This window comes from Haliotis rubra, unplaced genomic scaffold (genome assembly GCF_003918875.1).
Source record: "Haliotis rubra isolate DU_JTF1 unplaced genomic scaffold, ASM391887v1 Scf873, whole genome shotgun sequence".
Classification (NCBI taxonomy): domain Eukaryota; kingdom Metazoa; phylum Mollusca; class Gastropoda; order Lepetellida; family Haliotidae; genus Haliotis; species Haliotis rubra.
In genome coordinates, this window is record NW_025767605.1 from 1 (window position 1) to 106561 (window position 106561).

Genomic DNA, 106561 nt, shown 5'->3' on the forward strand with positions numbered 1-106561 from the left:
TGGGTGAGGATTAAACACATGGTCAGTATCTCACATTCATGCACGGCGTTGGAGTAAACTAAAGACATGGTCAGTATCTCACATTCATGCACGGTGTGGGTGAGCATTAAACACATGGTCAGTATCTCACATTCATGCACGGCGTTGGAGTAAACTAAAGACATGGTCGGTACCTCACATTCATGCACGGTGTCGGTGAGGATTAAACACATGGTCAGTATCTCACATTCATGCACGGTGTGGGTGAGAATTAATCACATGGTCAGTATTTCACATTCATGAGCGGTGTTGGTGTAGATTAAACACATGGTCAGTATCTCACATTCATGCACGTTGTCGGAGTAAGCTAAACACATGGTCAGTATCTCATATTCATGCACGGTGTGGGAGTAAACTAAAGACATGGTAAGTATCTCACATTCATGCACGGTGTGGGTGAGGATTAAACACATGGTCAGTATCTCACATTCATGCACGGTGTGGGTGAGCATTAAACACATGGTCAGTATCTCACATTCATGCACGGTGTGGGAGTAAACTAAAGACATGGTCAGTATCTCACATTCATGCACGGTGTGGGTGAGGATTTAAACACATGGTCAGTATCTCACATTCATGCACGGCGTTGGAGTAAACTAAAGACATGGTCAGTATCTCACGTTCATGCACGGTGTGGGTGAGGATTAAACACATGGTCAGTATCTCACATTCATGCACGGTGTGGGAGTAAACTAAAACATGGTCAGTATCTCACAATCATGCACGGTGTGGGTGTAGATTAAACACATGGTCAGTATCTCACATTCATGCACGGTGTGGGTGAGGATTAAACACATGGTCAGTATTTCACATTCATGAACGGTGTGGGCGTAGATTAAACACATGGTCAGTATCTCACATTCATGAACGGTGTGGGTGTCAACTAAACACATGGTCAGTATCTCACATTCATGCAAGGTGTGGGTGATGAATAAAAACATGGTCAGTATCTCACATTTACGCAAGGTGTGGTATAGAGTAAACACATGGTCGGTATCTCACATTCATGCACGGTGTGGGTGTAGATTAAACACATGGTCAGTATCTCACATTCATGCACGGTGTGGGTGTAGATTAAACACAAGGTCAGTATCTCACATTCATGCACCGTGTAAGAGTAAACTAAACACATGGTAAGTATCCCATATTCATGCTCTGTGGTATAGATTAAACACATGGTCAGTGTCGCACATTCATGCACGGTGTTGACGTAAACTAAAAACATGGTCAGTATCTCACATTCATGCACGGTGTGGGTGAGGATTAAACACATGGTCAGTATCCCACATTCATGCACGGTGTGGGTGTAGATTAAACACATGGTCAGTATCCCACATTCATGCACGGTGTGGGAGTAAGCTAAACACATGGTCAGTATCTCACATTCTTGCACGTTGTGGGTGTAGATTAAACACATGGTCAGTATCTCAAATTCATGCACGGTGTGGGTGTAGATTAAACACATGGTCAGTATCTCACATTCATCCACGGTGTGGGAGTAAACTAAAGACATGGTCGGTACCTCACATTCATGCACGGTGTCGGTGAGGATTAAACACATGGTCAGTATCTCACATTCATGCACGATGTGGGAGTAAACTAAAGACATGGTCAGTATCTCACATTCATGCACGGTGTGGGTGAGGATTAAACACATGGTCAGTATCTAACATTCATGCACGGTGTGGGTGTAGATTAAACACATGGTCAGTATCTCACATTCATGCACGGTGGGGTGAGGATTAAACACCTGGTCAGTATCTCACATTCATGCACGGTGTGGGTGTAGATTAAACACATGGTCAGTATCTCACATTCATGCACGGTGTGGGTGAGAATTAAACACATTGTCAGTATCTCACATTCATGCACGGTGTGGGAGTAAGCTAAACACATGGTCAGTATCTCACATTCTTGCACGTGGTGGGTGTAGATTAAACACATGGTCAGTATCTCACATTCATGCACGGTGTGGGTGTAGATTAAACACATGGTCAGTATCTCACATTCATCCACGGTGTGGGATTAAACTAAAGACATGGTCGGTACCTCACATTCATGCACGGTGTCGGTGAGGATTAAACACATGGTCACTATCTCACATTCATGCACGGTGTGGGTGAGAATTAATCTCATGGTCAGTATTTCACATTCATGAGCGGTGTTGGTGTAGATTAAACACATGGTCAGTATCTCACATTCATGCACATTGTCGGAGTAAGCTAAACACATGGTCAGTATCTCACATTCATGCACGGTGTGGGAGTAAACTAAATCTCACATGTGGGTGAGGATTAAACAGTATCTCACATTCATGCACGGTGTGGGTGAGGATTAAACACATGGTCAGTATCTCACATTCATGCACGGTGTGGGAGTAAACTAAAGACATGGTCAGTATCTCACAATCATGCACGGTGTGGGTGTAGATTAAACACATGGTCAGTATCTCACATTCATGCACGGTGCGGGTGAGGATTAAACACATGGTCAGTATTTCACATTCATGAACGGTGTGGGCGTAGATTAAACACATGGTCAGTATCTCACATTCATGCACGGTGTGGGTGTCAACTAAACACATGGTCAGTATCTCACATTCATGCAAGGTGTGGGTGATGAATAAAAACATGGTCAGTATCTCACATTTACGCAAGGTGTGGTATAGAGTAAACACATGGTCGGTATCTCACATTCATGCACGGTGTGGGTGTAGATTAAACACATGGTCAGTATCTCACATTCATGCACGGTGTGGGTGTAGATTAAACACAAGGTCAGTATCTCACATTCATGCACGGTGTAAGAGTAAACTAAACACATGGTTAGTAAAGTATCATCATATTCATGCTCTGTGGTATAGATTAAACACATGGTCAGTGTCGCACATTCATGCACGGTGTTGACGTAAACTAAAAAACATGGTCAGTATCTCACATTCATGCACGGTGTGGGTGAGGATTAAACACATGTCACATGTCAGTATCTCACATTCATGCACGGTGTGGGGAGTAAACTAAAGACATGGTCAGTATCTCACATTCATGCACGGTGTGGGTGAGGATTAAACACATGGTCAGTATCTCACATTCATGCACGGTGTGGGTGTAAAGATTAAACACATGGTCAGTATCTCACATTCATGCACGGTGTGGGTGAGGATTAAACACATGGTCAGTATCTCACATTCATGCACGGTGTGGGAGTGTAGATTAAACACATGGTCAGTATCTCACATTCATGCACGGTGTGTGGGTGAGAATTAAACACATTGTCAGTATCTCACATTCATGCACGGTGTGGGTGTAGATTAAACACATGGTCAGTATCCCACATTCATGCACGGTGTGGGAGTAAGCTAAACACATGGTCAGTATCTCACATTCATGCACGTTGTGGGAGTAAGCTAAACACATGGTCAGTATCTCACATTCATGCACGGTGTTGGAGTAGATTAAACACATGATCAGTATCTCACAGCCATGCACGGTGTGGGCGTAAACTAAAGACATGGTCAGTTTCCCAAATTCATGCACGGTGTGGGAGTAAACTAAAGACATGGTCAGTATCTCAAATTCATGCACGGTGTGGGAGTAAACTAAAGACATGGTCAGTATCTCAAATTCATGCACGGTGTGGGTGAGGATTAAATACATGGTCAGTATCTCACATTCATGCACGGTGTGGGTGAGGATTAAACACATGGTCAGTATCTCACATTCATGCACGGTGTGGGTGAGGATTAAACACATGGTCAGTATCTCACATTCATGCACGGCGTGGGAGTAAACTAAAGACATGGTCAGTATCTCATATTCATGCACGGTGTGGGTGAGGATTAAACACATGGTCAGTATCTCACATTCAGGTACGGTGTGGGTGAGAATTAAACACATGGTCAGTATCTCACATTCATGCACGGTGTGGGAGTAAACTAAAGACATGGTCAGTATCTCACATTCATGCAAGGTGTAGGCGTAAACTAAACACATGGTCACTATCTCACATTCATGCACGGTGTCGGAGTAGATTAAACACAAGGTCAGTATGTCACATTCATGCACGATGTGGGTGAGAATTAAACACATGGTCAGGATTTCACATTCATCAACGGTGTTGGTGTAGATTAAACACATGGTCAGTATCTCACATTCATGCACGGTGTGGAAGTAAACTAAACACATGGTCAGTATCTCACATTCATGCACGGTGTGGGAGTAAACTAAACACATGGTCAGTATCGCACATTCATGCACTGTGTGGGAGTAAACTAAAGACATGGTCAGTATCTCATATTCATGCACGGTGTAGGCGTAGATTAAACACATGGTCAGTATCTCACATTCATGCACGGTGTGGGTGTAGATTAAACACAAGTTCAGTATCCCAAATTCATGCACGATGTGGGTGAGGATTAAACACATGGTCAGTATCTCACATTCATGCACGGTGTGGGAGTAAACTCAAGACATGGTCAGTATCTCACATTCATGCACGGTGTGGGTGAGAATTAAACACATGGTCAGTATTTCACATTCATGAACGGTGTTGGTGTAGATTAAACACATGGTCAGTATCTCACATTCATGCACGTTGTGGGAGTAAGCTAAACACATGGTCAGTATCTCACATTCATGCACCGTGTGGGTGTAGATTAAACACATGGTAAGTATCTCACATTCATGCACGGTGTGAGAGTAAGCTAAACACATGGTCAGTATCTCACATTCATGCACGGTGTAGGTGTAGATTAAACACATGGTCAGTATCTCACATTCATGCACGGTGTGGGTGTGGATTAAACACATGGTCAGTATCTAACATTCATGCACGGTGTAGGTGAGGATTAAACACATGGTCAGTATCTCACATTCATGCACCGTGTAAGAGTAAATTAAACACATGGTAAGTATCCCATATTCATGCTCTGTGGTATGGATTAAACACATGGTCAGTATCGCACATTCATGCACCAGGTGGGGGAGGATTAAACACATGGTAAGTATCTCACATTCATGCACAGTTGTGGGGAGTAAACAAAGACAGATTCAGTATCTCACATTCATGCACGCTGTGGGTGTAAACTAAACACATGGTCAGTATCTCACATTCATGCACGGTGTGGGTGTAGATTAAACACATGGTCAGTATCTCACATTCATGCACGGTGTGGGTGTAGATTAAACACATGGTCAGTATCTCACATTCATGCACGGTGTGGGTGTAGATTAAACACATGGTCAGTATCTCACATTCATGCACGGTGTGGGAGTAAACTAAACACATGGTCAGTATCTCACATTCATGCACGGTGTAGGTGTAAACTAAACACATGGTCAGTATCTCACATTCATGCACGGTGTAGGCGTAAACTAAACACTTGGTCAGTATCTCACATTCATGTAGTTTAAACACATGGTCAGTATCTAACATTCATGAACGGTGTAGGCGTAGATTAAACACATGGTCAGTATCTCACATTCATGCACGGTGTGGGTGTTAACTAAACACATGGTCAGTATCTCACATTCATGCACGGTGTGGGAGTAGGCTAAACACATGGTCAGTATCTCACATTCATGCACGGTGTGGGTGTAGATTAAACACATGGACAGTATCTCAAATTCATGCACGGTGTGGGTGAGAATTAAACACATGGTCAGTATTTCACATTCATGAACGGTGTTGGTGTAGATTAAACACATGGTCAGTATCTCACATTCATGCACGTTGTGGGAGTAAGCTAAACACATGGTCAGTATCTCACATTCATGCACGGTGTTGGAGTAGATTAAACACATGATCAGTATCTCACAGCCATGCACGGTGTGGGCGTAAACTAAAGACATGGTCAGTTTCCCAAATTCATGCACGGTGTGGGAGTAAACTAAAGACATGGTCAGTATCTCAAATTCATGCACGGTGTGGGAGTAAACTAAAGACATGGTCAGTATCTCAAATTCATGCACGGTGTGGGTGAGGATTAAATACATGGTCAGTATCTCACATTCATGCACATGGTCAGTATCTCACATTCATGCACGGTGTGGGTGAGGATTAAACACATGGTCAGTATCTCACATTCATGCACGGTGTGGGAGTAAACTAAAGACATGGTCAGTATCTCACATTCATGCACGGTGTGGGTGAGGATTAAACACATGGTCAGTATCTCACATTCATGCACGGTGTGGGTGAGAATTAAACACATGGTCAGTATCTCACATTCATGCACGGTGTGGGAGTAAACTAAAGACATGGTCAGTATCTCACATTCATGCAAGGTGTAGGCGTAAACTAAACACATGGTCACTATCTCACATTCATGCACGGTGTCGGAGTAGATTAAACACAAGGTCAGTATGTCACATTCATGCACGATGTGGGTGAGAATTAAACACATGGTCAGGATTTCACATTCATCAACGGTGTTGGTGTAGATTAAACACATGGTCAGTATCTCACATTCATGCACGGTGTGGAAGTAAACTAAACATGTAGTCAGTATCTCACATTCATGCACGGTGTGGGAGTAAACTAAACACATGGTCAGTATCGCACATTCATGCACTGTGTGGGAGTAAACTAAAGACATGGTCAGTATCTCATATTCATGCACGGTGTAGGCGTAGATTAAACACATGGTCAGTATCTCACATTCATGCACGGTGTGGGTGTAGATTAAACACAAGTTCAGTATCCCAAATTCATGCACGATGTGGGTGAGGATTAAACACATGGTCAGTATCTCACATTCATGCACGGTGTGGGAGTAAACTCAAGACATGGTCAGTATCTCACATTCATGCACGGTGTGGGTGAGAATTAAACACATGGTCAGTATTTCACATTCATGAACGGTGTTGGTGTAGATTAAACACATGGTCAGTATCTCACATTCATGCACGTTGTGGGAGTAAGCTAAACACATGGTCAGTATCTCACATTCATGCACCGTGTGGGTGTAGATTAAACACATGGTAAGTATCTCACATTCATGCACGGTGTGAGAGTAAGCTAAACACATGGTCAGTATCTCACATTCATGCACGGTGTAGGTGTAGATTAAACACATGGTCAGTATCTCACATTCATGCACGGTGTGGGTGTGGATTAAACACATGGTCAGTATCTAACATTCATGCACGGTGTAGGTGAAGATTAAACACATGGTCAGTATCTCACATTCATGCACCGTGTAAGAGTAAATTAAACACATGGTAAGTATCCCATATTCATGCTCTGTGGTATGGATTAAACACATGGTCAGTATCGCACATTCATGCACCAGGTGGGGGAGGATTAAACACATGGTAAGTATCTCACATTCATGCACAGTTGTGGGAGTAAACAAAAGACAGATTCAGTATCTCACATTCATGCACGCTGTGGGAGTAAACTAAACACATGGTCAGTATCTCACATTCATGCACGGTGTGGGTGTAGATTAAACACATGATCAGTATCTCACATTCATGCACGGTGTGGGTGTAGATTAAACACATGGTCAGTATCTCACATTCATGCGCGGTGCAGGTGTAAACTAAACACATGGTCAGTATCTCACATTCATGCACGGTGTAGGCGTAAACTAAACACTTGGTCAGTATCTCACATTCATGCACGGTGTTGTGTAGTTTAAACACATGGTCAGTATCTAACATTCATGAACGGTGTAGGCGTAGATTAAACACATGGTCAGTATCTCACATTCATGCACGGTGTGGGTGTTAACTAAACACATGGTCAGTATCTCACATTCATGCACGGTGTGGGAGTAGGCTACACACATGGTCAGTATCTCACATTCATGCACGGTGTGGGTGTAGATTAAACACATGGTCAGTATCTCACATTCATGCACGGTGTGGGTGAGGATTAAACACATGGTCAGTATCTAACATTCATGCACGGTGTGGGTGAGAATTAAACACATGGTCAGTATCCCACATTCATGCACGGTGTGGGAGTATACTAAAGACATGGTCAGTAACTCACATTCATGCACGGTGTAGGCGTAAACTAAACACATGGTCAGTATCTCACATTCATGAACGCTGTGGGAGTAGATTAAACACAAGGTCAGTATCTCACATTCATGCACGATGTAGGTGAGAATTAAACACAAGGTCAGGATTTCACATTCATGAACGGTGTTGGTGTAGATTAAACACATGGTCAGTATCTCAAATTCATGCACGGTGTGGGAGTAAACTAAACACATGGTCAGTATCACACATTCATGCACTGTGTGGGATTAAACTAAAGACATGGTCAGTATCTCATATTCATGCACGGTGTAAGCGTAAACTAAACTCATGGTCAGTATCTCACATTCATGTACGGTGTGGGTGTAGATTAAACACATGGTCAGTATCTCACATTCATGCACTGTGTGGGTGAGGATTAAACACATGGTCAGTATCTCACATTCATGCACGTTGTGGGAGTAAGCTAAACACAAGGTCAGTATCTCACATTCATGCACGGTGTTGGAGGAGATTAAACACATGATCAGTATCTCACTTTCATGCACGGTGTGGGTGTGGATTAAACACATGGTCAGTATCTAAAATTCATGCACGGTGTGATTGAGGATTAAACTAATGGTCAGTATCTCACATTCATGCACGGTGTGGGAGTAAACTAAAGACATGTTCAGTCTCTCACATTCATGTACAGTGTGGGTGAGGATTAAACACATGGTCAGTATCTAACATTCATGCACGGTGTAGGTGAGGATTAAACACATGGTCAGTATCTCACATTCATGCACCGTGTAAGAGTAAACTAAACACATCGTAAGTATACCATATTCATGCTCTGTGGTATAGATTAAACACATGGTCAGTATCGCACATTCATGCACCAGGTGGGGGAGGATTAAACACATGGTCAGTATCTCACATTCATGCACGGTGTGGGAGTAAACAAAAGACAGATTCAGTATCTCACATTCATGCACGCTGTGGGAGTAAACTAAACACATGGTCAGTATCTCACATTCATGCACGGTGTGGGTGTAGATTAAACACATGGTCAGTATCTCACATTCATGTACGGCGTGGGAGTAAACTAAAGACATGGTCAGTATCTCACATTCATGCACGGTGTGGGATAGACTAAAGACATGGTCAGTATCTCAAATTCATGCACGGTGTGGGTGAGGATTAAATACATGGTCAGTATCTCACATTCATGCACGGTGTGGGTGAGGATTAAACACATGGTCAGTATCTCACATTCATGCACGGCGTGGGAGTAAACTAAAGACATGGTCAGTATCTCACATTCATGCACGGTGTGGGTGAGGATTAAACACATGGTCAGTATCTCACATTCAGGTACGGTGTGGGTGAGAATTAAACACATGGTCAGGATTTCACATTCATGCACGGTGTGGGTGAGGATTAAACACATGGTCAGTATCTCACATTCATGCACGGCGTGGGAGTAAACTAAAGACATGGTCAGTATCTCACATTCATGCACGGTGTGGGATAGACTAAACACATGGTCAGTATCGCACATTCATGCACTGTGTGGGTGAGGATTAAATACATGGTCACTATCTCACATTCATGCACGGTGTGGGTGAGGATTAAACACATGGTCAGTATCTCACATTCATGCACGGCGTGGGAGTAAACTAAAGACATGGTCAGTATCGCACATTCATGCACTGTGTTGGAGTAAACTAAACACATGGTCAGTATCGCACATTCATGCACGGTGTGGGAGTAAACTAAAGACATGGTCAGTATCTCATATTCATGCACGGTGTAGGCGTAGAGTAAACACATGGTCAGTATCTCACATTCATTCACTGTGTGGGTGTAGATTAAACACAAGTTCAGTATCCCAAATTCATGCACGATGTGGGTGAGGATTAAACACATGGTCAGTATCTCACATTCATGCACGGTGTGGGAGTAAACTCAAGACATGGCCAGTATCTCACATTCATGCACGGTGTGGGTGAGAATTAAACACATGGTCAGTATTTCACATTCATGAACGGTGTTGGTGTAGATTAAACACATGGTCAGTATCTCACATTCATGCACGGTGCGTGTGTAAACTAAAGATATGGTCAGTATCTCACATTCATGCACGGTGTGGGTGAGGATTAAACACATGGTCAGTATCTCAAATTCATGCACGGTGTGATTGAGGATTAAACACATGGTCAGTATCTCACATTCATGCACGGTGTGGGAGTAAACTAAAGACATGTTCAGTCTCTCACATTCATGTACAGTGTGGGTGAGGATTAAACACATGGTCAGTATCTAACATTCATGCACGGTGTAGGTGAAGATTAAACACATGGTCAGTATCTCACATTCATGCACCGTGTAAGAGTAAACTAAACACATCGTAAGTATACCATATTCATGCTCTGTGGTATAGATTAAACACATGGTCAGTATCGCACATTCATGCACCAGGAGGGGGAGGATTAAACACATGGTCAGTATCTCACATTCATGCACCGTGTGGGAGTAAACAAAAGACAGATTCAGTATCTCACATTCATGCACGGTGTGGGAGTAAACTAAACACATGGTCAGTATCTCACATTCATGCACGGTGTGGGTGTAGATTAAACACATGGTCAGTATCTCACATTCATGCACGGTGTGGGTGTGGATTAAACACATGGTGAGTATCTCACATTTTATGCGCGGTGCAGGTGTAAACTAAACACATGGTCAGTATCTCACATTCATGCACGGTGTAGGCGTAAACTAAACACTTGGTCACTATCTCACATTCATGCACGGTGTTGTGTAGTTTAAACACATGGTCAGTATCTCACATTCATGCACGGTGTAGGCGTAGATTAAACACATGGTCATTATCTCACATTCATGCACGGTGTTGGAGTAAACTAAACTCATGGTCAGTATCTCACATTCATGCACGGTGTGGGTGTAGATTAAACACATGGTCAGTATCTCACATTCATGCACGATGTGGGTGAGGATTAAACACATGGTCAGTATCTCACATTCATGCACGGTGTGGGTGAGAATTAAACACATGGTCAGTATCTCACATTCATGCACGGTGTGGGAGTAAACTAAAGACATGGTCAGTATCTCACATTCATGCACGGTGTAGGCGTAGATTAAACACATGGTCAGTATCTCACATTCATGCACGGTGTGGGTGTTAACTAAACACATGGTCAGTATCTCACATTCATGCACGGCGTGGGAGTAAACTAAAGACATGGTCAGTATCGCACATTCATGCACTGTGTTGGAGTAAACTAAACACATGGTCAGTATCGCACATTCATGCACTGTGTGGGAGTAAACTAAAGACATGGTCAGTATCTCATATTCATGCACGGTGTAGGCGTAGAGTAAACACATGGTCAGTATCTCACATTCATTCACTGTGTGGGTGTAGATTAAACACAAGTTCAGTATCCCAAATTCATGCACGATGTGGGTGAGGATTAAACACATGGTCAGTATCTCACATTCATGCACGGTGTGGGAGTAAACTCAAGACATGGTCAGTATCTCACATTCATGCACGGTGTGGGTGAGAATTAAACACATGGTCAGTATTTCACATTCATGAACGGTGTTGGTGTAGATTAAACACATGGTCAGTATCTCACATTCATGCACGGTGTGTGTAAACTAAATTAAACATATGGTCAGTATCTCACATTCATGCACGGTGTGGGTGAGGATTAAACACATGGTCAGTATCTCACATTCATGCACGGTGTGGGTGTAAATTAAACACATGGTCAGTATCTCACATTCATGCACGGTGTGGGAGTAGACTAAACACATGGTCAGTATCTCACATTCATGCACGGTGTGGGTGAGGATTAAACACATGGTCAGTATCTCACATTCATGCACGGTGTGGGGTGAGGATTAAACACATGGTCAGTATCTCACATTCATGCACGTGTGTGGGAGTAAACTAAAGACATGGTCAGTATCTCACATTCATGCACGGTGTGGGAGTAAACTAAACACATGGTCAGTATCTCACATTCATGCACGGTGTGTGGAGATAAACTAAAGACATGGTCACGGTGTATCTAAACACATTCATGCATTCATGTGTGTGGCGTAGATTAAACACATGGTCAGTATCTCACATTCATGCACGGTGTGGGTGTAAACTAAACACATGGTCAGTATCTCACATTCATGCACGATGTGGGTGAGGATTAAACACATGGTCAGTATCTCACATTCATGCACGGTGTGGGAGTAAACTAAACACATGGTCAGTATCTCACATTCATGCACGGTGTGGGTGTAGAATTAAACACATGGTCAGTATCTCACATTCATGCACGGTGTTGGTGTAGATTAAACACATGGTCAGTATCTCACATTCATGCACGGTGCGTGTGTAAACTAAAGATATGGTCAGTATCTCACATTCATGCACGGTGTGGGTGAGGATTAAACACATGGTCAGTATCTCAAATTCATGCACGGTGTGATTGAGGATTAAACACATGGTCAGTATCTCACATTCATGCACGGTGTGGGAGTAAACTAAAGACATGTTCAGTCTCTCACATTCATGTACAGTGTGGGTGAGGATTAAACACATGGTCAGTATCTAACATTCATGCACGGTGTAGGTGAGGATTAAACACATGGTCAGTATCTCACATTCATGCACCGTGTAAGAGTAAACTAAACACATCGTAAGTATACCATATTCATGCTCTGTGGTATAGATTAAACACATGGTCAGTATCGCACATTCATGCACCAGGTGGGGGAGGATTAAACACATGGTCAGTATCTCACATTCATGCACGGTGTGGGAGTAAACAAAAGACAGATTCAGTATCTCACATTCATGCACGGTGTGGGAGTAAACTAAACACATGGTCAGTATCTCACATTCATGCACGGTGTGGGTGTAGATTAAACACATGGTCAGTATCTCACATTCATGCACGGTGTGGGTGTGGATTAAACACATGGTGAGTATCTCACATTCATGCGCGGTGCAGGTGTAAACTAAACACATGGTCAGTATCTCACATTCATGCACGGTGTAGGCGTAAACTAAACACTTGGTCAGTATCTCACATTCATGCACGGTGTTGTGTAGTTTAAACACATGGTCAGTATCTCACATTCATGCACGGTGTAGGCGTAGATTAAACACATGGTCATTATCTCACATTCATGCACGGTGTGGGAGTAAACTAAACACATGGTCAGTATCTCACATTCATGCACGGTGTGGGTGTAGATTAAACACATGGTCAGTATCTCACATTCATGCACGGTGTGGGTGTAGATTAAACACATGGTCAGTATCTCACATTCATGCACGGTGTGGGTGAGTATTAAACACATGGTCAGTATCTCACATTCATGCACGGTGTGGAGTAAACTAAACACATGGTCAGTATCTCACATTCATGCACGGTGTGGGGCGTAGATTAAACACATGGTCAGTATCTCACATTCATGCACGGTGTGGGTGTGGATTAAACACATGGTCAGTATCTCACATTCATGCACGGTGTGGGAGAGGATTAAACACATGGTCAGTATCTCACATTCATGCACGGTGTGGGAGTAAACTAAACACATGGTCAGTATCTCACATTCATGCACGGTGTGGGAGAGTAAACTAAACACATGGTCAGTATCTCACATTCATGCACGGTGTGGGCGTAGATTAAACACATGGTCAGTATCTCACATTCATGCACGGTGTGGGTGTTAGATTAAACACATGGTCAGTATCTCACATTCATGCACGGTGTGGGTGTAGGATTAAACACATGGTCAGTATCTCACATTCATGCACGGTGTGGGTGTAGATTAAACACATGGTCAGTATCTCACATTCATGCACGGTGTGGGTGAGACATTAAACACATGGTCAGTATCTCACATTCATGCACGGTGTGGGTGTTAATTAAACACATGGTCAGTATCTCACATTCATGCACGGTGTGGGTGTTAATTAAACACATGGTCAGTATCTCACATTCATGCACAGTGTGGTATAGATTAAACACATGGTCAGTATCTCACATTCATGCACGGTGTGGGTGAGGATTAAACACATGGTCAGTATCTCACATTCATGCACGGTGTGGGTGAGAATTAAACACATGGTCAGTATCTCACATTCATGCACGGTGTGGGAGTAAACTAAAGACATGGTCAGTATCTCACATTCATGCACGGTGTAGGCGTAAACTAAACACATGGTCAGTATCTCACATTCATGAACGCTGTGGGAGTAGATTAAACACAAGGTCAGTATCTCACATTCATGCACGATGTAGGTCAGATTAAACACATGTGGGTGAAGATTAAACACATGGTCAGTATCTCACATTCATGCATGGTGTGGTATAGATTAAACACATGGTCAGTATCTCATATTGATGCACGGTGTTGGTGTAGATTAAACACATGGTCAGTATCTCACATTCATGCACGGTGTGGGTGTTAACTAAACACATGGTCAGTATCTCACATTCATGCACGGTGTGGGAGTAGGCTAAACACATGGTCAGTATCTCACATTCATGCACGGTGTGGGTGTAGATTAAACACATGGTCAGTATCTCAAATTCATGCACGGTGTGGGTGAGGATTAAACACATGGTCAGTATCTCACATTCGTGCACGGTGTGGGTGAGAATTAAACACATGGTCAGTATCTCACATTCATGCACGGTGTGGGAGTAAACTAAAGACATGGTCAGTATCTCACATTCATGCACGGTGTAGGCGTAAACTAAACACATGGTCAGTATCTCACATTCATGAACGCTGTGGGAGTAGATTAAACACAAGGTCAGTATCTCACATTCATGCACGATGTAGGTGAGAATTAAACACATGGTCAGTATCTCACATTCATGAACGGTGTTGGTGTAGATTAAACACATGGTCAGTATCTCACATTCATGCACGGTGTGGGAGTAAACTAAACACATGGTCAGTATCACACATTCATGCACTGTGTGGGATGAAACTAAAGACATGGTCAGTATCTCATATTCATGCACGGTGTAGGCGTAAACTAAACTCATGGTCAGTATCTCACATTCATGCACCGTGTGGGTGTAGATTAAACACATGGTCAGTATCTCACATGCATGCACGGTGTGAGAGTAAGCTAAACACATGGTCAGTATCTCACATTCATGCACGGTGTAGGTGTAGATTAAACACATGGTCAGTATCTCAAATTCATGCACGGTGTGGGTGTGGATTAAACACATGGTCAGTATCTCACATTCATGCACGGTGCGTGTGTAAACTAAAGACATGGTCAGTATCTCACATTCATGCACGGTGTAGGCGTAAACTAAACACATGGTCAGTATCTCACATTCATGCACGGTGTGGGTGAGGATTAAACACATGGTCAGTATCTCAAATTCATGCACGGTGTGATTGAGGATTAAACACATGGTCAGTCTCTCACATTTATGTACAGTGTGGGTGAGGATTAAACACATGGTCAGTATCTAACATTCATGCACGGTGTAGGTGAGGATTAAACACATGGTCAGTATCTCACATGCATGCACGGTGTGGGTGAGGATTAAACACATGGTCAGTATCTCACATTCATGCACGGTGTGGGTGAAGATTAAACACATGGTCAGTATCTCACATTCATGCATGGTGTGGTATAGATTAAACACATGGTCAGTATCTCATATTGATGCACGGTGTTGGTGTAGATTAAACACATGGTCAGTATCTCACATTCATGCACGGTGTGGGTGAGAATTAAACACATGGTCAGTATCTCACATTCATGCACGGTGTGGGTGAGAATTAAACACATGGTCAGTATCTCACATTCATGCACGGTGTGGGAGTAAACTAAAGACATGGTCAGTATCTCACATTCATGCACGGTGTAGGCGTAGATTAAACACATGGTCAGTATCTCACATTCATGCACGGTGTGGGTGTTAACTAAACACATGGTCAGTATCTCACATTCATGCACGGTGTGGGAGTAGGCTACACACATGGTCAGTATCTCACATTCATGCACGGTGTGGGTGTAGATTAAACACATGGTCAGTATCTCAAATTCATGCACGGTGTGGGTGAGGATTAAACACATGGTCACACTCGCCTGGGTATTCTGCACAGCTCGGTTTTTGACTAGGCATGGTCAATTTGACTATATCGACTATCGTCATGTAAGTAAAAGTATTTCAACAATTTTCAGAAATATTAGTGCTTTTTTCTACAGCATACCATCTAGAATGCTTAACTTCATCATCATCAGTTTTCAAAGGAGAGAAGTAGCTTTAAAGTAATGATGTTATGATGCAAATTGTAATAACGCGGTAAAGGTATTTACACTGAGGTAAAGAGTAATACTACAGTATACAATTGAATAAGAACGGCAACGAATCGTAATAACTGCACTGTGGTAAACCATAATGAAAGCTGAAGCAATTTGTAATACCTTCAAATGCGGGGAATTATAATCACTATAAATTCACACAAAGGGTAACAGAATACAATTCATTTTTTGATATGCAAAGACTCATATATGAAACTGAAAATGTGCGACTAAGCTATTTGGAAATCAAAAGACTTTGAAAATACTGAATTGGTAAAGATTACAACACATTAAGGTTTCAATATTTTTCATACATTTCAAAGTAAAATTGGTGTTTGTTCACCTTTACCGTTGTCAATTTCCCACTGAACTAAAATATTTTAAAACTGGTACTGCCATTGAACTTTGCACTGCCAATCTATTGTCTTCTGCTATAGAAATTATTTTGCAGTCATTTATTTTGACATGTAAATTCAGTTAATTTTATGGTACAACTGTTAATTGTAAAACATTTCTTTACTGCAAATTGGTTTGAGGATGAATTCTTCTGCATGTACATTTCCGGGTTTAGTTTGGAAGTCGACTCGGAACAATACGGAGATGTAGGTGCATTACACTATAACAATACTTCGATAAATGGTAATACAATAGTGTGCAACTAAACAAGGAAATATACACGAAAGCTGAAAATAAGTTGTTTAGAAACCAGAACACTGGAAACATTAGATTAATACAGATTACACACTTTTAATCATGTTTGATTTTTATTTGTTCGGCTTAAAATAGCCGACATTAAATTAAATTGTAATACACAGCGGTAAAGTGAAAAACAATTGCGGTTATATGTCAAAAGACCAAATAAAGTGGAACTGCAGTGTTTGCTTGGTCTCACCATGGTCATTTCCGACCAGAATCCTCCTAAAAGAAAACAAACGATCATTGTTTTCAGTTTCGATCATGCGTAATGGGAGGCTGTTGCGGCAAATAGTAATAACAAAATATACATTTTTTTCTCCATTAAATAACCATGCATAAAGTTGAAAATACCCAACTAAGCTACACAAAGCGAAAAGCCGGACTTTCAAAACATTGAACTGTTTAAGGCTGTCGCTGTGCTAAAGATTAGGAATATCTTTAAAACATGAATATTGGAAAGGCACGCTTTGTGTGTCAGTGAGCTGTTCCTAGGCTTAAGGGTTAGAATGTAGAAGTATCATTAATCTTAAAATATTAGAAAAGCACTGTTTCTCTAACGGTGGGCTGCCTGCGACATCGGTAATATTTAAAACGCCAGAGAATATTCAATCTTTGTTGTGTGATTTCTAGATTTCTTTGTGATTGACAACATAAATATTATAAGGATTAGAGTGAGTGAGTTATAGTTTTACGCCGCACTCAGCCATATACCAGCTATATGACGGTGGTCTGTAAATAATCGAGTCTGGACCAGACAATTCAGTGATCAACAGCAGGAACATCGATCTGCAGAATTGGGAACCGATGGCATGTGTCAACCAAGTCAGCGAGTCTGACCACCCGATCCCGTTACTTGCCTCTTACGACAAGCATGGGTTACTGAAGATCAATATTCTAACCCGGACCTTCACGGTATATAACGATTAGAAACTAGCTGTATGATTTAATTATAATATTACAAACACCGTTTCTATGTCGGATGGTTGACAGTTAAACAGCAATAATATTAATGACATTTTGTTTTCACTTTTATTTATTCCTATTCCTATTTTGCTGATTACAACCCTTCGCTCGTTGGACAAAATCCGCTGTAAATGGTGTTTCGATTCCACCGTCAGTGAAATCAGAACGTTTCCAAATTCATACTAGGTAAATAGTAGTTGTTTCATATATTTAATCCTTGGCAAATCATATCATTGATTTATTTGAACATCTTTCAATTTTAGTACGTAGTATTATTTAAGGTATTGATAACTTGTCATTGACATGCTTTAGTCACGTCCTTCGTATACAAATGAATTCCGATCTGAATGCCATTACGCTGCATCACGGACATACAATGGATACATACGCATAGCAGGACAAAATGAAAAATCATCGCACCTAAAAGATATTAATACAAAATACCTGTAAGAATATTAAGTTACTGTGCTACAAGCATGTTCTGTTGGAGCTTAATACATTTGTATTGGATTCCTACGTAGGAAAGTGACACGATTATGAATTAAAACAAAGATCTTCATGCATTCTTTTTTTTCAATTCGGAAACAAAATTAAAAATACCTTTACGTAAAACTGAACAGCCCTTACCCCGTGTGTTCTATTGTTTGTTTGTTGTTGTTGTTGTTTGTTTTTTTGCATTGTTTTTTTGGTTTTTGTTGTGAAATGCAAGTCTCATGAGTAAATTCCAATTTTGGAATTCTACATAATACAGACAGGGGCCAAATCCGAACTCCGAGCGTGTCAAGAAAATTCTTTAGCTTAATTAGCCAGATGGACTTACGAGATCATGTACTGAGTATCTTTACCCACAACTCGCGTAACTGCATGAGGATTTCATTCGAAAAGTAATCGTTGAAATGAAGGTTTTGTTTGTATGTTGTATGTTGTTTGACGCCGCATTCAGCAATATTCCAGTTATATGAGTCCGGACCAGACAATCAGGTGATCAACGGTTGTCTTTGATCAGGTAAATTAAACTCCTTTTATGTGAAAAGATAATGCTTCCAGAAGTCAGTCACAAGAAACATGCACTGTAGTCTTGTATCTCACCATTAACGCAACAAGGATGGGCACTAAAATCAAATATCTGTACACGACGTATGTTGCATTGTTACTGTTGGCATGGGCGACAGATAGGGGACGGTCAACAATATTGACATGCGCAGTGTTGCGCGACATAAATGAACCTCTATGTTGTTTAACTCTTATTGTTAAGCATGAGTTAATCGAGCGTCTCTACAACATTGTATTCACATTCCGTTAGTGCTGCTTTTTGCCATTACTTCGTGGCGGGATTGACATGTTTCTTGACTAATTCAGTGTGTGTACTATGAATATACTGAATAAACTTGCTTATTAAATAAACCTCTATGAGTAAAGGGTATTTTCACAGCAATGCAGTTAACGAACTGGTTCATTCGCAACACCACATGTTACATAGAATGTAGTATATACTCAACCAAATAAGTTTAGCACGCTGCACAAAATTGTCCTTACAAATATAATCAATGTCCTCATTAGTCTGAAACTGATACCTGTAAACTTGTGACACCTGTGGAATTGTTGTGTTACGAGAGAATTGAAAGCCACGTGCATTTGTCTGTGGTTTTCGTGGAATCGACGTCATCTCTCCAAAGTTGTCTAGACAGTTGCAACAGGTGACCGGCCCGACTGTTCATCCCCAAACGGTAAGGAACCGTTTGCACACAGCCTGACTGTTTGCCCGACGACCAGTGGTTGGTGTTCCACTGAGACAACGTCACAGACAGGAACGTTTGCAATGGGCACGTGGTCATCGGCGCTGGCGTCATCAACAGTGGAACCAGACATTATTCTCTAATGAATCACGTTTCTGTGTGGAATTTGCAAATGGACGACGCAGAGTATGGCGTCGAGTGGGTGAACGTTATTACGCCAATAACGTTATCGAACGTGACCGCTATGGAGGAGGCAGCGTCATGGTTTGGGCTGGGTTCCATGCAGGAGGAAAGACAGACTTGATTCTTGTCCCAGGAAACCTGAATGTACAACGTTACTGCGACGAGATCATCAGACAAACTGTCATCCCATTCATGCAACGAAATCCCGGCTTTACGTTTCAACATGAAAACGTTAGACCGCACACAGCCATTCGAACAAGAGATCTTCTTCGGCAACACAACATTCAACCTCTACGTGTATACATTGGCCAGCAAGATCCTCAGACCTCTCTCCCATAGAGCATGTATGGGACATTCTCGGCAGGAGGGTCACCCCATATTGATAACCGTCGTGACCTTGAAAATGCCCTCATTCGCCCACATTAACGTTGGTGAGTGGAGAGCAGTTGTTAACAGCATGAGACGGCGATGTACAGCTGTAATTCAGGCCAATGGAGGCCACACACGATATTGACGTTTTTTTAGCAATACCGCACTTTTGATTTTGGAGTCATAGTGGCGTTGTGGAGAATAATGAACACAAGGTTTGAGTGACTGTAAGATGAAAAAATGAAATGCAAAACCAACATGGTTTGGATAAACAATTTATTTTTGGTACCACATGATTTTTGTCATTTGATATACCAGCGTGCTAAACCTTTCTGGTTGAGTATGTTATATCTATTTTTTTTGCAAGGGGACATCAGATATATAAAATAACATTTAACATACACAAATTAATAAACATGGCCTGTCGACAAATCCATCTTCATTTGTAAATGAAATACTCTGTAAACTAAGTTTACTCACAAGATTGTGGGCCAAAAAGGTGAAAGAAGAGACGTAAAATCGCAAGACTATTAATCAACTGATTTTTATGTACAAATAGCTATGAAATTGGGCATATGATGTAGCAAAAATTGAAACCATGGTCAGTTTAAGCAAATATGATTCTCTTAAACATTACGTATACGCATCGCTCACAATCATCTAAAAGCGACCACGAGCGAAATTCTTGGAAAAGCGATTTGTCCATTCAGCGTGAGCATGACTACTATTTAAGTCGATCAATATAGTTGACAGTATATATTTTATTGAAACAAGAAGAACCCACAAATTATGCAAAATAATCCGCTGTCCATCGAGAGAGTGGAGATTTGATCATGTCAAGTGGGGCAACGGTCATATCATCCGTCACGATCCGGGTTAGAATTAGTCTTCAGTAACCCATGCTTGTCGTATGAGGAATATATAATGGGTCAGGTGGTCAGGTTCGCTGACTGGGTTGACACATGTCATCGTATCCCAATTGCGTAGATTGATATTCATGCTGTTGATCTCTGGATTGTTTGGTCCAGACTTGATTATTTACAGACCTCCGCCACATAGCTGGAATATTGCTGAGCGTGGCGTCAAACAATTAAGAATTGAATGTCAGTTTGTGTGTTTGCACTGAAAAATGAACGATGTCAAAGCGGTGTTCAAACTCGTGTGAACGAGCGAGTTTACGAGCGAGTTCACGCGAGAGTTTGAACAACGCTTTGACATCGTTCATTTTTCAGTGCAAACACACAAACTGACATTCAATTCTTATAATTTCGCACTTTGAAGTTTACACATACGTTTTCCACCCACTTGTAGATGATCATTGTTTAGTGTGTTTTAATACCTGTAAAATGTTGTAATGCCATTCGGTTCAAGAACGTACGTATTGCAGCGATGTTTGTATACACAGCGATTTCTTTATACACATGTATCCCAACCCCCTTCAAGAAATAGTTCTCAAAGTATTCGATCTTTAAAATATAACAACAAATTCGTTATGAGGTTTGAAACTGCTTCAATAAGTATAATCAATAACAGTATCAAACAGAAACAAATATCAGAAGCAATAACAATACCATTTTAACAAACTGGCATTGTACCTTTTCACTTGTAAATACCTTGTTTGACCGCGTAATAATACACTGACCGACTTCGAAGTTGTGCGGCGTGGCGAATAGGAAACAGATCTTGTTGTATTCTATTTATTTGTGATTGTTTATTGTGAAATTTATTGAGCAGTTGTTAAACAGACCTCGGGGCAGAAAACCGCCGGATGAACCCGCAAACTGCGAGACATTAAACTCCTGTGAAAAGGAACAATGTTCAGCAATCCGTTTGGTAGTGACATTGCCAAACTTGGGGTGACTTGAAACAGGTTCGTTCGCGAAATTGGTATCACCAATTATTGGGGGTCCTTGAAACCGAAGCGAAAAACGTTCACACACGTATGAACGGTGTTTACACAAGTATGAACGATTAGAGGGGTTCAAGACTAATGAACCTTGAAATTTAGATCACATGACCGCTCTCTCAACCAACCAACGTTCGGGAATCTGTGTAAACTTGAAAGCACGAAATTATCAAACAACAAACAGAATACAAACAAAACCTTCATTTCGAATGAAATCCTCAGTTATGCGAGTTGTGGTTAAGGATACTCAGTACATGCTCTCGTAAGTTTGAGATGTTTCTTGACCCGCTCAGAGTTCGGATTTGGCCCCTGTCAGACATCTGTCCGTCCCCCAAATGAAAGGGAAAAGATCACAGCGCATATGGAAACAAATGCATTATTTCATCGAGGGGCAATTTCTCTGGCCAAACTTCTGATGTGCACCCCTGCCTTGTGTCTAAACCTTCTTGTCATTGATGCTACCACGCAGTAGTTGACTCTCTTGGAATGTACCACTAAATGAACAATAGCCACATCGCACAGTAGGATCTATAACACTAATGCTGAAATGTAGAATTCAGAAAAAACAGATCTGAAAAAAATTATTCCATTTCACTGCTCTAACTTCTGTGTTTACTATGTTACGGTAGTACTGCCCTTTATGGGGCATAGATGAAAGTGAAAAAGGTGTTCTTATTGCGCTCACGAAATACTAAATTGAACACACGATGTCGTATGGTGTGCTCACGAAATATGATGGCATGTTCGCGAAATGAAGAGACATCTTTGTGAAATTAGGAAACCCCTGATAAAAATATATAACATTACCTTTGAGGTTTAACACCCATATGGCCTCTTATATTCATAGCCTCTTCATATCTTAGATATATATGTTTGTTTTACGGGCATTCTGACTCTTCGGGCGCGCCATACATTGGTTTTAGATATGTACGTGCTACGATCAGAGGATCACGTGCAATACGTATATCAGCAATTTAGCAAATATCACGTTTCAGTAAAGTGTTGTTACAACTCGTTAACTTGGAAAATCAAGTTGCTTTCGTTGTTGGTAAGCTAATATACACCTTGGAAAAAGAAAACACCCTCAGTAATTTTTAAAACGTTGTATGTTTCGGTTAACGTCAGTGGTGGTGGTGGTGTGCACCAGTTTTCAGTCATGAGAGACACATCCCAAAACCATGACGGAACCTCCACCAAAGGAAAGAGTTGGTTGAATGGGTTGGGTTTTTTTGCTGCAAATGCTGTAATTCGCTGCTTCCAAGCGTCCATCAGTTAAGTGAAGAAGGAATTGACTTTCATTAGACCAATGTACTCTTCGCCAAGTCCTTAGATTCCAGCGTTGAAGTGGTAAACACAAATCCCCAACGTGCTTGTTGGTGATGGGCACTCAGTAGATGACGTTTGGTGGCCCTTCTAGACTTGTTCCCGGCTCTCCATATGCTTGTTTCCCCAGAATCCCGGCGAAATAGTAAGTAGTGATGGCTAAGGTCAGTGCTTGTTGCGAATGCGGGAACCTCAATATTTAGTGCCCTGTCTTCACGATGTGACGCCACCCTGTATCTGACCAAACGACTGACAACTGTGTCGTGGACATTCATCCCCAGACCAATTGCTTTAAAGGTCATACCGGAATTATGCACACCAATAATCTGCCATCTCTGGGTATCCGATAATCTTCTTCTCACCATAGTGTCAGAAAAATGACTAAACATTGTAACCCAAGCAGTTTAAATACCGATCTGTGACATGTGCACAAACTGCACTTGTGACAATTTGTGGGTTTGCCCCTGGATATGCTCCACAGGGTGTGTTTTGGAGACACTTTCCATCAAGTACAGTTGCAATATTTTCTCAGATGTATTATCATACACAAGCTAAACTTGTACATAGTTCTGTCAGTAGTCAACATATTTAGTGGTGCTTTTCCCCGGTGTATATGAGCCCCCCTCAACTGACAACTGCTCAAAGACGGCGACTTATTGGTATGCGGAATGCAAGAGATGTTGGTTCAATCAATCTTTATTCCGGTACTGAAAAGGCCTCAGGCCTATAGTACACTATATACATTGCTTTATTAACGTTCAAGGAACAATACGTTTTCTATGTACAAATGAGTAGAACATATACATGGACAGGTTTTCAATTTCTTTAGGATTTGAACTGTTCAGCAGTAGTGAAAACTTAAGCCTGTTTGGATGGACATAATATTTTTCTCTTATATATTTGCTTCGAAGACTACTGTAGTTAGGGCATACAAGAAGAAAATGATACTCGTCTTCAATTGCATTTGTATTACATAATTTACAGTTTTTATATTCTCTATTTATCTACCTTTCTCGATTAGAAGTTCATGAGATGAGCATCGGAATCGTGTTAAACATACTCTATACATTTTTACATTTAAACATGATAGATGGAATTCGGTATGGATATTGTTTTTAAACATTAGGTATGTGTCACATTTGCTTGAAATAGATAATTTTTCTTGCCAGTTTTGAAAATACATATCTTTTAGTCTTTGAGTAAATGAGTTGATGAATTCCGGATATATTCCATTTTCTTGGTTATGCCAAATATCTCCAAATCCAGTAGAAAATAATAATTGTGTCCATTTCTATCATATAAAATCATCATATTATAACATTTCCTTGGTAAGCGATAGCCTGGCATGTGTATTAACTTTATCCAATACCGAATTACTTTACAATAAGAGTGTATATGTAAAGGAGCAATAGGTAGAAGGACGTGAGATGATTTGCGGGTGAAGCTGATTTGAAGAGGATCACGATGACTATACCTCCGCCTATTAGGGCCTTGTGTCTATGAGAGATCGGTACTCGCATCGCAAATATGGTACTCTCATCTCCAGTGTATGACTTTTCATAAGCGGAAGACAAGCGATTTGCCTCAGACCGAAAATTCTGGAATTGATTCCAGACTGCCGGTTTGACTGCTCGGACCATTCCTGGCTTACGTCCCATCAGTTCCAGGACTGTATGGAACAGACTGAGGGAACACAACATCCGGCCCCAATATCACCGATAGCCACGTCTTGACTGGTGCAGACAGCATCTATGGTACTGGAGACAATAATGGGATGGTGTTTTGTTCACTGACCAGTCGAGATTTCTTCTGAAATTTTGATATTATCATGTCAATAGTTAAACAGTGATTACGGAAAACATCACAAATCATGTAATCATCTCCTTGCATGAAAACATGGCAAAGCATCAAATAATGCACAGTCAGTTAATTTATTCCAGTAGTATATTTCGCAGATTAAAAGGGTACTGATCCAGAGCGATTCATGTTTCGCACCAATATGAACATGAATGGCTCCACGACAATGTTTCGCGGCACAAGTACTGGGTGTTGCTTTCTATTGGTTTTACTGAATAGTAACTATTTCATGTATTTTGTATCATTAAGTGACCCTCAGATTGTATTAATGAATATTTCTTTCATCGGGTATCTGTGATTTCTTGTCGACAAGATGTTTATATTCTATTGTGGGCCCACATTCGCATGTCCTATGTAGTGTGAAAGAGTAAGTTACTTCCCTTGAATCAGGGAAAAAGCGGTTCCGCCCAGCACAACAACGCAAGGCCTCACATCGCCAGACTGACTGAGTTTAGTTTTCGCCGCTTTTAGCAATATTCCAGCAATATCACGGCGGGGGACACCAGAAATGTCACATCGCCAGAAATCACAACATAGAACAAACTTTATGGATAACAACTTATATTTCATGAGTGCGACGTTTCGATACAGATTCTTATTCCGTTCTCCTGCTTGACAACAGTATAAGAATCTGTATCGAAACGTCACACTCATGAAATAAAAGAAGTTGTTATCCATAAAGTTTGTGCTATATTGTACTTCCCAACTTCTAAAAATGCCACTCAAAAAGTTATCTGCCAGAAATTGTACGAGAATACCCGCACAACGTTAACGTCAACGTATTGCCTTGGCCAGCCTGTTTTCTGCGACCTTCTTGATTATGAGCTGAGACAGCGTGTACCAACTCCAGTGAACCAACAGGAAATTGGAACAAACTCTCTTGGATTTATGAAACAGGATTTGCTGACGTAATCCGCCCACCGACGACTGTTGGCCCAGCGTGGTCACACGCTATTGATGAAGTGTCCCCTAACTCCTGTCTCATTATGGGACTCTTTGTGTACTTATTGAATGAACTGTTGCTTTCTTATTTTGACCTCTTGACCCTCATCTAATCTGCTGCTTTTAAGATTGCAAAGACAAGTCTGCGTGCCATGCAGTGTATATTTACTGAGATGGGACTTTCATTGCAAGCAAGTGTGGCAACTCCACCTGTTCTATAGCTACCTGTCATGACTGAAGCACCTTCAGACCCAAATGCTGTTATTTCAGTCCACTGTCCATCCAACTTACATAAATTCTTTTACTTTCGTAAAAATAACAACAGCATTATCAGCTGAAATTGATTCCAAACTGACAGTTTGACTGATCGGACCATTCCTGGCTTACGTCCAATCAGTTTCAGTTTTGTAAATTTTACAACAGCAATATCGCTTTACACCAAGCCTCACATTTCCAAGCAAGAAAAGCCTTTCAAAAGGCAACGTTGGAGGCGCTGAGTACATTAAGAAATTTAGTGAGAAAGACGTGAGATTATTTGGGGGTGAAGCTGATTTCAAGAGGATCACGATGACTACACCTCCGTCTATTCAGGGCATGCTTCTATTAGAGATCGGAACTCGCATCGCAAATACGGTACTCATCTCCAGTGTATGACATTTCATATCAAAGGTCTTTGTCAGGTCTCACCATGTCTGGAAATGAAGTACTTGTGACAGACGGAGGAAACATGGTCCTATATATTGTTTCTATTTTATGGTGGATGGTAACGAGTCATCAGAACAATACATGTTCCCCTATCCCCCGCTTATTTGCAAAAATCGTGTGAATCCTACCTCTTCATGGATCGTAAAGGTTTGTTTCCTCTATAGATTTGTCAGCTCCCAAAGGATGGGAAAAGGTGCCATACCGTAACCCTAAACCAGGTCCTAACCCTGAGGATTGTTGACTGGCAGCGAAGTGAGACGGAGCATGAGACAGTACTTGAGCGCAGTAGCGCTATAGCACGATAATTGCTCCGCAACGGGGTAAAGTGCTCTCTAGCCAAGGAATTCATCCATCCCCATACAGAATCCAAACCTAACTTGTTTTCATATCTAAGACTTGTTCAGAATTACCCACATCGTCACGTGGCTCCGATTTAGCAACAGGTATGTTCATTGGTCATTGCCAAAATACAAAGAGACTAAGTATCATTGGCTGAAAGCTATTTTGAAGATTCCACATATATATATATTGATATGTATATACAGATATAAATTTCAACTGAGAGAAAATTCAGCCTGATTATAAGGTTGGCGACGTTTGCGCCTAACCAATAACAGAGATTCAGATTCCTTTTGTTCAGTCACAATGTGGCCATTTAACACACGCTTCTTGGTGATATTAATGTCTATACTGCTGTAAATAAACATTCAATGTTGTTTTTGGTCAATATTCTCCTGAATAACATCAGCAAAAGACTTTGAAATTCATCAGAGGTTATTCTAGAATATGATATGATGCATTTTGGCCAACACCAAATCTCTCAATATTTTCCCACCCATCAAGCCCTAGGTGTTCTGGTACAGATAGTTATTTCAAGGTTGTATCATCTTCCTCAATTAACCAGTAGACAGTTTTCATTGAAGACATTTCTCTATCCATTTTGTGACAATTCAAAAGCAGCCCAACTAACATTTCTTGTAATCACTTCCTCTATCAAAGCCGTTTGTACTGCATATCTCCCAGTCTGTAAGCTACTTATAGACAAGGAATTCCTTCAAATACTTCACATATTTACAGGGTTTGATACAGATATGTACACTTTGCGAATATTAGATTTCAATTTTAGTTTAGTTAGCCACATTCATGGTTTTTTGGGTGTATGAAATGTAAACTTGGTGCCAGATATGCAAATACACGCCCTTAATGCAACACCAAAATTGGTAATTGCTTGACATTTTTTTGTTGCTTTTCTTTTACAAGTATATTTCTGGTAAACGTACTGTTTTGACTTCGAAATTGACACACACACACAGTATACAGAACACGTAAAGTGAAAACATCTTTAATACAGCTCATGAATTTACATACACATCCCCATTATGCCTCAATGGGATGATCCAGGCATGCACAGCAAACGCTCTTCAATAAAAGTGAATGGAGAGCAAAGGTTTGAAAATAGCATCAAGGCACATTTCCTCACCAGGTATGTTCAAAGTTGTACTTAAAACTGGCTGTAATGTGGACTCGTTTATGAGTGAGGACAGTATGAACCCTGTGTAACATTCTATGAACTGTAAGAAACATGATGATGGTGCCAACAATTATGTAAAGTATCATTACATTTGTTAAAGTTTCTGAGTTGTTTAAAGATATTTCATTTTCACTAACTCCTCAGCAACAGCCAAAGATGGTCGTGCTTTACAGAAACTTACATGCCTAATTCTTTTTTTATATATTTAAAACATATTTCTGTCCAAATGGGAGGGCAACAAATTCTTATAAATGTTATTGATACTATCATTCTATTATTCTTTTTTAATCATTCATATTTTCTAAAATTCATACTGAAGACCATCCAGGAGGCAGGAGACCTATTGTAATCGTTCGGATTATTATTATTATTATTTATTATTCCGACGATTTTTGTTCCAAACATAACTCCTAAACCAATGCTTCGAATCTCTTACCAAAAATCACACAGATGCACTGAGGTGTAGAATATTCCCCTTAAAAATCTCTAGGCTCTTGGCCCAATAGCAAAAGGGAGATAATTCAAAATTAATTCCAAAATTTCAACGTTTGACAGCAAATATCTCAAGAACTAATTGTTCCAACACTTCCAAATTTCTTGTACAGATGCACAATTGAATTCCCAACAATTTTGCCTGGACGGGTCAAGTCGCTAAAACGTACCGTTTGGCAGTTATTTTTGTTTTCAGTTTTTGGACATGTTTTTCAGCAGTTTTCTGAGTAGTTTGCTCCCAAAATGTGCCAGTATGGTAGATGATGTCTTGGTGATTCCAGAACACTAATTGTTTTGACCGTAGACCCAAGAACAACTGAGATACAGCCTTTTAAAGAGGGAACTATTTCTTCTCCGGTACTTTTAAAAGGTACATGACCCCTGCGACCCCGGCTGTATTTGGGAGATCCGCGCGCCTGTCAAAACATGTGTTCTGGCTTCGTTTTGGACGATGATATCTAGTCCTCAGTTACAATTGATAGAAGGTAAAGCCAAGGAGACCTCATCGTTGCCTGCAACTATATTTACATGTGTCATTCTATTAAATGAATAATGATATCACTAAAAATAATGATGCCACACAAATCTTACAATTGCAGTACTTGTCTTGCTAATTATGGTATCAAACAAAACCCTATATGTCACTGTTTTAAAAACAATGAATTGAAGTAATTCAATGAATAACTTATTAAACCTTGTACATCCTCAGTAATAGACTGATAATGTCAGCTCATGAGGTGCAAGATATTGCTTTCTCATAAGCTGTTACATGTATAATGTATGTTATGAATCATGTGGCATTTGTAAATCCTTTAAATAGAATTTTTTTTCATAAGTGAGCTGCAGCTTTGAATCTGTCTCCTGCCTGCAACTATTTTGAAAGATCCTTCACATCTACTCTTCATGTGTTTCTGTCACAAACATGCAGCATTAATTGCCTTAAATTAATGAAATCACCAGTCTTTGCTTATGGGTATGGACAGGAAACAGAAATCCAAGGCATTTTAAACACACACTTCACGTAATTTACTATTCTCACATTTGAAATGCACAAATTGACATGATATGTATGATGCATTCAGTTTATTGTCATGTTTGATGTAATGCAATACATGAAAACACATCCCCAAGCAAATGTTGCTGGCACGAACAAACACGAGTATCTTTCATATACAAACTTTGAAGAAAAGTTAATATTTTTTTTACTTTACTGCTGTGAATACATTTGAGTCCTATTATAGTGCTAGCTAACCTCATCAAAAGGCATATCCGTTTAGCCAGTGTGACGATAAAGTCAAAAGGTAACCAATGGGCAAATAGCAAACAACATGCCATGCCATAAGCTCACCTGGACCCCTGGTCGTGGTGAACGAGATATAAATATGTAATCATGTGACTGATTCGTACTAAAACAACTCACTTGCCAAAAAATCATAATACAAGATAGTGTACATTAACTGGTTCCATAAATGACATAAGTGCCTAACCATAATTATTGTAAGTTTCTTTTACTGTACAACATTTCAGGAATTAAACACCTAAGAGATAAAAAAACATAACTCTTTAATTATTTTAACTTTATGCATAATGTTGTCTTTAATTGAAATAATTACATCAATTATTGATGAGTTTAGCTTGGAAGGTGCCATCAACAAAATCTTAATTTGGACTTTGAAATATACTAACTGTACATTATCCAAAAAGTGAAATTGTTATGACTAATGAAAGAACAAATTAACAGGAACTTGACTGACATAGGTAGTTTGTTCTAGTCACTGTTGATGAAGAGGTGTTGTCATGCCACGTGGGTCAGGTCCAGGGCCAGTGGGTGCTTCAAGGTTTACTTGCAGCTGAGAAAGCCATCTTTTGGTAGAGTTATCATCTTTAAGACATGTGGCAAATGTGCTGTCTTTGAGTTGGTCTGGTAGGCACTGGCGTAAGGCTTCACATGCTCTGTGAAAAAGGACAATAGAAGTTTCAGTAATTAACATTTCAAAACACAATAAATACTTTATGTTCCACCACATTTCCTGAAGGAATTGTGCACAGTTGTCATCCTTGAACAAATCATACAGCAACCAGGACAAACATTTACAAATTGCATTGGGACAGAAACAGCAACAATGCTGCTCCCTAGGAGTTGATTAACTGAAATGCTATATCATGAGGAATTGGCCAACATGGGAAAAACACCAACCTATTCAACCATAAAGTCACTACTGACCAACCCAAAACAAACAATGCCTTTTAGAAAATGCAACAATAAAATGCAACATGTTGTCTTCTGCGACATAAGTAATGCCTTTGATAATGCCTTATTGATAAACTGAAAAGTTATGGTATCAAAGGCAAACTATTAAAAAGGTTTGAAAGTTATTAGAAAATAGAGTACAACGGGTAGCAATTAACAGGTATAAATCTAACATATGTTGTAATTATTACACAATACCATTAGAAAGTGGTCAAATGTAACATATGTTATATTTGGGATTAGTAAAGTAAAGTACAGATTCTAGTACTTTTTAGGGTGGAGTCCCATCCGGGAAATGTCACAACATGAGCGACATGTGGTCGGGGATTATCTTTCTAAAGCGTGAAGATAGGTCTCTTTAGGCTGACATCGCAGACCTGTCAGATTGACAATGACAAGTTGTTTCCGACCAAGAGATGTGATGCTTCCCCATACCATAACAATACTGCCACCAAACTGTCAATGTTGAACAAAGCATATGTCAGCATACCGTTCACTTCGCCGTCTATACACACTTGCCCTGCCATCTGAGCTGTCCAGATGTTATCTCGACTCACCAGTGAACAAAACAACATCCAAATATTGTTTCCTGTACCAGAGATGCTGTCTGCACTAGCCAAGAAGTGCCTGTCAGCAGCGGAGCAAGACTTATTGCAGGCCGTCAGGGCCAGGCAGGTGTTGTGCTCCCTCAGTCGGTTCCGTACAGTCCTGAAACTGATAGGACGTAAGCCAGGAATGTCTGAGCAGTCAAACTCGCAGTCTGGAATCAATTCCTTGGATGGTTCAGACGAATGTGGTTGTCTTGCTGAAGTGATGTCATCCCTGGACGTGTTCCGATATTATGTTGAAAACATCTCCATGAGCTCCATGAGATCGTGTTTCGATGGACATCAAAATATCTGACCACTTCATTTTTGGCCATTCCATTCACCAGAATACCGATGGCATGAAGTATGCACAGTTTAGGTTGAAATTAACATGTTTTCCACAACATTCAGATGCTGAAGAAAAATCAACCATTCTTAAATTTTCAATATTTTCATTTTGCACAAAGTGCATGTGCCATGCGTGATAAGTGACATCAAATTTTATGCAAAGTGTTTTGGTACATGTTTACTTAGAGCTGATATTTATAACTTTTCAATCAACTTATATTTTATGCAATTTTATGTTATGCACAGTTGCTTTTTTCCATTAGTATACATAGGCTCTCTTCAAGTGTTGAATTTCATCATGAAGATTTGTGGAGCAGATGTTCTTTGCTCTTCTGGGTAGAGTGGAGATGATGCCAGTCTTAACTTTGGGAGGATGTATTGATTCATATGGGTAGGTTTTCTGTGCATAGTGGTCTGGAAGTGATTGGAGGAGGTATGAGACACAAGACTTCAAGGAAAGGAAGTTGCTTTTTCTGCTCAGTCTCCATTGTGAATTTGATGCGGGGATGTTGGTTGTTAAGATGGGTGAGAAGTTGAGTGGGATCATGATGAGGTTGGAGGAAGACTTAAGTATCATCCACTTTCCAGTCCCAGCAGGTTGGTTTGAAAGGTGCAGTTTGAAAGATTGTTGATTCGGTGGTGTAATGGCAGCAGGGCTTCTTCTCTCGGTATATCAGTAAAAGGTCTATGACATCATAGCTGACGATGGGGACTTGATTGGTAATATGATGGATTTTGCTACATAAATCAATACAGTCATTGATGAATGAGTTGGCAGATTTGCCTTATGCCTAGGTCACATATTCCTAATTTTTCAAAGGTCGCCGGCCAATGTGGGGCATTGATGGGTTTCAACGATGTTATGGCGTGCGACAGATTTTTGCCCACATCTGTGTTACATCGTCGCAGTAGTCACAAAACCAATGATGATCTGAAGAAACCCTTCCAGTCACTGACAGGTGGATGGCAGGGTATCTGAAGTATTGGGAAATATGGAAGGCTTAATTCATCAAGTGACTGAGGGGTCATCTTGCGGGAATCAGCCGGTCATCTCCTGATACCCGTACGGTATCCTTATGATGTAAACCAAATCGTTTGGTTCCTGGATGCCTGAATTAATATCGCCTGGTTCCCGCTCGCTAGAAAAAGAGCTCGCTCAATCAAAGGTGTTTAACTGCAAGTTATGTCTCACAATCCACATTTCAGTAGACTCGAAGAGAGGCAGAAGTGCAAGTGCTGTTGTGAATTTGAAAAAGGGAAGAAAAGGGGTGGTACCGGTCTTATGATGACCTATGCTGCTCAACCCATTCAGACCATTGTTTATACCCTGGACCAGGCACGTCAAGATTCCCGGTGTCTGAATGATACCTGTTCGGCGCCTGCTTGATACTTGCCAAGACTATGGTTGGTCACCTTCTGACTTAGTTTAATCGTACGGTCTACAAACGGAAACAATCCGAGTATTGATCGATTCCCGGCAGACAATCTTTCTGTTATCCTCTGGTGACCAAACCACACCAGCACACTGTAAAAAATTGTCCGATTCCCGGGCGGTCTGGCAGGTGCCTGTAGGGTCACTGGTGGGTTGCCGGAAGATGTGCGACAGATCCGTTACCGGTGGGAATGTGGACCACCGGTCGCCATAAGAAAAAATCTCCCGAGTTATTTTCTTCCTATTTGTCCACGGTGTGTGAATGGGGTCTTTCCAATGTCAAGAACACAGCCGATGCCCACGGATGATTGTCCAGCTCCCGGTCGGGTAGCTCTCAATTTTGCTGATTTTCAGCACAACCAGGCATCGTAAACTAATCTTTCATGGCAAAAGTGGATATGTGACCTAGGCATTATTGGGAGAGTACTTGGGTAAGGTGTTGGGCAGTATTATAAAACACAGTGCTATGGGAACAGGCTAGCAGACAGGTTTTCACATGGATCTATGAATCTTGACTGTGGTGGTTGAGAATGGGATATTGAGAGTTTTTTATACAGATCTATGGAGAGTTCATATTTCTCCCGCTGGGTTTTCAGGGTAGCCTTAAGCTGACAATCCAGTTTAGACATGGGGTCCTTCTTGATCTTTTATAGGTTGTGGTGTCGTCCAGCTGGCTGTCTGCCATGTAGTGGAAGGGGTGCCTGTAGAGGACAATGGCGGCTTTGCCCTTGTCTTGTCTCAATTGCTTGATGGCTTGTTTCTCAGCTGGGCTGATGTTGGTTTTTTTAAGTTAGGCCTTCCGCAGATTTCTGTTAATCATGTGCAGTTTAACTAAATACAGACCTGGGTTCGATTCCTAACATGGTACAATGTGTGAAGCCGATTTCTGGTGTCCCCCGACGTGATATTGCTGGAATATTGCTAAAGGTGGCATTAAACCATACTCACTCACTCTCTCTTACAACCATTTGTCATCTTAACCAATAGGTCTGTAAGTAATACTGATAGATACCATTGTATGTTTACAGCATAATCATTCAGCATTTGAATAGTATTGCCATCTCCAAACTTTGTTTATTTTCTGTTTAAGATAACTGTCTTGTACTCTTCACGTTTGGCATTATGCAATCAAACGATAACAACAGCCTTAGCATTGACTATCATGCAGCCATATTAATTAATTGTGAAATATTAATCACGGTTATTTCTTGCTAAATATGAAGCATTTCTACATGTTGTTATAAGAATCATAATTTAGTATGTTTCCCCAGTTGATGAGAAAGTATTAACAGTCACCTATTATTCAATAAAAATATTATAATGTGTTACATTATATATGGCCAATAATCTACCTGCAAATTGTAGTAATATAAATCATGTAATATCCATTTATTACATACTCATCAATATTTACTATAATTAGGTGTTCATTCTGGGTAGCCCCATGTGGTTTATCTACTGGGTGTATTGACATACTGTTGGAGCTATCCCCTATGGACTAGTATGATCATCCAGCAGGCGGTCATGCCCCACTTCCCTTAGCCACATATATCGTACAGGTCAGGTGTCCTGTTGTTGTTATTATTTCTACCAATTAAAACCGGCTTTCTATATCAAATACTCCAAATGTGCTTGGTATAAGTATTGCCTCACTCTGGGTTTACATATGTATTTTTATATTTTCCATGGGCCCCTGTTTAAGTGACTTTCACCTCACCTCAGGTGGGCTCCTATAAGTATCCTCATTATTGTAAATACTCCTTGAGATTGTGTGCTTATGTATGCACATATGCCTTTTAGTACCAATAATGTTTACATATTCTTTATAATATTATTTTCTCCAAAAAGTATTATCATCACATGCTGTATATCATTCAGATTATTATTAATAACCTTATTTTCACAATTGCTCTTTCTGCCTGCACTGTCAAGGTGACAACAAGCCATCTCAATCTGTGGATTGTATTTCTAGGGTTCATCTGGACTGTGCAGTAAGGACTTGCAAAACTGTTATCAAGCCTTTCATCACAATATATTATATTTACTGTCTTTTTGTGTCTTTGACTGGAGTACTTCGCGCAGTGGGCACACTTGCCCATCCCTTTTCTGTGAGAAGTAATTATTGCATAACAGTAGTAATTCACCAGGTCTTGCAATGGAAAAGGGAACCATACACTGGTAGTCTGCAACAACAAACTATTGATATGTCTGGGTTTTGTTGTCACATACCTCTCAGTCGTGAAAACTTACCTTGGATTATCAGATAATCTCAGGTAGCATCTAACCACATGCTTGAGTAACCTGGCTGATGGTTCTTTGGACAAATGTAGCACCATTTTACCCTGAAATGATTGAAACATTCTGTCAGTTATTTCTAAAAGAAAACAAAAACAAGGATGTTGAGCTCATCTGACCTTGAAAAAACTTCAACCATATTTACTGGTAAGTATGAATAAGTTTTTCATATTTGGGGAGTAAATTGTTGCAAAAGATTCCATGAAATATATTTTGACAACATAGTATACACTATGTACAGATCATAAAACTGCCCTGCTCTTACAGCTGCAAAGGTGTTTCCCTGAGTATTGGGTCATGTATCATTTAGGTGCTGTAACATATGTTACATTTGGGATTACACTTTCTTAGCAAAGTACAGATTCTAGTACTTTTGTTGGGTTGAGTCCCAGGGATTTACCTTGAGTCCTGTATTTGAGGGTTCCTGGGACTCATACTCTTAGTTTTCAAGGGTCCTGGACAACAAAATGAGGGTCCCAGACACTTAAATATTACTGTTATTGTATTGTGTATCTTGATCATCACATTGTTACAATAATTAGATAGCAAATAATACCATAACCCAGCTTGTAGCGAACTCAGTGATAACTTACTGTCACTTGATTGGAATTTTTACAAAATAGTATATGGACTTTGTGGCGTCCATTGTCAATTTTTATGAGTATAGGATGCAGGAATTCGCGTCCTGTAAATCCCTGGAGTCCCATCCGGCATTCGAACCCACACCCTCAGAGTCAGGCACCTAATCGCCAACACACAAAGTCAGCCGCCTAACCCGCTTAACCACCGAGACTTCCATCGTGTACAATGTGGGTTCGAATCCCTGATGAGACTCAACCCAACAAAATTACTAGAAACTGTACGTTACTAAGAAAGTGTAATCCCAAATATAACATATGTCACATTTGACCACTTTCTAAATGGCTTTGTGTAATCATAGGTGCTGTAGGTTACAAGATATTTTGGTGTTAAGTTTGACAAACCAATTGTGGAGAATGCAGGCCTGCTGCCTGTGAGCTTGCTTGAAGTTTTTTTCTTCCTTTTAATCACAAATCAATATTTTGCCAACACATTCCTTTCAAGAGCTTCCCTGAATGTTGCTCGAACAATTTCTTTTCAAAGTCAAATTGGTTTCAGTTGGTTTTGATCAAACATCTTTGCAGTGTAGCATGTAGAGGGAGCCTAAAATTTATTTGACCAGATTTGTACATTTTATCACCAATGGATGCGAGCATTTTTACTTTGGTTCCATATATGCTGTACGTCAAGGTAAGAATTCAAAATATTGTAAATGACTGAAAATATGCATTAGGCCCCATTACTTACTGTAGCTGAGCCAACTTCCAATGGACAGTTAATTTCCTGTTAGTATAACACCTATTTCAAACTCAGGTAATTATTCTGGCAAGATCGTATTGCAATATATTGTGATTCAGATACCTGTATTGCGATACATATTGCAAAATATTTGGTACTTAAGTGTTTGACAATAACTGACACTAATTGTACATGCCGATCATATGTTCTACAAAAATAGATGTGAGATGCTCATTTGGGTTTGATGATTTTTTTCTGTTTTGGGGGAACACAGTTCAGGAAGAGTCCACTTCTGTTTGGGAGAATGAAGAGACAAGCCAATACAATGAGTCAGAAAAGGGAAGAAACTACTAAATTGTTTGTAACGATGACAGTAAAGCATGCACTACTCAGAATGTATGCAATAACCTTTAGAACATGACTAGACATGACTGATCAGTGAGTTCAGAAGATAAACATGATATGACATCCCTGAGTTGTCAAAACACTGCCGTGGTGGTAAGATTTAGGCAAAATCTAAACCATCCTATTTACATGAGGTTCCATCGTAACAAGTGTTCTTTGCGCTGTATCATCCTGATAGCCCAGAAAATATGAACTGCAAGTAAGGAAAAGGTACATACCAAAATCATTGCAACATGCGAAAATCTCTCATAAGTTTGGCAGATATAGGCAAGACCCGTATCGTCCAAAAGTATCTTTTGTAGGATGAATGTTGCAACCTGAAATTAGATGAAAAGACCTAAAGCAAAAGTAAAGTAAAATGTTAACAATTTTGCATGTTGTACAATGTCACAGTATTAGTAAAATCTAAGTATTTGTCATATTTGTACTAATTATCCTGCACTATTCACTTCCTGCTTATGACTCAAAACATGGCTGACTGACGATGTTGAAATGCAGAACTGCGATTACATTCTGGTCTACTTGCTGGAAAATGACATCAGCTACCTCTGATTATTGCTGCAAATCCAGCAGATGAAGACAAAGCGGCACAAGCCCTCATCCCTGGTAGTGCAGGATAAGTATACAAATATAATATTTTTTTTACTGAATTATTATCCAATCCTGCACTACTTACTTCCTGCACTTTAACAGAAAGGAGGTGTGTCATCTGTGGGGATCGCCTCACTAAGTAAACAAATCCACCTCAGTTAATGCCATCATGCGAGCGGTGTTGGTGGAAAGCTGAAATTGTAACTGGGAGAGAGCTGACAGTGAGTGACAATCTCTCTGTAGTAATTTTATTGTCGATGTGACGTTAAATCTTAACTCACTCACTCACTCTGTAGTAATTCAGTTATAAGACATAAAGGCTTGACTGGAAATAACCCAACGATTTTACAAGCATTATCAGCTTTAGGGAAATGCTTGATAGACTTGATTTTCACAAAGGGTTACTCCATGACTAACAAACCCAGTTGTTTCCTCAGAACAGCTCTGTCCTTGAACAGCACTTGAGGTCACTTCCTTCGGCGAAGGGTGAGCTGCTGGGCAAACACCAATGGCCTTAAGCTGTGGACATTGTTAACATCTTTCACTGACATGTCAAATAGATGATGATTGGCAAAGACTGCATCTGACCTCCAGAAACACTCATGCATTATCGACGACATTGTACAATAGTGGAGGCCAGTGCCTGAATTTCATGAGGATGGTGCCACAGGTGATGGCACAGGAGGCGCCGGAGACGGCAGGAGCACATTTGGCACTGCAGGTATAAACAGCAGAGGTGCTGTAGTATCGGACTGCCCTGTTAACAAGGTCAGGAGTGAACTGTATGTTGACACATCCAGTGGCTGTTGGTAGTGCTTTAAAGGGGTAAGGCGCAAGCCTTGGAAATGCTGGAAATGGCTGCTGCGAAGACGCTAAGTAAGGCATAAACTGCTGTTCCATCAGTCGCTGTTGAAGTGCGATGGCACAGGCTGCATCAGGGTGGGAGGATACGTAGTGCTAGGCACTGGACTGCTAGTGGAAATCAATGGCATGGCAAGTATCTGGAAGATCACCACAGGCACATAGAGGCAACAAGCACTGAAGCACTGGTTGTGTGGGTGGTGGTCATCAACACTAGTCAGAAGGGAATACTAACACTGGCAGAAAACTTCACTGAAGCGTTATCCAATATTATCCTGTTGTTCGGACTTGAGCTTCTTAGAAATCTCTTCACAGAAACGGTGGTGACAGATGAGCGCATTTAACATAGGGAAAACACTGAGGGTGCAATTCAAACAGCACAAGTGAGTGTCCTTGCGATATTCCCTGCCCCTACAAACTATATAGTGTGTACCGTACATAAATCTACAATAAAGCAGAAACCTCAGTAAACACAAAGGTTAATACATTACAATACTACAATAGTGATAAACGTCTAGTGTTTAAAACAAATCCCATCACTAATAGAGTTTCTAGAGAAAAAACAAAATGGATGGGTAATAACTCCACTTTCTTGAGGACAAAAAGAAAAAGTCAAGAGTACTTATTTACTTGAGGGTACAGTGATTAAAGCTGGTAAAGCACGTGTCAAGCAAGGCAATATTCAGTGGTGGCTGATATCACCTTCCAGTGATGTGTGTGCAGGCAGATGCTTATCTGAGAATGAGATCAGGAATTGATCGCACATATCAACATAGAATTTTAAGGAATAAGTGCAGAAGTAAGTAATGCTGGATTAGATACAAATTTCAAGTTATAAGCGTGCAGTCTGTAAAACATGGAGTCTAGACAAGACAATTCAAGATCTGATATTGTAAGCAAAGACCCACAACAACAAGACGCCTCGTCTGTCCGTCCATAATCATTTGGTTTACGAAGCATAACTAAAAAACCATTCAATATTTCTCAACAAAACTTGGCAAATATACATAAAATATAAATGCCAAAAATCCTCTAAAATAGCAAAAGGCAAGTTTTCTAAGGAAAGTTTCAGTGAATAGTTTTTGATCTTGCATGAGCAATTCAGAATCCAGTTGTGTTGCAATGCTTAAAAACCTTACTAAATAGAGTCCTTTCGACTGTTCACAATTTGTTTATTGCTTTAAAGTTCCAATGGGCTCCCTGACTGCCCAAATTTCAGAGTAATGATTTCATTGAGGTCAAAGAAGTTTAATGTTACAGAAAAGGACAGACAGAAGGGAGACAACTCATCAGGTTTGTTTGACCTTGTGCAACAAATTACTGAAGATATCTGAATGTCTTGCTAGTTTAATCATCAAAAGGTATGTTTGTTATTTGATTTGAGAAAAATGTGTGACATCTTCCAGATCTGGTGAATCATCCTGGACATTTCAACATATTGCTATAAAGTCTTTATGAATATCTATAAATCATCAGAATCTCATGACAAGCTTTTGGTGCTGGATCATAACACACTTTCAAAATGTCTTACTGTTTTTGACAGTTCACTGCCTGATTCCATGATTCTCAGACACAGGGGAATGATTTCAGTGTTCAGCAGAAAGTTGATAACTTCTTGCTCATCAGTCTGAAAACAAAAACAACAGTATACCATCAGTCTAAGAAAAGTTGTCATGCCAAAAAAGAAGTATACTGACATCAAATTTGATATTTTTAGACTAAGCCCAAATCATTTCAATGGAAATCTAGAAAAATAAAATGACAAAAATCTGCAAATAGCAAAAGGCACCACATTGGAACCTGTTTGATATATCTGTCAAGTTTTGTTAAAAGATATTAAATGTTTTTTCAAGTTTTATGCTCTGGAAACCAAGCACACCCCTCCCTTTTGAGACTAAGTCTAAATCGTTTCCATGGAAATCAAGAAAACTAAACTGTGATAAAAATCAGTAAACAGCAAAGAGCACCACTCTACGTTCTGTTTGTTGTATCTACCAATTTTTGTTGCATTATTTCCTTTTTGGAGTTAATACTCCGGAAACAAATTATTAGACCAGCCGAGAAAAAAATAAACAAACTGATAAAAACAATTAAAAATACAAAATAAATTGATGAAGGAGTAAGGATATACTCTAAAAAAGGTGTGTTCCTCATAATAAAGAAGTTGACATCCATAAAACTCTCTTCCCCATGACACTGTGTATCACTTCTAAATGTCATTCAAAGACCTGAGGGTGATGTTATCCGGAACCTGAAAGGGGATGGCATGCTATAGGGCACCTGACAGGTGATGCTATAGGGAACCAGAGCAGAGATGGTATCGGGAACCTGACAGGTAATGCTATTGGAAACCAGAGCAGAGATGCTATAGGGAACCTGACAGGTGATGCTATCGGGAACCAGAGCAGTGATGCTATAGGGAACCTGACAGGTGATGCTATATGGGAACCAGAGCAGAGTGATGCTATAGGGAACCTGACAGGTGATGCTATAGGGAACCAGAGCAGAGATGGTATCGGGAACCTGACAGGTAATGCTATCGGGAACCAGAGCAGTGATGCTATAGGGAACCTGACAGGTGATGCTATCGGGAACCAGAGCAGTGATGCTATAGGGAACCTGACAGGTGATGCTATAGGGAACCTGACAGGTGATGCTATCGGGAACCTAAGGGGTGATGCTATAGGGAACCTGACAGGTGATGCTATAGGGAACCAGAGCAGTGATGCTATCGGGAACCTGACAGGTGATGCTATAGGGAACCTAAGGGGTGATGCTATAGGGAACCTGACAGGTGATGCTTTCGGGTACCAGAGCAGTGATGATATAGGGAACCTGACAGGTAATGCTATCGGGAAGCTGACAGGTGATGCTTTCAGGCACCTGAGGGGAGATGCTATCAGGAACCCGAGGGGCGATGCTTTCAGGAACCTGAGGGGAGATGCTATCAGGAACCCGAGGGGTGATGCTTTCAGGAACCTGAGGGGGGATACTATCAGGAACCTAAAGGGTGATGTTTTCAGGAACCTGAGCGGGATACTATCAGGAACCTGAGGGGTGATGCTTTCAGGAACCTGAGGGGAGATACTATCAGGAACCTGAGAGGTTATGCTTTCAGGAACCTGAGGGGAGATACTATCAGGAACCTGATGGGTAGTACTTTCAGGAACCTGAGGGGTGATGTATTCAGGAACCTGAGGGGTGATCCTATGGGAACCCGAGGGGTGATGCTATCAGGAACCTGAGGGGAGATACTATCAGGAACCTGACGGGTGATGCTTTCAGGAACCTGAGGGGAGATACTATCAGGAACCTGACAGGTGATGCTTTCAGGAACCTGAGGGGAGATACTATCAGGAACCTGACGGGTGATGCTTTCAGGAACCTGAGGCGAGATACTATCAGGAACCTGAGGGGAGATACTATCAGGAACCTGACGGGTGATGCTTTCAGGAACCTGAGGCGAGATACTATCAGGAACCCGAGGGGTGATGCTTTCAGGAACCTGAGGGGAGATACTATCAGGAACCTGACGGGTGATGCTTTCAGGAACCTGAGGGGAGATACTATCAGGAACCCGAGGGGTGATGCTTTCAGGAACCTGAGTGGAGATACTATCAGGAACCTGACGGTTGATGCTTTCAGGAACCTGAGGGGTGATGTATTCAGGAACCCGAGGGGTGATACTAGACAGGTGATGCTATCCATTTACACAAGTTCAGAAAACAATCTCCCCATGTAAATGTTTCTCTTTGCATGCAGAATAATGACTGAAGGTAACCAGAAACCAGATATGTTCAAGGTGAGAAAACTTAAGGCGAAAACCCCTGGCTAGCAGTAAATAGGACATCTGTTGAATTATCACATTTCTTGTGGCAAGAGGACACCCTAAATGCAGGATTATGGCTTTGTTGTAATACAGATAGAGTATTTGTATGAATTTTGGGCATCATCTTTATCACTGAAGCATAAAATCAACTTACCTTGACTAAAGCACCAATAACACCAAGACTGGTAAGTCGGAGATATTCGAAAGGTCTGGTCTTACTGACAGTGTGAAGGAATGGATACAGGAAAAGTGGTATATGAGCTGGAAAAAAAAAGATTTTGAAGATTTCAATCTGTACGTTATGAAAAAAATAGATTGTGAGATTGGAAATGGTCCTTATTGACATAATTGATAGAAACAAATTTAAGTAATACTTGGCAGCACTGCTGTTTTACTCAGATGTTTGAGGCACTATGATAAAACATGTTCCCAAACTGTCTGAAGAGATGGCTAAACGGGCATTGCATTTAGATGGCTTATTCAATGCTAACGCTCTCAACTACTTGAAGTATGTTACAGATACAATTATTCTCACATCACTCTAATGTAGACCAACCTTTCTGACTAGAATAATACCAGCTAATTGTCTCAAAACATCAACCAACAGCCAACTCCTCAATGTAAATAACGTAATATTTGGAATTACAAATTATTATACATTTCTTCTGGAACTGTTTGGGAATAATCCCATCTGGGATTCCAACCCACTCTCTCAGAGTGAGGAACAAAATCACCAGGTACATGCCATTGAACTTATATGTCTCCAGATAGGACTTGAGACACAAATGGTTGCAAATGAAAATATATCTTGTTTGAGAGTGGTTGTGGGTGCCACGAGGATGCAGAAAGGCATGTATCATACTGACTACTCACATACCCATAAGTACCCAAAACTCATACAAGTGAGAAACAACACCTGTAAGTGTGTCCAGTGTAGTTGATACCAAAGGACATGAACCAAGTCCACATGAACAAGGACATGTAAGGAAGCATCCAGGAGGTCCAACTATGCCATGGTGTTCACATTGTTGAAAATGCTATGGTAAACTTGGTTACCATGCCAGAGTTTTTAATGGATACTCCATTCAGACACTATATACAGCTCCGGAGGTGGACCGTCCTCCTTATATCCCCTTAATGCTGAGCACCAGGCAGAGTTATATCAAGTACCATACTGTAATGTCTTTGGGTATAAGAGGCCACTGTACAAACTGTGCACACAAATTACATTACACTTGATACAAAACTGGCTGACTAACAGCTTTAATGGGGTTTCAATAAGGCCGTCATGGTGTAGTCAAGATGGCAGCAAACAAAGTCAATTCCAGTGTGAAAGTGTGGTTTCTGAGGAGAATATGTTTTCAGACATCTTTGACATCAGGAACCAGACAAGAAGGCTAAGATGAAAGCTCAACTGACTTTCAGTCCTGTATGCCAAAAGGTGATATGCAAAGAGATACTTTACAAACCTTGCAGAAAAGCTGACCTTGTCTCTGGATGGGAAGCAACACACTGCAGCAATGCAAGAGCGTTACACACTCTGTTGGACTGAGATGCCTGAAATAATGACAATAAATATTTCTCAATATACATCATTAGTGCTTATAAGCACTTTGACAAAAGGCTAAGGTTTGCTTTTTTGTATGTTTGTTAACACCACACTCAGAAATATTCCAGCTATTGTGGTAACAGAGCGAGTCTGGACCAGACAATCCAGTAATCAAATCATGAGCATCAATCTACGCAATTGGGATATGATGACATGTCAACTAAACCAGCGAGCCTGACCACCTGATCCTGTTAGTCGCCTCCTACGACAAGCATGGGTTGCTGAAGACCAATCCTAACCCATATCTTCTACTATGGTAGATATACTGGCAGTTTGAACAATAGTCACTTCTTATTACATTTGTACCGGTATTAGATGATAAAATATTGTCTTGATTCCTGAATCACGGAGCATACAGATGATATTTCTATTATCAGCTTTAGTGGTTCATTCCAGATTTTCAGGGTATTTCAGCATACCATGGTGATGAGAATCATCTTTAATTCAGTCAGGTATCATTAATCATGTCCAATACAATATTAATCTTCATTGGTATAAGGCTAGTTGGGCACCTGACAAGAAGGAAATTGAAACAAACCACACGTCCAGTGTCTTGTCGCAAGTCAGCCGTGTGCAAACACTCAATAAAACGTAAACTGCTGGTACTGTTGTATCAAGTTTTCAGTACATGTATAGTTTCTTAAAAAGAAAGGCACAAAAAAATGTAGTGAGCAAACACGACCTACAAATCTCACAACATTCCGATTGCACAGGCAGAAGCTCCTGGCAGTAACAAGATATGAGTAACTCCGAGCAAGATCCACCTAATTCCAATGAAATGGCAGTAGGAGAAGACATCATCAAGCCCAACTTCAATCTGACAAACCAGATAGTACATTATCAAAGGCACTGGTTAATCCATTGATGTGCTCAATATATGAAACAGTTAATCAGTGTAAATCACCAGATGGCTAAACAAGGGAACAGTACCAAAAGGTTGTCCACTGAAAAGAGGCCATGTCATTGAATCTCTGACAACTGTGATGAATAACATCAAAACACCGGTGCATCTAATCGACACTGTAAACAGATAGAGCAAACAGTGGCTTGCCTCAAGAAATAAGTAAAATGGCTGAAGAAATCTGAACTCTTTGACAGACAAACAAGAATACAGGTCATCATATGTCAAGGCTGATGATGCAATCAAGATACCGCAGAACAGGGACATTATGAACCAAAAGACACCATATAACTCTGTTCTTTATATACTGATACATTGTTTGTTACATATGTTTTTCCTTGGAAAAGGCTGCCATATTGGGCAAACAAAAACAGTTGTGGCATTGACTTTTGCCTTTAACAATGTTTAATGCATATTTTACAGCCATGATAAAAGTTTATTCCCATCCTCCCCCCTATATGGCATCTTCCTTGAATACAAAGGGACAAGGTGATTTACTACCACACAAGATAATGATTCATGTGTAGATCGAGTCTAAAGATATTTGACACTTTCTGTGTATACAGATGTGTGTTGTGTTGTCACAAATACAATTGGAATTGTCCACATTCTTCACATATTAGAGGACTTCAGAACAACAGATGTACCAGTTGCATATAGTGACTACCTTCAGGGAAAACTGTGTGAAGAATCCTGGCCAAAAGACCTCAGGGCCTGCCAAGTTAAAGGAACTGCATGTAATCACAATGCATGTAATAATTTGGGGCTACCTCTAACCAACAAAAGCATAAGGTTTTTGTTTGACAATATGGCAACTAGGCAGATATTATGAACATCTTGATCCAGTTCATTATTTATAATGTGCCTCCTGTGTTGCACTGATAGTTGATGCATGCCATGTTCCTGGTAGATTAAATATTACAGGAGATGATGTCTTGTTTTTAGCTGGCCAAGTTTTGTCTACCAGCTCCCAGAGCAGACATGTTCAAATATGTAATTTTTCAAAATTGATATTTTATACTTATCCTGACTCATGATCTTTTGCTTATCTCCCTTTCCCTTGCTAATGGTAGTGGAACACTTGAATCCCTTGAAGTTCCTGAAGCGGATGTAAAAATAAACTCACCCACGAGTTACCTTTCTTTTCCCGCGTAAACAGTCATGTGACCAGCCTTACTTGTCACTCTCTCCTGATTTCCTGCCCATGCACTTGGATCTGCTGTGAAATCCGAAGTGTTTCCAGCGGGGAGGTTGGGAGGGCTTGACCTCATGAGTCAGGATAAGTATAAAATATCAATTTTACTTGAAAAATTACATATTTTTTCTTATCCTGACTCATGATCTTTTGCTTATAGAATCCTTCGGATTGGTGGTGGGTCAGGCCACTTCATGGATTCATCAGCTGTCCTTAGATACATCCTGTATCCCCCCATGGGAACTGCGTTACAGCATTTCCAGGATCCTATTCTTCCAACTTCTGTTATAACTCGGGGGAACCACTTTCTTGTCTTACTTCAATCTCAGACAAGTTTAATCATGTTGATTCATGTGGCTTCAGATATACTAGTATCTTCTTATTACTAGATATCTATAACAACCCATAGATTATGATAAGATCTTTATCATAAATGAGTTGCGACCCCTTCATGTACAGGTAAGATCTTTACCCGTACAGGGTCTTTAATCACTCATGCTAGTCTGTCCTAGACTGTGCGCATGGGCTTTCAAACTAATACTTTTCCTTAGTAAAAGTTATCAACAAGTCAACTTGATAAAGGGTGAGATTTTCCAACTCAGCGCCTTTGTGGAACCGTTAGTTGCTGTGCTACAACGAGAGGCCCAAATTGGTGAATGCCTGTCTTCGGTGGCTTTGTCTCGGAGGTAGTGGTTGGCAAACACTGTATCCGATTTCCAAAAGCAGCCCTCCATAATTGCTGAAATAGAGCAATTTCCGTGCAAAGCTAATGTTGACGCCAGTGCTCTGACTTCGTGTGGGTTGGAAGCTCTAGGAGGTTCTAGTCCTGCTGCTTTATAGGCTCTCAATATGACGGCTCTCATCCAGAACGATATTATCGTTCTTGAGACTTCTGCTGATGTCTCTGTGGATAATGGGATGAATTTTCGTCTCCTTGTTTTAGTCTTTTGAAGATATATCTTCAGGGCTCTGACCGGACACAAGGATAGGTCCTCCATATCCTCTGGTCCGAGGATTGTAGATAATGCTGGTACGTGGAACTGTCTATCTGGTTGACCAGGTACTGTATACATATTATATATCGTGCAGGTTTTATTTTCGCTTTTCGTGCAAAATATTTTAATGCGAAAATTTGTACACAGCGAATAAACCTTTCATTCATTCATTGTATTATTTACAGGGATTAAGATTAACGTGTGTATTTGAGCCAGAAATAGCAATCAGCTGTGCACATGTATCCCGGCGATCAAGTTCAAACATGCACAATAATATAACTGGACAAATTCTGACGCAGTAATCAGTAAAATATAATACAGAGTACTATTATTTAACCCAAAGAAATATAACCTAGCATTGTGTAATTTTAATTACAGTTTTTGCTGTATAAATGTGAAATATATATAATCAACACTAAGGTTATACAGCCCCTCATGAACGTGGTAAGTTGTACGCACATGGAATGGGGTAAAATAAGGGTATTTTATTTATTCATTAAGATTATATTAATATTTATTCCTGCATATCACGAAATGAAATCACAAAATGCTTCATATATGGTAGAAGTTCATTTCCTTGATAGTCAATTAATACATCAATCATCACATTCACAACAACCCGGCATGTTTGAAATTACGCGATTACGACTTCGGCCTCAGTGTCATCATTGCAATTATTTGGATCTGGAAGTCCAGGTGTCTTGGGGGTAGGTGCTTTCTAAGGCCTAAGAGACAGCTGGCATTTCCGGCAATTACTGATTGCGCGAATAATTGACCGCGCGATGTAGTCTAAACTGTCAATTCCGCGAAATTTGCGCCAAGCGGAAAAAAAGTACATTACAGTAGTTGGTTCTTGGCAATGAAGTCCCATCTAAGTCCTAGATGAACTGCAGCATGTTGCCCCCTGTTGAATCTGGTTCGACCAAAGTCCAGCGCATGTATCTCTGATATTCGAGCTGCCGTGGCTAGCGCAAGCAGGAACAGAGTCTTCTGTGTTAGCAGCTCAAAGGTAGTCTGATCTAGAGGTTCGTAGGCATCACTCGTAAGATGACGTAAGATCCCAGGCCGGAGCTCTGAACTTCTTTTGCTGGTCCTCCAGTTTAAAAGATCTCAGCAGAGCAAGTAATTCTGGTATTTTTGTCAACTTGATGCCTGTTTTCATGTTGATCACTGTACTGATGGCAGCGAGGTATGTAGATATTGTCGAACCTTTCAGATGTCTAGTCTGTATAAGATGACACAGGTATTCCGCCACTTGAGGATGAGTAGCTTTCATAGCAATGAAGCCTTTCCGCCTTGCATAAGTCTCAAACTTCAACCACTTGTCATCATACAGGTTACAGGATAAGAATAACTTATCATGCCTCCCTATCAAACAAGTTTACAAGCCTATACCCTAGACTTGGACCTTCTTTGGAACCTTACTGAAGACCAGTGTTAGCAACTACAGTTATTTGATTTTCTCAAGTGAATTATTCACCTCCCCTTCTGTATCACAATCGACTCGCCCCAATCCACTCGCAAAGTTTACTCGCCGTTAACTTTATTCATGGAAGTAATTGTTAATGACGACGCTACTATTCCCAATCTGGATAAGACCAGCTTTTATGTGGGAAACCTGGACAGTGGAAGTGGAAGTTGAAGGACTGGGCATTACGGCGGGGACGGAAGCGGACAGGTTAGGACGTGTGTTGTTGATGTCATGTCCGCTAGACCCAGTTTGAAGTATGGCGTCGGAATACGCCGCTTTTGCGCTGCTGACGAATCAGTGTTATATGAGGACAGACTCTGGCAGATTTTGTGCCCAGTAATCTTAACTATTTCCCTTGCTTCCACCCCAGCATGTGAAAGCAGTGTAACGGTGGTGGATCTAACACAGTGATTTGTGTAGACCCGACTCAACTCGCAACTGTCCGAGATCCGTTTCATCATCGTTTTCAGTGTGTTGTGACCGAGGGGCTTACTTGTGTACCAAACTTCATCATTCTCACACACATTCTTACGAGGCTGCTGAAAGAGGGCTTCATTTTCTGGATTTAACTTGGACATGTACTTTCGAAAGGATACAACAGGACAGAGAGGAGTTCCTGTCGTGTATATACGTGGCTTTGTGTACTCGGAATCGCCGACGCCCCAAGGATGATTTTTCGTGGATTCGCTGTCATGGATATGAATTCACAGTCAACATCATCTGTTTCGACAACAAAGGAATGAACAGACAACTCCCTCTGGTTCTCACAGCCCCTTCTCCAAACCCTGGGGTCAAATCAAAATACACTTTGTTTTGAAGGTCTACAGGGTTTTCAAAAATAAAATTGTTTCTAAATTTAGCTAAATCAATATCTGAAATGGCATTGTGATGTGCTGGATTATCAAGACCTAACTGCTTTATTTTTTTCAACATTGCTGCAAAAACGGCGTTGGCCGAGTGAAATACTTTGTCTTGAAGAATGTTAATGTTCATGTTAAATGGTGGCTGTCTAAGGTGTCTGTGGATCGCTGCTCGGATCCCCACATACGATGACTTGGCATAATAATTCCCGTCTGAAGTTCGGACTTCAGCATAGAATCGCTTCAGCAGAGTGTTCATTTCATCAACTGGAAGTGTCTCAAACTCAGAGAGAGTTCGTGAAATTGTAGCCATTCTGGAAATATATTTTAATAAAAAAAATATTATTTTATGTGCGCTTCAATGTTCTAATATCATTTTGTTAAAAGGTAAGTAACAACTTTATTTAACATGTTCAAGATGATTTACATCATCCTCGTTTATCATAGGATATGTTAGGCCAAATCTTGATAATTTTGTTGATTTAAAAAGATTGTCTTTGGTCTTACGTTTCAAAATTTTTACTCCCCACGCAGTTGTTTGAAGGGTGGTTTTGCTCCTCGAATCCAAAACAATATGTTCCAGATCATTGTCAGTCACTGTTTTGAAACGCTTGGCAGAAGGTTCATTTTTGATATCTTAAACAGTAAAATGGTAAATTTGAGTGAAATATTTACTTATGAATAAATTAAACTGCCGTGAAATTTCGTAATAATTGATTATTTATGCAAGGAAACATTTTGTACAATACAAGAGATAAAATGTAATTTTTTGAGTAAAATTGATATTTTATACTTATCCTGACTCATGCTCTTTTGCTTGTCTTCTTCTTCTTGTGAACATAGTGGAACACTTGTATCTCCCTAATTGAAGCTCCCTTCAATGTAGAATCACTAATTAATACTCACCAAGAGTTGCCTCCCTTCTCCTCAGCGTGGGAAAGGTGGCGCCACCCTCTGGCCTCATGCTTCACTCTCTCCTGATTTTGCGAGCCCAACACTTGAATTTACAGGGAAATCCAAAGTGTTATGTGGGGAGGATGGGAGGGCTTACCTCATGAGTCAGGATAAGTATAAAATATCAATTTTACTAAAAAAATTACATATTTTTCCTTATCCTGACTCATGCTCTTTTGCTTGTAGTATCCGACGGAATCGGAGGTGGGACAGAACAGAATACTTTGGATTTACAAAATTAATTAGTGATTTATATATATATATCTGTAATAACCCCCTGACGGGAACTTATAATGGCACTGAATTAGGATCATTCCTGCTACTATAAACCATAAGTTTATACACTGCCATAGAAGGGGTATTACCATAATAATATACTATGAACATAGCAATAAAGGTATAAAAAACGACTCCAACATGGAGAAGTTATCCAAATGTACATAAACATCAGTACTGGGCTTAAGGCTAGGTAGACTTAAGCTAGGTATATCAATAGCCCTAACAACTCCGTAGAGTTTTAAGCTAGATAATACAGGTATGATTATACATAATAATCTCGTAAGATTATGTCTTATCATCTACGAGGGACTGTCAACTGCTGTGCGAGGACCATAGGACCGAAATGGTGAATACCTGAGACGTCCTCGGTGGTGATATCTCTCAGATAGTGATTAGCAAACACCATGTCGGATTTCCAAAAAACAGCCCTCCATGATGGTATTTAGTGAACAGTTACCATGTAGCGCGAGCGTGGAAGCTAAGGCTCTGATCTCATGAGGATTAGCAGCTCTTGGAGGGTCCAGTCCTGCAGCCTTGTAGGCGCGAAGTATGACAGTTCTTATCCATATAGATATGGTGGTACGAGAAACCTCGGTCTGATTTGTAGCCGCTAAAGGGATGAATAATCGCTTGAGATGTCGGCGTCTCGCTTTGGAACATCGTAGATAGATTTTGAGAGCTCTGACTGGGCATAGAGATAAGTCCAACGTATCTTGAGATCCCGAGAATCGAGGATAGTGCAGGGATATGGAATAATCTGTCTGGTTGACCTGGCAATTGATTCTTGGCGATAAAGTCCCATCGCAGACCCAAGTGCACTGTATTTTGATTGTCATCAAACTGTATCCTCTCATAATCTAGTGCGTGAATTTCTGACATCCTGGCTGCAGTTGCTAGCGATAACAGGAAAACCGTTTTCTGTGTGAGAAATTCAAAAGTCGTTGATTCTAACGGTTCATAAACTTCACTTGTGAGGTGTTGGAGCACTATATTTAGATCCCAAGCTGGAGCGCGGAACTTTTGTTTCTGATCTTCCAAACGAAAAGAGCGTAGTAAGGCCAGTAACTCTGGTGTCTTAGTTAGCTTGACACCCGTTCTCATGGTAACGACCGAACTAAGCGCGGCAAGATATGTTGACAATGTCGAGCCTTTCAAATGTTTATTTTGACGTAGGTAACACAGATAATCAGCCACTGGTGGATGTGTAGCATTTCTCGCTGTAAATCCATTTTTTGCTGCGTAGTTTTCAAAACTTTGCCACTTGTCGTCGTATAAGTTACGAGTAGAATAGCGTAAAGCAAGCGTGACTGCTTTTGCCGCTCTTGTTGAATATCCTCTCTTGTTCAAACACACTTTAATACAGTCCATACGTGAAGTTGGAATACTTCTGGGTTTCCGTGCGCTTGTTTGGTGTGAGGATGTACTAGTAGATTCGAGCGCTTTGGTAGCTTTAGTGTTGGTTGTCCGATTTCTTGAATTAGAATGGGAAACCACGTTCTGGCTGGCCAGTAGGGCGCGACCAAAGTCAGTTGTAGCCTCTGTGTTTGTCTGATTTTCTGTAACACTTGAGGGATTAGCGCTGGCGGCGGAAACGCGTACGCGTTGAGGCCTTCCCAGGATATGCTTAGAGCATCCGTTGCCCATGCTTGTGGATCCGGGACAGGTGATACGAATGTCGTTAGCTGATTGTTGAAGCGAGTGGCGAATAGATCTACTAGCGGAGCTCCTATTTGCTTGATAATCTGTGCAAAGATTTCTGTATGGAGCATCCATTCTGTCGGTGACGGTAGGCGTGGCCGAGAGAGTGCGTCTGCTAGTACATTCTTGGCTCCGGGAATGTGACATGCTCTGACATGTAAGTTGAGATCGTTGATTAGATCGAACAGTTGAAAGCATACAGTCAATAGGCTCGATGATCTCGTTAAGCCTTGTTTGTTCACATAATACGCCACTGTTGAGTTGTCGGTATGAATCATCAGATGCGCCTTTCGTAGAATGGTACTCCAATGACGTATGGCATTGATTACCGCTTTCATCTCTAACATGTTTATATGGAGCTTGCTTTCCTGCTGATTCCATATGCCTGAAGCCGTCCGGTTGGCGAGATGAGCTCCCCAACCCTGGAGCGACGCATCTACATAGAGATGGGTTTCGAATTCCGGCTCTGATAAATAAATGCCTTCGCAGACATTCGACCTCCTGGTCCACCATAGTAGATGAGGTCTTAGGTGTACCGGTAGACTGAATGGTTGTAGGTCGTCGAGATGAGCATTGATGAAGACCTGTAATGGGCGTAACTGTAGCCTGCCTCTGAGTGTCATATCTTGGGCTGACGTGAGGAGACCCAATAGACTCTGCCACTGTCGTAGTGGTAACAGAGAGAGTAGAGCTGGTGGAATGGTCTGTTGGATCTTGAGCCATCGGTCTTCTGGTACGACGATACGGTTGAGAGTCGTGATAAATCGAATGCCTAGAAATTGCAGATCTTGCGAGGATACTAGGTCCGACTTGAGTAGATTTACTAACCATCCCAGCTGTGTTAGTAGCTTGATGATGTAGTTTAACTGTAGTTTGAGATGCTGTGGATCTTGATCTACTTGTATCCCGTCGTCGAGGTAAAACGCACTGCGTAGCCCTAGACGATGTAGGTAGGTGACGATAGGTTTCGTTACTCTTGTGAATAACCATGGGGCCGATGATATTCCGAATGGGAGTACTTTCCATTGGTAATGCAGCCCGTCTAGTGTAAACCGTAGGTATTTCTTGGATTCGGGATGTATCAGGATGTGTAGATACGCATCTTGTAGATCTATACTGGCCATGTAATCCATGGGACAGATTAAGTGCCGTAATTGAGGTAGATGTATCATGCGAAACTTTGGCGGTTTGCGTAGATAATCTCTGTTGAACGTGCTCATGTTGTAGATGAGTCTGTATTTCTCCTTGGAGTTTTTCTTGGGTACTAGGAAAACTGGGGAGTAGAAGCCTGGTTCGATGTTTACTTGATCTAGTACTTCTATGGCCTGCTTGTTCAGGAGGGGAGTAACAGCCTCTCTTAACTTTGGTAGTTGTTGTGTCTGGAAGTCGAACTTGTAAGGGTTGACTGTCAGCGGAGGCGTGGCTTTTAGTTGGATACGATATCCGTGTCGAAGAATGTTGGAGACATATGCGTCTTGTAACATTCCCCAGTTCTCCCAGTGTAGTTGAAGGCGTCCACCCACTAGTGACGGTTGTACTGGAACGGCTGGGGGTGGAAGACTCGAGTCGTTCCGAACCTGACTTTCAACGTTTATAGTTGCGGGAACCTCTGGGTGCCCTGCCTCTTCCTGATCCTCCTCTGTAGTTGCCAAATGGGCGACGAAAAGAATCTTTTCCCCTGGAGCTGGCCATCTTCCTATCCCGTGCTCTCTGTAATCCAGTGAATTTAGATTTCCCTGAATATCTTTGTAAAGTCTGTCTGATGACGCTGGCTAGCGTGTCCATCGACTTAATCATAAGGACTTCTCTGGAATCCTTAGTGACTTCCTTGGAGACTTTGTCTATTCCTCCGTCGAAGATGGATGGAGCAGACCACGGGGGCTGTATAGAGTGGAGCTGTAAACTGCTCACCCCAGTTGCAGGAAGCGAGGAGGCCTTGACGACGGGCTAAGGTTAAGGCTGCTGAGACTGATGTGAGATGATCCGTTAGGAACTGCTGGTCCTTCTTCTGCATAAGTAGGGCCGAGTAAATCATTCTATCATCTTCAGATGTTGTGTCACGAAATCTGGTGATAAGAGTCTCATTGATCGTTCTAGATCTATTAAGGCCAAAGAACATTCGCCTAGTCATGGTTTCTAACTGAACCAGCTTGCGATCGTCAATCTTATAGTTCTTATTCTTGACATCATTGATCAACTTGTAGTTGTCATCAATGTCTTGTGCCTTGAGGAACGGTTCCATATTGTGGGTTGAAAACTTGTTAGCATGGAACTGCGGTAAGTGTGCTGTTTGGACTTTAGTGGCTTTGTGGAAGGCTGAGTCCAAATTCTTCGGCACCGCAGCAATCGGGTCGATCGGAGGTAAGGTGATGGCATCAGCATCGTCCTCCTTCATCAGATAAGTATGCGCCGAGTTATCACTCTTGGAAGGTGAAGAAAGGTCTAGGTTGTTTACCATCCAGTAACGTATCTCAGCATCTGAGAAAATGATGCCTCCATCATCTTCTGTAATGGGATCGCCGATAAGAGGTTGATGCTCTTGTGATGGTGGTCTATATGGTTCTATCGCTGTACAGGGTGACGATAAGGGAGACCTGACTTGGGACTTCTGTGAAGGCCTGTGTGGAGACCTGCGTGGAGATCGACGTGGTGATCGACGTGGTGATCGGCGAGGTGATCGGCGAGGTGATCGGTATGGTCTTGGTGAACGGCCTGACGAGCTGTGTGTAAAGGTTGACCTTCGCGGAGATCTGTGAGGTGAATGCTGATAGCTTCGCGAAGCCCTTGTGGAATCCGCAGATGACCGTCTGGACGAAGATGATTTAGAACCTGCTACTGGTGTCCTTCGTGAAGCCCTTCGCGAAGCTTTAACTGCGTCCGGTTCTGGGAAGTGACGGCTTGACTTTCGCGAAGGCCTTCGTGAAATCTGGGGGTCCGAGTCTGAATCCAAGGATGATGTAGTCTTCCTTCTGGAATCTTTATGTGAGTGATGATCATCAGAGTCCGGGGAAGGTGATGATCTTGAAACCCTTCGTGCAGGCTGTACATCTGGGTCCTTCGTGGAGGTGGACTGTAACTTCCTTCGTGAAGGTGGTTTGGTCGTTGCCGCTACGTTGACGGGGTGTCCCTGTGGGAAGTCGTCTGCGTTGGAGCCTTCGTGAAGGCTCTTCTGGGCTGGTTGCAGTCTGTAACGTTCCTCCATCATCTTCATGATTTGCTGGATCATGTCGTCTGGGACGGACTGCGACGATGTAGTCGATGTCCTCTCTGCGATGTTAGCGACGGGCCCCTCAGGAAGATCGTCGGACATCGGTGTAGACACATCAGGCTGCATGGCGATCTCTGCTGACGTAACTGTAGCTGAAACCGGTCGTTTCTTGTGGCGTAGATCGGGTATGATGATCGGCTGATCATCATACAGGCCCAGTTCAGCGGCAGGAAGAATCTCAGCTGAGAAGGTTCTAGCTGACCTCTTAGCTTTTCCCTTGGAGGTAGACGCTGCCCTGGGGGTACGGAGTCTACGTTGTGAAGAAGTCGATGCCCTCTTAGACTTTTGCTGCAATGACGGGATGTCTGGGGAAGCAGGACGCTTCTTGGAGACGGCGGACTGCATCCCACGCCCCTCCTCCGAGGGAAACTCTAGCGGAACACCAGACGGGAGGGGGTCGTCCGACAGCAGCTGACTGGCTAGAGGGTCCGATGTATCGGCCATGACTAAAGCTTGTTTGCGTGACCTATCTGCTGCACGTCTCAAGACGCAAAAACGATATTTATTAAATGCAGAAATGGATAGATTAATACAATAACTGCAACGTGAAGAAAATGCACAAGGCGTAGTACAGCTAGGGCATATTAAATGCGGGTCAGCAGCAGAAAAACGTAATCTACAAACAGTACAGATTTTCATCAACGTAAACACGGAATCCCGTGAATAAACAGTAGAATTACGAATAATTATCAATACATATTGCTGAAGGATACTAGCTACACCTCTTTAGTAACTAATAAGAGGTAATAAACTAAGAATAATCAAAGGATATAGTGTGCAGGGAGACACAGGCGCTCTCACATCCTGCTCACTGGGCGAAGAAGGAGAGAGTGAAGCATGAGGCCAGAGGGTGGCGCCACCTTTCCCACGCTGAGGAGAAGGGAGGCAACTCGTGGTGAGTATTAATTAGTGATTCTACATTGAAGGGAGCTTCAATTAGGGAGATACAAGTGTTCCACTATGTTCGCAAGAAGAAGAAGACAAGCAAAAGAGCATGAGTCAGAATAAGGAAAAATTTGAGGAATATTTTCAGTCCATTTTTCTTCTTTCCTATTTATACGAAAAGAAATACACTTAGCGTTCGAGTTGACGCCTGCTAACTTTTCAATTTAAGAAATGTGAAACGAATTATCGCTACCTGTAGAATTTTCCAGCTTCGAAGTTTCTTCTTTTGCGTTAGTCTCCAGAAATTCTTCGTCAACCTTCGTCGCTTTTCAGTTCAAAAACATCAAAGATGCTGCCGAGGTAGAAGTCTCCGATGTCAGACATGTTTGTTTACAAACAAAAAGGTCAACGAGTTCATTGTATTCATACGCGGTCAATCGGTCACTTAAATAAGCGGTCCTTAAACTGTCATTTAAGTACGGTTTTGATGAGCTCTCAGCCAATAAGAATCGAGTATCACACATTGTTGTGCTAGAATCAGTGTTATTTAGGATGGTATTGATATGTTAAAACGTTTGGAGGACATTTTACTGAGAATTGCTTCAGATTTACCAGTGAATATTAGCCTTCTCCAAGGTCCAGATACATCCCTGGAGAGATGGTGGTTACAATCCCAATCCAATTCACCAGTTTCCTATCTGATTTGTTAATATTAATATACAGAGATAAAAAATAGTGAACAAAGTAGCAGACAGGGGAAATATTTTGTATTCATGAAAAGACAGTAACCTATGCTTTCAGATATTGGTTTAAATTAATCTGAACAACTGATAAATAAATAAAGGCAGTGCTATGACAACTGACAGATCCATGTTTTATGTGAACGATTTCATGACAATGGCAAGCTGACACAAAATATAAATGCACATGTTGGTGTTGAAAAGGGTGTGTGTGTCGTGTACATTTTGCCCATGTAATAAGGAACAATTACATGTATTGTTAGTAATTGTTAGTAAACTTACCTCTGGATTATGGTAGCTTTATTCCTGTGGATACACAAAATACATACAGAAATCAAAAGATAAGTCATAGCTATTCCTAGTGGTATACCTAATCTACCCCTGAGTTATCTCCCTTGATCCTGACGTCACTGTATTGTTCTCCTAGAACCCTTCATAATTTTTCTAAAACAACACATCTATGACATCTTCTAAGGATAAATTCGAGGGGAGGACACAGGGTGGGAAGTACTCCCCATAATCCAGAGGTAAGTTTACTAACAATTACTAACATTACATGTAATTGTTCCTAATTATAACGTAAACATTCCCTCTGGATTATGGTAGCCTGAATCCCAAGTAAGGAAGGAGGGTTACCCTTCGAAGATACTACCCTCTATACCACTAACTGAGAGTTGATAACTCAACCTCCTAAGAATAACTATGACTTAGTCAGAGATAAATAATTTATCTCCAGTTTGGTCAGTAGCAGTGAGGGAATACATTCCCAGAGATGGAGAGTCTTCTAACTTCCCACAGTTATGGTTGATATGATAGATATCATGATAATCCTAATCCGTAATGGTCAGAATTATATAATTCCTGACACCATAAATCCAGATTACGCTAGATTCCTATGAATATATCTAATACTCCCTAAACCTTAAGACGTCACTTCCAGTAATTATGATATCACTTCCTGTTTGATAACATCACTTCCGGTCTAATGACCTCACTTCCGGACCCTAGAGACAATCTCTATGATGTAATACTAACTAACCTAGATAACGTCACTTCCGGTCCTATGACATCACTTCTGGTTCTATGATGTCACTTCCGGTTAACTATCATTAGACTATAAACGTGCTCAACTCAAACCTTAAGGTAACCACCTTGAGCTAGTAAATCATATTCTAACGTGAAGCCATATTGTGCTCGGTTAGGTGATACATCAATAGTTATATTCTCTTACCATGTCAACTTGTCTTGCTACATGCTGTCCCTTGACCATATTGTTTCTTTCGGTTGAATGAAATGAATTAGATAGAAACTATTTTCTCCTTGGTGGTATGCCAATCTACCAAGGGAGGTAAATTTGTCCGACAGGTGGCGCTGTTTAAGGTATAAATGAAGAGGGAATTTCAAATATCGTCTCTCTCGCTCTAGACACGGCAGTGTTCACATCATTTCTAATATGGATGACAACTCTTCTACGGCAGGAAAATTGGACGCCATCTTAGAGAAGTTGGATACTAACCCACAAGAGAATGAGTCAGCCTTCGATCATAAGATTTCTAAGCTGAGAGAGGAGTTCATCAACAACGCCAAAGATATAAAGGAATTAAAAGCAGAGTCTGAATACTCCTGGTACCGAGAGGGTAACAAAATACAGTTTAACTTTAATTCGGACGTATTAGACGGTTTGACTTTGGCTAAACAAGCTTTAGTATCTGGAGATTTGGCAAAGGCTTCTATGAGCATTGACGAAGAAGTAGATTACAAAAAAGAAACAAGTTAATCAAAATCGCTGATTCCTCCGAGGGTGGGTGGGAGACCGTACGAAATTACGTCTCCAATGAGTTAGCAGACGACACGGACGACGATAAGAAGATCGCTAAAGCAGATTTTAAAGCCTTAAAAAAGTTAAAGCAAAAGAGAAATAAGAATGGTCCCTATGCATCCAAGAGTGTGCGAAGATCACATATTACGCCTTCGCTCGTACAGTACACTCTTCCTGTTAGCAGCCCTGTACACACTCAACCGATTCAGCCCTTTCGTGGGGTCAGAGGTCAGAGACAAGGATCCTGCATTTCCTGCGGCAACTTTTCACACTACTTCAGAGAATGCCCCTACCGAGCAAGCAGCACGCAGTCGTCACGACCTATCACAGGAGCAGGCGCCACATCGACAGTCACGTCCTAATGACTATGCGGATAAAGATTTGTCAGTTAAGTTGTTTTGTGATTCTAATATCTCTGAGATCGATGTTAATGTGGCACATCGTATGCTTACTGACAATTATTTTGAATATGAACAGGGCACAGCAGAAATCATTGTTAAGGGTCGTTTAAAAGCTAATTTGAACTTTTGGTGTGATAGTGGTACCTCAGATTACATTCTTGATATAATTGGTAATGGCTACAAAATTCCTTTTATTTCCAGACCTCCGAGTATGCATTTGTGCAATAACAGTTCAGCATTAAAGCATGTGGAGTTTGTGAATGGCGCCATATCTGATTTAAAGAACAAGCATTTGATATCGGAGTGCGAGTTTCCTCCATACGTTGTCTGTTGCCATTCAGTCATCTGGTAAAAAACGTTTGATCCTAGAGTTAACAATTATGTTCAAAAGAAGAGTGTCAAGTATGAAGATTGGAAAGTGTCTTGTGAGTACATAAACATGAATGACTGGCTTATCAAATTCGATATCCACTCGGCCTATCACCATATCAATATTTGCCATCATCACACAGATTATCTCGGTTTCTCATTGAGAGATTCGACGGGAGAATTGCTATTATAAGTTCTTGGTTATGCCATTTGGGCTTACATCTGCTCCATATGTATTCACTAAAGTTATGCGTCAACTTGTTAAGAAATGGCGGTATGAGGGCAAGAAAATAGTAACATTTTTAGACGACGGTATTTTATCTGCTTCCTCTTCTGATAACGCCAATTCTACAGGAAGAAGAAGATTTGATTCAGTCAGACTTTGTCCCTAAAGTTGAAAAGTCGTTATGCTCGCCCTCCCAGTCTCTTGAGTGGTTAGGATTCCATATCAACACTGTTTCCATGGTATTGTCTATCCCACAGAGAAAGAGGGATAAGTTAATTTCAGACATTCAGTATCTACTTACGCATAAGCATAGATATCAGAGTGTTAGGTCACTGGCCTCAGTCGTTGGGCAGGTAGTATCAATGAAGATGGTGACAGGCCCAATTGCTCAACTAATGACTAGAACGCTCAGTATGGATATCATATCTGTGTCATCTTGGAACAGCAAAGTGAAGCTATTCTCTCAAAGTGTTTATCAATTGACATTCTGGTTGATGCATATTAATGCTTACTCAAGTACTGTGCTAAAGACAAAATCTATTGCAACACAAGTTGTGTACAGTGATGCGAGTGGCTCTGGTTTTGGGGGCTATTGTGTGCAGTTTGGTCAAGCTATATCTCATGGTCAGTGGTCAGATGACGAAGCTAAGTCGAGTTCTACTTGGAGAGAACTTCAAGCAGTGCACTTTGTGTTGAAAAGCTTTATCCCCAGCCTGTCTTCACACAAAGTTATGTGGCTTACAGATAACAAGAACATTACGTCAATAGTGGAGAAAGGGAGCATGAAACCTCATCTCCAGGCGGTTGTGCTGGATATCTTCAAACTGTGTTTCTCTCACCATGTGACTTTACTTATGCAGTGGATACCTCGTTCTGATAACGAGACAGCGGATATGCTAAGTAAAATTGTTGACTATGATGTCTGGTCCATTCCAAGCCATATTTTCAAGCAGATAGATGCTAAATGGGGACCCCATAGTGTGGACAGATTTGCTTCGTATTATAATACCAAGCTCCCATGCTTTAATTCCAGATTTTATAATCCTGGTTGTGATGCTGTTGATTGTTTCACTGTTAACTGGGGTGGTGTTCTTAACTGGCTTGTTCCCCCTGTGTGTCTGATCCCCAGGTGCCTTAGACATTTGGCAGAAAGTAAAGCTAAGGGCACCCTTATTGTGCCAGAGTGGCACTCGGCATGCTTTTGGCCTCTTATTACTCATAATTATGAGTTTATTCCCAAGTGAAGGATGTGATGTACCTTTCCAGATCTAAACAAGCCTATGTTGCGCCTAGGGTTAAAGGGCCCTCTTTGGCTTAACGTGACTTGGATTTTGATATGTTAGCATTGTTTGTTGATTTCAGCATTATCTAATTTCATGTTTCTGTTTACAGATTTGTTGTCCAATGCTTATGGAGATGAGTTGGAGAGGTTGCCAAGTGGTGTGAGGAGTTTAGCTGATTGAATTACCTGGGTTGTTGTCTCACTGTAGGGCTGATTCTCTGACGGCACGGAAATACCGTTATGGTATTGCAGCATGGAAACGGTGGGCCCTTTCTTGTGATATGCCTTATCAATTGCCTATGTCACCATTACATTGCTCAATATATCTCGTATCTGTTGTTCAGAGATGTGATCTGTTCGCCCCGGTGCAAACTGCGTTTTACAGCATTCGTTATGCTCATGTTGTTGTAGGTCTACCTAGTCCTACTGAGAATAGTTTGGTAAGAAACGTGTTAGAGGCGGCTAAAAGAAAGTTAGCCAGGTGTTTCTAAAAAAGAACCAATTACTATTGATTTGTTAGAAAAATTGTATGATTTTTGTTTTGTTCCACCAACAGTTTAAGAGTTATATGTATGTGCCTTATAGCTTATGCAGGATTCTTAAGATCAGCTGAGCTTTTGCATATTACAAGACAAGATGTTGTTTTTTATGATACTCACATCATGATTTTCATTGAACAGTCCAAGACAGACGTTTATAGGGACGGTTCATGGTTGGTGATTAGTAGGACTAATTCCAAGTTTTGTCTGGTTGTGTGTCTGGAGAAGTATCTGGAAGCAGCTAATATTGATTCTGAGTCTGGTGAATATATTTTTAGGAGTTTAACAAAGACCAATTCTGGTTATAGATTAAGATCGACCTTTGTCTTATACTCGCCTGAGAGAGATTTTCACAGAGGCGCTTGAACCATTTGTTTCCAATATTAACGTGTATGGCTTACATAGCCTTCGCAGTGGAGGGGCTTTGGCAGCAGCGAATAATGGTGTTCCGGACAGAATGTTTAAAAGACACGGTAGATGAAGGAGTGAAAATGCCAAAGATGGCTACATCAAAGATGATCTCCAAAACGTTTAATTGTTTCACTTTCCTTAGGCCTTTGACTTTCTTTGAATTTCTATATGTGTCGCCGAGAGGCCGTTCCAATGTTCTGAAAGTGTTGTGTTTCTATTTGGAGTGAGCTCTGTTGGGAAGGAGAAATATTGTTTCTTTTGGTTAAATGAAATGAATTAGATAGAAACTATTTTCTCCTTGGTGGTATGCCAATCTACCAAGGGAGTTAATTTTGTCCGACAGGTGGCACTGTTTAAGGTATAAATGAAGAGGGAATTTCAAATATCGTTCTTTCGCTCTAGACACGGCAGTGTTCACATCATTTAACTTTTATTTCCTTTAATTTCATGTATATATGTATATATCTATATTTCATATGCATAATATCTCATATTTTGTTTTATTGTTGCAGGTGGTGGTTGTATTTGACCGTGATGGTTGTGAATTAAGCACAGTGTGGTGCTTGTGAGCATTGTTTGCTGTCTAGATTTATGTGCACTTGATGAATTTTGTAAACAGGTTTAATTCCTGTTATCCTCATGGGTAGTGAACCAAGTTTGGTATGTAGAGCTGATTTGCTCATATACTCTACCGTGTATGGTTAGGTTGCAGAGCCTTTATAACACTGATTTGTTGTGACTCTGTTTGATTCACATGCCAGGCTGCGAAGCCTTTATAATATCCTTTTATACATTGAATGTATTATACAATGTGAGACAATGTTTGTTTCATTTTGCATCATGTTGTAAATACTATAAACTTCCTAGTAAGAACTTTAGCATTCGTCGGGAGGGCACAGTTCCAGAGTTTTTTCTCATGTATGAGTTGTTATCTCTGGTTTATGGGGCGGGCTAGTTCTACTGAACATGATGTCGTATCGCAAGTTGCGTGATGTACTTATCTTGTTATAAGAGCTGAATTTTGCTGGAATGTGGTTATATGAGGATTTTGTAAAATGGAATAAATCTGCCATGTGTTGCCGAGCGGCCGTTCCAATGTTCTGATCATGTTGTGTTTCTATTTGGAGTGAGCTCTGTTGGGAAGGAGAAAGTATCCATCCATCATCCTTCCGAGTGGTCCCTCAGACAGTCCCAGGCACCATCTCTCACTGCGTCATCCTTCCTGAAGATGTAGATGCCAGGTCAAAAGATATAGTCTTTCTGAGCCATGAAGATATGGTATTCTTGGATATCACAGAGTCTACATTTGTCTTACATGAAATAAACAGTCTGCGACGATTACGTCTAAGCGTCGAAGTACGCTGAATGGACCAGCGCGAGGCACGTATGGGACACAAAAGTCTAGTCCTATCCGATCTAGAGGTAGAGGTAGGAAGCTGAGGTATACGATATATCCTATGTCCCAACAGACCACAAGCGGAAGTTTGATTCTTGGCAATACTTTCCGGCACAGTTCTAAAAGTTATCTGTTTATATCCTTCCGAAAAAGTGATGGATTTAAAGTCAATAGCATGTAAATCCGAAACTCTGGAAGCTGTTGCAAATGCCAAGAGAAATGCCATCTTAAATGCCAGATACTTTAGAGAAGCGTCCTGCATAGGCTCATAAGGAAATTTTTGAAGAGATTGAAGTACTAACGATAAATCCCACTTAGGAAATATCGTTGGAGAAGATATATCCTTAATCTGAAAGGATCTGATCATTTTGTGAAGCGATGTATCCGAGCCCAAAGATAAACCTTGAACGTCCATGACTGAAGCAATAGCTGATCGATATCCCTCAATAGTATTATGCTTCAAATGTTTCTGTTCCCTTTATGAACAAGATAAAATCCGATATCATTGGAATGGTGACAAGCACATCCAAGATTCCACACTCTCGTCTCCACTGGATGAATCGTCGCCACTTAGCGTCGTACAAGGCAGCTGTGGAAGGTCTAATGGATTCTGAAATAGCGCTGGTAGCTTCAACTATAAATCTCTGTTTCCTGAGTGAACTTGAGATAGCTTCCATACGTGTAGCGCAAGTTGCCTGACATTCTTGTGAAATCTGTTGGACCTGTCGAGATAATGAGTCCGCTAAGATATTCTTCCGACCTGGAATGTGGCGTGCTCTGATTAAACAATTTATAGCGTCCACTGCTTGATACAGATCCCGAGTGATGCCGAGGAGCTGTTGAGATTTGGTACCTCCCTGTTTGTTGATGTAAGCCACTACCGTAGAATTGTCCGACACTAACATGAGACTCTTCCACACCTTGAATTTGCTAGATGTCCATGTGTGCACCCCAACCCGTGTTCGAGGCATCCGCATAAAGCGTCAGATCCAGTAAACGAGGACGTAATGAAACTCCTGGCAACACATCCACGTCCACCGTCCACCATAATATCTCCCTTCGGACTCTGTCTGGAAAAGCTATGAGAAATTCCAAGTCCTCCATCCGAGACTGGTTAAGCCAGATCTGCAGGATTCTCAACCTTAGTCTTCCTCTTACAGTATAATCCTGGATTGAAGTGAGAGATCCTAGAAGGGACATCCATGAACGAACTGATGCAGTTGGCCTCTGTAACATATTGGTTATCTTGGTTGATATTTCCAACCAATGATCCTGAGGAGTATAAATACGGTCTGTTTTGGAGTCCAAGATTGCTCCCAGAAACTTGATTCTCTTGGAACGGACCAGTTCTGACATGGTAGGATGAACTATTAGACCCAGATGCGTAAACATGTGGATCATAAAGTTGGCTTGCTTCAAGAGAACCTCTGTCACCACATTCCTTGCCAAGAAATCGTCCAGATAACCGTGTATCGCAATCCTTCGTTGATGAAGAAAAGCCAGAATCGGGGAGATTATTTTTGTGAACAACGGCGCTAGACATATTCCGAACGGCAGCACCCTAAACTGAAACCTGCGGCCGTTCACCACAAATCTTAGGTATTTGCGAGATCTTGGATGAATAGGGATATGAAGATACGCATCCTTTAGATCTATGCTTATAATCTTGGAATCCTGACAAATCAAGGTGCGTAGGTTTGCAATTGATTCCATCCTGAACTTTGGCGGTTTCCTCAAAAATAGCTTGTTCAACACTTTCAAGTCTATTATCATGCGCATTTCGTCCGAATCTTTCTTGGGGACTAGGAATACCGGTGAATAAAACACGCATGTCTGATCCCCTGGAGGGAGTTCTATGATTGCCCGTTTCTCCAGTAGATGATTTATTGCTAAGTTTGCTCCCACTAAATGCTGGTTTTGAAGACAAAATCGACGACCCTCTGGAAAACAAGTCACTGGAGGCTGCTTGTGCCAAGGAAGAAAAAACCTTTTCACGACAGACGGGACCCACTCGTCTGATGTTATCAGTTTCCAATTGTATTGGGCCAATCTGCCCCCTACTGGAGATTGTGTCAACGGACATGCAAAGTCCAAAACCAATATCATTTCGAGGAACATTTCCGATTCGTAAGGAAGAAAACTCTGAACAGTGAGACTTGAGTCAATATTTCTTAGAAGTTGATCTTGATCCACGAAAAGGTCTACCTCCCCTACCTCTACCCCTAGATGAGGATGAGCCTCTAGTAAAAGCCACATTTGTTGAACGTGCTCTTGAAGCCGAAGCACGATCAAAGGCAGATCTCTGAAAATTCTGACTACGACTTGTTGAAGATGGAGCAGAACGAGACATAACACTGGAACCCTTTCTAGATCTAGTGTCAGCCCTTCCTCTATTTTGGAATAAAAGAGCCGACGCTAAACGTTGATTCAAGTTCCTCGATGTCCAGGCATCTCTAGCCTCAATAGCCTGTTGACATTGTCCATTAAAGGTGTTATCCGATTCCAAGGGCTGGTGCAATAGAAAATCCCTTGAAACATCCGGTAAATTCCTCACTGAATCTAGCCGCTGTATTCGCTCAATAGCTGTAAGTCGGCCCAATATATTCACTTGAGTCGCCATCGCATCGGCTAAGGACTGATACACTACATCCAGAAACGAATGGGCTAACGCCACCTCTTGAGCAGTCATGAAAATCAAAGTGTCTTTCTTAACTCCTGTATAATCTTGAAACACCGGTGGGAGCAAGGCACAAACTCCCGAAGAAAACCAGTTTGAATAAGATAGGGTATCAATCGCCGAACGGGCTGCCGTATCCAATTCCTTACAATCCTTGAAAGTACAGAACGATGCATAGTCACGAGAGCCTCTAGCATCCTGTAATTGTTTAAAGTCTTTGTCTAAACTTGGTTGATTGGCTGGGATAACACGATCATGAATGGAATAAATGGGTTTATGAGAAACCCAAGGCAAAGAACTCAAGTTCGTAGCCTTGGAGAGGCCTAAGTTGTAATTCTCCAACACTTTCTTAAGTGATGATGAATGTGGTAATGACAGCCTAGGCATCCGTTCCGAGGGAAGGCAACCTGATAATCCGAGTTCCACTTGAATATCTGTCTCCTGCTCGTCTGACGGCGGTGGTAGAGTATTAGGATAAAGTCCGTGCAAAAGTTCCAGCTTTTCTTTAAATGACCAGCCTGGCTTAAAATCCTGTGCTGACATGTCCATAGATTGTACCGTCAACAAGCCTTCTTTCATGGAAAACTCCGGTTGTGAAAAAGGATAAACCGATGAATCCTCCTGGTCCGTCACATCAGACACTAACGGGATTAAGGGCGGATTGTCTGTGTCAAAACAACCCTGCGGGTCTGTAGCCGTGTCCTCTGAACCGCTAGGCTCGTGCAAATCAGACTGCTGGGTTGATACACCGTTATCCATAGCAGCCGACCCAGTGGCCTGGCTAAAGCTGGGGCCGGAATCACGTGCCGTCTGGACCGAGTCAGACCCGTGGAACACTTGCAGCCCGGTCTCCCCGTGGGAGAATGTAGCAGGCTGTATGCGATGACTGGCTCCCAGGGACAAAGGACGCGGAGTGTGTAGCCTGAGCCACGGTCACCCCGGATCCGGATCCGGCTGGACAGACTCCATCCCCGTTGCTTGAAGCCCTAGGCTGCTCCCACTGAGGGGACCGACCTACTACGTATGCCAGGGCATGGTAACCGGCTTTCCCGGTCATTGCACCCCTGGTTTCCGTAGGAAGTGACTTTGGCCCCCCGCCACCACCAAGCCACTGCAGCTATCTGCCGTCTTGCAGGATAAAACAGGATCCTCCAAATGTTTTGACAGGCGATTAAATTTTTCGTCATTCCTCATGTCCATATCCCGTACAGATTTATCCATGGCCACCTGGATATCGGATTTAAATCCCGCCAAAAGTTCTGAGAACGCAGATATATCCAACTGGGGAGAGGATTTTGATTTAGATCTAGAACGAGACTTCGGTTCAGATTTAATAGATAAAGGCGGAGATCCCTGAACTTTCTTCGACTTAGAACATTCTGATGACGATGAATGTTTACGCTTCCTAACTAAGGAACAAGATTTGTCCATCAACAACCAATCTTCTTCAGACATTTCCTGACACAATAAGCATCGATCCGAGATTGAGCAAGGTAAGCCTTTATAACAGGAAGCACACAGAGAGTGGGGATCAACATCCGCCATGAATTTCTGTAATAGCAAACATTGGCTGTGCCATACTTGTCAATCAAAAAGGGCAGGAAAACTTCAGATCCTAAATACGTTGGAAATATATCTAATATAAATGCAAAACAGCAATGCGGTTGAATATTAAATGGAATGCGATTTGTAACTGACCTATATATGAAGAATTGAAGTCTTGATTTTTTCACTCGATTCTCTGCCGTCATGCGTGTGGACCATACAGACTGACTGAGTTTGGTTCTACGCCGCTTTTAGTAATATTCCAGCAACATCACGGCGGGGGACACCAGAAATGGGCTTCACTCATTGTACCCATGTGGGGATTCGAACCCGGGTCTTCGGCATGACGAGCCAATGCTTTAACCACTAGACTACCCCACCGCCCCATGGACCATACAGAAAAATTATGAAGGGTTCTAGGAGAACAATACAGTGACATCAGGATCAAGGGAGATAACTCAGGGGTAGATTAGGTATACCACTAGGAATAGCTATGACTTAGTGCTAAAATTTCTTTTGATTTTCTGTATGTATTCTGTGTATCCACAGGAATAAGGCTACCATAATCCAGAGGGAATGTTTACGTTATAATTATGTTTTTTTGCACTAAAAGAAACAATAGGCATTGTCCTGGTGACATATACTTTGCCCTAGTAAGGATGACAGCGCTATGAGAAACTTCTAACCAACCATTCTCAGGTTGCACTGTAGTGAAGGCTGCCATTGGATGCCGTTCGGTAGTCAATGCCGGGGACAGTGTTGAAGCATAGCGCAGCAGACTCCGGGAAACAGGCTTATATTGGATGTAACTGAAGATCCCATATCACTCCAGTCGTCCTGTCCCTGCACTGGCTACTCACTTAATTACTGTGGCAAGAGTCCAATGTTGGGTGCTATGTATGACCTAACTTTGTTACCATAGAACAGCACGAGCCTACAGATACATGTCCAGAAGCCACAGATCAAACAAGATCAAATTCGGCCTTTCTACTACTGAAAGGAAATGATCACTAAATGCCTATCATCAATACCACACAAGCCCCACTCAGTCCAAGAGAATATTTTGTCCAAACTTTACCAGCTTTTCTCTGAATATATACACGCTGGTATTTCTAATCACAACTTGTGCTTCGTCCATAAATATTGACGTTCTTCATTTTCAAGTCAAATGTCTTTTTTAATTAGCTCCTCGACTAGTATTTTATGTTCTTCACAGCAGAAAGAAGACAGCTCTTGCCAACTCAAGGCTCTGCAAGGAACTGCCCTAATTGCGTGTGGGTGTTATGTTCTGTAATGAATCTCATTTGTTCACACTCAGAATGACCAAAGCCACAAAAATGGTAAGGTTATAGATATTGAACAATGCATATAATACCTGTAAAGTCTCTGTGGGTTAGCCTGTAAGTCTGAAGCTTCAAAATATTAACTGTCAGGTTATAGATATTGAACAATGCATATAATACCTGTAAAGTCTCTGTGGGTTAGCCTGTAAGTCTGAAGCTTCAAAATATTAACTGTCAGGTTATAGATATTGAACAATGCATATAATATCTGTAAAGTCTCTGTGGGTTAGCCTGTAAGTCTGAAGCTTCAAAATATTAACTGTCAGGTTATAGATATTGAACAATGCATATAATATCTATAAATATCTGTAAAAGCTTCAAAAATATTCTGTAAGGTTATAGTTAGCATATAATATCTGTAAAAGTCTGAAGCTTCAAAATATTAACTGTAAGGTTATAGATATTGAACAATGCATATAATATCTGTAAAGTCTCTGTGGGTTAGCCTGTAAGTCTGAAGCTTCAAAATATTAACTGTCAGGTTATAGATATTGAACAATGCATATAATATCTGTAAAGTCTCTGTGGGTTAGCTTGTAAGTCTGAAGCTTCAAAATATTAACTGTCAGGTTATAGATATTGAACAATGCATATAATGTCTGTAAAGTCTCTGTGGGTTAGCCTGTAAGTCTGAAGCTTCAAAATATTAACTGTCAGGTTATAGATATTGAACAATGCATATAATGTCTGTAAAGTCTCTGTGGGTTAGCCTGTAAGTCTGAAGCTTCAAAATATTAACTGTTTGGTTATAGATATTGAACAATGCATATAATGTATGTAAAGTCTCTGTGGGTTAGCCTGTAAGTCTGAAGCTTCAAAATATTAACTGTCAGGTTATAGATATTGAACAATGCATATAATGTCTGTAAAGTCTCTGTGGGTTAGCTTGTAAGTCTGAAGCTTAAAATATTAACTGTTTGGTTGTCACTCACCGTAAGATTTGGAGGATTAATGGCCGGGTATATGTTTACTATTTCTTGGAGGAGAGCTGCTATTGTGCCAAATGAATGCCACAGCATTGGTGCCAAGTCAGGAACAACCTCTCTCTTCTTACTGCAAAATATGATGATCTGATATGCACATGATATATGACATTTATACAGGTGGCAATTGTACTCAGTCACCCTGACTCAGTGGTTTACCAATCAATCACATGAATGATTAATCTATGGATTATTTTCCAAAACTTGATTGTCATTCACACAATCATTAAATACCTACCAATATACATAATTAGAGTAGAGAAAATAGTTATCATTGTTATTGATTCAATTGAGTGAGTGAGTGAGTGAGTGAGTGAGTGAGTGAGTGAGTGAGTGAGTGAGTTAACATTTTAAGTCACATTGGCAATATTTCAGCCATATCGTGACTAAAAACAAGTTATTACAGAATAAATAAAGGTAAATTATAAAACATGTCGATGAAGGACAGTATAACAACTAGTTTATCACAGATTTAAATTTAAAACTAGTCATTGACTCGAAAACATGTTAACTATAGATGACAATACAATACAAGAAGACAAAGTCATCAGTATCCCCCGCAATGGCAAAATACTCTTCATGATTATGTCTACGAGTTATGATTATGTCAAATATTTAGGTGTGTATATAGAAAAGTGGAAGGAGAGCATTGAAAGGAGCACTATCACCAATTTCAGTCTCAGTCATGGAAACGCGAAAAAAATATTTTATTCAGAATTCCAAAACTACCAAAAGGCACCAGTACACCACCAGACCAATCTATGTGCCAAGTTTGGTGAAGAAATAGTGAACGGTTTTAGAGTTCTGCTCCGGAAAAGAGCACTACTACCAATTTCAGTCTAAGTCGAACTTGTTGCCATGGAAACGCCAAAAATATTTTATTCAGAATTCCAAAACTACCAAAAGGCACCAGTACACCACCAGATCAATGTATGTGCCAAGTTTGGTGAAGAAATATTGAATGCTTTCAGAATTCTGCTCCGGAAAAGACAAATGTGCACGGACGGACGGACGGACGGACGCACGCACGCACGCACGGACGGAGTCCATTTTAATACCCCCTGCAAAACGCGTTGCGGGGGATAATAAAGGTGGGGTGAGGTGAAATTGGGTTTAACATCGTGCTTGAGAATATTTCACTCATATGACATCATGCATGTGTGTGTATGTGTATGTGCAGCTGCTTGTACTAGCCCAGACTTCAGCTGGTTTTATAGTGCTAGCCCACTGAGATGCCATGCCCCAGTGAAACATGAAAACCCTACTCAGACACATTATACTGACTCCGAGCCCACCAGTCCTTGTTGTACCCATAAATGCAGAGCGCCAGGCAGGGACCAACAAGTACCATATTTTCACGTCTTTTGGTATGATGCGGTCGGGGATCGAACCCGCAACCTGCCGCTCTCCGGGCGGATGCTCTAACCACTACACCACAGAGGTGGTCAATACAATATAAAAACAGGCTATAGATTGTCAACAACTGAAGATAGATCACCATGTTAGGGACCATGGGGACTTACAGTACTTTTGCTTCCTTCATGGACCCTATCTGGATTTACACCATCCCTTCAGCTGTTAGCAATGCAGACAAATCTAGCCATACATAAAAATGACATGTATTCTACAATTAAAATGAATGGAGAGATTAGATTGACTTTGAATGTTTTGGACTTAGGTATCTTGTCAGATTATTGATTAAAAGAATATGACCTTGATGACACCACTGCCAGGCATCCATCACACTACTTTCATATTTTCAACAAGAATCCTCCTCCCCACTGTCAGTATCCATCTTCCCAAGCCTTATGTCAATATGTAAGGCAGAAAAAAACAGACTTTTCTTTCCAGCATCAACAATCTAGATACAGATTATTAGGGAGGTTGCTGGGACTACTGATGTAAGAGTATTCTTTGATACTGAAAATTCAACAAAACTGAAATTATATAACTGCCAGAATATACCTGAGTGATCAGTAAGTTCTAACATTCTGACAGTTAATGGTCCCGTTCATTAAAAGAAAAAAATGTTAGACAAACACCAGTTTGTCCAATTAAACCTGGAGTACAAATCTTTGGTCAAATCTTCTGCATGCATGAGGGCAGAAAACTCTTGATCATGAAGTTGAGACTCTGCTTGCAGCTGTGGCCTTTGCTATTAGAACAGTGTTTTCGTTGTCTTTTGTAACAACAGGTTCAATTAGATTCTTGAAAAGACGTTACAAACAATTACAGACGATGCATGTTTTAAATGAGCTAATGGTGAAGTTAATGAGGAAATACACAATCAAAGGTCATAAACAGGTACCACATGGTCTCATGGTGAACTCATTCTAAAATGGTCTCCATTATAGAGCAACTGATGCTGAAGCTGAGTAGCTGGTAGCTTCATCCTACCAAGGCACGATTCTTTCCAAGCATGAATGTGGAGGCTCTATACCCAGGTAGGTGCCAAACATGATGTTCAGTTTTGGTTGTCGTCAGAGATATTTGCCTACTGGTAGACTGAGGGCACAGTGAGAATGGAAGTCTTCTTCAACTTTGCCAACTTTTGCAGACTGGACCCCACCCACAGGGAACTTTCTCTTAGATCGGCTACACTGTGTAATAGTTTCCGAGTATACGATGAGAATTACGTGCGGGAAACTAACTAGCTGACTAAAAGGATTCTATATTAATATCAGTGATATAATATTGTCCCCAGGGGACTGTAAAGGAACAAACTCACATTCTGTCGATTGCTTGTAAGCCTTATCTTTTGGTGACACCGCATAGGTCGACAATCTGATTTTCCTGCCTTTTTTTGTCCTTCTTTATTCTCAGTAAGGACACAAAATAACAACTGAAAGCAGACTCTTCTAAATGAGCACAACAAGAAGACAAAGTCATCAATATCCCCCGCAATGGCAAAATACTCTTCATGATTATGTCTACGAGTTATGATTATGTCAAATATTTAGGTGTGTATATAGAAATATTTAGGTGTGTATATAGAAAAGTGGAAGGAGAGTATTGAAAGGTTTTTAAAGTTCTGCTCCAGAAAGCAGCACTATCACCAATTTCAGTCAAACTTGTTGCCATGGAAACGCCAAAAATATTTTATTCAGAATTCCCAAACTACCAAGAGGCACCAGTCCACCACCAGATCTATCTATGTGCCAAGTTTGGTGAAGAAATATTGAAAGGTTTTAGAGTTCTGCTCCGGAAAAGAGCACTACCACCAATTTCAGTCTAAGTCGAACTTGTTGCCACGGAAACGCCAAAAATATTTTATTCAGAATTCCCAAACTACCAAAAGGCACCAGTACACCACCAGATCTATCCATGTACCAAGTTTGGTGAAGAAATATTGAACGGTTTCAGAGTTCTGCTCCGGAAAAGAGCACTACCACTAATTTCAGTCAAAGTCGAACTTGTTGCCATGGAAACGCCAAAAACATTTAATTCAGAATTCCAAAACTACCAAAAGGCACCAGTACACCACCAGATCCATGTATGTGCCAAGTTTGGTGAAGAAATATTGAACGGTTTTAGAGTTCTGCTCCGGAAAAGACAAATGTGCACGGACGGACGGACTGACGGACGGACGGACGCACGGACGGAGTCCATTTTAATACCCCCCGCAAAACGCGTTGCGGGGGATAAAAATTACACCTTGAATTTAAGATACAGGTTTAAACATTACGGCATGAAGAGCACACAGGGTGTGAATCATGAACTGTAATTCTGTATCTGCACACAGCACACGTTTTTATATGTAAACACTTCTATGACAAAGTAAGAAAATATGAATTTAATAGCCGCACAAACAAATTTGAAAATTTTATAATAAATTGTATATTTATATACTTATCCTATCTCACGGTATGCACCATCTCTCTCTTCTACGACCATGTGTGGAAACGTGCTGTCAGCTAAGTTGAGTTAAATCTAACTGGCCTCTGACCCGCCCTCACCCTGACATCAACATCAACACCTGTCAATCATCCACCAAAGCGTGCGGCTCGCCCAAACGATCAGATGACCACCTCTACCTCTCATTCTCGTCTTGGAGCTTCCAGTAATCTGTGATGTGGGGGCAGGTCGGGTGGGTCCTATCGCGTGAGATAGGATAACTTATCCTATCTCACGGTATGCATAATCCCACGGTTGGTAGGCTGGTCGCAGATTACCCCATTACTACTACCACCGGGAAAAACGCATAACCCAAGGAGGCCAGGAGAAAGCACCACTCAACTTGAGATGGGTTTCTTCAGGTAACCGCTTGGCTTACACAGCACAAAAACTCTAGGGAGTGGGCGCTCCCGAATTAATGTGGTTTTCAGCCGCAACTTTTGACAAGCAAAAGGACGCAGTTTGGCAAGTAGGCCCCGCCGCCCTGCGAATTATCAGGTGACCCCAGTGAATTAAAGTCGAGGACCTTAATCTGGCCAGTCCCTGCTTCGAAACTACCCCCCACAGACACACGCTGGATGGCAGTGAAAGAGGGAATAGCCCGATTGCTCAACTAATTTAACGTTCAGTACCAATCTCCATAACTTACCAAAGGTGAGAATGGACTTAGGAGCAGAACGCTTCGAAAACCACGCAGGTAATAGGAAATCAACACTTCACTGACGTGATTGCTCAAAGAGTAGAGGTCAGTAAGCGGAATGTCGGTCATCTCTACATGTTGCACAAGACTTGCCTCACAGTCTATCAAGTCATAACTTATGACAGTGCTGACACGCCCTATTCCCATAGGTGAGAATGATCTAAGCCCAAGAGAAAAAAGTACCAAGATATGGATTACATCGATATCTTCTATTAGGCACATAGCAAACCGATCAAGAAAGGATTGCTTTATCTGCGAACACGGGGTGTTGACAACTGCGGCGCCAGGACCAAAGGACCAAACTGATGCTGACCTTCCACATCTGTAACCGAGGAATTCCGAAGGTAGTTCGAGGCAAAGATGGTGTCCGGCTTCCAAAAATAACCCTTCATGATGGACTGGAGGGAACATTCCTATGAAGCGCCATGGTGAAAGCCAAAGCCCAGGTCTCCTTAAGGTTCACCATCATAGGTGGAGGAAGGTCCGCATAGTCATATGCACACATGATTGTAGATCTCATCCAAAACACCAAGGTAGTACGGGAGACTTCCGAGGCGGAAGCAGTGGATAACGGGATAAATAGTCTCTTGCGCAATCTGCAATGGTCCTTAGAGGCAGTTAGGTAAATCCGTAATGCTCGAACCAGGCATAAGGAAATATCTTCAGTGTCATCTGGGCCCAAAATAGTGGACAACAGTGGGATTGTGAATGTGCGATCCGCCTGTCCTGGTAACTGATTCTTGGCAAGGAAATCCCACCGCAAACCAAGGAAAACTCACACATGTCTAGACCTTCCAAACCGTAGCCGAGAAACATCAAGAGCATGCAACTCGGAGATACGGGCAGCTGCAGCCAAGGCCAAGAGAAAAGGTCTTAAAGGAGACATGTTCGAAATCTTCTCCTCCAGAGGTTCATATTCAGCTGACGTGAGATGAGCAAGTACAACAGAGACATGCCAAGCTGGAGGCCGGAACTTCCAGGATTGGTAAGCCAATTTGAAAGGCCTTAGGAGAGACTGGAGTTCATGGACAATGGAAATCTTCACACCCAAGGCCGTTGCAATAACCATGTTAAGAGCAGCCAGGTGGGCAGACAGTGTAGAACCTCTGAGTTCCATGGCGGTTCGGAAATGCTGAAGATAATCTGCCACCATCTGCGTGGATGCCATAGTGGAGGATGAGATACCCTTCTTCCTGCAGTATGCTTAAAACTTTCTCACTTGTCCTCGTAGAGTGACCTTGTAGAAGTACGATGCGCTGTTGTAATGGCAGTAGCAACCTGCTTCGAATAACCTTTAGCCGTTAAGGATTGATGTAGATGCGCCAAACATGCAGATGGAGCGTCAACAGGGACCAATGTAGTTGGTGGGAGTGCGGATGAACCAGTAGATCGGGTCGATTGGGAAGCGGTACAGGATCTGGTTCGGCTAGGTCTTGAAGATTTACGAACCAACTTCTAGCCGGTCAGTAGGGCTGACCAAAGTAGAGTCATCCTCCGTGTTGCACACAGTTCACTAGAATGCGAGGAAGTAGGGCCACTGGCGGAAACGTGTAAGCATTCAGGTCTTCCCACGGGATGGCTTGAGCATCGAGGTCCCAAGCCAAAAGGCCCCATATCGGTGACACAAACCAAAGCAGCTGATGGTTGAACCTCGTGGCGAAGAGGTCTACTGTTGGAGAAGTCATTGGAAGGCAGGTCTGAAACACCCTAGGATGTAATTTCCATTCTGTTGGAGAAGGACGACTCGGTCGGGACAGGGCATCTGCGATGACATTCTTCACCCCCGGCATTTGGTTGGCTCGTACCATGATGTTGAGAAAGTCCACCAGATCCAAGAACTGTTGAGTCCACTATAGAAGCTGTGGAGACCCCGTTGACCCCATTCTGTTGATATGCCAAACCACTGCTGCGTTGTCCGATCTGACCATGAGGGAAGTTGCTCGTAGGACATCCTGCCAGTGACTGATTACCAAAATCACCGCCCTGAACTCCAGAATGTTGATGTGACAGACGCGATCTATGATAGACCAAGCCCTGCCACTTGTTGATTGAGAAGATGAGCTCCCCACCCGTGTTGAGACACATCCACATACAGGTGGTGAGACGGAACAAACGTCTCTAAACAGATTTCGTCGAAAACGTTAAATTCTTCCATCCACTACTGAAGATGAGGATGGAGCTCCAGAGGTAGAGGGATCAGAGCACCGGGATCTCCCACTGTGATGTAAGTTGCCACAAAAAGGTGTAAGGGACGAAGTTGTAGTTGACCAGTTGTCAATGCCTGAACAGATGTCAAAAGGCCCAGGAGCTCCTGTCATTGGAGAAGCGTCCTAGGTTGCACTGGTACCAGGAAAACCAACCGCTGTATCTTGCAGAAACGATCCCTCGGGACAAACAGTTTGTTGACCTCTGTGTCGAACACTGCTCCAATGAATTGAAGTCAGCGCGTAGGGACTAGTTTCGATTCTGCAGATTGATTAACCAACCTAATTGGCGAAGAAGCTGTATCGCAAACTGCATGTGACGAAGCAAAAGGGCATGATCGTTCTGTGCCTGAATACAGTCGTCGATGTAAGCTTCAAACACTATCCCCTTGCAGGATAAGTTCTTCAATCCGGGAGTAAAGTGACAGGAGGATCCCCGATGACTGGCAGCTGGAACCCCTTGGATAACACGGACAGGACGTTTACTCGGTTCATAGCTTAAGGCCTCAGTTCAGAGGCCACTGCAGCTTTATTCAGACAGTTCTTAAGCATCGATGTTACTACCTTGGTCTCTATGACAAACGTTGCTGGGGACACTGGGGTTTACCTTTGCCTTCCCATCAACTATACGAATGTACCGTTAGACTGACGATCCCATGCATCGCATCTATTAATTTCAATACCAGTTCGCCACTCCTACAGTATTCACCGAACCGAATGTGTTCGTTGAACTGTCAACATTCGCCGAATCATCTGGTATCTCCATGCGCCTAGCTACTGTCATCATGAATTACTTGCTAATTCTGTTCGGTACTTCAGAGAGTACCTTGCTGTCCATTCACCACTTTGTACCAATGTGTTGCTCTCACAAAGGGAAGAAGAGACCAGTGCATTGTCTCACTTCAGTTCACCGCTCTCGTTCGGTCAAACTCATTAGACCGATGCGCCGCATTTGATTGGATGAGCACTTCAGCCCAGTGCGCTCTTTCGATTAGAAGAACGCTTCAGACCAGTGTCGTTTCGATTGGAACAACGATTCAACCTATTGAATTGTTGTTTGATTGGAACACACTAGTCGAGTACACCATTATTGTATGGACAACTATATAGACGAGTACATTGGTCTCGATTGACTCAGCGCTTTAGATCACACAGCCGAACCGGATCATCTATCCGATCCAGATCGGCGAACCAACTTAGAGCGCCGAACCGATCCTGATCACTGAACCATACCAAATGGTTTGAAATTGTTCTTGCAATAGAACCATAGCCGCTTCGAATGTACACTTGCTGATGGGACACAGCGAGTGCACCCAACATCGACACTGCTCCGGTAGTAGTCAACACCATGTTGAGTTCAGCCATATTTCTCCTTATGGCACCATCAAAATGCAAACGCTGACGATCCTCGACCAGGAACGGAGAATTCATCGTTGCCTCAAGGGGGCGTGTCTCAGTTGGCTGGGTGTTCGTTTCTGTGCGTGCTGATGAACCAGTAGATCGGGTCGATTGGGAAGCGGTACAGGATCTGGTTCGGCTAGGTCTTGAAGATTTACGAACCAACTTCTGGCCGGTCAGTAGGGCCGACCAAAGTAGAGTCATCCTCCGTGTTGCACACAGTTCACTAGAATGCGAGGAAGAAGGGCCACTGGCGGAAACGCGTAAGCATTCAGGTCTTCCCACGGGATGGCTTGAGCATCGAGGTCCCAAGCCAAAAGGCCCCATATCGGTGACACAAACCAAAGCAGCTGATGGTTGAACCTCGTGGCGAAGAGGTCTACTGTTGGAGAAGTCATTGGAAGGCAGAAGGTCTGAAACACCCGAGGATGTAATTTCCATTCTGTTGGAGAAGGACGACTTGGTCGGGACAGGGTATCTGCGATGACATTCTTCACCCCCGGCATTTGGTTGGCTCGTACCATGATGTTGAGAAAGTCCACCAGATCCAAGAACTGTTGAGTCCACTATAGAAGCTGTGGAGACCCCGTTGACCCCATTCTGTTGATATGCCAAACCACTGCTGTGTTGTCCGATCTGACCATGAGGGAAGTTGCTCGTAGGACATCCTGCCAGTGACTGATTACCAAAATCACCGCCCTGAACACCGGGACACCAGAAATGGGTTTCACACAGTGTACCCATGTTGGGAATCGAACCAGGGTCTTCAGCGTGACGAGCGAACACTTTAACCACTAGGCTACTCCACCGCCCTGATGTGAAAAGGATATAGGATTAATATACAAGCATATATTTGGAAATACGGGCCAAAATAACAGAGCGTTAGCTTGTATAAGGACGAGAGGAAATCCACTCAACCGTACAGGAGGGCGAAAATGGAGTGACAAGCAGCTAGCAGACACATAGGTCGCTGGCTCACAGGCTGGGAGAGGCCCATTTGGGATGAGCTATTTTTGACTGTTCATTAGGGAACAATAGGACAGAGATTTCCACAGTACCTCAGAAGAAAAGTAAAGAAGCCTATAAGGGCCACTGATTTTTTGTACTATTTTGAAAATTCAAGATATTAAGTAGAAAATTCAAGATATTAAGTTGAAAATTCAAGAAACTAAGTGGCCCTAATAGGCTTCCGTAGAAATAAGATCCAAAGTTGATTGTTTTTAATTATAACCTGGAAAAGTGGTAGTTGATTTACTACAAGCTGTTATTTAATGAACAGCTGACAGACCTTTTGAAGTTACTGCAATATAATGTGTCTTTGACAGTCAGGAGAAAATCCAGTGACTCACTGTCAGATGAAGACAAATCATATTTTAGCATAACAATAGAATATTGATAAAACAGTCCAAGATATTAATAACTATGTCTGTGCAAACCGAGCATGATACAATTAATTTGGAGACATAGTGATGCTGTACAAAGACAGGATTCTACCCTTGTTCTCCTCTTCAGCTAATTTCAGGAGTACATATTCCTGGAGTTAGAAAATTATCTGGAGTAAGGTGAGGTGAGGTGAAATTGGGGTTTACGTCGTGCTTGAGAATATTTCGCTCATATGACGACGTGCATGCGTGTGTATGTGTATGTGCGGCTGCTTGTACTAGCCCAGACTTAAGCTGGTTTTATAGTGCTAGCCCACTGAGATACCATGCCGCAGTGAAGCATGAATACCCTACTCAGACACATTATACTGACTCCGAGCCGACCAGTCCTTGTTGTACCCATTAATGCCGAGTGCCAGGCAGGGACCAACAAGTACCATATTTTAACGTCTTTTGGTATGACGCGGTCAGGGATCGAATCGCGACCTTCCGCTCTCCGCGGGCGGACGCTCTAACCACTACACAACAGAGGCGGTCTTATCTGGAGTACTGGAATGCCAAAGGAATACCTGCCATAATGGCAAGTTCACCAAGTGAGATTCTTCAGTAACTTTGGATGGCTTGGTACAGGGAATATCCAATTAAGAAGTTCATCCTGTCACTATACCACATGTACACAACTACCTGTATAGTAACACAAACTGAATGTATATGCTACACGCCTGTCTGTTTGCCCTCCTCTCTCTGTCTGCAGCCTGTCATGTTAAATGCTGTTCAAGTCAGAAGGAGTTCAGTGTTTAAAACAGAGTAGAGTATGGTTTAAAAAAGTTCCAGGTGTAAACAAACGAGGAAAATGGCATCACATAATTACAGTGTCACCTATGTTTACAGAGCATGAAGAAAGGCTGTCTGTGCTCACTGGCTTGTGCTCACTGGCTGGTGCTCACTGGCTGGTGCTCACTACACACTCACACAACAGTCATTTCATAAAGAAATCTTTTTGCAGTGCCATCATTTGTTGACTATAATGCCTTTCAGATGGATGAAGTCTCGCCTGTAAAGTCATGTACAGTACAAAGTGACGACAGGTACTGGTAATCTAAAGTAACAACATGCACCAGGGAATCTGGTTGGGTGACATTCAATGACCATCTTCTGGTAATGGTGCTCTTGTGGACCCAGCATTCCTCGGTTATGCTGGAATTCTGCAACATATGTAAATATTCAGTTTTGGGTTGATCTTCTATTTGGATGGGAAAACCAGGATTCCAAGATGAACAACTAATAGTTGGTTCAGGAACACTGCATTTTGGCGAAGCTCTGTCTTGTCCTCACTGGGCAAAGGGAAGTTGTTGATGTATACACTGAGATAAACTATTTGGATATGTGCAAAACTGATGAAAGGAGCTGAAATCTGAGTGAAAAGCCATAGTGAGATGGGTTCCTGAATATGGTAGAAGAAACTGGTAACTGCAGCTGTTGACTGAGACTCAGATATATTTTATGGATCCAGGGTGATTTAGCATATATATGCATGCTTGGAATGTAGGCTGATTATTCATTCCGCATGTCTGGGCACAGTGCGAAATTTTCATACTGTTTCCATCTAGAATGGCAGTGGACATAAAACCAAGTGAGTAGGGTTTATCTTACACCACTTTTAATAGTATTCCAGCTATCATGGCAGTAAAACTTAACATGGGAGGAAAGCCTGAAGTGATGTCACAGGCCTGTACCACTTCCGTCAAATCAAAGTGTTTGGGCATGGTTCCGATAAAACCAAAAACATAATGTGGAAAGAGGTGAGGCGGGGTGAAGGAGGGTGAAGTGAAACAATGTTTGAACCAAAAATTGTTTCAAGCTTGCCCAAGGAATGCAAATCTGCAAATGAACAGTGACACCTTAGACAACAAGGCCACCTGTGTCCCAAGAGAATGACAGTTATTCCTTATTGAGAACTTTCAGAGCTATGATCATGCCCATATCCTAGGTTTTTGTCCAGTTCACATAAGACATATTTGCCAAATGGCCAAGCTGCTCTCAACAGAACTTACACTCGCTGCTCACGAGACAAGATTTGGTCGATTCTGAAAGAATAGGTTGTTCCCTTATAGAACAGGGTGTCTTGTGTTTCCAACTTCCTCCCACTGGTCCTGGTGCTTGGTGTCAGTGGAATTCAGGGAGGTGAAATATCTAAGGGTTGTTTCTTCAAACCAACAAAATATACCGAACCAAAAAGGTCACCATAATAGGGGATGGAAGAGAGAATGTAAGAAATAGTGATGAAATTAATTAGCTGTTGTTTAAATATTTACAAAATACAGCTAGGCTACCAATGATACTGAACCTGAAGTTCTATACAGATTAACAAACAACAGACAAACTAAGTCTAATACTACACATCAGTTGCAAGCATAGCAAAAACATGTCTGTTCAATATGGGCAATGAAGGAAAAGATGATGGGAAGTACAGAACCATGATGGATGCTAGGTGGTTGTAGTGTGTGTCTGGGTAATGTTCTCCACTGCTCTACTCAGTTCTATGATGCAAGAAGGAATACTGCTTACTGTTGTCAAGGGATAAGTTAAAAACTACTACTTTCAGTTAATGATGTCTGGACACAAAATGGGCAAAAAGCTCACAAACCCAGTGTAAAACCGTATGTACAAATATGTATGTCATAAAGGAACCAGACCTGAGTTCTAATAGGGCATTTTCCCGGCTGTCTGGACTGGTGAGCTCATTGATCCACTGATATATACGTTCTCTGTCCACTTGAGGCAGCACAGTTGGTTGTTGTGGTGTCAAGAGTCTCGGCTAAAACAAAATAAACAAGTCTGGAAATTTGCATATTATGTAAAACAGAAGCAACCCCGTTAAGTAATCACTTTTTAAAAGGCAAAAGAATTAATTTAATAATGCACAGATGGTAAAGTAGAGCGAATGCTAACCAGAACTCATGCATGGAAGAATATCACCATAACCACCAACACATCAGCAACAACATGATAAAAGTAATCCAAAACATAGGTATCCAATGCTCACCTTAAAACAGATTAAATAATATAGGAAGACTGTTCACGTGTACTTGAAAAATCAGGGGTAGTACCACCACCAGCACCTTCCCTGATATTACATTGAGCATAATGATATCATTTCTGGTTTGAGACAAATTTCTAAGCTTTGAGTGGCATTTTAAAAGTTGGGAAGTACAATATAAACAAACTTTATAGATAACAACTTTATTTCGTGAGTGTGACATTTCGATACAGATTCTTGTACTGTTGTACATCAGTACTTTGCTTCTGCATTTATATTAAATTAATATTATATTGGTTCTGATTGTTATTTCTTTCATTTTTTTACTTGTCATTTTTAATTACCTCCCTTTGCTATAGACGTTTGACTTCTTTACATTTGTTACACTCTGTCATATGGTTTACACTGTAATTGCTATCACTTTACGTATCGTTGTCACTCCATCTGGCCACACTGATTTCTTTTCATCTGTGGTTTCTGAAGGTTTGTCTGATCTCCATGAGTTGTCTGTAGGTATTGTTTTGACACAAGTTTGGTGGTTTTTTTGTCCAGTTTACATACTGGTTGCAGCTAGTGATTGTGCTTCTGTTGTTTAGGTGAAAAGATAGTTCTATGTCTCCTGGGGATGAGAAGTGGAATAATGACAAGCCCATAACTCAGGAGGACAAGCAGAAGATGTGAGCCCATCCTGCTACTACTACCATAGCAAACATCTTACAACCCCTTCCATCTTTCATCAGAGCAACGTATCCACGTCACTACATAAGGGGAAGTCTATCAAGCAAAAGCATCCTGGATTTCCTTCTGGTAACCATATGATCACCATGTCCCTAATAGAAAGTTAAACTTTTGAGTATAGGGGATTTCTCAACCAGCAGATGTACTAATTTCAGCTGCTTAGGATTTCACACTTTTCTTGACACCTGTAAAATGGAATCATACTTTTGAAACTTGGAAATGGGCTGTGAGATGTCTCATTTGGGATGATGACTACCCACCTGCTTTTCTGAAAAAGGTTTTCAAAAGTGATGCATGAAGTGTTTTACTGTTGCTGGGTGAGAAGGCTATACTTAGCACCATTGTGAGGAAACTGGAAGGATTATATGGCACTATGGATAATCCAGAATAATTACTGCAATCATTTCACACTACTCACCAACACAGCTCTGAATCTGTCACATGGTCAATTAGACTGGAAACCCAACTACAGAGAGCGATACAATACATAGAGGAAGCCATATTGATGCTACGTCTAGAAAATCTGAAAAATATATTCTCGAGCAAATTCTCTAGCAAAACAACCTGACATACATCTTATTCAGGAAAGGCTTTTTAGGATTTTCAACACATCACAAGAAAACTGGAAAGTGAGATGCAAGAAGACCTATAACCAAAGTTCGGAGCAATGGTCCCACAGCAACCTCAGATCATGGATAGGAACATCACACCAGATACAGACACTTCTGGTGAGGAATCTCAGCAGTTACTAAAAGTTTTAACAGACTGGACAAGATGGAACTTGCACAGCCAAAGGAAAAGCAAAACACTACTCACAAACTACTGGAGCAGATCTTGGATAGACTGTCAATCTTAACAGCACAAAAGAAAGAGCTTGCTACTGATACTGGTATCCCACTTCAAGGCCGACATCCTGGTATACGTGGACAGGGGAAAACGTGGAGGAACTTTACACTAGAATGGCCTACTTCTGAAGGGCTAGTAGAGGCCAATGAAAAAGACAGCCCTTGCCCACAGATCTTCAGGACACAATGATCAGAGATGCTAATATGGTGTTGATTTTCTGCGCTTTTAGATGTAGCATCCAAGTTAACAACCATCAGTCAAGGCTTTTTACACCATCAACCTCATCAGAGCTTGAATGTCAGCCCCTAACTGAGTTTGACCTTCAAATAAGTGGAGCTGGAGACTTGGATGGATGGATGTCCTGTGAAGCATGGAATCAAGCTGACAGATGAGACTCCTCTCAAGCAGCTTCATCGAAGAATCCCTCCTGGTAAATTTTAGGAAGTAAGGTAACACTTACATGAGATGATTCCATGTGGAGCCATCAGAAAATCTCACAGAGTATACTCATCTAATGTGGTCTTAACTTGCAAAAATGATAACAGTCTCCATTTCTGTCTTGACATGACAATGCTGAATACAAGGACTGTTCAGGATTCTTACTCAATTCCAAGAACTACTGAAACTTTATATGTCTGTCCAATTGAGATGGTTCAGGATACTGCAAAGTTGAGCTTGAGGAAAAGGACAAAGAGAAAACCACATTTTCCACTGACCCATGGTATTTTCAGAATGTTAACAGAATGCCATTCGGCCTAACCAATGCCCCATCAACTTTTCAAAGGATTATGGAGAAATGTATTGCAGATCTGAAACTTAGAGAATGTCTAATCTTGATGACATATTCATATTCTCCAACACATTGATGAGCATGTGGAAAGACTGGAAGCAATATTTCAAAGACTTAGAAATAATGGACTCAAACTACAACAATCTAAATGTGAGCTTTTCAGAGAAAGGGTTAAGTATCTTGGTCACATTCTATCCGTGAATGTAATTGAACCTCATCCAGAGGAAATCAGAGCCCTGAAGACCTTGCAGTACCCCAAAATACAGATGTTGTCCGCAATTGTCTTGGATTTAATGGCTACTACAAGCAATTTGTGAAGAATTTTACCAAGATTGCTAAGCCACTGAATGATTTGCTCATAGGACAACCAAAGAAAAGCAGGTGAACTACAGGAGGGAACAACTGAATCTGGTCAAGAAGACCAAACAGTATTTGATACTCTCATGAAGCATTTAACTGAACCACCAATTCTCACCTATGCTGACTATACCCAACCTTTCGAGGTACACACAGATACAAGCACACCTGAACTTGGAGCAGCTATTTATCAGAAACAAGAAGGATGTTTAAAGGTTGTAGTCTATGCCAGTAGAGCCATATGGAAGAGTGAGAAGAATAATCCAGCTCAAAAACTTGAATTCTTGGCACTGACAAGTTCCACATATATCTCTTCTTGAAAGAAGTATGAAGTGAAGAGAGATAACCCTCTGACACACGTCCTCCCAATTCCTAAGCACTTATTTCCAGCGTCACTCTCTAAATATGACTTCAGCATAATTTATCGCTTGGGAATCCAGAACCAAGATGCAGATGGATTGTCCAGGATTATGCAGGAGATTTAACCAAACTGGATGTTAAACAAATTGAGTATCTGTCAAGATCACCAGATGACATGTACTGAGGTTGAAAGTCTTACCTTTGACGAGGATGCCATATGTGCAGAGGAACCATCCTTGTCTTTAGCATCAAAAGCCCACAACTGGAAAAAAGAATAGTCACCGGATAAAACACTAACCTTGGTGATATGACTCTCCAACCTAGGACACAAGCCAAATGCTTGCCAATGTTCTCTTGAAGATCAATCCGACAGGAAACTTCTTTTGGAATGGGACATGTTGATTCTAAATAATGGAGTTTTCTATTGGGGTTTCATTAGTCCAGATGGGCTGTGCATCAAGTTGTGTTACCAACCATTCACAAGGAAACAGTTCTCAAGGCCATCCATGTTAACTCAGGACATCAAGGCAGAGACCACACTCTTGACTTAATTTGAAACAGGGTTTATTTCTGGCCTGGCATGCATGAGGACGTAGAGAAATATGTTTGCAAATTAGGGAACTGCATCGGAAAAACCTGTAAAAGGGAAATCAACTGATCTGAGCAAGCATTCAGACTACCAAACCAATTGATGGACTACTTGCAGTAAGAGGAATCAAGACTTAGGATTTGGCAAAATTCGTGTTATCACAGGTCATTTTGCACCATATGCTGTTGCCATAAGAATAAAGAATCAATCTTCCAGGACAACAACAAGAGTTCTCTTTGATAATTTCATTTTGCACTTGGCATTTACAGCCAATCTCTATAGTGACCAAGGTAGAAACTTTGTAGGCAATATCATCAAGGAGTTATGTCAATTTACAGGAATTCAAAAGACTCAAACCACACCATATAACCAAGGAGATAGTACAATGAGAGAGATTATACCAGACTCTTATGTCTAAACACCTTGCAGAAGAAAAGAAAGCTGACTGGAAGACTTACCAGTCTCTCCTCTAGTCCAAGACTACAATGCTACAAACATGACAATACAGGACACTCACCTTTCTATCTTACGTTTTGTCAACACCCATGCCTGTCTGTTTATGATTTCCTTGGAGTGAATAAAATTGTGGATGACCGCACTACTACTTATGAATATTTCAACAAGTTGAGAAAGGGACTGAACGTTGCTCATGGATATGCATCATACCAAGCCTATAAAGATCTTGTTTGCCTGCTACGACTTACTGGAAACACAAGCTTGCTGACAAGTGGGAACAGGATGTGTCCCGTGTTGTGGACAACTAAATCAGGACATCCCAGTGTCTTCACACTGCAACAGGCAAAGGACCTAAGAAGATACTTGAGAAGAACATGCATTTGCCACTTGTGTCAATGCCAGTGGAACCAGTGTTTGAACATCAAACAATGAAAGAAAAGTGAGAACAGAGAAAACAGTGTCCCTTGAAGGTTACAGAATATCAAGAACTCATGGTGTCAGAAGATGAAACTGCTGGATGTCTCAGATTGATGGATCCAGTGGAACTGATCTGGGTCTGGATCACAATGAGATAATATAGAGGAACCCATGGAAATGGTAGGAACTGTCATGAAGCTTCAGGACTCATCTTCATTTGCAAACATGGAATATCTAACATTTCCCCAAGACACTTACTTCCAGCCCACACAAACAATCATCTGCTTCAGTCAAAAAGGAGTCCTGTAGAATTTCTGCTCTTGATGAAGATGTAGTTGCAGACTTCTATCACAAGTCAAAATGGAACACTGACAGGGCAAGGTTCATCCATTCCAGAGTTCCTCTGGTTTGGCCCAGACAAGGCAATTGATGCCTATCCATCTGGTGTTTTTCCTGATAAATGGAATTTTCCTCTGACAATAGTGCAGCGGGAAATGGTATCTCAGAATCATTCAAGGCTTTTGTACAGTTGTATTTTTTGCTCTTAAAGTTGTGGGCTCATGTGTGTATGCAATTGTAAAAAGATTTGGTTCACTTGTGTCTTTTTGATGCTACAGCGAATATAAATGTTGAAGACAACATTACCCAAACGGGGAAGGTGTTGCCGGATATATTACTAGTACATTTTATATTCAACATCTTCTCTAAATTTGCTCTTTTTCCTTTTACATATGCTTCTCTCACTCTTGCTCTCAGTTGTCAGCAGTATCTCGTAACTTGGATGTGACATTTACACTTTCAAATGTCACTTTCACACACCACATTGCGTTATTTAATGTATATTTTGACATGTAAAATTCGGATAATTACTCGGGGGATCGAATTTTTAAACAGAAATCAGTGATCATTAATATGCTATTTCAATAGCATATTAATGATCACTGATATCTGTTTTTCATCAAATCACCAATTGTAATTCTGAAACCTACAACTGGTTGGGATGTTTTGAAAAATACATGAACGCTGAAATGAGCTATCCGCCATTTCGGAAAGTGTTAACAAAATCACATTTCACAAAAGCCAGTCCTGAGACCCCTATTACATCACGTACATTTCATACTCGGCTTTAACAAATACATTATTCAATTCCTTGTACATTTACAATAAAATAATAATTGGTCTTTTTCACCAATACCAAGTGTTTAGATGAAATCAAACGAAATATATTGGGTGTGAAAACGAAAGCTGTACTCATAAGACTGCACTAGTTTCACATGTAAACAAAGAAAAATTCACATTTTACAACGTGTTGCATTTTCTCAAATTTTCAGACATCCATTCCTCTTATTGGCTCAATGTGTTTGGTATATGCATGGGACGGGTTTTGTAGCATGAATTAAGAAATTAAAATAGATATACCGTTATTGCAATGATTTGGTAAATTCAAACGAAATTGTCAGAGTCCTCAGACAGGTGCGTGTGATCATTTTATTTTCTGTGAACAGTGCATCAAATTCTGACAAACCAAGACCTTTGAAACAATTAGGTGGGATACAAACTATTCAATCGACATTGCAAAAAACATGAAACAAGCAATGACATCAACAAAAATGGTGAATTTTTTCAGTAATTACATTTGAAGATATGGCTAGTATTCTGTTAATAAATGTACAAAATTAGTCAAAATACATCAACACAAGCAGCAGAATATGGGAATATAAGAACAAATTTACAAATTGGATAGGGCCATACATTTCTCTATTACATGCTTTCTCATGTTGTATGATTTCAAAATTTCTTTCAATTTGTAATACTACTTCTACTACTGGTTAACAGTGGGGATCTTTGTATCATGTGTATTGGAATAGTTTGGTTCATCGTGAACAAAACCTCACAAAAATGTAGTGCCCTTATCCACAGCAAATTCTCTCCAGGTGAATTGAGTTTCTATGACAAGAGTAAAGCCCCCTTATCTTTCTGCATGTATGACCTCTCTGTTGCTGTTTGACACTGAAGAGGAAAATCCATTTTCGCTATTTTGGTAAGACATTTTTATATCGAATGTAAACTGTTATGGATGTCGTTCACATAAAAGGGTGTTTTGTTCAATCACACTTTCCATAAGATGCCAAATAAATAAATTATCACACAGTGCTTTTCGCAGTGTATGATAAAAAGTGGAGAATTTTTACTGATTTTTATTGCATATCCAAATTTCTAACAACAGTTAGCAGCACTTGGATTTATAATATGTATACTTGCTGCCGGACAGTTATTGCCATATTTTAGCGGTATTTACAAAAATATTCCACTGCTCATTAAATTAATGAAACAGGATTAATTATGATACTTAATTAGCTATTCACTGATGTGTCGAACCTGTTCACTGCCGTCATCGTGTTTTTATAATATATAACGCGCCAGAGGGAAATCATGGCAGCACAAATAGGTGTTTTCTCACAACTAACTGTAACAGTTGTCGCCATTTCAGAATTTCACCCTATTTCTGGTGTCCCCCGCCGTGGGTTCATAACTTTATCTTTAAGTTTTCTCTTATGTTACTTACCGTGAAGAATTTTCTTTTGCTGTCCTTTATTGTTGTCAAATACTGTGGGCTGAATTGTTATTGACTGGAGTGAGTGAGTTAATATGGTTTTACGCTGCTTTTAGCAATATTCCAGCAATATCATGGCAGGGGACACCAGAAATGGGCTTCACATATTGTGCCCATGTGGGGAATCGAACCCGGGGCCTTCGGCGTGACAAGCAAATGCTTTAACCATTAGGCTACCCCACCGCACCTTACTGACTGGAACTGCGCACGCATGATACTGTTGTATTGGCAATAACTGTTTAACAGTGAGTAGCACATTTAACATTCTATATTTTTTTGTAATGTTATAGCTGTTGGCAGATCCAGGGTCACACAAGTGCATTTCTTGTACATCATTCACTTTTCAGACCTTGGAATAAATGTGCGTCAGAGAGAGAATTTGGCATCCAAGGGGTTAACACCATCATCATCCACACTGTTTAATCGTTAGCCAGGACCAAAGACAGTATGACTTATCATTTCATCAGTGATTGCCAACCATGGTTCTCGGCTGACCCATGGTTCATTGGTAAATGCTGCACTCTGGGTTTGCATTTTTACTGCATATATTACGAATCCATTACACAGAACATGTGGTCACACTTTATATTGTTATGATAGAGTTGAATGAAAGCTCCATATTTTCATTTGCTGTGGAATTCCCCTTAATCTGCAGGTAATATCGCCAAGTCACACAAGTTTGATCGTTATGTAATTTCGATCGCCCATTTTGAATGGTAATTGTCGGAATACGTAGCGATAACTTACGATATCTGCAGCTTTGATCTTCTGGTGACTCCACTTTCATTCGCTTGGACCGGATATTTTTTCGTGTCAAGTTACCAAATGTAAGTTATAGCTCATTTTCAACAAACAACTACTTTTTAACCCTAGATCAATAATGACTTTATCAGCTCAAATAAAATGTAAACAGTATAAATTTCACACGTTGTAAATTGACAGCACCCCTGTCTTCTGTTTGTTTACGTTGCTGGTCTAATTGTGACATGTCCAGACACGTGATATCCTTGTCAAAATTTAAAACTTTGGAAACAAGTTAAGGGCCATTTCGTATAGAAAACTTAATGCTTTTTGAGAATTTCCGTGAATTTGTACCTGATGAAGTTCGAGCTATTGCCTCATTGATAAATACAACCTTGGCACTATGTACCCACCCTACATGTCAGCACGTACAGAACACATTTACGTTTCTGCAAGCCAGTTCGTGGTGTTTGTCTACATTCTGAGGTTTGATGCCCATCACAATGAGCCCGAAGAATAATTCCCCTGCATAATACTTCTATATAAGCTGAATATTTGTGACTTTTCATTGTTTTTAGAAGTATTGAAACATAAAATGAACGTTTCATGGACATAAATACCATAAAATTAATTGGGACTGTTCTAGCTCTGAATTTGACACAAGAGATCGTCCTTACAAGTCATCCTGTTACGCGACAAGCCAGCCAATCATATGATCGAACTTGTGTGACGTAGCTTTCTGGGTCACTTGTGTTGACAGTAAGAGGGCGGCCATGCCGCGATTGTGAAAAGCAGTAAAATTACCTGGATTTTGGAAATGTTTGACATAAATAAACAAGTTTACAGGTAAGAGATTTGAAAATAAAATAATATGAATAAAACTTTGAAAATTCAGCGACAGTTCTTAAGTGATCAAACTTACATGACTCAAGGATACTAATACCCACCATCTAGTACTGGATATGGTTGTATCAAACTATAATGAAGCATTAACATGCCATTACACGTTCATTAGCTAATGTATCATTAAATTCTGTTGTACTAACGTTTTAATGATGCTCTGTTGTCATTAGTGCGTCATTAACTTAATGAAGGTTCTGGGGTATCATTAGAGCGTCATTAAACTTCCTGGAAAAGTGAACATTGCGCCGCACTGAATCTACCTACAGCTATAAAATTACACAGAAATGTAGAGTATTAAATGTATCTCATGGTATAAACTCAGTTTGAAAAGTAGACACTGCTAAATGTTACCCTTACTTTTGGTATGCGTTAAAAACAGTAAATTTCTCTGCTTTTTATCGTGCACTGATAAAAGTACTATAATTTCAATTTGGCATCTTTACGGAAAGTGTGAGCGAACAAAATTCTGCCTGACACCTGAATGACATAGGTATGTATTAAATTAGTTTGTGTGCTTATGTATAACGTTATACACTCAATCTTAAAAGTGACTCGCAATATGTGTTGAAAATGGATTTTCCCCTATGACGTCAAATGGCTACATAATGGTCACACGCTTATATAGATAAGGGGGCCTCATTCCGGAATGCTTAATACTCAGTCATTGTAACTCAGATCACTTGGCGAGAATATGCTGTGAATAAGGACACAATATTTTCGTGATGTTTGGTTCACGGAATTATTGAAAACAATGATACTCAAAACATTTGTGACAAACGCGCACCTGGCCAATGATTATACGCCATTGTTTTGTCTATACACAACATAAACAAATTCAATGAACAAGACATTTCCTTTAAAAACGTGTGCATATATACATTTCATGAAATAAATAAATAATTTTTATTTATTACGTCAGGTTTACTTAGGTTTAAAATACTAAATGTTGATAATGAAATTAGTTTCATGAAACCATATGTGAACGATACGCAAAGTATACATTAATAATACAAGTGTAATCCGCAGGAGAGTGTTATTGTGTTTACTCTTATTCAACCGACCTTCACCTTAAAGAAATTGCCACATATGTCCAACAATGTTGATGTATGACATCACTACCAATGACCGATTTCTCATGAAATGGCGGCTTCGTGGATATGGGTGCCCACGATTTTGCAAGGGAACCTTTGTCCATAAATGTATGATGTAAGTAGTTGGAAACATTCTGACTATCTGCGTATAGTTGTTTGTTTTTATTGTGTTCATTGAAAAAGTCAGAAATGCTGATAATTGCTTATGTCGTTCTCCATGATTTTGCGTCTTGCATGGCGTCACGCTGCACAGAACTTTCGTATGAATATATCAAATTTCATCAGTATTGTATCTGTTTTAAGTTTTCTAGTCCTTGCTACGATACTCTTTCCGTGCATATTCTACAAATATTGAGCTCATGCATGCTACGAATAGACGAACTGATGTCTAAAAAATTGAGAAAATGCTGCACAGTATAAAATCTGATTTGTGCTTTGTTTATATTTCTAGCAAGCGCTGTGTAATGAGCACAACGTCCTGTTTTCACACCCAGTATGTTTCGTTTTTTCTTAGACACTTTAGTGACAAATACCATTTGGAATTTGATTCTAAAATGTATGAGGAATTCAGCGATGCATTTGTCACAACTGAATATGAAATATACATGATGTAATTGGCGTCCTATGACTGGCCTTAGCGAAACTTGATTTTGTACACACTATCCAATATGACGGAAAGCTCACTTTGGCGTTCGTATTCGTGTATTTTCCAAAACATCCCAACCGATTCTAGGTTTATCGGCGACGTTTCAGAATGATTTAGACGTGTTTCTTCACAGCAGTCGAAATGTTTGTTTTTGTTCCGAGGGGTTTAGCCCTAAAGATGCCATTTTGACAGACGACTGAGAGTAACACTTACATGTTTACAGCGCGGAATTGTGGAAATTTTTTACGGAATCCCCGATTAATGAAAATATTTACATTAGGACGTCATTAGATAATGATACACTAATAAGTGTTTGATACAACCGTTTTTAATGATGCTATTAACTAATGATGCATTAAGGATTTAATTTATGATTAGGGTTTAATGTTGACATTAGTTAATGAAGCAATGATACAACCGGATCCAGGACAAATAGATCTGCAACATATATCCGTCACCAAACTTCTGTTTTTGACATTATTTTTCATGTATCTGGTGTTATGACAATTCATAATGAACATCAGCCAGAGGAATTCACAATACTGCAGTCAACGTTTAAAATCAAAGGCGAAAATCATTGTGATCATGCTACAATAAACAGGCATAATATTTCTGAATACCGAGAAAGAGAACATAAACAACCAATGAGAATCATTACATGTGAGCACAGAAACAATGGCTGAAGTACTTGAAATATATCAAATGACAGGAATATTATGCTATCCTAGTTATTCACTGAATTTAACCGTATTTTGTACCTTTAACCCCTTTAGGTACAAAAGTAACATACCCAACAGAAGGCCTTAGGCTTTATCAGGCATCGTGCAAATTTAATACTGACTAGTGACTCGGCCGAGCTTGAATACTCATAGTAACTAACAGCGGATGGGCGTGTCATGATTTATGTTTAACCGACATCTGTTTCGAAGTTTCATAGCACCATTTAAGGAAAAAATACCTGCTGTTGTTGACCGAGCGCATTCATTGTCATTTTCCTCGATCTTCGAACATAAACCCCCCAAAGCGTTCGAACTCAAGAGGTCGCTGAATTAACCGGAAGCCGGCAAATAGTTTTCCGCAGTTTCTATACTGGATGTGTTTGGGTGCGCAGACAAGAAATGGCCAGGAACGGTGGACAAATGGGATGGGCGAAGAATAATGATGCGTTGATCAAATGAAGATCAGCATGAGGACAAATATGCACCAAGAAGTAACTTCGTAACTAACTCAAATCAATTGTATGTAAGATCATTTTTTAAACTGAAATTTTGTTCAAATTTTCGGTCTAAGTTTCACGCTAAAACGGCACATGATCAAAACGGCACAAATCTTGAGACAAAACGCACCATAAGGAGCAAAAGAGAGTTAAAGGGACACTGATCCAGAGCAATTTCCGTGGACTGGTTGTTGCTGTTGTTATTGTTTTTCTCCCGTGAGTACCCGGATGATAACCCAGAATTCATGACTGGTTCGTTACCTTTGTTGCGCCACCCTCATGCGCAATTGATAGTATAAGTATAGACTGATCATCAAAGATGAAATCTTTTTTGCTCGATAATCTTGATTTTGTTGTAAAATTATGTAGACTTTGATGAATAATTTGGTTTCTTATAAAAACAAATTCACTTTGATAAAAAAATTTTTTTTTTTTATTTACCATATTTCATGTACAGGCAAACATGTATAGATAAGTTTCATAATAATACAATGGTATATGTATACATGTATGAAAATGTACAGTTGGCTGAAAAAGTATAATTGGCTGGATTATCTTCCAAGTAATAGATGTAATGTTGACCAATATTGAAAAAACAATTGTTCAGTTCCCGCAGATAAGTAAACATATCTTGACATATCATAGTGACGGACAATTTCATTTTTTAAATATTCGAACTTTGGTTTGAAAACATTTATGCTGCATCTATAGATATAATGTTTGACAACTGAAATGATTTCATTAATCGGATTATTGTTTTTTCCTTTCATTCCCAATATAACGATTTTATTTGTAAGTTCCAGTTGTAACTGTACCGAGTTCAACCATGATTCTATTTCTTTCCATAATTTAAAAACAAATTCACATTCCCATAACATATGGTTGATAGTTTCTCTTTCTTGTTCACAAAATGGACATATTGGTGAGGATGTGTATCCCATTTTATAAAGTAGTTGTTTTGTTGGGAGGATATTAATATTGTGGATAATTCTATATTGCAACCATTTCAAGTCTATGCTTCGCGAACATTTATTCGCGATAATGTAAAAAAAATTCCAGTCGTTTTTCAGTAAAATCACTCTTTAGAACTCTTTCCCATTTTGAAAAACTTGGCAACCAAACAAAGTTTGAGTTCAAGAGGGCGGCATATAGTTTTTTACTCCCAATTATGGTGTCAATTTTTGAGATATTAAAAGGATAGATTGGTTCGCTTAATTTCTTTTTAAATTGCTTTATATTCAGTGTTCGAGCATATGTTATAATTGCTTTTTTCACCGATTCATACGTTAAGAAATTGGTTTTTATTGAAAACGTTTTGGAAAATTCTTTATATGTGAGCAGTCTGCCTTCTTCATGTATTAAATCGTTCACAAAAACGACACCTTTTTTGTCGGCTTGGGCCTCATTTGGTTAAAAATTCCTTAGCCGCTACGTACATCAGACCCGCCACTGCGACGATGGCTGCCCACAGGTTTTGGCCGAGCCACGTGACAGCTTTAGCCAGTGTGCTCAGCAGCCATGAGAGGATGCTACCCAGGATGCCGGGCAGGGCTTCGGCGGCCTTAACCCACGAGTTTAGCCAGGGCCTTCCCGAGGGATTTCAGATGTCTTCTCACCCAGTCTCTGGCGTCGCCACCACTTGGTGGGGTTGGGGGTGTTGGTATGCCAAAGCCTCCCATCAGCGACACGACCAGGGTTGATATGATGAAGCCCAATGCCGTCAGAACGCTGGCGATGGTGATCCCTTGCTCCTGTCGGCCAACGTGGTGTCCTGGTAGAGGACTCGATCAATGGTTTCCCGCACACGGCTGATCTGGGACCGAAGCTGTTCTCGGAAGGAGGACGCCACTTCCAGTCGGGTTGATCTTTCCTCTTCCAGGTTGCGCAATCGTTCCCTGATGATGGTTTTCAGAGACTTGTCGTCTACCTTGCTGAGTTTGTTCTTTTCACGGGCTATGTGTTCATCGATCGCGTCTAGTTTGGCCGTGTTGTCCACGAGTGACCCACGAATGGTTTGCATGGCCTTGTCCAGCCCTGGCAGTTCCCAAACGGTAAAATCGAACCCAGGTAAGGGTTTGTTATGGAACGTGCCCAACAGTTTTTCGATGGCACGTTGGGGCACATCCCCATCATCGTTGAGTTCGGCCCTGGTAGCTTGCAGATCTTGGACAACCTTCGGTGGAAGCTTAGGTTGATAATCTATGAGGTTTGGTTCACCGCGGATAAAGTCGCCCCCATGGCGACTGATGAGTGTTGATAAGGCAAGCGGTTTTCTCGTGTGTTTGCTCATGAGATCGACCCCCATGGTTAGCCCTCAATCGCAGCATGCCATTCTCGTCGAGAGTAAACTTGGAATAGTCTCGGCCCCACGGCTCGACGTTGTGTTTACGCCTCAACTTGTCGTAGTATTCGTCGACGGTCTGCTTCAGGAGTCTGTTGCCTTGCGAGAACGAGGTTTCCTCGTCACCCCCGAACTAGTGGTCCCCCCAAGTCATGCATCTGGATGTCATTGTAACCACCACCTTCGGCCATTATATTTATTATATTAAACTTTTATATTTTATGTATATAACAATGTCACAGTACGGAAGAAAGTTAGACCCTTTCCGGAGATGAAGGGAGCCTCTAGGCGTCAGAGCCGTGCGTCAGTCGGTGACCATCACCAACAATCCTAGCAAGATAGACCAGAACCAAATGCTGCTGGTTCGATTCCCCAACCTGGGTGAGAATGACCTCATCGTACCCCGGCATGGTCCGACTGGCGTTCAACCTCACGTTGACCTCCGACAACGACAAACGCGAGCCCGTGCGGAACGTCGGTCGTGCCATCGTCAAGAAGACTACCATCAAAATCAGCGGCAACGAGGTGCTGAGCATCGACGACAGCGACGTGTTTCACTACTACGGGGACCTCTGGAAAAGCAAGGGCGAACGCGTTAACGACGTGTACCAAGGCATCAGCAAATCAACCCCGTTGCGCGTCGGGGACAGCTTCACGCAAGACCAGTTCGACAACATCCCGGCGGGTGAAAAGGCCATCGCTGAAGCGTACGGGAACAGGTTCTGCGTGCCCCTCGACTTCGAGTTGCTCACTGGGCATGCGCCGTTTTACCAGGCTGCGCTGGGTGATAGGCTGGAATATGAGCTCACATTTAACGACTACAGCAAAGTTGTGCGTACGCCGAACTGCGATGGGGCCAGTTACACCATCGACAACATCTCTCTGGAGTTCAACATGGTCACTAGCCTGGAGCTGGCCAGGCAGGTTCGAAAACAGTACTCGGGGAAGGTGGCCATCCTGTACGACCGGGTCCTGCAGCACCGGACGATAGTACGGGACAAGAGCGACACGCAGTGGAATATCAACCTGAACGTGCCGATGAAAGGTATCCTGATCCTCCCCGTTCCGAGGGGACAGCGAGAAGTTTTTCAACCCTGAGATCACGAAGGTGGAAGTGACCATCGAGGGCGTGCCCAACCAGCTGTTCAGCCAAGGTATGAGGGCATACCAGCAGTGGGATGAGATAAAGAAGCTACCGACCCGGCACCCACACGTCATTAAGGACCTGGATCTATCCTCCGTGCAGATCGGTGAATACCTGACCACCAAGTACGCGCTATGGTTGGACATGCAATCCACGGACGACGACAGGCTACACGGCAGCGAGGGGATAACCATCCAAATCACCAAGAAGGCTCAAACCGCAGGCAGATTAAAATTATACTTGTACGTGATTATGGACGTGCAACTTAATATAGACAATGGAAGATTCGTGCAAGCCATCTATTAATCTATCTCACGATCCACACTGCGCTATCGTGTGCGTCCAGACGGGCTGTGGGAAGACCGTTTTCGTGCTGGATATGCTGGAGGGTTACTACCGGGACGTGTTCGATAACATCGTTATCATGTGCCCTACTCTGCACATCAACAAAACGTTCACGGAAAGATCTTGGGTGATGACGGACCCTGACGTACACAGAGTTGACCCGGGAAAACGCCTGCAGGACTGGCTGAAGGCTTATCACGGGAAATTTAAAGGGGATTCGACGCTGTTCATCCTGGACGACTGCAGCGCTAACAAGGAGATAACAAAGAAGAGAGACATGCTATCGTACCTGGCCTTCTCCGGCCGGTACGCAAAGCACAGCGTCTGGGTGCTGATGCAGAAATTCAACTCAGTGTTGAAAGACCTCAGGGAACAGACGCGGTGGGTAGCCTTATTCCACTGCAAGGACAGGGATTCGTTCGAGGAGTGCTTGAGAGAGAACGACGTGATCCCTAGCAAACTAGAACGGGAATGGGTGAAGAGGCAGCTAGCCAAGACGAAGCATGCTAAGCTCGTGCTGAAAACCGACCAACCCGTGGCTTACCAAGTGCTTAGCAATGCTTAGTAAATGCTTAGCAATGCTTAGCAAATGCTTAGCAATTAACGGTTACAGTTCTATATAGATGTCAGCTTTTGAAGTGCTCATCGTGTGTAACTTAACCTTCATCTCGCTATGTTTCGCGTGTATCGGGTATTATATTATTAGAATTAAAAATCGCTTGTTACATTATAGGATGGAGTGCAACGACCTGCTCGAACAACTGTTCGGTGATAAGCAAGAGGAACTGGTGGACGACGACAAGCGAGAGAAACTGGTAGTGCTGGCGGTCGGCGGCAAAGCCAAACAATACTTTGGGGACTACGCTCCAGATAAGATCCAGAAAGTACCCGCCGATGAGGTCGATAAGCTGTACGCGAGATACGAAACCCTGCTCGGGGCCGAGATGACGAAAACTATAGGGTCGACCATGACGCAGATCTACACCGGTTTGGCGTCGTACTTCCTCCCCATTCCCCCGGAACGCCGACTTTACCTGTGGGAGGATCTCGAGAAAGACCCGTTCATTGAACAAGCTTTGGGCGCCATCAGCTGCGTGTTGTACCACAAATACGGTATGTTTTTAGTTCCGGTGACGGCGGCGATCATCACGGCAAAGCATTAAAGAGGGGAAAAATAATAATAATAGTATACAAGATGGATGCTGCCCAGCAAGAAGTGACTCCGACACAGGAACCGGCAACACCGTTGCCAGGGAAGGAGATACCGGCACAAGTCACCAAGAAGAAGAACCCTAAAAGGGTTGCCGCCGGTAGAAAAGGCGGTTTAGCTAAGCACCACGGGGGAAATTATACTCTGTGGGTTGAAGGCGCAGCTGCTGCGGCTCTCTCATTATTCATGTTATATAATAAACCACAACCAGCACCAACTCCCACACTGCAACCACAATTAGAGGTCAACCCCCATATTATGTTATCATTAAATATATATTTCTATATCATATACATCATGTCTGAGGGGAAAACGTTGGATAACGAAGCATACCATGCCACCGTGGTCGCCGGCCTAGCCGTAGCATACGCTCGGTTGACCAAGATGGTCCTCAAACAACCGACTATCAAGCTCGATTTCGACCTGCAGGATATGGGCATGCTCATCATGAACCTGGGTATGGCGATGGCCACCAAGGACATCCTCGTGAAACAAGGGATCATACCGGGGAATATTTTGAAGTAAATATAGGTATATATAGGATGGCTACGATCGCTATGATGGTCGGCAGGGCTTTAGTCAACGCCCTGGCATTTTCCGGGAGCAATTACCTGTTCTCAAAACTAATACGAACGCGGCTGAGGTAGAAGCGGAATGAAAAGGCCACGACATAGCCATGGAGCAACTGCAAGCCGCGCAAGCCGAGTACGCGAAGAAACGCATGCAGATACTCGATTACATTAACGATCGACTCGAGCGTGAAAACCATGCCCTTCGAACGTTCAAGGACGTCGACGACGCCGCGAAAGAATACTACCTGCTGACCGGCAAACAGCTCGAACCCCTCAATGAACCCACACTCTCTCAGTACTATGCACCCTCCCCGGGGCAAAAGGACAGAGAACTGGCCTTCGCCGTGATGGGCCTAGCAGCGACTGTGTTAATCGCAAAGCAATTAAACTAGGTACTCATATGAGTATACCAAAGATGAGACCAGCCCCGTATCGATGCCAGTATGTGCTTATGGGGAAAACCGAGACCTGCGGTAGGAGATGCAGGACTGAGGGGTACTGCTGTTTTCATAGGAGGTGTTTCGGGAACTAGACGTGCTCCGTGTGGGGCATCGGAGTGAAATGCCACTACTGCCTATGTAAAGCCCACGGGGCAAACGTAGTCCGGCACCAGCTTATCTGCGAGAAGAAAAAGGACTGCATAAACGAATGTAGGCGCCTCCTCAGGATGGAAGTGTAAGGGCCCTCATTATTTCTTGTTCCCCTAGCCGGAGTTACCTCCCTTGCCGGAGGCCCAATTAAAAACTGTGTACACCTTGGTATAATGATGCCTGCATTCGTGCGAACTACCATAACCCCGAAAGGTTACCTGAGAAGCTGGCGGATGAATATAGCCGAGAGCATACCCGTCACCGTCATCAAACCTCTGATCACCGGTATACTCGAAGAGGAACTGAATGGCCTTGGGCGCTTCAAATTTCGGTTCACACTGGAAATGACATGGGGTGTTCCACTAAGGCGCGCTTTATCTTTTTTACCTAGATAAGGCTGGAGGAGTTACCTCCCTTCCGTAGCCGGTGGCCCAATTAGAGATTGGGTTTACATCTGAGTATAACAATGTCTACTGTCCTGGAGCTACAGTTCGTGTGGACTGAACACGCTATAGGTAACTACCTGAGATGCTGGCGGATGAATGTAGACCAAAACATAGATATCGACGACGTCAAATTCTGATCGCTGGCAAAGTCAACGAGGAACTGACCGACCTGGGGAGCCTCAAATTCCAGATCACAGTGAAAATGTCGCTTGATAAACAGCAGGCAGACGGCAGCACCGAGTACGTTCAGCCTTACTTCAGAGGTAAACAAGAAGTCGCGACTCAACCCGAGACTATAGATGCATCCATCGACACCTCGCTTCAGCAAATACGAGAATACCTGGAACGCTACACACACAGGGGTTCCGGGTGGGTCGTGTACAAAATTGATGAGGTCTACCTACTAGACATAGCTAACTACGTACCGTTCAGAGGCGGATCGTACCTAGACTTACCCCCCTTCTACAAGAAGAAACAAGCCATGGTCAACATCAAAAACAGAGGAGACGATTGCATGAGGTTAGCGATCAGGTCAGCCTTGTTTCTGGCTAACGTTAATTTGAACAGACCTTCAAGCTACCTCCAAGACGACTGACTCAACTGGGACGGTAAAGACGAACCCACCCCCATATCTCAGGTCACCAAAATCGAGAAACAGAACCCCATAGCCATCAACGTCTTTGGACACGAAGGCAACAGAACGATCGTGCACAGGGTCAGCCCGGTGACCGAGGGTCACGTGATCGATATATTCATGATCCAGCGAGTTGACAAGTATCACTACGCGTGGATAAAACACTTCAGCAGGCTGTTGTACGACCAATCGACACACAGAGAAAAGAGGCACTTCTGCGAAAGGTGCCTGCACGGCTTCACCCGGGCCGACCTGCTGGAATCACACCGGGAGGATTGCCTAGGCGTCGGCCAGACAGCCATACGAATCGACATGCCCACGGAAGGCGACAACACCCTAAAATTTGGCAACCACAGAAATCAAATGCCCGTACCTTACATCATCTACGCCGACTTCGAAGCCCTCGTCAAACCCGTTGACATCGGGCCATCCCCCAACACTCACAAAACGCAGGAGCACGAGGCCTGTGGGTTCGGATACTTGGTCGTCCGATGTGATGGGAAACGAACGCTCCCGTGGTGTACAGAGGTCCCGACGCATCTGAAAAGTTTCTCATGTGCTTGAAAACCATCAGGAAGAGGTTGTACACCGTTGTTCCCATGCGTATGACCCAAGCCGACCGGTGAGCCCATGACTGCAGCACTCACTGCCACGAGTGTGACTCACCCCTGGACGGTGATTCGGTGAGAGATCACTGCCACGTCACCAGTGAGTACAGAGGTGCCGCTCACAGCGCGTGCAACCTCAAGCTCAGAATCAACCCCAAAACAGTCAACATCCCTGTGGCCTTCCACAACTTACGACTCTCACTTGGGTACGACTCTCATTTGATCATGCAGGCCATCGCGAGGGTGGACGGCAACCTGACATGCATTCCCAACAACATGGAGAGATACATCTCCTTCTTCCTGAACGGCCTGAGGTTCATCGATTCAGTTCATTTTCTGCAGTCATCTCTCGACAGTTTGGTCAAGGCCAACGATACCTTCCACATCACCAATCGATACACTGATGCCGAGACTCGGGCCCTGCTGATGAGGAAGGGTGTTTACCCCTACGAGTACATGGACAGCTGGGCCAAGTTCGCTGAGACCCGACTACCCCCATCGACTGGTTTTACAGCAACTTGACCAACTCGGCCATCACCCAGGAGGATTACGACCACGCCCATAACGTGTGGGAGAAACTGGGCTGCAGGAACCTGGATGATTACCACGAGCTGAACTTCAGAACGGATGTATTCCTGCTGGCTGACGTGTTCGAGATGTTCAGAAAGACGTGTTTCAAGCAGTATCAACCCGTATGGTACTACACCAGCCCCGGTCTATCGTGGGATGCGCTGCTGAAGAAAACCGGAGTTAAGCTGGAATTGCTCACCGATTACGAAATGCACCTGTTCATCGAGAAAGGCATGCGAGGTGGGATTTCCATGGCCTCCAAACGCTACGCGAAAGCCAACAACGAGTACGTGAAGGGCTACGACTCTAGCAAGCCCTCCACCCACATCCCCTACCTCAACGCCAACAACCTGTACGGCTGGGCCATGAGTCAGTATCTACCCACTGGGGGATTCGAGTGGGTGCCTGAGATAGACGTCATGAGCATACCGCTGGATTCAGGGAAGGGTTACATACCCGAAGTGGACTTGGAGTACCCAGCAGCATTACACAAGTCACACAACGGCTACCCCCTGGCTCCAGAACGTTTGATGGTGGACCCGGACTGGATGTCTGACTACCAACAGAACTTGCTGGGGGGTGATAAGCCGGCCAACGTTGAAAAACTCGTACCCAACTTGATGACCAAAACCAAGTACCTTGTTCACTATCGCAACCTGCAGCTGTACCTGTCGCTGGGTATGAGGCTAGCTAAAATTCATAGGATGTTCAAGTTCAACCAAAGCCCCTGGATGGAGCCCTACATCAGAATGAACACGGACCTGCAAAAGAGCCACCTGTGACTTCGCGAAGAACCTCTACAAGCTCATGAACAACTCGGTGTTCGGTAAGATGATGGAGAACCTGAGGAAACACGTGACTGTGAAGCTGGTCTGGTCCAAAGAGGAAGACAAGCTCAGGAAACTGATAGCCAGCCCGGCATTCAACCAGAGCAAGATATTCACCGACGATCTGGTGGCCCTGCACATGAGGAAAAGCCACATAAAAATTCAACCGGCCCATCTACGTGGGGATGAGCATCCTCGACCTCTCCAAGCACCTGATGTACGACTTTTACTACAACGAGCTCAAGAAGCAGTACAGCGACAGGTGCAAAGTGCTGTACACGGACACGGACTCCCTGCTGATGGAGATTCGATCCGAGGACGTGTACGAGGACATGAAGAAACACATGCACCTGTACGACACCAGCGACTACCCCAAGTACCACCCCATGCACAGCACGGTTAACAAAAAGGTCCTCGGCAAGATGAAGGACGAATGTGCCGGCACACCCATCACCGAGTACATAGGCTTGAGGCCCAAGATGAGGCGAGATCCGGAAGGCGAAGGGAGTCAAGAAGTACATGGTGAAACAACACATCAGACAGCCAGGTTCAAGGAAGCCCTGTTCATGACCCGCACCTTCAGGCATCAGATGAACATGCTGAGAAGCGAGAGACACAGGATATACGGACTGACGATAAACAAGACGTCCCTGTCGCTGATGGACATGAAGCGTTGGATAGCCAACGACGGGATCAACACATACGCGTACGGGCACGAAAATTTGAACTAAAAATAGACATATATATACAATGTCACGACGCTTTGAGGCCATTTACTACAGCCCGCGTGGGTACTGGAAAGGGGCTAGCGCCATACATAAGCTTTCCAAAATGGCGAGAGTATCCCCTAACAAGGCCAAAGCGTGGCTTGGAAAACAAGCCCTGTGGCAGATCTACCTACCGGCACCACGCTACGTACCTAGAAGAAAGTTTGGTGTGTCGATGCCCAATAGCGTCGACCAGGCCGACCTCCTGTTCCTACCCCACGACAGGAGGTACAAGTATGCCCTAACCGTTGTTGACGTGGCCAGCTACTACAAAGAAGCCGAGCCCTTAACTGCGAAAGATTCGTCCCAAGTAGCCCGCGGGTTCGAGCGCATATACAAGCGTAGTCCTCTGACGTGGCCCACCGAGCTGCAAGTCGATCCCGGACGGGAGTTCATGGGTGCCGTGTCACAACTGCTAACCAAGCACAGCGTCCAGGCCAGGCGTGGTGCGGCCGGGGCTCATTGCAGCCAAGTCCTGGTCGAGAGATTCAATCGGACTTTGGCCGAGCGCTTATTCGGACATCAGTATGCGAGGGAGAGGGTTAACCCGGGGAGACGATCGACAGAATGGGTAGCGCGGCTACCTCGAGTGGTGTCGTCTATCAACCACGAAACCACTCGTCTCACTGACAAGAAACCGACTGACGCTATCAAACTGAAATCAGTGACGGCCGAACCGGCTGCACCATCACGTGGGAAGGAGAAACAGATTCCCGACAGGGCCCTCGTGAGGTACCTCTACCAGCTGGGGGAACACGAAGGAGACACTCTGAAACGAGCCACCGACCCGACATGGTCGGTCAAGACTTACAGCATAGATAAAGTGGACATCAAGGCCGACGAGCCGAACTTGTACTACTTGAAAGACGGGCCGCCGAGGGGGTTCGTCAGAGAGGAATTATTGATCATACCTCACGGCACCATGTTGCCACCCAAGAAATAGCGATTCAAGATATTTAACCGGGCATAGTGACCAGGAAGTTGGTTGGGGATTCAAAAGTGGTATATACACTAGTGGAAGACATCGGGGCCTGATAAAGGCTTTGTTTATGAAATAAAGCTTTACAGAGGCCTTTGGCAAAAGTGATCTCGTACCCCAGTGTATATACTACTAGCCTGATATAATAGCATTATTTGAAAGTAAGGCTAATTAAGTACATGGGGACTCTTGAGGAGAGTGGTGAGCTTGGGTTCACTACTAGTCAATCTGAATGTTGTATTAGCATTATTTTGATAACAAATGAAAACATTTTAAGTCTAACCATCTG

General features: G+C 41.9%; 1 protein-coding gene and 1 long non-coding RNA gene across 3 annotated transcripts; one reads left to right on the top strand and one right to left on the bottom strand.

Moving 5' to 3' along the window:
• Positions 1 to 30163: 30163 nt before the first annotated feature.
• On the bottom strand, positions 30164 to 95125 carry LOC124263232 (CCR4-NOT transcription complex subunit 9-like). 2 transcript variants are annotated; one of them, XM_046697824.1, is made up of 10 exons: positions 94982 to 95125; positions 86766 to 86828; positions 83132 to 83253; positions 70807 to 70927; positions 44481 to 44568; positions 43166 to 43272; positions 40714 to 40809; positions 37949 to 38047; positions 35964 to 36055; positions 30164 to 31048 (listed from the first exon to the last, which is right to left on the bottom strand). In XM_046697824.1, exons 1-10 carry the CDS (start codon positions 95012 to 95014, stop codon positions 30868 to 30870), a joined length of 1002 nt encoding a protein of 333 aa, XP_046553780.1. In that variant the 5' UTR covers positions 95015 to 95125; the 3' UTR covers positions 30164 to 30867. The 2 variants fall into 2 exon arrangements, with proteins under 2 accessions (XP_046553780.1, XP_046553781.1); XM_046697825.1 differs by lacking the exon at positions 86766 to 86828 and having other exon boundaries at positions 94982 to 95118.
• LOC124263233 lies at positions 76643 to 79366 on the top strand. The gene is made up of 3 exons (XR_006894794.1): positions 76643 to 76844; positions 77116 to 77122; positions 79299 to 79366. It is a non-coding gene; the product is annotated as an uncharacterized LOC124263233 (long non-coding RNA).
• Positions 95126 to 106561: the final 11436 nt, after the last annotated feature.

What these genes read in the sequence shown, in the direction of transcription:
- LOC124263232 (XM_046697824.1), bottom strand. Translation starts at nt 95,014, where the DNA reads ATGACAATGAATGCGCTCGGTCAACAACAGCAG. An exon ending in ATATGGCATCCTCGTCAAAG is followed by an intron (nt 83,254 to 86,765) that starts GTAAGACTTTCA and finishes ATTTTGTTTTAG; the next exon opens with CCGAGACTCTTGACACCACA. An exon ending in AAGGTCAGCTTTTCTGCAAG is followed by an intron (nt 43,273 to 44,480) that starts GTTTGTAAAGTA and finishes TTTTTTTTCCAG; the next exon opens with CTCATATACCACTTTTCCTG.